The sequence below is a fragment of the Xyrauchen texanus genome, chromosome 27 (genome assembly GCF_025860055.1).
Source record: "Xyrauchen texanus isolate HMW12.3.18 chromosome 27, RBS_HiC_50CHRs, whole genome shotgun sequence".
Taxonomy (NCBI): domain Eukaryota; kingdom Metazoa; phylum Chordata; class Actinopteri; order Cypriniformes; family Catostomidae; genus Xyrauchen; species Xyrauchen texanus.
Window position 1 is genome coordinate 17958545 of NC_068302.1, and position 143630 is coordinate 18102174.

The 143630-nt window shown below is 38.9% G+C and overlaps 1 protein-coding gene across 4 annotated transcripts; it reads left to right on the forward strand.

Annotated features, from left to right (window-relative positions):
* Positions 1-46262: 46262 nt before the first annotated feature.
* On the forward strand, positions 46263-118881 carry mvb12bb (multivesicular body subunit 12Bb). 4 transcript variants are annotated; one of them, XM_052094001.1, is made up of 10 exons: positions 46263-46326; positions 48542-48657; positions 53514-53621; positions 57271-57367; positions 58488-58617; positions 59136-59243; positions 86748-86839; positions 107681-107736; positions 112731-112790; positions 118478-118881. In XM_052094001.1, exons 2-10 carry the CDS (start codon positions 48547-48549, stop codon positions 118532-118534), a joined length of 819 nt encoding a protein of 272 aa, XP_051949961.1. In that variant the 5' UTR covers positions 46263-46326; positions 48542-48546; the 3' UTR covers positions 118535-118881. The 4 variants fall into 4 exon arrangements, with proteins under 4 accessions (XP_051949961.1, XP_051949962.1, XP_051949963.1 ...); XM_052094002.1 differs by lacking the exon at positions 112731-112790; XM_052094003.1 differs by lacking the exons at positions 112731-112790; positions 118478-118881 and adding an exon at positions 107845-108010.
* The last annotated feature ends 24749 nt before the right edge of the window (positions 118882-143630 follow it).

Sequence of the window (143630 nt, forward strand, 5' to 3'; positions counted from 1 at the left end):
GACTCAAGGCAATAAGTGCATTTGACGCAGACATGACAAGCTAACATCAGCCAACTTCAGGACACATCATCCCACTGGACTCTTGGGAAGCAGATGGGATTTGATGCCACGGCTGTTAGTGTGTAATGTTGCGAACAATATAAATTAAGCATGGAAAAAAATAAATCCCCCCTACTCGCACCCCACCACCAACACTTTTCAGTATCCCCTTATCTCTCCCCGCTTCTGGTATTTGGTATCCCAAAGCTTTGAAGTCTTCATGTGTCTTTTCAACAGTCAGCTCTGCATTTGATCATAGTTTGATTACCTGACACATCTGATTCATTTTATTAAAGCGATACAATTCTTGTGAAAGGTCTTCAAAATCTCTCGACGTCCAGGGTTCGTGAGGAATGATACGTACAATGCTGTGTTCTGAGTTAAGCATATAAGGAAAAGAAGGAAACATCCTGCCAAATGCCTCACAAGTGAAATTAATTTGTAAAGTTTCTTCACAGAGGTCTCTGACAGATGATTCCTTTTGAAAGTCATTATATTTCTTTGCTGTCTAGAGATTTTGTCAAAGAGAAAAGAGAATGGCATGATTTTTAAGCTTTTTTATCTTTTTTCTTTTATGTAGTCTATCTTGTAGACATGTGGCTTTTGTGTGTTTCACATGAAACATAGTAAAAAGTAAACAAATTATATTGCTCTAACTTGCTACAGAAAGAGAGAAAGTTAATTCAATTTGATTATGAAAAATGCGGGTTCATTTAAGCTGTTCTTTATTAGTCTTTACTTAAGTCATGCTGTCAAATTTCCTTGTGTTCTGTAAATACATTAACTAAAAATGCACTCAAGTGCTTTAAAACAGCATTTACAAACTGTGAAGCTGCACGATTTGACAAATGTATGCCTATTTATGCATCAAAAGCCTGTAATGCTTTAGATTTTTATGTCATTATTCATAAATGTCTCTACACTATAAAAAGTGAAAATGTGCCACATTTAACTGATCTGACCCTTAAAAATGTATTGAATATATGTAACCTAATATACTGTAATATATTCAGCTTAAAAGAAACCAGTTAATATAGATGTTACCAGATGAAGCACATTTTTATGTTACCTGACAAAATATTTTTAGAGTGTGTATTCTACCTGATCCACAGAGACATAGCTCCATATGCTGACTGTACTATAAAAAAATGCGTTCATGTATTTTTGTGTCCATCCGTACTGTTTTCAAATTATAATTTTTTTTTTATACATGCCCTAGATGGATGTCTTTGACCATTGCATCGCATTCATACCACGGTTTTTAGATGGCATGTCAGGTAGAAAAATAATTGTATCTGTTAAAAATGCTTCTGAAAATATGTGCTTTCTGTTATAAGCGTATGTTTCATCCAGCTTTTTTAGCACAAAAACCTGTTTGGTCTGAATGGCTCCAAAGCCTAGCGCACACTACATGGCTGAAGCTCGTCTTCTTTTATGTTTTGAGTCACCGACTGGTCTGTGTCGAGTAGTCTCAGATCCCACGGCAGATGGTCATGTAGTGTGCACACTTCTGTGATTTGTCCAGACTAGTCGAAGATGCTATGACGTAACTTCAAACCTGCTTGAAATCTGACCGACGAGTCGTGTGGTGTGCACTCTGTCCCAACGAGCAAAAGCCAATGAAATACAGAGAAACAGGAAGAAGAGAGCAATGCATTGAGAAGGTACGAAAATAAAATAAATCACCAACGTCTCCCTACACGCTGTCTCATCATTATTTTCAGCTGTTTTGTTTTTTGTTGTTTTAGTTCCTATGCAAATCAGCGCAATAAACTGGTGCAAGCCCTTCTTTCCTGTTGTTTGTTGCCATGTTATCAAGAATGAACTCTCTCGTTGATATGTGCATAAGTTTATAAATTCATTTCAGGATGATATCGATAAAGTTTCATCCTTTGATGGTTATGTGCAGATTTAAAAGGAAATAACAGTCTAATCATAAAATAAAAGAGAATATTTTTGTGGATCTTCTTCAGTATGCCTGATATCCAACATGCAGTGACACAGATGAGAAACACAAACATCTGACAGTAAATACAGTTATGCCATTAATATTTCTCAGAATTCTGCTCTAAATGTTGTGCTTAGATTAAATGTAATAAATTAAGAATAAAATCGTCCTGTCAGTCGGTAAATATTCAATACATTTCAGATTTTGAAAGTACTGAAATTTGATTTTACTGTACTTTTACTTTCAAAATGCATTTATTTCCTTCTTTGGACAAAATAACAGAACATTATTTAAAAATATGATGCTGTAGTAACATTTTCCAAACAAAGCATTTTACAATATAAAGATAGAAATTCACTGAAATAGCACCAATTCAAGTAACATTAAATGGCCTGCACTTATATAGTGCTTTTTTTAACCTTAGAGGTTACCAAAGGACTTTACACTGTGTCTCATTCACCTATTCATACACCAATGGCGGCAGAAATGCCATGCAAGGCACTAGCCTGCCATTGGGAGCAACTTGGGGTTCAGTGTCTTGCCCAAGGACACTTCGGCATGTGGAGTCGTGTGGGCCGGGAATCGAACCGCCAACCCTGTGATTGGCAGCCTACCCACTCTACCACCTGAGCCACAATTGCCCCTGTTCCCCTGAAATTAAACATTTCCCAAATTCAAGGAAGTTTGTCTAATAGAACTAGCCTCCCCATAGGTTGCATATTCATTGCAATGGTCATTAAACCTGCCAGGGGATGGGATGACCTGTCGGCAGACAGGGCCGAAAATGTATAATTTTCATAACAAACCAATGCAAATTTTATATTGTTTCAGTCCTGACCCTAGATGCTCCTACGTATAACCACTAAAATATTAAATTTCATCTGCAGATTGATTGTGACAGATCTGACACAAATTCAAAGAATTACTAAGCATATTTTCACTTCTGCATTTTCATAGCTGCCAGATCATGAATATATATATAGCATTATCAAGATCTGATGACATTTGGAGCAAATGCATTTAACTCTACCTCTCCTGGCATACTGTTGCTGTTGCAAAACACAGGGGAAAGGGTTTGGACATAGAGTACTGTGTATCTTTAAGCTTTAGGGGAAACATGTGTGCAAAAGCAGGCAAAATGTCAACGCAGAGGTCATGGAGAAAAATCTCTCTCTCGCGCTCACTCTTCCTCTATCTCTGTGGCACGTGACTTGATGGGAGCCAGTGTGATAACATAGGCTTGACCAGTTGGGTGCTGTCTTCTTGCTCATTACCAGATGCAAATGAAAGTGGTATACATGTTTAATATTTAGTGGCAGCAGAAATGTCAGGGCCGGCATGAGATGGAATTAAACAGCACTGTCAGCGCAAGTGAACTCAGGGCTTTCTCAGCTATTTCACTTCATATTGAGTTACTGTCACAATTTATTTTGTAGACGAAGCTTACACTCATGCATAAAATGCCCTGTGATGCCTTAAGGAAGCAATGGAAATGTGGTATGTAAAGTATGTGTGAGTATGCATGTTGGAATCTCCTTTTCAAAGACTGCTTCATTATAAGTAATCCCTCTGCTCAATAAAGCTTAACAAATGTGTCATCTTTTTCACACCAACACTATAGCAATTGCATAAGTTCCAGTGTTGTAATTTAAGTCCAGGGGGTTTTCACAGAAGGACCAATTGTACAACACTGGCTAGCAGTAATTTTCCCAGGGTGTCCAATAAGAAATTGGATATCCAAAGTGCCTTTAAATGGGATTATATTAAATGAAAATGCACACTCTTGGTCCTCTGTGGAAATTCTCTGTGTGATTTTTTTCAATATCTACCCAACATCGGTGCCTCTTAACCCTTGGTCATGAGAGGAAGAATGGAAAAACAATCCATGGAAGAAAGCTTTGTGAGAAGAAAGCCTCCACAGGTGCTTATTTTAATCAGCTAGACTGAAACCTATAGGGACTTAATTAAAGTAGTGCTCTGGAGAGCATTAGTTAGGCAGGCACTGCAGTATCTTCACACCAGAACACATCTTTCCCTGATGTTTTTATCTGAGCCAGTAAGGTCGCCAAGATTATAATATTGCAACATTATCTATTCAAATTGTGTGCCTGCTTTTTTGACACCTAAGCCCTGTTATTTACACAGAAGGACTTTGCTGTATAAATATTCAACTTGACTTATTTACTGGATTGTGGACTATTTTAGCCAAATTTATTCAGCAGTTCAGCTGTGACAAGTGCTTGCATTGACAATAGATGTTTTGGTCATATTGTTGCTTACTTTAAATGTCTGATCACACAAACGGTTGCAGAGCCAATGAAAAAATGGTTTCTTTTAAGTAGTCCTTTTCAAATAAACCACAATAACGAATACAAGGTGAAACTGGTTGTAAATTGGTAGAACCAATATGCACATGCAATATTGATGATGACACCAGATGAGCAAGATAAGCATATTTTACACAGGGTCTTGCAAGAATGCGCATGTAAATGAAAGTTTTCTCACTCCTAATTCAAAGTGCAATATTACAAATGACTACTGAGAAGTGCGAAAGGTTACTGCGTGGAAGGAACAAGCAACTCTCTTCCGAGACAGAGAGGGAGGGAGAGAGAGGCATTTTATTATTCCAAGGTGAAAGCTTTAAAACAGCATTCTAAATGTTACCCTGCTGTTCAAGATCATGAAAACCTTTAATTTCATGCAAATGAACTGCACGGAGCATGAAGCTTAATGTAAACGAATGCTCCTTTTGTACTGGTGTAGGTGCTGGGGGGCGGGAGATCAGAGAGCAAGAGAGAGAGAGAAAGAGAGGCACAGAGAGTGAGGCGTAGGCCAAGAATAAAATTCCCAAGGATTCTTTAATTGCTGTCTGAAATTATGTAAATCCCTGCAGAAGGCTGTGTGCAATTATCCTGCTCCTGTGGCTGCCAGCTCCACTAATGTCTAACAAAATATCTGAGCTTGACATTTAGACGCACTAATGCAAATGAGAATTAATTTTTCCTCCAAGACAAAGGGCAATCCAAAGATCACATCATTTTGATAAAATAAAGGTCCAAATCTGGGTTTTCTATCATGACACAAAATGACCTCTTTTGGAAGGTAAGTCAAAGTAAAAGAAGAATGCTTTTCTGGATATATTACATATTTGGTGTAATGTGTCATCTGCATGTTTTGTATTATATGAATCAAAACGGTTATGTTGTTTTAAAACCTTAAAGGTGAATTGTGTAAATTCTGTACCACTAGCAGCACCCTACGGTACAGTACAAATAATGATTGATTTCAAACAAGTTTCCTGAACACTCACCAGTCTGCATTGCAGTGTTGGAGTAGTTACTTTGAAATTGTAGCTTCTCAAGCTACAAGCTACTAATAACTTCAGTCAAGTTCAACTCCAGTCAAGATGCTCTTTACAAGTTATTAACAAAAAACAGCTAACTACATTAAAGCTGTTTTAATTACTACTTTTAAATAATATCCTGATATTTATTTAATTTGGGTGACATAAAATTGAACTTATGCATCTATACTAAATATGAGCAAATAAAACTCGAAAGGTCCCTATTTTAGTCATATATAATATAGTCTTGGTATTGTTCTAAATATAGTGACAAATAGCAGCAATAAACTAAATATTTAGCTTCAAAAAAGAAGAAAGTGACTTTTGGCAAAATCCTTTTAAGGCTGTGCAGGGGCTCAAATTAATCAGTGAATCTTTTATGTGAACAAGTTAATTTACATGAACTATCTGAACGCACCGAATCACAAAAATGTACATTGTATGCGGTTATACAATCAGCTCAATACAATTAGACAAATAAAGTATTGTTTTAGTGCTGCACTGCTACTTGTTGGGAAAAAGAATTGCTTGTTACTGGAAAAGCTTCACTATTACGAAATAGCTGAGATACTCTCATGCTAGTGAACAGTGAAGTTAAAGGAATATTCTGGGTTCAATACAAGTGAAGTATAACTTTACACAGAAACGGTTAGGAAGTGATTTTATAACTTTAAAATAAGCTTAACATGAATATTGTTTATGTCTTGTGGCTTTACATTTGAAACAGTGAGTGTTTTAACGTTTACAAATTGGCCCTATTCGCTTCCATTGTAAGTGCTTCACTTTAACCTCGATTTTTGCTTTTTTTTTTAAGAAAAGGAGGGATGAGTAAAACAACATTTTTGTGGTAATCAACATTGTGCCACAAATGCTGTCAGTTGAGTTTAACTTGTATTGGACCCGGAATTTTCCTTTAAGTTAGTAGTGTTGCTGCTTTAAGTTAGTTACTCCCCAACATTGGTCGGACAAACACGTAGTCCCACCTCAAACTCATGCCATTGGTTGAGCCACTGTTGCAATGTTGTGCTGGTCATGATGCTCAAATAAACAGAGAAATGATTTGAAAGCACCACAGAGCCACAGTGTTTACACTTTTCTAGGAAATCATCCTACGAATGGCTTGTAGTCATCTGTGCATATTAAAATGGGGTATGAGAAAATATTTTGACAATGAAAAAAAATTACATTCATCACCTTTATATTGCCTTGGACGGTTACACATTCAGGGTGACAATAGAGGACAGCTGAGTGACTTTGTCTTTAAAATGTGATTCAGAATGAAAAGCACCTTTTGCCTGTGCCCTGTGAATCATTGTTGCTATGTGTTTTCAGAGGGCTTTCTCTTATTAATCTCTGCAGGTTACAGAGATGGATGCTCGTGTGGGTGTAGGGGCCTGGCTGTGCTCCCTAGTGAGCAGCTCAGTGCATGTGTCCCCACTATGGGGGCCACACCTCCCATCTTTACCAGGCCAAGCAGGAGCACCATCCGTCTCTACCTGCACTTTCCAGCCCGAACCCTGGGGACCCTGCACACAGAAGGAGGGGAAAAGGAAGCCTCCAACTAGGAAAAGCAGCACCCTCAAAGGAAAAGCATGGATGTCTGTGTTCTAAGTATGTTAAACATTAAGTGTAAAGCAGAGGGAATTGTAAACCCATTTCCTTTGTTTCATTATAAAGCAGATCAGCATTACTTAAAAAACTGGGGCACATAGATAAAAATTTGGACCCGTTAATATTTGGTGTTTTTAACTGCTATGAACTGATGTGCTAAGAATGGGGGCAGCAGGGGCACAAGCCCCTTTCGTTTACAAATCTATAGGTTCCCTTTTGGTAGTTCAGAAAAAGGGGAGAAATTGTAATAATTTAATAAAATAGTTAAATAAAACAAAATTAAAATATCTTAATAAAATATCATAATCTCACAATACAGTAATAATGTGCTATTATGAGATTTCTGTGTAAATCGTGGGCATATAAAAAAAAAAAAGAGTTAAAGAGTGAGCGCTACAGCAGATCAGGGCGGACTCCAATTGCAAGTGAACCTCCCTATGCCCTATACCAGACATGGGCAACATATGGCCCGCGGGCCTGATCAGGCCCTCCACATGATTTAATGTGGCTCATTTATCGTAAAAGTGTTTCTTTTTAGTTTTGTTTTCATGGGATATTTCAGTTAACTTGTATTGGGACGTAACGCGTCTCTACAAGCGTTTAACATGCTCAGGGTTGCCAGATAAGATATGCAACACCCCCAGTTTGAGATTTATACTTAGTAGAAATAGAAATATTCCACCTCATGTTATACTTATCTTGTGCAATCTGGCAACCATGCACTTGAGTGTGCTCTTTCTAGCTCTCACTTTCCCCTTTGAACAAACTTAGTGATCTGTAGTGCAATATTCTGCTCATGGAAAAGTGTTATACGGCACCTCTGTGTACATTCTTGAGGCTGCTTCTGATGTTTGGTTCTACTTTGCAGGTAAACCTTCTCAGAGATTAAATTAAATACAAAAGTAGATCTCGGCATCATTGACATGATCATTTATCATAGTCATGCAGCCGGTGTTATTCAGTTGTGTGCTGAAAGTCAAACCATCGAGGAGACCCGCATCATGACCCTTTTAGCATGTAAATGGGTAAAGTTTAAAAAAAACTCACACGCTTTGTGACAAACATTAAAAGCTATATAAATTTCAATTTTTTCTATTAAAACAGACCCCTGATGTAGAGATTGTTAAAATGAATAATAAATTAACAGGTTAGTAGAGTTGGTAAAATACATTTATAAGCTCAGCCTTTATTCAGTTTTTAATGCCTGATAGAAAAGTATCTACTTTTGTAGAGCAATACTATACTTTAGGAAATTGCAGAATAATCCCATTAGTCACAGATACACTTCAGAAAATTGAGTACACAACTATTTCTGGGCTTAAAAGTTGCAAAAACCAAATCAATGCAGAACATTGTATCTCAAAAGGAATACAATGTGGCCCCCTATGCACTACTTAAAGCCCTATGTGGCCCCTTTACCAAAATAGTTTCCCATCCCTGCCCTATACTCACTCCAAACTGCAGAGCTCTTGAAGTGGGTACTCTGAAAGAAACATGGCATTACTGTATGAATGTACAGTATAGTAAATGTTCGCTAACAGTCTTGTGGAAGGGCCCTCCGAGAAAATATAAATGTTCTCACATTTGTTTTGAACGGGCTTTCGAGTGGCATCCCCTCCCGCAGGAGTACCCTTCAAGGATGCAAAAAGTACAGTTTTTAATTTGCCACAGAACATCGAAGTGCCGTCACCTCAGACGAGTAACAGGTCAGTTTTTTTTTTTGGGGGGGGGGGGGGTGCACTGTCCTTTTCTGCGTATTGCTTCCCCCTTCGGCATATCGCAGCGCCATTTTGTGGCCCATTCTGCATAACGCGCCGGCCCATTTTAGCTTATCACGGCCCATTCTGCCCCGTTTCACAACCGACCCTTTGGGAAACGTCCGGGTTCTCCCAATGGCCAGTCCGCCCCTGCCCTATAAAGTGTTCCTCCATTACCTGTATGGACCTTACACTCCTTTTCTCTGTGCTGTAGTGCAGCACCAAACATGAACGAAAGGAGAGTTTAGTTGTAGGGGTAATGCAGGGCCGTAATGGGGTAATCAATCATCATTTTTGGGAGGAGGTAGAGGCAGGGTTATACTCAATAATGTCAGAGCACCTTTCCTCTCCTCTCACTGTGTTCAGTCGGAGAGTAAGCAGCAAATAGGCCACTGTTCTACTCTCTGACTGCTTAAGTACTCACACTTTGACACCCAGATAGCAGTGCAGAGATGACTTTTATGCACACAACAGCTGAATGGATATGACAGAGTTTAAGAGAATGGTGATCACAGTGGATTATTTGATTATTTTGTCGCTATGATGTTAAAATAATTTTATTTTTTTCCTAGCTTAATATGCAGAGACTATAAGTAAGCCACAAGTAAGTTGATTGCCTGTAAAGTATAAACACTGTCAAAACATGACCATGTTTGTTTGAGCATCCGGACCTGCAATATTGGCTCCTTGGAATTAGTTTTGGGTGGACTCTGTTTGTCAGACCAGTGGCATATGGGGGGCTTATTTGGGAAGCCTCTTTGAAGACTTTTTTTGTATTGTATTGTATTGTATTATTAGGTGATGCTAGTTTTGCACAAATTAAACACTTCAACTTTAATAAGTCATCATCAAATATTGTCTAATGTTTAACAGATCAGCAGTAGTTTATATACAATAAAATACATATAACTAGGGGAGGCTGGGGCTGTCAAATAGAAAAGTTGTCACAAGGGCTATATACTGTATCAGTAATGATAAGATATGGAGTCAAATTGCCAAATAAATAAAAATATTAAAGATTTATAAAATAAATCAGTTCAATTCATCGTAGTAGTTTGTGCCGCCCACTCTCAAGAGTCTCCTTTCATCCTGTCATTTTGCCTCCTCTGAGCACCATTCACTCAAAGGTCAACAAACACCCTGTGACAGTGTCCAGGCCCATCCCTTCCTTCCCCAGCAGCCCAGCCATTGGTCATGATCTGTTATCATGCACTCCACTCCCCACACGTGTCATCTGCCCTGCCTTCAGAGAGACTTCACTTAACAAGGCCGTAAAAGTGCGGCACACAGCATCAGATGATTGTGCTTGCGCAGGGTATTGTGTCTTGGCTAGTTTCTGTCAAAGTGTGACATCCTCACTTTTGACGTTTTGGCTCCATACGCCAAAATGCGTGTGGTGGAATGATATGGATGGGTGTCACAGGAAGTGAGGGACAGAGAGAGAGAGAGAGAGAGAGAGAGAGAGAGAGTGGGAGGAAGAGTGAGACTGTGTTTATGTTTTGCTGAGTTTCTGAGTTTCTCAAATCAAGTGTCTAAAGAATGGATTGAGGGTGTTGAACATGTGAGCTTATCTGAGTTGTCTGTTAGACAGTGTAACTTTAACGCTACTTGACAAAGCAAACAGACAGCTATGAGACAGTGATGGAGGCGCTATGCAAGCCTACAGTATAGTAAAAAAAAAATAATAGTTATGTGTGGATGTCTCATTTTAGTTGTTAATAGTAAATGAAAATAAAATATATAAAACATATTATTTCAATAAATAAATGGCATTCATTAATATAAAGCAAATGTGTGCATAATTACTATTATTCTTACCTTTGCAATAAGTAAAATATAAGATAAATAAGTATATGTATTTCATCAGTCATTAGTTAAAAAGAGTCAATACAAATTACAAAATATTGTATGAATTTAATTTAGTACAATGTATAAAGCAAATGTGTATATAATAATAAATAATAATAATAATAATAATAAACACTTTTTGCCTTTTAACATTTTATTAAATAAAAAATCAGTTAAAATATTGACTTCACATCCTAGTAAATACAAATAAAGTATTAAGAATGCTGTCAATACATTAATTCATTTTAATTATTAATATAATAACTAAACATGTATGTGCAGTGTACAAATGTGTATATTATTATTATTATTATCATCACTATTTTACAATATTTATATTTCTTTTCACTTTTGAACTAAATCGTATTTTCTGGTTGTAAACTCTGGTTTGCTCCTGATGTAAAAGCCCCAGCCCCTGTATTACACATCCTCTCCAGCTCCCCATGGTTAAAAATCAGCCAGAATGTTGGTACCTGTGGTGGCGTTCCCTCAATCCTGTGACCTGACCTCCAGAATCACCCCACACACAAAGATTCCTCCCTGGTCATCACACCCTGTTCTCTTCTAACTTGAGGCGACACATCATAATAACTGTAAGAGGTCTCTCCTGTCCTGTGTCAGGCCTGCACAGATTAGTTCCTCTCCACCAAACCCAGGTTTCTCTCCCCCTGCTGAATAAATTTGGAGATCACACATTCTCCCTCAGCTTAAGTTGGGCAGATTACTGTATCTAAACAGAAGCCTGTTCTATTCAACTCATGATGGATATGTTTTGGAACAGTGATATTATGGTTATGACACTGGAACTGTAAAACAAAGTAATATATGCTGATTTTAAATTAACTGAAATGTAAATATAAATAAATAAATGCATGTACTATGATAAATAATAAATATGAATTGCATAAAAAACAAATGTTGTAAATATTTATATAAATATTATTTTTACATTTAATGAGTTCATGATATAAGCACATTGTTAAAAAATGCATTCTTAATATTTATATTATACATTATAATAGAAGCATTCAGATAAATCCGTTTTCCTGGAAAATTAGGCTACAAAATAAATGTGCAAAGATATGTTGTTATCTGTTGTACATGACATACCATATCTGTTCATGTTACATTATACAGAGTGTCAGTCAACTTTCCTCTAGGGAGAAACACACGATCTCTCAAGTCTGTGTCATCTTCCCCCTGCATGCCTCTGCTATACTTACCCCTCAGATTAATAATGAATATAGTTAATCAGCACACAGAGAGACAGTATAATTAAGTCACAGCTGGCAGAGGTAAGGTGAGGTGTCATTCCATTGGGTCACCACTGTTTTACGGTGCGCACAACCATGTGACCATGCTCTGCAACACACCTGCCCCACTTCTGCAATTAAACCCATTTTCCAATTTCTGATTAACCAAACATTTATATGTAAATATGCAATTATATATATATATATATATATATATATATATATATATATATATATATATATATATATATATCTTATACTCTCTCTCTCTCTCTCTCTCTCTCTCTCTATATATATATATATATATATATATATATATATATATAATTTAATGCATGCAGGGACAGGCTTTGAAGGCTGTATTAATAAACCAGGTCTAATATATTTAATTCTTTATTCATCAACATAGACAGTTAATAAGGAACATTGAATAATGTGAATGGACAGCGTGTATCGTTTCGTGCTGGCTGCTAGATCATATTTCATAAAGAGTGTGTTTTTTATGTACAGTGTATGCAATATTCATGATAAACTGAATATGTAAATGTGTAACCTTTATTTATGAGCCTGCAATATTACTCTGCTTTAAAGTATCGCTTTGGATGAAAAGATAATCAGACACAAATGCTTATTAGGTGGCAATTTTGCCACACTCTTTATAAAATTGATGATCAGCAAAGTTTAATTTCGACATTAATGAAGTAATAATTGTATTCTGCTTTTGCTGTGCTTTATTTTGCCACTCTGGATCTGTGGAAGTTAACATATTCCCATCCAAAACATGTTCACATCTTGTGAGTGATTTTTACTATTCCCATTTGTCACGGATAAAATCTATGTTCATGTCAGTTTCTTTTTTTTTTTTTTTTTTTAACATTTCTGTGATGGAATTTCCCCATTAAAATAATTTATATTTACTGGCAAACACTGACAGATTTCTTTGCTCCTAAACTCTGCATTTCCCCTCCTCCTTTAAACAGTTTGATTTCATGAAAATCTGCATGTTTATGTTGATGACTCAACAGGGGTGCAACACACATAAGCGAGTGTGTCTGGATCTTTTAGTCACCTATTTAATCCTAATGCTTTAGTCTCTTTCATTTCCTCAGCATGCATGGCCTCTGAGAAATGACAAGCCACTGTGGCTGTACAGCCATTTTTTGATATTGTTTAGAGAGGTGATTAGCATGCAGAGGTGAGTTTCAAACACAATTTTACATCCACTTATGGAAATCTATTGTTCCTTGAATATTTTCACGTACAAACCAATATATGCTCTCGTAAAAGGTCTGAGACCTCTATTACATGAAAGGAGGTTTGTCCCACAGCATGTTTTCAGACTTACAGAGCTGTGTCAATGCTACCCCCTTGTGACCATTTGGTGCACGACAGACTGAAGTCTCTATCGGGAAGAAATGGGGAAAACAGAGGAAAAAGAATTTTCACAATATGGATGTGAAGGGAAAAAAAAGAATATTAGAAATAATTGATTTTTTTTATTATTATAATCCTAATCCCAAATGGTGTCTATTATTATAGACACCATAATTTAGTTCTGTGTTGATGTAAAAATATATAGAACAAATTGTGCATTTATAATTTTATGTTAAAACCACAGCTAGTTTTGTTATATACAGATTGTGAAAAATTCACAATTTTATATAATTCGTATATATATATATATATATATATATATATATATATATATATATATATATATATATATATATATATATATATATATATTATTATTATTATTATTTATTGACAAAGATACTCCAAATGAGAGATCATTTGTACAATTTTTTATTTAAAAAAATGTAAGGAAACATAGGAAAAATGATTCAATGCTCTCATGGGAACAAAACAAACAGCAACAGAATGGCAGCATCTCAAGCTTTCTTGCACAGATCTCTTTCATTAGGGTGCCGGGACGTCAGTGAATGTGTTATGTTGACACACAGACAGGTATCTATGTCAGAAGCACGGGAGTGTGTTCTTTTCGGTCAGCACTTCCATCCGCTGTCCTACTCCTCACGAGTGGAAGGCACACATTCTTTCATTATGAGGAGTTGAAAGACATAATTAGACACACAGATATAATTCAGCGCCGCCGTGGAAGAGCTCGCTTGTCAAGCCAGGCAGCTGGAGATGCGCGCCAGCCTTCAGAAGTGCAGCTTGCCGAAGGCCCCCGCTTTTATTCCCTGCAGTTTTGTCTACCTTCAAAGTGCTCATCTCAGATTGAAAACTTAGCAGACATTTGCCGTATTGTGCCAATTGTGCTATGTTGCTGGTGAATACGTGATGTATGCTGTGTTTTCCCCCTACAGCAGGAGAGACAACAGTAGGCCTAATTGTGTCATATAAAAAGTGCAATTGATACTATGTGTATTAAATGACATATAGCGTATTAATACATTTAAGTGCGAGGGGAACAATCAGGAGATCTTCTTTTGTTGTCCGCACTCTCGGCCAGAGGATCTATCATATATCTGACCAAACTTAACATTTAGTGCTCATGAACAAAGCTATAATTTACTGTCCCAAGTGCATGCCATGACACGCTGATAGGGGACGCCCAGTCAAGGCCACGCTGCCGTTCCTCTTTGACACGCCGGATGGGCCGGTGGCTTAGGATGTGTCAATCACAAAGGCGTGCCACTGCCCAGCGTCTCCCATTGACTTTCTTTCAGCCCCATCAGCAGGCCCAGACCATTTCATTAAGAGCGTGACCTGCAAGGGCCTCTTGTAATGGACAGCTTGATTTGTGTCGGCCTGGCAGGCCTCAATACGCTGCTGACTTTTATCTACTCAAGTAGTATGTATATTATATGTGGCTATCATTCTTGTGACCTGCTCCAGATACCTCTTCCCTACCTCGGATCCATTTGTTCTGTGTTTTGGTCATCCTTTACTCAGTAATGTGATGTGACTGAAATGATAGATGTAAGATTTAAGTTTGGATCTAGGGAAAAATATGGATGATATGCCAAAAAGCAAGAAGACTGACTTGTTTGTGCTGTGGAGGAAGATCTTTGATCGTTTAAGACAGCCTGTTAATGCAACGCCATTGTTTCTGCATTGGGTCACTTCTCTTAATTATAAGACTAACTATAGGGTACAACAGGGCAAGTGTATCAAGATTAAAAATAAGCCTACATTAATTTTTATTGAATATTGATGTAGAAACAATTTGTGCAAAAATAAATACAAATTTAAGGTTGTTTTGATTAAAAAAAAATGGTGGTGAGGGTGCCACACACTCAGGGTAAAAGTCAGTTATTAAGGGGTTAATGTGTTATCATGTTAATCTAGTCACAGTAGTTATAGGGCACAATTTGTCAATTTAGGAAAATATTTTTGAGACAGCAAGAAGCTTTTTTTGAGTGACAAATTAAGATCATGCTTATTCAAAATAACCACTTCATAAAAGGGTTAACCAACTTTTGATTTAATCACCTGGAACATAGCTGAAAATGACAAATAAATGTGTTTTAAAAAAATTATCTACATAAATTTGCAACATTTTAAAAGTTAAATATTAGATAAAATTACCTCAAATTTAAACTTCAGACACTGCACGCAATGGTCTCATGGATCAGGAATTTTTTGCAGTGTATAATGTCAAACTGTTGTTAAGGAAAGTACTGTGTTAGTTTTCGTTGCTGTTTAGTGTTTTGGGAGAATATACAATCAAAAGTGCCTTTTCGCCCTGTGGGGCTTTGGCCTTGTTGTAATATACTCTTAATTCAAGTTAAAGGGATAATTCACCCCAAAATTTTAATTATGTCATTATTTACTCACCCTCATGTTCTTACAAACGTCTAGGTTACGTATGTAACCTCCGTTCCCTGATGGAGGGAACGAGACGTTGTGTCAGAGAAGCGACACTAGGGGTCTCTCTTGAGCGCCGATATTCACCTCTGGACTATGAAAAAAGGCCAATGAGAGTTGGCAACCAGTATTTGCATGTCCCGCCCCCGGACATACGGGTATTTAAGCGGCGCAAATACGGGAGTTCATTCAGGATTTTTCTGAGGAGCCGGAAATGGTCCGGCCACAACAGTGGCTCGGCTCAGCGACGTGGCAGGGGAGACACAACGTCTCATTCCCTCCATCAGGGAACGGAGGTTACATATGTAACCTAGACGTTCCCCTTCTGTCGCTCTCTCCACGTTGTGTCAGAGAAGCGACACTAGGGGTCCACTTATAAAAGTGCCATGCGCTGAGCCGTGTACGTGAACTGCTGATACGGGAGCGAGCAGGTATTCTTACGTGCAGGACGACCAACTGTATCAGGCTGCACGTACCCTTCCCCAATGCCCCATTTAAGCCATCAGGATTCCTTATCGTTACCCTGTAGGGGAACAAGGTGCTGGCCGCCAACCTGGGAACGGGCCAAGCCTGGCCGGGCCTCTTTTCTCTCTATGTTTCTCGCATAGAGCAACTAAGGCCGGGGCCCTTACACGCATTGAGGGAAAGGGGTCTTAGCCCTTATCCAGGGCGGAGAAGACCCTGCGGAGGCCACGCCTACCCGAGAGGGGAGGCAAGTTTAAGTGGCAAAACCATCAGAGGCCTGTTTAGGGCCTATGTGGAAAAGTCGGTGCGGTGGTGGATCCAGCCTCATAGAAGGGGGAACATACAGCACGGCAGCCGAGGCAGCCATGACTGCCTAAGGGAAACACGGGAGTCAGCTCGCCAGAGGGGACAGAACCGTGGTGTTACACACAGGGGGAGTCCGAAGGAGGCCTTACCTGTGGAGCACCTATACCAGTACAGGGTAGCTTGCGGTACCCCCAGTGGTTTGGGTCAGCGAGTTTCTCCGCTGAACTGCGACCCACGAGGGCTAGGGAGGAATCGACCAGTGTCCCAGACCTGAGATCTCCTGGGAATGAAGGCGCACTGTTTCCCCTGGTTAGGGGGAAGGGCGCTAGGTGCAAGCGATTCACCCGGTCAGATCGTGGGCATGCCACCGAGTTCTGGTGGAGTGAGCACGGACCCGCAAGGGGGGGGGGGCACGGCCTGGGTGTGATAAGCCGGGGAAATGGCGTCGACAACCCAGTGGGCGAGTCTCTGCTTGGAGACAGCTTTCCCTTTCTGCTGTCCCCCAAAGCAGACGAAGAGCTGCTCAGAGCGTCTGGTTTATCGCCAGAGGGGACAGAACCGTGGTGTTACACACAGGGGGAGTCCGAAGGAGGCCTTACCTGTGGAGCACCTATACCAGTACAGGGTAGCTTGCGGTACCCCCAGTGGTTTGGGTCAGCGAGTTTCTCCGCTGAACTGCGACCCACGAGGGCTAGGGAGGAATCGACCAGTGTCCCAGACCTGAGATCTCCTGGGAATGAAGGCGCACTGTTTCCCCTGGTTAGGGGGAAGGGCGCTAGGTGCAAGCGATTCACCCGGTCAGATCGTGGGCGTGCCACCGAGTTCTACGGGCTCGGTATCTGAGAAAACACGGGATGATACTGACTCAACTCGGAGATTGTAGAATCTCGCAAAAGTGTTAGGTGTTGCCCAGCCCACTGCTCTACAAATGTCTGCTAGAGCAGTGCCCCTAGCCAGTGCCCATGAGGACACAACACTCCTGGTGGAGTGAGCACGGACCCGCAAGGGGGGGGGGGCACGGCCTGGGTGTGATAAGCCAGGGAAATGGCGTCGACAACCCAGTGGGCGAGTCTCTGCTTGGAGACAGCTTTCCCTTTCTGCTGTCCCCCAAAGCAGACGAAGAGCTGCTCAGAGCGTCTGGTTTATCTGTCCAGATAAATACGTAAAGCACGTACTGGACACAGCAGTGAAAGGGCTGGGTCTGCCTCCTCCTGGGGCAGCGCTTGCAGGTTCACTACCTGATCCCTGAAGGGCGTGGTAGGAACCTTGGGCACATAGCCCGGTCGCGGTCTTAGGATCACGAAAGTATCTGCCGGACCGAACTCCAGGCAAGCGTTGCTAACAGAGAACGCATGCAGGTCCCTGATCCTCTTGATGGAAGTGAGCGCGATCAGCAGGGCAGTCTTGAGAGAGAGGGCCCTGAGTCCAGCTGAGTCAAGCGGCTCAAAGGGGGGTCTCTGGAGTCCCGTAAGGACGACCGAGAGATCCCAGGAGGGGAACAGGTTAGGCCGGGAGGGAGTTATCCTCCAGGCACCTTTTAGGAACCTGACAATTAAGTCGTGCTTACCAAGAGACTTGCCGTCTATTGTGTCGTGGTGGGCCACGATAGCGGCGACATACACCTTGAGGGTGGAGGGGGACAGCCTCCTCTCCAGCCTCTCCTGAAGAAACACGAGCACTGACCTAACTGCACACTTCTGCGGGTCTTCGGCTCGGGAAGAACACCAGTCCGTGAACAGACGCCACTTTAGAGCGTAGAGATGCCTGGTAGAGGGGGCTCTGGCTTGATTGATTGTATCTATGACGGTCGGTGGTAGGCCGGCTAGATCTTCCACATCCCGTCCAAGGGCCAGACGTGGAGGTTCCAGAGGTCTGGGTGCGGGTGCCAGAGCGTGCCCCATCCCTGAGAAAGAAGGTCCTTCCTCAGGGGAATTCGCCAGGGAGGGGCTGTCGTGAGGAGCGTGAGGTCCGAAAACCAAGTCCAGGTAGGCCAGTAAGGGGCTACCAGAATGACTTGCTCCTTGTCCTCCCTGACCTTGCATAGCACCTGTGCAAGAAGGCTCACTGGGGGGAATGCGTACTTGCGCAGCCCCACAGGCCAGCTGTGTGCCAACACGTCTGCCCCGAGGGGAGCCTCTGTCCGGGCATACCAGAGCGGGCAGTAGGAGGTTTTTTGGGAGGCAAACAGGTCTACCTGAGCCTTGCCGAACCGGTCCCAAATGAGCTGGACTGACTGGGGGTGGAGCCTCCACTCTCCGTCAGGCAAGCTTTGTCTTGACAGCGCGTCCGCTATCACATTGAGGTTGCCGGGGATGTGAGTGGTGCACAGTGACTCCAGTCGCTGCTGACTCCAAAGGAGGAGACGACGGGCGAGCTGTGACATGTGGAGGGAGCGTATTCCGCCTTGGCTGTTTATGTAGGCTACGACCGTGGTGCTGTCTGTCCTGACTAGGACGTGTTTGTTCCGAATTAACGGAAGAAACTTCTGCAGGGCCAGAAAAACAGCCAGCAGCTCTAGGCAGTTGATGTGCCAGCGCAGCGTGCCTCGGTTCCACCGGCCTGCGGCTGTGCGCCCGTTGCATACGGCGCCCCAACCCAATTTGGAGGCGTCGGTTGTGACCAGAATGCGTCGGGACACCTGCTGCAAGGGTACTCCTGCCCTTAGGAAGCAGAGGTCTGTCCAGGGTTTGAAGGTTTGGCGGCAGGCAGAGGTAACTTTTATGTTGTGCGTGCTGCGGCGCCATGCTCGTCTCGGGACTCGAGCCCGGAGCCAGTGCTGAAGTGGTCTCATATGCATCAACCCCAGTGGCGCGGCCGCCGCGGAGGATGCCATATGCCCCAGGAGCTGTTGGAAACGTTTTAGCGGGACCACGGCGCCTGGCTTGAAGGAAGCGAGGCATTTCAACACTGACTGAGTACGCTCGTTGGAGAGACGTGCTGTCATTGGGACTGAGTCTAACTCCAGACCGAGAAAAGAGATGCTCTGGACCGGGGAGAGCTTGCTCTTTTCCCAGTTGACCTGAAACCCCAAACGGCTGAGGTGGCTGAGCACCTGGTCTCTGTGTGCGCATAGTAACTCTCGGGAGTGGGCCAGTATGAGCCAGTCGTCGAGGTAATTGAGTATGCGTATGCCGGCTTCTCGGAGCAGGGCAAGAGCTGCCTCTGCGACTTTCGTGAAGACGCGAGGGGACAGAGGCAGGCCGAAGGGGAGGACTTTGTACTGATACGCCTGGCCGTCGAACGCGAACCTAAGGAAGTGGCGGTGTCGAGGGCGAATTGAGACGTGGAAGTACGCGTCCTTCAGGTCTACCACTGCGAACCAATCTAGATGCCGGACGCCAGATAGAATTTGTTTCTGGGTGAGCATTTTGAACGGGAGTTTGGACAAGGTCCGATTGAGAACTCGCAGGTCCAAGATTGGTCGTAAGCCGCCGCCTTTCTTGGGTACAACGAAGTAAGGGCTGTAGAAACCCTTCTTCGTTTCGGTTGGAGGGACAAGCTCTATCGCGTCCTTTAATAAGAGGGAGGCAATTTCTTCACGCAGGGAGAGGGCATGTTGGCCGTGTACTGCGGAAACATGTACGCCCACGAAGAGGGTGGAGACCTGGCAAACTGAATTGCGTAACCGAGTCGAATGGTCCGGTCCAGCCAGCGTGACGGGTTGGGCAGTGAAAGCCACGCCTCTAAACTCCGTGCTAGGGGCACCAAGGGGACGGGTTTTTTGGACGTACCTGGCGGGGCTTTGCAGCGGTGCGGAACAGGTAACGCGGCATCGGGAGGCAACGTGGCGTCCTGAGGCTCTGGTGCTGAGAAAAAACTCAAAGCATTTACCTTGCTCCACGCACCCGGTGGGGGGCGGGTTCGTGACTGAGGAGGAGGTCTGGTATTGGCGTCCTCTGGACTCATCTGAACCGGCCGGCCGGGGAACAGTCGTGACGCTGAAGGCAGGGACACCGCGTCCATGGAGCCGGGACTGTTGAGGCCTGAAAGCAGAGTGCCGTGAGAACGGCATTTGCGGGCCATGTGCCCCAGAGACAAAGGAAATAGCTCTTTTATTGAGAATTTGGGTACCGCAGCCCGTGTTAGGGGGTGCGGCAAATGAAAAAACAAAGGATTCTCCTCCCGGCCCTCCACCGGGGGACGGAGCGGTCTTACCACCTCCGGAGCTAACGTCTTGGGCTCTGGGTGCGTTGTCTCAGGAGCGCCTTCCGGGTCCTCGAGGGGTCCGTGAGACAGGGGGCGTGCGCTTCCCGCGGTTTGCTCGACGCTGGGGCTGAGAGCTGGGCCTGGGTTGAGGCGGAGCAGGGGCTTGCCTTCTGGCCGCGGGAGGACGCCCTCGGCGAGCAGACGGGGCATGGGCCGTGGCGGCAGGCTTGTGGCGAGGCATGATGTGAGAGATGGCCTCCGTCTGCTTCTTCACCATGGAGAACTGCTGGGAAACGTCCTCGACGGTGTCGCCGAAGAGGCCGAACTGGGAGACAGGGGCGTTGAGGAAGCGAGTCTTGTCAGCTTCACGCATCTCGACCATGTTCAGCCACAGTTGACGTTCCTGGACCACTAGCTTGGCCATCGTCTGCCCGAGCGCTTGCGCTGTGACCTTCGTCGCTCTCAGGGCGAGGTCGGTCGCTGAGCGAAGTTCCTGCAGCATGTTGGGATCGGGCCAACCCCGTGCATGTCGCGTAGTGCCTTGGCTTGGTGGACCTGCAGGAGAGCCATGGCATGTAGGCCTTCGCTGTCAGTGAGGAGGTTGCTCTACAGGTCTGGGAAGGGAGTACGGGGCGACCTCGCCAGGTGGTAGGGTGTACCGGGGCATAGATGGATCGTAACCGCCCTATCCACCTGGGGAATCGCCTCGTACCCATGGCGCGCTCCGCCGTCGAGGGTGGCGAGGGCGGACGAGCCTGTGGCGATGTGACGAGTGGAGAGGGGTGCTCTCCACGAAGACGTCAGCTCGTCATGCACTTCCGGGAAAAACGGGACCGGGGGGGGGTGAGGCTGTGAACAGCGCCCAGACCCCAGGAACCAGTCGTCGAGCCATGATGGTTGTGGGGAGGATGGAGGGTTCCAATCCAAGCCCACGCTGTCGGCTGCCCGGGAAAGCATGTCCGTCATCTGTGCGCCGGCCTCAGCCTGGGCGTGCAGGCCCGAAAGCGGCAGCCCAGGGGAGTCCTCAGCATCAGATAACCCGCCCTCCGATGCCGCGGCGAGCTCATCGGCTTCCATCGCAAGAGGGTCGGCTGACTGGCTGTGAGGCGAGTCACCGCTACCTCGAGCACGGACGGGAATCAACGAGCGTGTCGGGGCACGGGTGGTCCGAGGGGGCGTACCTGGCGGAGCTGCACCCGCTGCCATCCCCAAATCGCCTCCATCGCCAGCCGCATTGTCCTCAATCCCGTGGGAAGAAGGAGCGACACGGGGGGCGGCTGGAGTGGCTTGCTCACGGTTGTAAGCAAGCCGCGAATGCAACGTTGTCATGGTCATGTTCTCGCAGTGAGAACATGAACCATCCACAAACGCAGCCTCGTTGTGATCGCTACCCAGACACACGAGACAGCGCCTGTGGCCGTCGGAAGCGGAGAGCACTCTACCGCATCCAGGAACAACACAGGGGCGGAAGGGCATCTTTATAAAGACGCGTCCTTAAAAGGACGTTCAATGCCGCTGTGTTTTGCTCTTTTAGAGGAAATTACTCTTTTAAATAAAATCACTCTTTTAGGGAAAAAAACTTGTGAGAGTTTTTAAATCTGCACTGTCGATGCGCCCAGGGGCAGGAATGCACAGCCGTGCAAACAGGAGAAAGCCGCTGTTGTGCGCCGTAGAATCCAACAGCATGCAGCAGAGGGATAACAGGAACTCGGTGTGTACACGCAGCAGTTGCAGACATGACCATCGGCTCCGAAGAAATTTTCTGAATGAACTCCCGTATTTGCGCCGCTTAAATACCCGTATGTCCGGGGGCGGGACATGCAAATACTGGTTGCCAACTCTCATTGGCCTTTTTTCATAGTCCAGAGGTGAATATCGGCGCTCAAGAGAGACCCCTAGTGTCGCTTCTCTGACACAACGTGGAGAGAGCGACAGAAGGGGAACTCATATTATTGTACAGCTCTGTACAGTGTGACATTTTTGCTAATATTTTCCTTTAAATATGATCACATGCCACAACTTTTAACCCATTCGCACTATTCTGCCCTAGCATTTTGGGGGCTCTATGCATATTTTCAAAAAGCCCCCCAACCCCCCACTTACTGGTACACCTAACAAAACACACCCAACATCAATTAAACACCCAGCATCTTAAACTGTACAAACAAACAAGTCAACGTATTCAAAAGTGTAAAGCTGTCAACAAAAGTGTAACTATCAACTGTTGTTTATTAGCACAGGTATAACTGCTTCAGAAGTACACAAATGAAAGAATATAATTTGTTTTAAGTAACCAAACACAACAATCACATGCACATATTAATAATGAACTAATGAAATTCAAAGACTGCAAACGACTATGAAATAATTAAATTAGCAAATTATGGTAAGGTGGATGCTACAGTATTAACACTTATTGAGAATGGAGTCATGTGCTATTTCACCATGGTGTAAATTGTCGCAGATACAATTTGCACAGCAGTGTATTATTATTGTATATAGTGGGAACTGGGCATTCCCAAAAAATAAATAAAAACACCTCATTTGTTGCATGTGTGTGAGAGAGACTATTCTCTTCCCTGTGCTCGCATCATGATTCTCGCTCTTAGCCAGCCAGTGAAATGCCAAGCTACTGAAGAGAGCCACCACCCATAAGCCCCATACCTAAACCACACCGTTCTCTGCGCTGCCCAATATTTAGTGAGCCCCCGATCATTGGAGGACGTCGTGTTTACTTTCAGTTATATAACACTCCCCTTAGACATTTTTTTTTACACATTTTGTGTTCATTTTTATTTAATATAGAAAACTCTCTGATGGTGTACAGCCACTATCTGTCTTCACTTAGGGATAAATATGAGAAGAAGAATGAAATTGGCAAAAGGTGGATTTGAACCCGTTCTCCTGTACGGCCGCCATTGTTCGTACCATTGTCGCAGCAATATTTTTTATTTAAACAGGAGTCAAAATTAAATTTGTAAATGCCTTTTCTTTAATGATTATATATATATATATTTTGCCCCCTGGTGGTTGTGGGTGCCCTATGCAGCTGCTTATGGTGGTTATTAGGTAGGGCCGGCACTGGCGATAAGTACATTGCGTTTCTGCCTACGAGGTACATTGTAACATAGAACATGTACAATTGGTCTGATGTCTGATATCTATTGCCAGATCAAAAGTATGAGCTCAAGAGTTGTGTAGTAGTGTTATAAAAATAGTAATAGTAAATAGTAATAAATAATTACAAAAAAATCACAATAAAACATTTTAATCACACTTTTCTGTGTACCAAGAAATTAAAAGAAAAATTAGTTCACTAGCACCACTACAAACATGTACAGCCTTTTTTATTTCTTCTGAGGAACACAAAAGGAGAGCTTTAGCAGAATGTCAGGGCTGCTTTTCTATGAAAGTGAGTGGGATCAAATTATGAAATTTGCGTACAAACATGGCAAATCATGATGCATCTTGCTAGGTTTATCGTCAATGCCGAATTAATTACATCATTGATTTCAAACCTGGCATTGCTCGTCTTGACACACCAAATGTGCATGTTCGCAAACGGGAAAGCTTTGGCAGAGGAACATATTTTCAACCAAACAACTACTTTATGGCTTCAGTAGGCTAATAATATAGTTCATGAGTCATACGGACCACTTTGTTTTGTCATTTTTGCAGCCAGAACATTTTGCTACTTCTCCTTTTGTGTTCCAAGGAAGAAAAAAAGTAATTCGGCTTTAAAATGACATGAGGGTAAGTAAATGATAACATTTTTCATTGTTGGGTAAACTATTCCTTTAACTCAATTACTTACAGCAACTTTCAGCAGTAAACCAGCATGCATATGGGAAAGTACATACTTTTTTCTAAGACTTTGAATATACAAATGGAATATTCTCACTCAGACTACCTCCCTCCCTCCCTGTCATACTCTCTGCTTTTTAAGAGTACTGTATGAACATGTGAATGACCTGCTACTTTTATTTATGGCTGATAATCAGCCACCTCTACCCCCTAAGGACACCGCCTGCCTGAAAACATGACCAAAATACATATTTAGATTTATTTGTCAGCAACAGTCCAATAAAATATATACTCTGCATGCTGCTCTCTGGGCTGGGGTCCCATGAGGTAGTGGCCGAGTGAAAAATGGGGTGCTTTCAAGTGTTAGGCAGACAGAATGTGAACAATGCTCAAAGTCTGGAGAAGAATGGTGTGCTACCTAAGTGTTTCTAAAAAAGAGAGTAGAGGAGAAGAGATCAGGAGATGTGGATTTTTATTATCCAAAAGCCTCTGAGGGGTTCTCTCTGAAGTTGTAGACATAGCATGACCATTGTTTCCCATTTCATACGGACTCTCGCCATTTTTATCAACAATTTTTCATATTCTTAGCGATGGCAAAAAAAAAGTGATCTTTGTCTCAAATTGTGTTCACACTTGGCAGGTTCGGTTCAATTAAAATGAACTCTGGTGCTATTGCTCAGTTAGTGTGCTTCATTTGAACAGGTGTGAAAGCTGCAATCTAAACCTTGTTGCGCACACAAATAAGCAGGCCAAGACTGCATGAATTGTGGGTGTAAAACAGTTCGATGGAAAGGAGGAGGCAAGAACCGGCTTGACGACAAAACTTAAACAAAAGACAAAACACACACATGACGGACATGTCCGTAAACAATCTCTCTCTCCCGCACCATCCTCCGCAGTCGGCCTTTATCCCTCTCGGAGGCTTGATTAGCCTGATAAGGAACCGGGTGTGTAGAATCACGACCCGGCCCTGCCCTCCGCCCTGTCACATTTCTCCCTCGTTCTCTCAGGCTGGGGAGCCCCCGGCATGATGTACCCCCCTCTTTCCCTGGGGAGGGGCATGCCTTCTGCCGGCAGGTCATCCCCGTCTACCCCCGTCCTAAAACACCACTACGTATACATGTATAAATCCAACGAGAACATTTAGCCCAGCAGCCAGCATTTTTTTGATGTTCGGCAAGTTCGTCGCAAAATATACATCTTAAAAGCTGTCCAATCAGGTTGTGATTTTTCCTGAAGCCATTTGTTTCATATCTTTAGGTTCTGTGTTAAAAATGCCAGTGTGAACGCTAAGCAAACCAGGACTAAATGTATCATTTTATTTTTTTTCCGGACCAAGAGAACCCAACTACAAGTGTAGTTGTCAAACTAAATTAATGGTTCTCAACTGGTTTATCTTCAGGACCTAGATTTTGATTGGATATCAAAGTAGTGACCAACACAGTACCAAAATTGTTTAGCATGCAATATGTCCCTAAAAGTAAACACTTAAATTTATTATGATGATGTAAGGCATAAACAATATGCAAAATTATGAATGTGACATGGGCTAAATTAGAATGCATATGGGTCATTGACAAAAAAAAGGTTCTCCTAGATTATATGTTTTTTAAAGCACATGTCAAGTTTGTAGAAATGTAATATTTGTATCCATGGTGGTTTCATACATTTTTGGAAAATAAATAAATAATGACTTTAAAGGGATAGTTCGCTCAAAAATGAAAATTCTCTCATCATTTACTTACCCTCATACAATCCCAGATCTTTCTTTTCTCGGCAGAACACAAACACATATTGTATTAGTATTTGTTATATTACCAAGTAACAGATTAATTTGCACCAAAATACTGTATAGTGTTACTGTATGCACGTCAACAACAAAACATATGGGAAGCATTTTGTATCCCTTTTTTAAGTTTATGTTTAAGATTAGCCTTTTTATTAGGGATGTCCCAATACAGAAACTGGTATCGGAATAATAATAATAATAATAATAATAATAATAATAATAATAATAAATCAATGGTAATTGCAAATCAGCACTTTATTCAAATCACACAATATACAGCAACTCCAATGCTGTATATTGGATTGTGCTGTGAGGTTCTATACATAAGCACATCATTTGATAAAAAATAATACAACATTGTTGATAATTAATTGTTATAATTTAATTTGATTAAAGTGTTAATTTAATTAATCTATTTAAACATTTTGATGATATAATTGAAGAGAACGAGTAGTAAGCATTTACATTTATACATTTGGCAGACACTTTTATCCAAAGCGACTTACAGTGCACTTATTATAGGGACAATCCCCCCGGAGCAACCTGGAGTTAAGTGCCCAAGGGCCCAACAGTGGCATCTTGGTGGTGCTGGGGCTTGAACCCCCGACCTTCTGGTCAGTAACCCTGAGCTTCAACCACTGAGCCACCACTGCCCCAAGCATCAATACTCGTTCTCAAAAAAAAAGGTGTCGGGACATCCCTAATTTTTATTTTGCCGTTCAGAAACAATGAACGATTATGTGGTTTGTTGCCTTTAATTATTTTAATTTAGCACCACCGCCCCCCCCACCCCCATTCCCCAACCTAGACCTGCAACCAATTTTTGGGTTGCAACCCACAAAAGCCACTGTTCTGTTTGAACTCCATCTGTTTGAGCTGCATATGTGGACAATTTGAGAATAACCATATACTACAAAAATAAATGAAGTTTAGAGTTTTACATTGTGGTGATCAATAAACATAGTAAGTCACATAATGAAACGTCTTGCATGTGTATGATTTCATAGGTTTTATTATGTGATTATGAAGGTAAAGGGGAAGAGATGAACAGGGATTTGTGCCCTCGCATGAAATGAAAACCGGATTGTGTGTGGAATCCTGTTGTGTGCCATAGAGGCATTCCTCTAGGTGTTTGTGGGTAAATGGTGGTGTATCTAATGTGACCACAAGCTCAAGCTAGAGCCAATAAACCAAGGTCACACAGCCTGTGCTGGCAGGGGACTCACAGTATGGCGGCAGATGATTTGGTGGTCCTATGGATCCACACAGAGCTCAGCCCTTTTGTTCTCCATTCTTTTTACTCTTCAGCTTCTAACAAGAGCCAGCACCATGTGGGATATTGTCACCCGCAAATGTAAAACGAATCACTGGGATCCGATGTTAATGGCACTGAGACCGCAAGATCACAGATCCAGCTGGATGGTAAATGAGGACTAGTCTTTGTTTTGTTGTTCTTGTAGCTGTTCCTGTTGTTTGCTGTTGTTACATGCATTGTGAGGCCCTGGGGTTGACAGCAAGTGAGGCAAAAGCCAGACCCTCAGGATTGTTAACAAAGAATGTCAGCCTCCATCTCTGCAAGAATCATTATAGAAACCACAGTTTTTTGAATGTTCACCCTTCCAGCATTAAGGATTGTAATTGGTGGTGTTAATTAGGCGGTCTATAGAAGGTAAATCACATGCAGTTCTGAACTGCTCGATATTCAGGGTTCATTGAAGTATTAGATAATTTAAGATCAACAGGTAAAATTTTATATTCTTTGATCTGACATTCTTGTTTATGGAGGTAAAGATTCCCTACAAGGTTTTACCAAAATAGTGTCATGAAACTCATAATAGATCGTAATAATTGAAGATGGTGAAATCGTAAGATATCGTACAAAAAGGTACAACATTTAATCCCATAGATACCAACTAATCAACAAAAATTATTTCAAATTAATACAATACAGCCATCAAATTTTAGCTATGGTCCTATCCAACACTTTATTTTAAGAAATGGAACATCTGTGAATAAATCTGATTACTCATTCATACTTAATTCAATACAAATTAAGTATGTTTGTCAAGTACATGGAAAACCCTTCCCTCATCTCATGCCTAACCCCAATGTGTTTTTTCTTCTTCTATGGTACACAAAATGTATCTTTCTTTTCAAATCATGTTTGGGTTTAGGGTTTGGGAAAGGGTTTAGACTTAAGGTTAAGGTTTAGGTTAGGGGTAGGGGTTAATCGTAAATCATAATAAAATTGTTATATAAACTGACTTATGGATATTATAAGCTAAATTGCACAATTGTTTACAATTTTGCCATTCTCTTCTTAAGACTTGTCATGAGACTGTGTTGGGTTTGACTTATTAAAATATTTGAGACATCATGCAATCAACTAAGCCAAAATTATAAACAATTTGGTCTTGATACATGCTCTATGGTTATGCAACATCGCAATACCTCCAACTAAATGTTATTTACAGATGTAAAGTAATCATAAATTAGTATTAATTTAGCTGTAAATTAATAGTAAATTAGTAAATGTGCTTGATACGGATTTCTACTTATGACCGTAAATTAAATTAGTGGTTTTTCAAAATGACTAATTTACTATTTGGGGAAAAAAGTGTAATTTCTGTAACACTAGTGTCAGCAAATGTTTTTAATCAGATTTTCCGAGCACTCCACCGTCTTCCATTGGTTAGTTAAACAGATAGTCCTGCCCCAAACTCATGATATTAATTGAGCAAGTGTCACTGGCTGTGTCTCGTTTGGAAGGATACTTCCTCCGGAGGTCACATTTGTCGGCCGCATACGTCATCAAGGCTGTATCATATAATTTTCATTGGGAATGCAAAAAAGGTTAACAATTGTATAAATGTAAGTGCATATACATAAAAGGTATTGACAATAGCTACAAAAATAAGACAAAAAAGACCAAAAAAATTAATTTAATGAGACGTTTATGAAATTTGCTAAAAAAGAAAAATGAAAATGACCTTGCCTATAAATGGCTTACTAATAGAATGGCTTACAAATTGTGTCTGCATGTTCAGCTGTGATTGGAAAAAGCGTTTTGACATCGACAAAAATAGAGTTTAATACTGTATAAAATGCACACTGATCATTACAGAGATTCCTACATTCCGCATTGAGAGAAAACTAAACCTACCTGTAGTCAAGACAGTGGTAGCAGTCTGCATTGTGAACAAAGACATTCAGCAAGCTGTATAGAACATCTTGTTTCAAACCAAAGTGTTTTAAAGTGTATTCACCATCATCATCTCCAAACTGAAGAATGTCCTTTGGTTTGTGGAGTTTCAAACAAGAACATCTACACAGTGTGCCTCTTGCAGCTCGCAGACAGAAAATATTGGTCTCTCACTCCCGCTATCTGTAATTAGTGCTGATCAAGAGGGATTATAAGCGGTGGCTAACGACAACGTGCAACTCGATGGCCCTGATAGATGGTCAATTCTAATGATCGGGTCAGGACGTTTATTGGATTTAAAGCAGCCGTGATGGGCCCTTCTTAGCCTTGCCTGGATAATTATCACGTTCATGCATGATTTAAGGTGACAGTGAGCAACGCCAAGGGCCTTTCCCTTTAATTTAATAATTTTGTTATCAATGCATTAATGCAAGACTTAACAAAGGGATGTCTAGGAGAGAATTAAATCAAGCAGATGAACATTAGTGCAATGGTGTGACAGCTAAAGCCAAATCACAGGGAAGGAGTGTCTTGTGATGTCATCAGGGGTGTACTGAGGTTTCTGTGGAAGTATGCTACCCACTATCATATAAAATGTGTATAGGGCATTTGTACCTTACTGTCTTATTTGGCGAACCTTTTTTTATCTAACGCGAACTACAGTGCACTCAAAACAAATATATTTTATCTGTTTGTGTGTGTGTGTTCCCTGGGAATCAAACCCACAATCTTAGCATTATTAGTGCCATGCTCTACCAGTTGAGGCACCAGGAAAAAATTCAAACAAAAGCACACTTTTCTAGGTTATGCCTCAATAAATGAAAAATATGTCTCATATAAGTCTCAAACTAAAAGAATTAAGAGGAAATGAATTATTCACACTGCCACTAAAAATCAGATGTTTTCCATATCCAGATTTTATCCAGATGAGTTTTTGATAGTCTGGACAGTAAAAAATGCTCAATTCAGATATCAATGGGTCTATTGCGTCACTCTTACGCGACACACAACAATGACGTCAAGAAATCGGTGACTGCAGCACGGAACGTCACAATATTTGCCAGTCTCCTCCATCGCAGGGTTTTTCTTGTGCGACAGAGGACTTCTGCACCGTGACTGGACAGGGCGCTTATTTGGAGAGCGAGTTGATGCACCTCCATTTTTCCCTCATCTGTTTTGAAAGCATCATCACGTGGGTATGCCTACGTCGTTACCAAAGCAACCCATGCAGATAGGTTGTTTATGTCTAAATGCACAAATCTGATTTGATCACTTGAAATTAATAGTGTGGACAGTCTGCCTGAAAAGAATCTGATTTGCCTGCAGTCTGAACATAGCCATACTACTTCAGCAGACCAAAACAGCATTGTTGCAAAGTTTTGTTTTCTTTCAGTGTGTTCAGAGGTCAAAGTAAACCCCCAACAGATTCCAACAGAAACCAACATACCAAAACAACACCATCCAAATTTTAAAAAGTTGGAACTGAACTTGGGAATTTTACACCTTTGTGCCAATTACTTCCCTCTCACAGCTCCTCTCTACTTTCTCAAATGAGAAGCCTCCCTGTTTCATAATGAAGAGCCTAACATACAGAACTGAGCCATGTTGAACCACACCAATTACTACGGTGACTCCTCCAAATGTCTATCCACAATATGTAGCCTCAGTCCATGGAAGTTCTAGCTATATTTATTATCTATATTATATAGTATTCTTTTGTTGTTGTTGTTGTTGTTGTGGTTGCTTTCTCTCTTGGTTTATTAAATTCAGTGGCATGCAGTCTGGTTCTCTAATCCTAATGTATAATTAATCAACCTTTTGCTGTAGGCTGTGGTAAAACTTTTAAAAACTTCCCCTTGGAAGTTTTCCCCTAACGGTCTATTTATTTATCTTTTATCAAGTCAGTTACTTTCTTGGTTAGTGAAACTTTTGACAAACTTGGCTGGATGACTTGTAAGACTGTCTGGCAGTGGGTACATCAACTCAAGTCCTGAGACCTTCAGAAACCACAAGCCCAGTCCAGTTGACTGCTGAGACTGACACTTTTAGCCCTATACTGTTGTACAAACGTCTATCTATGTGTCATACAGTCTCTCAGGTTTGACAGTGAGTGAGTGAGTGAGTGAGTGAGTGAGTGAGTGAGTGAGTGAGTGAGTGAGTGAGGGAATGAGTGAGTGCATGTTCTATTGACACCCGATCTGTGAAGGATGTCTGCAATCATAATAGAGATTTATCCACGTATCTGATTGACAAGACACTTGACTTTGGGAGACATCTATCACAGATCAAGAATTTTGGCCAGGAACTGAAAATGTAATATCGAAATCTCAGTTTAAACAAGGACACCCTCATTCTGAAATGCAGTGTGATGTTTTGGGCTGGCATGCATAAATGTGAAACTAGGATGAACACAGAATTGAATGACATAACACAAGCATATCTTTGTTTTTCACCCTCACCCTCACTCTCTTCCTCCCCCCACCTCTGTAAAATGATAATCCGAGTCTGTCTGTCTAATAGACTGGAGTATGATTCAGTAAGACAGTGACTGACTGCACATTCAATCTGTTTCAGCATGGGAGCAGTGGCCCATTATCTCAACCATGTGAGACGCCTGCAGCGTGAGAGCGCAGCCCGATCAGCTGGCTCCAGTGGCAGGTTTGCAGGGAAAGTTATCAATAAGCGATTGTCTCTAGTCATTTAGGCTGTCACGTTATGACAGGGCTGAAAATTAAGCTGGCAGATATTAATAATAATGGAAATAACACAATGCCGAGGGGAAGATATTGGGAGAGTTCGGGAATGGAGTTACAGATAGTGCAAGTGGGTGGATTTGTGTATGTTTGTGAGTTCATATATGAGTTTATGTTACTTTGCTGGCATTTTATGCAACGTTAATTGATTAAGTCATTTTGATTATTCCTGTTGAGAGTGATATAGATTTTGCTATGTAAAGTATGAATCAAAATCAGAGTGTGTTTCCATCTAAAAAGGTGGTTTAAATGGATAAACATTTCATAATATAATCATTTGTGACTGAAAAAAACAAAACAGGAATTTGAGTAAAATTGTCTGACCCTACATATTAAACTTTGGTGAATATCATGTCTCTCACTGTTTGGGCTATGGACATGAACTGATACATTACATCATGCAACTTGGTGAGAAGTATGCTGTTACTTTTATAAGTGATCCGACCTACAATATTTGACTGGCTGATAATAAAACAGGTGAAAAAAAAACATGGACTTGCACTGAACAAGGATGAGAATAGAAACTTGCAGTGGACTTATTTTACTCTTTTGGCAAACACCTACTAACGACCCAGCAATCATGTAGCAAACACTCAGAACACCTTAGCAATTGCATAGTAACACCATGGCAACCACTTATAGCACCATAGCATATTGGTGGGGATTATTGGATGGGTAAACACCACTTAAATGTTGTTAAATGTGTTATTATTATCATCATAAAGTCATAATGTTAAAGAGTTTGTGGCAGTATTAAATAAAAAATTTATAATAAAAAACATTCATTTGTGAGATCTCTAATATTCTATAATTATTTATTTATTTATTTATTGCTCATTAGTGCACAGTCACTTTACAATCTCCTAATTTAAATCGATCTGTTGGCAAATGTAAGAAATGTGTTTTGTAGTCATAGTGATTCAACATTTGTTTTTCTCAGATTTGTTGATAGATTTATAGCTACCAAATGTTATTGCTGTTTGATTTGTCAGTTTGGCAGTGGTTTGAGTTACAATTAAGTAATTTGGACAGGTTGCCAGTTTGAGTTGCCATTAGAGTCATTCTTGTCCAAGACTTCTGAGGTGGCAATCCTAATCATATCGTAATGAAGCACAAACACATTTTACCTCCACCAGTTATGTTTAATGTGGGGTCATATTTTCTTTTACCTTTAGTAGTTCTTCCCATTTAAAAGTTGAGACTATTTTGTTGTTCTAATTCTGCAAGAGAGAGAGAGAGGGGCAGTTTGTGCAGACTGAAACACCTTGTTGATGAGCGAGATCAATGGAGAATGGCCAGACTGGTTCGAGCTGACATAAAGGATATGGTAACTCATATAACCACTCAATTGTAGTAAGTAGAATAGCATCTCATAATGAACAACACGTCTAACCTTGAGGCAGATGAGCTACAACCAGGGCCATATTAACGAACAGGCTTACCGAGGCTTAATCCAAGGGCCCACAGCTGCAGGGGAGGCCCCGAACTCCCAAGAGGGGGTGCCCGGTCACAGGAAGACTTGTATGTAAACACGTTCAGTGGGAGATGCTGATGAAAAAATATAGACAGTGTGCAACAGCTAAACCTGTCTGTGTAGTGCATTGTCATAGAGTGACAATGTTCCATGGTTACATTTTTTTACACAACATTTGTATGCTCACAATTTCTCCCTCACACATTGCTAAAAAATATATTTTCCTTTGCACATTAAATTTCAATGTTAACCGCTGTAGTTACTGACCTTCTGAGAGAAACAGGTGCACTTCAAAAAATGCTAGGAGTTAAAATTAAAGTTCACAAAGTTGAATGTGTGGTGAACTGCTGACGAGAGTGCTGCTTTGTGATGAAGTATTACAGGTGATAGCAGTAAGTCCAGTACTTGAAGGTAACTAGCGGTGGAGCAGATGGTTGGGGTCCATCTCTGGTTTATGGGGAAGTCAGCATTTTCTAGAACACTCCACTCCTGCAGTGTCTGTGCCACAGTGCCGAGCAAGACCCCCTCTCATAAGTCACAGTACCAGGGGAATTGTCCCCCTTTGATATTAATGGCTGCCCTTGTGGCACAGGGTGACAGAGCATCGGTGTGTGCTGGGGGCGATATAAGGGCAATATTGCCGCTTTTCAGACTCAACATTATAAATAATTTAGGCATACAAGCACTTTTGAGTGTCTCAAATGTCTTTAGGTATATGATTAATTTTGGGAAGTCCACATCCTGTGGCAATGTCCATTCTCTATTTATGATTTTACCAAATGTTTTATAATTATTGTACATGCAGCTTTTATGAGACCATACTACTTAAGAGACTACATAGAATATTTGTAGATTTAAAAATGTATTTGTCACACTGAAGGATCATTTCAAATGAACTAATGGAGGGAACAATGATTGAAAATAGTGAAAAAATAACAAATAAACATAAAATATGAATGCATAGTTGTTTGTGGGTAGTTATGTGTCAACTACCCATTAATGTGTACAGTGTTTATAAACAAAGAATGAAAAACAAATCTCAGCTATATTATAATCTGCCATTTATATATAATGGCAGCTATATTATAATGGCATCTTAATGGTTTATTGATGGTGATGTTCACTTTTCAATTAATATCTGGTGTCATGTTTGATTGACACCTCAACATACTGCATTTCAAATCAATAAAATAACATTTTACAATACACCAGCCACACAAAGCTGTTAAACATTCACCTCTACATGCTCCAACATCTTGATAGATGAGAATTATTGATTTCAATGTTTGCTAAAAATATCTGTCTATTTTCATAAGCACAGAGCCTGAGTAAGAGACTCATGAGACCAGAAAAATCTGTACCACAAATATTTAAAACAGTGTGACATCTAAATGCTGATTTACAATTGGAATGCACTGCAGCTATGTTTCTATAGACCCACAATGGCTGACAAGCCGTCTGACAGCTGACGCCACTCAGATAAGCCCTTACACAGGCTCGAACAGGAAGTGACACGAGTGGGAACACAGTGACAGCCGCTTACTGGAGAGTAATAAACTGGCAAAATAATTCCGCATTGGACACACTTACCCAAGCAGAAAGAGTCTGAAAGGCAAGACAACATCTTGTGTCATCCATCTTCCTTAAACAGTGAAGCTGCGACAAAGTGGGAAGGAGAAATTACGATAAATGAAAAGATATATTTAGTCAATACCTGGAATTCTCCTTCGTCAACCCCCTCTGGTTTTTGTTCAAATAAGGGTCTGGTTGGAATGAAAGCAAATTAGAGGAGTTAAAGTGCCTGTGGTCACACACACACACACACACACACACACACACACACACACACACACATACACACAAAATCTATAAAAAATAGAAAATACATAATTATGAGTCATCATGAGTGAAAAAAAACAAACAAACAGCTGAATTAAATTAACAGTGAATTATAATCAGTTTCATAATTGAGAGCCATATTGATGAAAATGGGCATGAGACAGGTCAACACTGCTTTCTCCATCATAGAGACAGAATACCAGTGGGCCTCCCCAAGCCTGCCATCTCATTTACTTTTTTCTTTCTTTCTTTCTTTTTTTCTTTCCACTCACAAATGGCAAAAGGCAGTGTGCTCCTCACAAAACACTGGCATAATTTATTTTACTGCCTCATTTGAATATGATAAATGCCACAGCCGTTTGTGTTTTCACAATAAACTAGTAATTGTGAATCAGTCGATTCAGGTCCAATGAATCATTCTCCAGACTGCCTCCTCTTGCCAAAACATTATAGTTCATGATGACTTTAAAATAATGAGCGGAGAATTCTGATATTTATCGTTAATCTGAGCAATTAGCAAAGACAATTGTTTACAGTATAATTGACAATTTTTCAAGGAAAATACAGCCCCCATTTTTCTGCTAAACCTCTTAATTAGGACTGCCAACTTTTTTACACTCAAATACATCACTAAGAACATTTTGAGCACTTTAGCATGGGTCGTGGGGTTCCCTTAAGTGATTCGCCATCCGACCTGTGAATTTTTCATAGTTAATATGTGACGTTCCGCGAGCATTTTGTATTAGAAGTCTTAATTTTAGCTAAAATTATGGGACACCCCCACTAATACAGGACAGCTGGCAACCTTAAGTTTGCAATTTAAATAAAAATGACATTGTTTTCTTTGTCCAGGGAAATGTGGATTACATATAGCCCAGCGAAGATTCTGTATTGTTCATAATGTAAAAAGTGGATTCATGAAGTTGTTACCTTAACTGTTCATTTATATTGATGTCTCGGTCATATAACCTAAAGTAGTTAGATTGATTAACTTATATTAAATACCTTTTTTTCATGTAAATAAAACCAGGCACTGTAAATATACACTGGCGGCCAAAGGTTTGGAATTATGTACAGATTTATCTGTTTCAGAAGGAAATGTAATTCACCAAAGTGGCATTCAACTGATAACAAAATATAGTTAGGACATTACTGATGTAAAAAACAGCATCATCACTATATGAAAAAAGTACTTTTTCCATCAAATCTAGACAGGCCCTATTTCCAGCAGCCATCACTTCAACACCTGATCCTTGAGTAATCATGCTAAATTGCTAATTTGGTACTAGAAAATCACTTGCCATAATTTCAAACACAGCTGAAAGCTATTTGGTTAATTAGATGAAGCTTAACATTGTCTTTGTGTTTGTTTTTGAGTTCCCACAGTATGCAATAGACTGGCATGTCTTAAGATCAATATTAGGTACAAAATGGCAAAAATGAAACCGCTTTCTCTAGAAACTCATCAGTCAATCATTGTTTTGAGGAATGAAGGCTATACAGTGCTTTAAATTTAAAAAAAAAAAAAAGATTTCATACAAAGGTGTACACTACAGTCTTCAAAGACAAAGGACATCTGGCTCTAACAAGGACAGAAAGAGATGTGGAAGGCCAGATGTACAACTAAACAAGAGGATAAGTACATCAGAGTCTTCAGTTTGAGAAATAGATGCATCACATGGCCTCTGCTGACAGCTTCATTGAATTCTACCAGCTCAACACCAGTTTCATGTACAACAGTAAAGAGAAGACTCAGGGGTGCAGGCCTTATGGGAAGAACTGCAAAGAAGAAGCCACTATTGAAACAGAAAAACAAAAAGAAAAGGTTACAGTTGGCAAAGAAACAGACATTAGACAACAGATAACTGGAAAAGAGTGTTATGGATCATAGCCCCATTGAGCATTTGTGGGATTCGTTAGACTGTAAGGTGCGTGAGAAGTGCCCGACAAGACAGTCACATCTATGGCAAGTGCTACAGGATGAATGGGGGGAAATGTCACCTGAGTATCTGGATCGGCAAAGCTGTCATTGTTCAAATTATTAATGTCCTGACTTTACATTGTGATCAGCTGAATGCCACTTTAGTGAATGAAAGAGCCAATTTCTTTCCACAAATGTGTACATTATTCCAAACTTTTGGCCACAAACACAATGACCTCAAATTCAACTACAGCTATGAAAAACAATTTAATAGTGATATTTCTCCTCTCCCAGCATATTCAGATACACAGTACAGGCAAAGCACTAAACACAGCTATTTATAATAGTGAGATAAAAAACAAAAAACACATAGGATACTGTGCAAGACAAGGCTGCAGTGCTTGAAAGCAGATCAGAGCTGATTAATGGCCAAAACTCATTCAAATCAAATATAAAAGTTCTTCCCAGAAATAATTTCATTCACTACAAGCAACAGCTAGAGATCTGATATTTGATCATCTCTGGATGACCACTCCTCACTGCCCTGTAAAACTGCTGCAACAGGTTCAGCAGTGTAATGCTAATGGACGATAAGCTCTTGCTACTCCTTATGCCAGCGGCAGAGAGGAGAGCCAAAAAGACTATGAGTTGATGGAGGGAGAGAGGGAGCTGAGAGAGCAAAGGCTAAAAAAGGATGACATAGTCCAAAAAAAACCCACCAATATTGAACAGCGTTATCGGCAGGGGCGACTATTTATCTCATGCCCGCCAAGTTGGCACGCACATCTGGCGCCGGGTATTTAGTGCAATTATTTATGATTTCCTCCAAGATTTAAAAGCTCTTCGCCGGGCCTTGTAATGCAGTAACTGATTGCGGCGCTAATGTAATTAAGGGGAGATTATGATGTCCACGTGGCTCACCAGATGGTGGCATTCACAGCGATGGGAGGGAGACACAACTGGCACACCACTGCACAAGGGCAGCGAGGCGCAGCCAGTCGAAGCGAGCCAGACCTCCTGCCAGATGCTAGAGAGGGAGTGTGTGTGTGTGTGTGTGTGTGTGTGTGTGTGTGTGTGTGTGTGTGTGTGTGTGTGTGTGTGTGTGTGTGTGTGTGTGTGTGACTATGACTATGACTATGTGTTGTCATGTGCGGTGGTTTGAGCATTTCTGAATGTGTCCATGCCATTGTGCATGTGACCCAGGCAAAATTGGGAAATTCAACAGTGGAATTTATCAGCAATAGAGTTTTGCTGATTTCTGTTGGAGTCAGAACAGGTTTTGAATTTTGAATTCCGTTTTTTAATAAATGTTCAATTTGTCCTTTCAATTTAATTTAGTTTAGTATGACTGTTGGTTTTAGTTAGTTTTTTGTTCCTTCTGTGTTTTTTTAGTTTTTAGTTTTATATTAAATTTTTATTTTAGTTGTTGTATTAGAATTGTAGGGCTGCCAAAGCTTACGAGTTTCAAACTTAATTTAAAATCAATTAAATATGGCTAGTAGAGTTAAATTTTGCATGGCCATCTAGTGTAATAATTAAATTAAATTTGTTGTTTTTATTTTTATTTCCATTGACAAAAAAATTGTTTTAGTTTTTGTTAACAATAATAAAATAGGGTTGGGACTTTGACTTTGTTAACTTGAGTTAAGATCAAACAATGAGTATGTCAGAAAATATTATATGAGGTTGAGTCCACTCTAATTTCTACACAAGTGGAGTCCTTTTAAATGTAATTGAATCATGTTGGATTATCCACTCAAACCTTGGCTGTTCTCCTTAAACATTATAACATTAGCTCTGAAATGAATACCATTGCTTGCCTGATTAAAGGAAATTAACTTGGAATGCTGTATCCCATAATAGCAACAAGGGTACATTTTTTAACTTATGCATTTGTAGTGCCAAGAAAACAGATGGCTTAAAAAAGATGTAATCACATTTGGCAAAGCATCACAGCTGATGAGAGGGTAAAAAGAGCAGGACTGCATAAGGGAGCTTTCTCCAGCCAGGCAACTGTAGCCTAACCCAAACTGACCTTTAATTACTTGCAGAAAAAAAACATGGATATTACATCCAGGCACTCTGCTGTGTCCTTAGGGTGCACTAAGGCTGCGCTTCTTAAAACATGTTATTATAAGCTATTCAAGAGACACAGGGCCTTTTCATATGCTGTAGTAAATAGGGGGAACAAGGGAGTAAGGCGGGGATCATATTTGAAATGATTGCAGCAGATTTTTCACTCTTCCCCTTGTAATGGTTTGAGCATGGAGACGGAGGTCACTAGGGCTTCTGTAGATTTCCCAGGTTGAGATAAGGATATTATTACACTGCCTGGTAACAAAGAAATCGCCATCTTCTCATGTCCCCAGACAAGTGTTGTTAAATTAGAAAACATAGCCAATGACCTTTCTTTCACGCATGTAAGGAGGAGAGGCCTTTTCAGCCTTTTTTAAATGTTTTTTCGTGATGGTTGACAGCTTCAAAGATTTCCTAAACATCCCAGAAAAGATATGAAAAATATTCAGTAAAGTTGTTAAACATTAAACAGTAGAGAGACTGTAAATAGAATATATGTAAAAGCAGTACTGTTTTAGTAAGTGTAATATCAGAAATTGAGTTATAAGATGGCTAATGATCAAATGTGTTTGCTTTTTCCTGTGGCGCTACTGACCTCCGAGACACAGGTTCTGATCCCATAGAAACAAGGAAATAATTGCATCCATAATCAATGATGAATTTGATTTGGAGGTTGCATTTTCCCTCCTAAATATATATATATATATATATATATTTTTTATTTTTTTTCCTCTTATGGGTAGGTTTAGGGTTGAAGTTTGTGTTACATGGTAGAATTTCTAAAATTAGTTCCTGTATTCCTGTGTGTATCATTAACAACTAAAAATGCAACTCACTTTTGGTGTCTCTTTATGGACATTTCACCTAGAATTGGAGTTTGCACGTGCCTATAAGTTCAACAACACTTTCAGTTTCAGCTACTGGGGGCAGTGATTAGAATTTTGGTAAGCACAGATTGTTATCTTAAATGTGCACTCAGTTACTTTTATCTTTGTGTCATCTTGGACTTACAATGACACTTAGTTGCTTGGATGCAGCATAATTTAAAATTAATAGTTTTCAGTTTCAGATGCCATTGTAGAAATGTAGTATTCACAGTCTGCCATGATTACTTTAAACAATGAGTGAAAGTGTCAAATAACAGGACAATTACTAAGATTACAAGATTACATGGTCTTTTGAATAGGAACAATGCATTCCCATGATGTTAACAATTGTTAACGCTAACAATTCAAAAGTTTTTTTTTTTCAGTCTATGATGAAAAATAATTGTTTTTAAGAATTGTAATTTTTTTTTTTTTTAAATACCTGGGTTCTGGAGTTCATTTGGAATATACTCATTGCAAAATGTATATATAGATATAAAGACAGAAGACATGGGACATATACAACAGTGCTCTTTACTCATCCTACTCACACAAAAACACAGATTCTATATTCATCTAAATATAATGAAGATAATGAAACAGTTATGCCAAATTCAGCCAGGTATCATTAACATTAGGTGACCCTACATTATTTAATTATTTGAAATTTTTTTTGTTTAAATTTTATTTTAAAATCAAAATCACATGGCTTATTAAATGTTTGACAGCAGTTTCCCAGTGAAATGTCCAGTGGGCATCCAAACGTGAGTGAAATTGTGTTGTAATAAGACTATTAGATGGATGTTTTAATGAGTAACCTCCCTAATCTAAACTTTAACTTAAACCTAACCAATAGTGACGTAAAATCAAATGAGAGGTAGACACTACAGAGACATCCTTACCTTTAATCAATGCCTAAACCTAACGATAGTGTCAAAAAACAAAATGATAAATTATAGATCCATCCCTCACAGCCACATTTGTCATTCACATCAAATTTAAAACGCTGTCTACCTTGACAAGGGTCCATGAACAGATGGATCTGCAGTTCCCGTCCTTTTTCTGAAATCTTGCTAGCAACTTCCCTATCCTATGCTCTAAAGATGTAAACATGGCCATTATATTGTTTGCTTGTTTTTATTTACCCCATGACATTTAAACAGCATCATGCATGAATTCTGCAACCCCTTATCCCAAATCTTTAACAAGGTTTTGTAGGAAGTTTAGGGCAGTAAAAGTGAACTGGCATTTACTGGACCTGAAGAGGCAGTTTATTGGAATGTAAGAAATGCAGCGCGGCAAACAAAGCACGCTCATATCTAATGATCCCCCCTCCCATGTACCATCTGCATCGCTCAGCGGACCATCTCCACCTCAATGGCACACACACGCATTCACACATGCAGGCATCATTCATCTTACCACAAATCCCCAGCATGCGTTGGGGCGCACATTAAAACCAGCCCATAATGGCTGACGGCTTTCACAGTTAGTGTGAGAATGCTGATCGCTGACTGTTTCGCACTGTGCTTCACCACCTTTTCCATAATTAGACCATTACTTTAACAGGTGTGCCACTTCTCTGCTTCCCTCCTTCCTTCTGAAAACATCCACACTAACACACTTTTTATTTCATCAACTTCAGCCTGTCTGTAAAATATAGCTGAGGTGTTCAAGAAAAGCTTGTAGTCTTTCTTTCTCCACCTTGTCAGGAGAGTCAGGTGTCACATTGAGAAGTTCAGCTGACACTATAACACAGCAGGATGAAGGAGAACAGCTCAGGGAGTTAGTGGAGATCTTTGTACTGTAGAACGTACGTGAGATACCACTTGACAGCTGTGTTAGCTGCTGCACTGTAAAAGTACCAAATAAATCCTAAAAACTAAGGTTTTTGCTTCATACCATGTGTTACCATCCTGTATTGTTTTGGCATCGTTAAAGGGATAGGTTACTCAAAAAATGAATATTCTGTCACCATTTACCCTCAAGTTAAAACTCATATTACTTTTTTTCTTCCATGGAACACAAAAGGATGTTAGGCTGAATGTTAGCCTCAGTCACCATTCACTTTCACTTCATGGAGATAAAAAAACAAAAAACAAATACTGTATGCATGTCCTTTTGTGTTCCACATCATATAGTTTTGAAACAACATGAGGGTGCATAATTAATGATATAATTTTTATTTGGGGGGGAAATTATCCCTTTAATGAATATGCAGTTACTACTGGAAAGAGTGGTTGTTTCTTTTGCATATGTTACCAGCTAAAATATTAACAAAGGCTCATAATATCACACTATGCATAGCAAGACTGTTTAGCAGGTGGCATGCAGTCTCAGCGCTGTATACCCACTCTGACATGAAACACATGTAGCGCACACACAATATCTGCCACGTGTCTTTCTCCGGCTTTTGGGTGGATTGGTTTTTGGCTGTAGTGTTCACTATTGGAGGGCGCCTGCTCTGGGGCACGAGCATTGATTCATTGTCAGTTTGTCATGAATGATGATGGGAATAAGAGGTCTGATTACCTTATAATGTTCATTAAATCTTGTTTAGTTCCTATGCGTTTGATCTTATTGAGCATTATTAGCTCCAGCAGAACACAGGGTTGGTAACAGATGCGTTTTGCTGTAGTTTCTGTGCTCCGGATAACACTGAACATTATCTCTTCTCTGAAAACTTATTTCAAGGGGATGACAGAGTAAAATCCATCAGGGTTATGCCACTCTGCAGTTGCCTTTAGAACATGCAGACTGATGTATTCTTATGCCACACAATTGGCTGTAGCGTAATCTGTTCCACCTCGCTGTGCTTCACAAGTGTATATGAGCCTCCCACCGTACACAGATTATTCATCCTCTACAGCAAAGATGGAATAGTAGTGTATTTAGTTATATCTTTTTTGGGGGGGATTTAAATAGTTCCCTCCCAAAATGTTACGTGTAAAAAAATATTATATGACTTATGTGGATGTATTTATGGAATAGTGTTTGCTCATGGACAATGCTATTTTTCATATAATAATTTATTGTTCATATGATGATTAGCATTTAGACGGTGACAAAAATTGTTATTCACAATTTCATTAACATGTTTATCTTTCATCAAAGTGACTTTGTCATTAAACAATAGAATCTGAAGGGCACAACAATGTATTTGCACCTCCAGTACTGATGAATTTGTTTGATTTGAAATTAGCCAACTACATAGTCTGTGAATTTTATCTTGCTAACATATTTACTGATGATTCATTTGTCTGACCAATAACAGGTGAAGTGAATAACTTCTTTTAAACTTAAATAAACTTTATTTCCAAACAAGGCCATATGTCAAGGTCTGGGTAGATGGTAAGCAAACAATCAGTTCTCTTGTTAATGTGTAGAATGCAGGAGGAATGGGAAGGAGTAAAGTCTTAACAAGGGCCGAATTGTCATGGTCAGACGACTGGGTCAGAGCATCTCTGAAACAGCAAGGCTTGTGGGGTGCTCCCAGTCAGCAGTGGTGAGTACCTACCGACAATGGTCCGAGGAGGGACAACCCATAATCTAGCAATCGGGTGTTGTGCGCCCAAGGCTCATCAATGCGCGAGGGCTACAAAGGCTATACCATCTGGTCTGAACTGACAGAAGGTCTGTGACTCAATTCAAAGAAAATTGTAATGATGGTTATGGGAGGAATGTGTCACAACACACAGTGCATCGCACCTTGCTGCGTAGTCGCAGACTGGTCAGAGTGCCTACAGAAATCACCCACAATGGGCTTGCAAGTGTCGGAACTGGACCTTGGAGCAGTGGAAGAAATTTGCCAGGTCCGATGAGTCCAGTTTTCTTTTCATCACATGGAAGGCTGTGTACTTGTGTGCTGTTTACCTGGGGTAGTGATGGCACAAGGATGCACTCTGGGAAAACGACAAACAAAAAGAGGGAGTGTGATGTTCTGGGCAAATGTTCTGCTGGGAAACCCTGGGTCCGGCCATTCATGTGGACGTCAATATGACACATGCCACCTACCTAAACATTGTTGCAGACCAGGTACACCCCTTCATGGCAATGGAATACCCTGATGGCAGTGGCCTCTTTCAGCAAGATAATGTGCCATGCCACTGCACACATTGTTCGGGAATGGTTTGAGGAACATGAAAAAGAGTTCAAGGTGATGCCCTGGCCTCCAAATTCACCAGATTTCAATTTGATTGATCATCTGTGGTATGTGCTGAAACAACAAGTCCGATCCACTGCGTCTCCACCTTGCAACTTACAGAACTTGAAAGATCTGTTGCTAATGTCTTCGTGCCAGATACCCAGGTTTGGGGAGAAACGGAATACATGTAATGCGATTACGTATTTAAATACGAAATACAAGTAACTGTACTCCACTACAGTTACAATTTAAATCAATGATAATTAGAATACAGTTACATTTAAAAAGTATTTTGATTACTGGAGAGATTACTTTGCATTTTATTGTTATTTGTTTAATTTAATATTTAGTCCTTTCAGATGAAAAACATTTATATAAATGATGCGATCAAAAGGGCATTTGAACAGCAGTGAAACACTTTCTTATGATGTGTTACATTCATACGAGCAGACAGAGAAGCAAGTTTGAAGTAAGTTTGGAGTAGAAAAAATTTAAACAAACCTTGTGTAAATTGTCAGCTTTACGCTAAGCTAAAATGCTATTTCTATATGCCAAATGCCATTTTACAGGCACATGTTACCAGACATGTTGGAATTTCATGTTGGATCATAATTTATTTTTCTAGTAAGACCTTTGATATTAGGGCAAAAATCATATTCTTGATAATAATTTTTGTATTGTTTTCCTGTAAAAATATAAAATAAATCTTTAAACAAGACAAATTTGATTGATCTTGTTTTAGAAACAACACTGCATAAGATATTTAGGTTTTTCAGAGAATGTATTTTTAACATGTGTATTTTTCTTATTGTACAGGCAGTTTTTAGAGTCAAAACAAGTGAAAAAAATCTACCAATTTTGAAGAAGTAATCCAAAGTATTTAGATTACGTTACTGACCTTGAGTAATCTAATGGAATATGTTACAAATTACATTTTGCAGCATGTATTCTGTAATCTGTAGTGGAATACGTTTCAAAAGTAACCCAACCCTGTAGATACCACAGAACACCTGTGAGAGTCCATGTCTTGACTGGTGGGAGCTTTTTTGGTGGCACCTGCCTAACAGCAGGTGGTCATAATGTTTTGGCTCATCCGTGTATATTGAAATTTTAAAATGACATTAATTTGACCTGAATCTTTTCATAACAGAGTGGACATGTTATGCTTGACCACATATGACTAACATCACAAAATAAAGGAAAACAGAAGAGTCACGCACTTCAAATAACACCAACACTTTTTGCTGAATGGCTGATGTCACATCCTGCGCCTGACCTCATTTTATAACAGAGATCATTAATTAAATGTCACAATAGCATGACATCACAGGGGATGATAAGTCATGGGACACACCAACAAAATTGTCACAAATGAAAACTTGTAAGTAGAATAATTTAATCCTAAACACTTAATATGTATATCTATACATATAAAAATGCAATAATACAAAAAATAAAAAAGTTTTTCCAGATGCTTGATGTACAGCTCTGGTGACATGAGTCAATGATAGAAGTGCAATAAATTTAAATGATTTCAAATATTTACAATTTGACTGTTAGGCCCATAGCAGTGTATAATATTATGAATGGTTTCAAGCCTATTAAAACTGCAATGGTTGTGAAATTAAACTCTATAAATGCCATAACTTATTGGGCTCTTAAAAAGCACCTAGGAATAACCCTTTTAAATACTTGAAATCCAATTCATGCTCATCTGACATTTTTCAGACATAAAATATATAGTACAACAGGTGTCACTCTTGATCCAACATGAGCTCTAGAGAGGACCTAGTCAATAATTTGTCACATCGATAATACGTTACTAATTGCGGAAGTGTAAAGTACATAGCAAGACTGAGATTGTAACCCCAGTGTTTTCACGCACATGCAGTACTTTGGTTCCCTCTGGTAAGTAATAATGTAGACTTCAAAGAATGCTGAAATGACCGGCCATTCTGCTTAATTTACCGCGATGGCGTTCTTGTTTACATTCGCGTAAAATTCGCCTTGTGACTATGATGGTGTATGTGTTTCCAACTGTTGCTTTAACAACTAGTCTTATTTTTAAACCATACTTAACTCATATTTCCTTGACTGACTCGATTTAGATGATTACTGCTGTTAAAAAGTGTGCTTAATAATTGCAACTGAACTAAATGCACTGTGAAATGTGAATATATGCAGTTAGTATCATAAGGACCTATTTGTAGTCTCTTAAAAATTGCTTAAATTGGTGTAAATATAATGTAGCTTATTCAGGCATAGTCACATTGAGTAGTGTATTTGACATGAACAACAGTGGGCCTACATTTAGATTTTACCACATGAAGTACATTTCTTAGGTAATTTTGTAATTATTGATATATAGACTATGTATTCATCAGTCATCACATTAATGTGTTCATTAGTACTTTCACTAATAGAAGTGAACCTTGATTCCCTTCATTCTGTTCGATGCTGTAAAGACACTTTAAGATGAGTGTGCATCATTAGTGCCACAGAACGTCGCCCCCAGTCTGGACAGGACGGCCTGGCCTCCATTTTTCAATTAAAGTTGCTTTACAATCACAGTTAGGACAAGGCTGCATTGATTATTGTACAAATTAACACAAGAAAGAAATCATTCTCCCTCCAAAAGCTAATTTGCCATCCTTGATTCCCCTTAATAAGTCCCTCCGACTGCCTTTTGTATCCACAGACCCTCGGCTACCGCAGTAAATCCTGTAGATTTAATAACTATAATTGCAATAAATTCAGTAAACATTTAGATTGAATGCAATAATTGTGTCATTTACTCCAGTAGGTTGCTTTAAACGTAATTTAATAAAAGGGCAAAGGACCCTCCACATAGGCTAGTCACTAATCCATGGTGAGCCATGCATACACATTAGGCTGAAGCATCTCCGGACGCAAATAGACAACGATTGATCTAGATTTCCTTGAAAATATTTGATCGTCATGGCTCATTGTTTAGATAGACTTCACTTGGTGGAGCCTAATTATGTTTGTATTGCTACTCCATCTCAGGTCATTTAAATTAGGGTCCACTGACTCTTTACTTAGGCCTGTTATCATTCAAAGCCTTAAAGATGTTCCACAACAATTATGTCTAATTAATTTGTCTTAATGTCTTCCTTAAGCCTTTTGGATAAATATCCTAATGAGTTTTGTGTAGATAATAGAAATGATTTAGCAATGCATAAATGATTAAAAAACAAAAAAACTAATCTGGAATATCTGTGAGACAATACAGAGAAAACAAAAAGGGAAGAGACTGTAGCTATTGCTGGCATTATCTCATTTCCAGTGATTTGCTGGTGGCATTTATGCAGTGAAAAGTTTACTCCCACTCTTTAACGCAAGAATGAAGAGCCCTCATCTTTATATACAAGCACCGCTAAAACCATTTCATCTGTAACAGTTCAGAACATAACGCCAGCCCACTCCATATATCTGGAGCTCATTACAGAGGAAAAAATGTTTGCTGTAATTAATTATCCTGCTAATTGGGCCCTCAGCAGTATTATTGTGTGTCTGTGCTGCTTATTTAGTGTACAAACGAGACCTGCCACATGATTGTTTCTCCTGGTTAAGGAGGCTCATACGCCTGGCTATTAGCACAGTGACAATGCTATCACTCAGCTTCCTGATACTGGCAGTGAAGTCCAGCTTTGTAAAAAAGCTTTCATCGTAGATTTGCTTCACAATTAAGTTATTATTGTTCTCCATTTGATTGCACCTGTAAATATGTGTGTGGGTTTTGTACTTTTGTGTCTTTGTCTGCCAAGTCTATTTTGATACTGCAGTGCTTGTGTACATTTCCAAAGCAACTGTACAGTGATTACCATCTAGTTACGTCAAGCAGAGATACAATGACCTGGAAATACTTAGAGTCTTAATATATATTTATAGCATTTCTTTTTAAATATGACAATAAAATTAGAGGCTCAATTTACACCTTGTTAACAGCTCTGAAGGATGATGCATTTTCTTTATTTATTTTAGTCTTTATTTATGGCCAGCACTTTCTGTTAGTGGGATGTGTGAGGTGTTTTAATGTAAAAATAAATCATTTTTAACATAAAGAGTGTGTATGTGCGATTTATTCGTTTCTCTCTCGCAGTAAGGATGCCAGATCTTCAGGACATCTCTGATGCTTTATCAGCGCTGCAGCCAGAAGCCATCACTGATATTGGTTTTCTAGCATCCAAGAAAGAACCTCCAGCAGACTACAATGTTGTGAGTGTGCAGTTGCCAAATATATGTGTGATTTGGACTTCATAGTCTACTAATGAGAATATAATAAGCTATAGTAACTTTAATCAAGTAAACAACTTGTTATTATTTACTTATCCTTAAAATCTTCCGTAAAACAAAAAAGGAGACATTTTGAAAGTGTAATACTGGTCGTTCTTTTCCAAAACAGTGAGGCTCAGTGGGGACTGAGGCTTTGAAGCTTCTTACAGGATGTGAAAGCACCTATAAAGTATCATAAAATTGGTCTATATGACTTATGTGTTTGTGGCAGGGCGGAGGGCGGGGCCGGGTCGTGATTCTACACACCCTGTCCCTTATCAGGCTAATCAAGCCTCCGAGAGGGATAAAGGCTGACTGCGGAGGATGGTGCGGGGGAGAGAGATCGTTTACTGACATGTCTGTCATGTGTGTGTGTTTGTCTTTTGTTTAAGTTAATCATTAAAATATTATTTATGTCATCAAGCCGGTTCTCGCCTCCTCCTTTCCGTTGAACTCCTTTACACTGGTGCCGAAACCCGGGAAGGAGGAGGGATACGGCGTAGTAGAGTTTTCGCCACTACCGTCCACCCCAACGTAGCAGACGCGGCCATCTGCCCGGCCAGACGGGCGGACGAGGAGCCCGGCCGCCTGGATGTGGAGGAATGGCCGCCGACCATGAGGGAGAAGGGACTCCTAAACGACCGTCTGGAGCAGTCAGGGCCGCTGCCATGGGCGAAGGAGTCCCCTACCAGCCGCTGAAACGCGCCAGGGTCTGAGACCGCGAGCAGGGAGGGGCTCGCTGCCGATCGCCTGGAGCGGGAGAACCGCTGCCAGGGGCGGGAGAGACCCCTTCTGTTCCTTCGAGAACGTGGCAGGGCATTCCGTCCACCAGGGGCTGGATGACTGCCTCCGTTCCGCCCAGAGAGGCACGGCTGTCGTCCGTTAGTTTTTTGGGGGGTACTACACTGTTACAGGAAGTGGGGGGTGTACATCATGCCGGGGGCTCCCCAGCCAAATAATATGATGAGACCAGATGTGGGGGAGAGGGAGTAAACAAATTCTGGTTTGGTCCAAGCAATCGAACCAATTGAGAAAGCACCCTCAGTGGTCTAGTGGCAGAGGTTAATAGCTAACATGGAGGGGAAGATTATCAGTGAATAACAATTTAAATTTCAGTCTTCTCCTCACACAAATCTACTGTATGACTTCAGAAGACTTGAAATATAGTGCATAATGTCATAATGACCACATATACGTTTGGTGCTTTTCTGTCATCTTTGAAGCTTGAAAAAGCTTTAGTTCCCATGCTGACTTATTGGAAATGAGTAACTAATACAACAGAAGAAATACAGTAATACAGGTTTGGAATTAAATGAAGGTGAGTAAATGTTTACATAATTTTCATTTTTGGATGAACTACACCTTTGACAGATTTACAACAGTTTTGCTCAAAACTTAAAAAAAAATTTATTTGCTTCCATGCCACTTATTTACTTATTTATAAGGTTTACTTGATGAGAACTATGGCTCTTCCTCTGGCTGCCTCAGTGCTGTGAATCCTTTGGCCTACAATAAGGATACAGTTTAACAAATCTTTCAGTTGAGGCCTCCAACAAAGCTTGGCACCAGAGTATCATGTTTGTTTAGGACTCAGATGGTACTGACACAAGGGTGGCTGGTTCTCCTGTGCTTCTGCAACTCTCAGAAATCCCAGAGCACTCAGAGGGGAAACTAGGACAACAGGATCGATGGCCTCTAGGAAAATGTTGTGTGTGTGTGTGTGTGTGTGTGTGTTTACAGGAGTGTGTTTGTGCATGTGGGCGTGCCTCAGAAAGATTGAGAAAAGAACCAGGGCGGAAAGAGAGAGGGGAGGTTTTGTGAATAAAACAAAGCAAACACTGTATACAAAAACAAAAAAATCCGGCACAAGGCTTACGGGCAGCTCGAGTTCTTCCTTCCTTCTTATTCTCCCTCCTCAAATTCTTTCTCCCTCACTTCCCGCCCCTCCCCACAAGTCCCCAACTGTTGCTGTCTCCGGCGGGTTGTTTGTGGGTTGGCACGGTGCTTGGGTTCTGCCCAATGGCGCTGAGGATCCGGTGTGCACCACATGGCATCAGCGTGCTCTCAGAGGCCCTGTTCCGCTTGGCCTTTCCCTCAGTCACGTGGAGCAGGATGCAACTGTTTCACTTTGTTTACACAAATAAACATGTTTATTTATTAACCATCTTAACCCAACTAAATATGAACAATAATAGAACGATTTTTGTATGTGTTTTTAACCAGGGTTCACGCGGATAAAATGTCTTAAATTCAGTTTTACAAAATTAAGGGGATTTTGGGATAGAAAGACAAGAATTGTGATATGACCTAATGTGATTGTCAGACGTCAAAAAAAAATATTTCATGAAATAAATGCATACACTGCGTCCTTGCGTCAGTGATACTTGATTTATTTTGAGATTGTGTTGGTTTGTTTTGGTATGGGGATACAATATAAATTATATTTGTTCAGGTCTTGAAAAAGGTCTTAAAAAGTCTTAAATTACCTTTTAAAAACTCTGCAATAACCCTAGTAAATTTGACTTATGATTATTCAACAATATATTATCAACAGATTTGATCAGATAGTCTGTCCAGATGAATGCAACTATTTCACTTTATTTACAAATGTGTTCATTTATTAACAACCTTTATACAACTAAATATAAATGGCAATACAAAGATATGTTTTTATATTTTTACTAGCTATTTTTGATGAATGTTGATGATAGTTGGTACACTTTATATTAGGTGTCTTTAAAAAATATGAAATAACATTAAAATACATACAATATAGTGTACTTATTGTGAACTACATGTTCAGCAAAATTCTCACAAAATGTCACACATTTGCTGCTACTGAGGTTGAGATATGTGTAGGTTTAATGTCAGGGTTAGATTAGGGTTAGGTTTAGGATTACTGGTAGGGGTTGGATAGGGTTTGGGTTAGCTTTAGGGTTAGGGGTAAGGTTAACAGTGTAACTACAGATGCAATTAAATGAATGTACTTTAAATGGAAGTACCATGCAACAACATGTATGTACACAATAATACATTGTCTCAAATGCTTCAGTACATAGTTAAAGACCCTTAATCTAAAGTGGGTCTGGGTAGATTGTAACAGGATGAAACTGCTGCACATTGTTTGCACAAACCACAATAACCTTTACACAACTTGTTCGGTTGTGATTTTAGTAGGTAGTTACAGCAAGAGTTTCAAATATAGACTATTTTAGACTGATTAACAACAGCCTCTAAACATAATACTCATCTATTCAGTTGCAAACCAGAATAGACAGACTTATTTTTAATCATCCCTTGATTAAGTATGAAGCTTTTTGGAGAAGGAGAAGTTTTTCTCCACCCCTCTAGGTCTACCAGTCCCAGTGCTGTGCAAATGTTTCCACATTCAGGGTGCGTTGCCCGCCCCGGCTGTGCGGTGGCATACTGACTCCTTTGGTGCCTGGTTCCTCCCTGTGTGACTTTGGGCTTCAAAGCTCCGGCTCTTTGTTTACGTTGACAGGAGGAGCGGGGCACTGACCTGGAAAAATTGGCCAGGATGGGTTGTCGTGTAAAGGGAGGAGGAAGATGGGGAGGAGGGGAGAATATGGGGGTTGATGTACTGTATAGACTGCTCTTGAGAGTGTTCGCCTTCGCCAACGACTGCTGAGGGTGTAGCTCTACCATGCACATGCTGTCTTCGTTCTTCTCCTTGTTAGTTTCCCTGTCAAGTCTTCGCAAGAGTTCTCTATCCATTGTCTTTACTAGGGAATGTGATGGCCATGACTATATGGAAGTGACAGCAATGATCGATCATAAAACACTATCATTGTATGACTTGTTGAAACTTCAAAACGTTTCACACCGAAAACATTTTATAAAAAGGGACTAATTTTTAATTTTATGATTGGTTGTGGTGTCATTGTCGGTGGTCTGATTCGTCAGATTGCAATTCAACAGCACTCACACAGGGTGTGTACTTCCGTCAAAAACAGGCTTAAAAGGATAGTTCAACCCAAAAATGTTAAAGTCTGTCATCATTTACTATCCCTCATGTTGTTCCAAACCTGTAAGACTTTCTACCGTGGATCATACAAGGGGGTGTTAAGCAGAATATTATCCTCAGATACCATTTACCTTTATTATAGTATAGTGGGGAAAAAAGATGCAATGAAAGTGAATAGTGACTGAGACTGAACATTCTGCCTAACATCTCCTTTTGTGTTCTGTGAAAGAAAGAAGGAAAGAACACCAAAGTCTTGGAACAACCTGAAGGTGAGTAAATGATGACCTTTTAATTGACTTTTAATGTTTTGGGTGAACTGTCCCTTTAATTGTGCGCAGCTGAATAGGACAGAAGGCAGTTTTTTTTTTTAAGTTAAACGTAAATTCAACATCTGTTTGACTCAATTAAAAATACTTAGTTATAACTCTGAGTTCTCGTGTAGACAAAAATACCAAAATGTCCTTTGCTAGTTTTTACTGTATTTCAGAATAGCAGCTGTTTGATTTGCCATCACAATCTCTGCAGAGCACAATGAAGTCTCATTTAGCTTGTTCAAGGCCTTCTTTATGAAGTCTTGTCTGATCTTTATTGTCCTCTGGGAGTGGTGGTATTTTTACCCTTTTTCGGAGGCTGAGGATCCTTCTCTTGTGTAGAGCTCTAATGAGATGGAGTGAGAGCCCAAGCAAGCCTTAATTAAGCCAAGTATGCATATAACGATGCAAAAATAGGAAATGCACATGCCTTCCATACATTAACTTGATCTCACTTCAGTGTAGATTCTCCTTTCAGTGTATTTTTTTTTCTTTTCACGTAGGTTGCACAAACAACAGATGGCTTTGACGCCAACCTGTGGAAGGACAGCATATTCAAATCCAAGGTCGCACGGTATCTCTGCTTCACCCGAGCCTCCTCCAACAAAAACGTAAGTGCAAACGTGCAAGTTTAACACTCACTGCAAGTTTTTCTCAAATTTCTTCACACACTGTCACAGACTTCGTTTGCCCCGGATGCTTCAATCCGTTCCTCATTAGCGTTCTGCTCAGATCTTTGATCACAACCTTCTTCAAAATATGTTCCGTCCTTTAATGTGTAGTATATAAACCGAATGCAGATTCTACTTTACGATGGTTTGAGATTTATTTTTCACTTGATGTATGAAGTTCCAAAGTGCTTGCATTTGAAAATTTGTTGATGATCTCGGATCTCCCAAAGGAGTTCTGTTTATGATTATTCATAAATGCAACTCTCCTAGTTTGCAGTTTACAATTTTATTTTGCTCAATTAACCTGGTCCCTGTAGATGATTTGGTTACCTCCCAGCCATTCATCAAAAGATGGTGAAAACATCCAAAAAATGTCAACCTTTTATTATGGGGATTCTTGCTTATGAAATTTGACACATCAAACACCTACCCCAATATGGTTTATAAAGAAGCACCTATTTTAAAAGTGACTGAGGATTCCTCTGTGAATTGAAGCTATTTAAACATTTACCTCCTGTTCGGCTGAGTTAAACTGAGAATGAGTGCCTTTTTATGTGCAGGTATCTTGAAAGAGAAACTACAGGCAGCCCTGTCATACTGTTCAGGTTATCAGTCTTCATTTTAAGTGAACAATGCAAAGCCTGAGCTGCTCTATCTTTCCTATCCATCCATATGCTTATATGTTGCTTTAGCTTACATGGTGAATGTCTTTTATATAAATTCTTCTGTTCCCATTCTCCACATACAATTAAAATCATTATGTATTTATTGAACCTTACCTTGTGTTAATAACTGAGCCTAGCCTGCTGATAAGTTGTCTGTGGTGTTTGTGAGGGTGGCAAAAATAGACTGGCTAAAAAGCTTGTTGTGGTGGGTCATTGTTATGCAGCGTTACATCTCAAGTGTGCATCTGCTTATCATTTTACACTCACAATTAAAAACAAAATAGCAAGATATCGCACACTACCATAGCTTGCAAAACATGGTCAAAAATGTCTTTGTGATGTTTCAGTCTCACAACCTTCATCATGCTTCCATTCCAACATGGAAGCCTGATGAATGTCGTGTGACTGAAACTTTGTGTCTTTATAAGAGCTCTTGTCTAACTTTTCAGTTATGTGAGGTTCATTGATGTATTGTATACTCACAGTTGATACAAAATAACTGCCAAGCCTCAATCACTCAAAACAGTAATGCTACTTTAATAAATACATGGATTGATCATACATTGTTTGTAGGGTTTTATGCATCACATTAACATGTTTTAGAGTATGGCCAAATGATCTGAAATATTGCTTGTGGTACTCTATAGACTAATAAATATTACAGTACAGGTTGTGTATTTATGCTGGGCAGTAACCACCATATATATTCAATAGGTCAATATTCCTGCCAATATTCAGAACAGTGGTCGATGCAATAAGTGTTGATAGAGGTTTTGTGCAGCATTCAAGTGACAATCTCACTATCATAAGTTAAGTAGAGTATGTGTGCGTACATGTTAAAGACCACTCCTGTCACATGGTATATCATTAATCTATCACACTAAACTTTGGTCTCAAGGATAAAAAATATATTTTTGTCTCTCTCCAGGAAGAATGTGTTGCTTTGAGCAAGAATGACACACGAGCTTACTGATACACTTTGTTGGACAACACAGAAATATATTATCCATATGTAGCTTTAATGGCCATAACCAGATTTAGTTAGTAAATTGCTAATGAGAAAAACACTCCGTTTGATGATTCTTAATACTCTGTTTGGTGTTTCTTATTATGTGTTGAATTGCATTTGTTATCACTGCAGTGATTATCACTGCAGTGCACTCTGTACTGGTTATTATCAGGTTTAAAGATGACGTTGTAATCCACTGTGGCTGGTTTGCCCTACCCAATCCCAGGCTGTTGATCAAGTTCAATCAAAGCTGCAGTTTTAGTATGTACCAGATCAGTCCCCTCTGCCACCTCTCCAGCGTGGAGTCTTAAACATGTGTCTGCACTGTTTTGAAGTCCCTGACACTAATAAAACATGGCAGTGCCATCAACAAAGGCTATTTTGTCTGTCAGTCAAAGTGGCCCCCACTGTAATGGTCTAAGACAAAAACAGATTCTGCAGAATTAGCCAGTGAATTATGTGGTGGGAAGTAAACAGTTTGTGATTTATCATACTCAGGGTTGGAGGTAGATGGCCCTTTGTCAGGTCCTGATGAGAAAAATGTCTCCCACGTCTTTTATATACAACAAAAGTGTTAAAAAAAAAATAGACCTCATGCATAGTAATAGCCTTCATCCATATTTGTACCCTCAAGTCAGAATAAAAACTAATTTATGAATAAAAATGGGGTGTAATGGTAATAACCAATGAGCAACAGTAGCAACACCTTCCAGAATGTCGGACTCATCACGTCACGCTACGCCACACTAGCTGCACTCTTTCAGGGGTTTTAACGGATTATTGCTATTTATTATTGCGAAAAATGGAACCTTAATGAGCACAGGCATGAAAGGCTGAGGGAAAAAGTCATGCTTGAAAATGTCAACTAAACAGCTCCTGATTGTTTTCAAGTACTCCCTGTTCTGAATTGCACAAGCAATTTGGCCTGCCACTGACTGGCCCGAGCACAAGGCTGCCATGTATAAAGATGATGGCTAGTGCACAGGTGCTTGCATGCCTAAAAGAGGGCAGTGATTCAACAAATATGTGTGCGTGAGTGTCTTCAAAATAATACAGCAGGCTTTTCATACCTTCAGACAAAAAGCAGCTTAAACCAGCCTAAACTGGTCAGACTGGTCTGTTTGCTGGTTTTAGAGGGGTATGGAGCACTTTTGCCAATAGAAGGCAAGCTAGAGCAGTTGAAGAGTAGCCTGATCAGACAGGAGACCAGCTTGCCCATTTTTAGACCAGCTTGGCCAGGTTGGGAGACCAGCCAGAGCAGCTGAAAACCAGGTTGGCCAGATGTTGAGACATGCTAGACTTGCTTAAGACACGACTGGGAAACCAGCTAGTCAAGCTGAAAACCAGCTTGTCCAGGCTGGAAGACCACCTTGATCAGCTGAAACCAGGTTGGTCAGACTTGGACTGCTTAAGACCATGCTGGAAGACCAGCTATACCAGCTGATGATTAGCTTGGCCAAACTTGGAGACATGTTAGTAGTGCTTAAGACCCAACTTGGTGACCAGATAGAGCAGCTGAGAACCAATTTGACCAGAATGGAGACCAGCTGAAAACCAGGTTAGCCAGACTTGAAGACATGGTAGACCTGCTTAAGACCAGGTTGGGAGACCAGCTAGACCAGCTTGGCCAGACTGGGATACTTGCTAAAGCTGTTAAAAATAAGCTTAGCCAGGCTGGGAGACCAGCTTATACTAGCAAAACATTTTAGGCTGGTTTAAGCTATTCTTTTTTTTTAAGCTGGGCAGTATGTGCATTTGAAACATAATTGACAATAGCTATGAAAAATGAATTCTATTTAAATGTAATGCACGTTTCCAGGCATAATTTTAGCTCAGCAAAACTTTATTGAACAGGCTCATTGTTACCATTGTTTAAACACTTCTAATCATTATTATATCACTTAATATGTGGCAGAATCAACTATGCAACGTAGCAGTGGATATGAAGTTGATTGACTTGAAGGGCTGTTTGCCAGAGGGATTCACTCCAATCCAAGACACCATGGATACCCGTAAGCTCAGTTTCCTAAAAAATAGTATTTTTGCCCTCTTTCTTTCATTCCACCCCTTGCCTCTCTCTCCCTCTCCCTCTCTTCTTTTATCTGTAGTCGTCCTGAGGGACTGCTTCTCCAGAGGTTGTGAATGTGAATGTTTCATGGGCTCAGGTTTAGCTTAATTTATGATAGTGCGAGAGAGTAAAATAAACATTTTGCCCTGGAGGAAGGAGGAGAGGAGAACGATGAGTCATTGTTTATCTCTGCCAGAACCCAGCTTTTCTTTAAGACATGCTTATTTATTTATGTATTTATTTGTGCAGAGCGGGACTGGATGGTGGTTATCTAATATTAATGAAATGCATTCCCTTGATGGTTTAGTGCTTTTTCAGTGCTATGTATTTCTCCCCTTCTCGTCTCCCCTTTTCTTCTCTCACTGTGCCTTTGAGAATGTAATATTATTTCGGCAGTGGGAGTGAGGGCAGCATGTTTATTATTTTCATTATTATTGCATTTACACGGCCCTTGCCCAGTGCAAAAAGAATAGGATGAGCTCCCAAGTAATATGCATGAGACCAGTCGCAGGATTTAGAGGAACGACTAAAAGAAGATGGAGTCTTATTGGCCTGGGTGTTGATGCAGCGCTTTATTGTAGTAAAGCCATGTTTAATAGATGCCTCAGCCTCTATATAGCTGTTTCACCCTCAATCAAGTCTGTTAAATCCTTCTTAAAAACTCAGAAATGAAGATTACCCACTAGCTCACAGCAAAACCCATTTTTATGTAATTATTAAGGGCTTTCATATACTGATAGGATGCTTCAAGGGCCAGCGCATATACATCGCATTTATAAGGTGTTCAAATATTTATGTTTATATATTTATATTTAGTTTGTCTGTCTAAATAAATGGTTAGGAAAAGGGTATTTAAAATGTTTTATATTGTTTTGTGTCATTTTTATAAGGCTTCCCAAGGACGAATAGGTCAGAAAATGTGTTTTCAGGAGAACACATTTATAATTTAGGTTTAAGATAATGCACATGCCTTTACTCTGGTGGAAATGTAGTTAGACTACTGATTAATGTAAGACATAATCAGGGCTGTTTATGTTATGACTGTTATCTCTCTTTCCTTCCAGAGGAGCAGGCTTTGAGGAAGGAGAGACTGTGTGTGAAGTTGGTCCCCAGACACAGCGCTGAAACAGCTATATGTGATATTGCTTTACAGGGGAAATCTAAGCAGACCCTTGCTAATTACACCTATATAGGGTAAGATGTTATATCCTTGGCAAAGGATGTGCGTCAGTATGTTTTTAAAGATTATTTGTGTGTGTGTGTTTGATGCAGATGTTTGGTTACTATTCCCGAGAAGGGAAAGAAGTTTCAAAGTAAATATCCTGGAGCCATGTTTATTACGCTGTCAGGATTGTCATTTTTAAACCAAAGTGAACCAAAGAGAAACCAAATGTTTTTCTGGTCTATCTGTATTTTTGACCAACTATTGTTTCTTCTAGTGCCCTTAAGTGCCTGCAGCCTGCTAAAGGCATCATGGAAGCTCACTTCGCTGCCTCACTTTCCAGCAGTGTTTAAAGCCACCCCTGATGTTTCTTACAAACATTAGATAGTATTTGGCATATTGTACAATATCATATGTTTAATACAGTAATTTGTTGTGCCACTGGATAGGCTGGCTTCCACAGCATGTGTTCGTCTCTCATTGGTGCTTTTCATTTGCCACATGTACTGTTTCTTTATGATAATTAAACTAAAGTTGGTTTTGTCCACAGAGAGCTGAATAGCATGGGGATTTGGTACCAGCTGGGAAAGGTCATAAAGACACAGGAAACAGCTCACAAAACTCCCTCTGTCTCTACAACCACTTCTTATGTTGCCAGGTAAGACACTTAAGCATCAAGAATACAGTTTAGAATAGAGTGCGGATTATTCATCCAAAGCAACATTAAAAAATCATCTTTCCAAAACATTTCCAGAAAAAAAATATAGAAAAAATGATAGAACTCATGGGCTGTGAACATTTGATGTAACTTGTGATTGAGTGCATTTTGAAAAGTGATTACATATTTTTTGTGCGTGTTTGTGTGTAGCAATTATTTTTTATTGTTGCTACCTTGAGTGATTATACTTTTAGTAGTTCTAACCAACCAAGATAACTGAGGATAGTTCCATAAAAACCCTGAAGTTCAACAGGGCCAAGTATCTTTCCCACAAGATGCAGAAAGTGCTCAAGCAAGAGAGACCGCCGTGAGGAGTGCTCAGTCTGTTGTCTGCTTTGAAACATAAACACACAGTCTGCCCAACAGCAATGCACACAAACAGACAGCCTGCTCTAGTGCCTGAAGGGAAGTGTGACTTTGTACCTCATCCAACTCAAACATGTCAATTATTTATGAGCAGGAAGTAGTGGGTTTTATCCTCTGTAAATATTAAATAAACAATCATTGCTTCTATAAGGTTGGTAGAGTGAAGTGATTGGTGGGGGCATGTGAGTTGTTGATGGTGCCAACTGCAAATGCCAGGCTTTAGCATGCCAGAAAGCCATAAAAGTCCTGGCACATCAGTTAAGAGGTATCGCAGTGCACATAAAGCTTAGATGGAATTTTACATATGTAAGCTTTATCCACTTTAACCATACATGCCTATACAAGAAGCTTGCCAAGTGCTTTAGCTGAGCAGAAAAGGTGGTTATGTTGCTGAATAGACAGGGGTGCAAAAATGGGGTATTCCACATATGCAAAGCATGGGGTGCCACACGAGGGCTTTTTAACTTTTATTTGATTTGATTTTCTTTCACTTCAAATTTTAAATGGGTTAAAAAAAAATTAAATATGCATTTAATTTCTTAAATTTTTTTAATCAAAAGGTAAATACAAAGCTACCGCTCACCCTCAGCCTACCGACGTTGCTCTGACTGTCATATGACAAAAATGGTTTGCGGGAGAAAGCATTCTGGGTCACAGAATTGTAGATGGAAGATGAAAATATTCAGTTTTAAATAACTAAACCGATTCATTGGTATGTACATGACCGTTCATAAAAGAAGTGCGATATATGGGTCTACCCTTACTTTGTACATTGTTTTAAGCACTTTTCATTATTTACTCAGTAGTCAAAAAACAAAAGGCTGGATAACCATGGCACTCTTATTAATTAAAAAAGCTTTTATTATCACATGGCTTAATACAAAAGTTAAAACAGCTGTCCTATGCATTTTGAGAGTTATCTTAGTGTTATATATATATATATACTGTAATGTTAACTTTCAATATGAAACTATATTATACATCCAACTCTCATATTACAAGACTGATTCATAACTATTATGAAAATCCTTAAACAATGTAAAATGGAAGAGAGTGCTTCCAGGGTGGAGCATAAACTTAAGGTACTTTATGGTCAAGGGTTCATAATAGTCCAAAAACTAAAATCTGGATAACCAAGCTTTTATTATCACATTGCTTAATTCAAAAGTTAAAACAGCTCTCCTACACGTTTCAGTGTGAGCCTTCTTCAGGGAGAGTAACAAACAAGCTTCACACAGGTGAGAGTAATATCACTCATTTAGTAAGTCACATGATAAGCTAGTTAACTATAGTGTTAAACATGTACTCAGAGAATATTACAAATAATACACTAAACAATTAAAAAATTACGCATAAGGACTAAAATTCAATCCAGGATATTTTATAGCATTTAGCTTGTTTATCCAAAATTCTCTCTTTGATTAAGTTTTTGTTATCTATTAACTTTCCTGATTGAACTACTTATAAGGTCAATACCTTGCATTTTAAGAGTAGATGGATTACATTTGTGCATTAATTTAAAATGTTAGCCTTGGGATACTCTTCATTTCCCCTCCTAATGGCATATATATGTTCAGTAATAAATTTTTTGTTCTACCAATATTAGGGTTGTGCCGATGGACGATGATACACCAACATCACGATGTAGAGCCACCATCGTGATGCCACGCCCCCTTTTGCGAGTCTTGCTAGTGTGACTCACTACTAGTCTCTTCTATAGTTAACCTAAAAACTTTGCAGGGATTGCTCTGTAAATTAAATTGAGAATATAACTAATGCATATATGCTATTTTAAATACTGTAGTATATGCCAGAGACGTGACGTGTTAGTCTGTGAAAATACCGTGTCAGGCAGGCTACACAAATATTGATCTTGACATTGTTAGCTTCTTGTCTTTTTTTACATGTCTTACACTGTACATTTAGATTAAAATATTTTATGTTGTAGGCTACAAGAAAATAGCCTTTATTAATTAATTATTAGTAGTTGTAGTGTCTCAGAAAATCTTGTTCATTGTCACATAGCTCTTGTATACACTGAAGCGGCTGTTTAAGATAAAGCCAGACCAGCGAACGTCAAATAACTTTTGTCTGGTTAATACTTTTAAAGAAAAATTTCCTTGGCCATAAATCCATAATGTCAAATCAAATGAAAGAAACAAGGTGAATATGAATAACACACATTTATTAAAACATAGAAGAACAACAGGAAAACGGGAACAACACTCAGACCGAATCTCGGCATTAACATTTCACTTATAATTAGCAGCACAATTAACTTCAGCACAGGCTACAAAATAAATTATGTTATTGAAATATTGTAAAGTGGTCATATGAACTACACAAATGAACGTTTAAAAAATAATATGCTAAATCGAATAGCTCCATAGCGGATGGCGAAAAATGCGTAAAGAAGTCTAATATCTTTCACCATAGACCATGTTTAAATTTCGATGTTTCTGGCCAGAAATACCAACATATTCACTTTATCTGGTTTTAATAAGCTGCGGATTGGAGTAACTACACTACCCGCTGTGCTGAAGACACACTCTGATGGAGTACTGGTAGCACATATGCATGAGATATTTCCGTGCTAATCTTGCCATGAACGGAAACCTTTTGTCGTTCGTTTTCCACCAAGTCAGCGGGTCCTCTTCCCCATCAATGGCCATTTCCTGCAGGTACATGGACATTTCTGCCTCGACCTTTTGCTCATCAGTGAGTAAAATAACAAAATTATAGTTTTTAAGTGGAAAATAGTATTTATGTAAAGAGATATATTAAAATAAATAGTGCACAACTCTTCTTAAGTGAAAGCTAAAAAAATAAATGCTTCACGTGTCGTGCAACCTACTGATAAAGCGCCGACGAGTCATTAGTTGGGTTGGTAAAACAACGAAATTATAATTTTTCATATAATTTTTGAAAATTATATGAAATTATATAATCCCCCCCACCGAGGATATCGTCGTCCATCGCGATGTTTTACTGTCAACATCGTCAACTGCCAATTTAGGGGACATCGCCCAACCCTAACCAATATAGAAAAACTTGCAATGTGGACATTCCAACCTGTAGATAACATGAGTAGTTTTGCAGTTAATAACATATTTGAGAGCATAAATCGTATTCGTTTTTGACATCAAAACAACCCTTAGGTTTATCCCCTAACAAATGTTTTTTTGCCAATGAGAGTGGGTGGTAGGTAATTATATACTAATCTGTCATCTATGTTAGTGCTTTTCTTAAAACTTATCATTGGAAGGTCTTGAAATGTACATATCTCTCAAGAAATCATCACTCTGTATAATGCTCCAATTGTTTCAGATAATCCGTCTGACTTCAGCAATCATTTCAGCAATCGTGCTATTTTTTTCTAGCGGTTATCCGGTGTTATTGTGCAACAATATAAACTTTATTTGGTGTTTTCTTTTTAAAAAAATCTGTCCAAAGTTTTTTGGATTGTTTTGAAATTATACCCTCTGCTTAAAAAGCATTTTTCTAAGTCCTTAGATTTATCCGCAATATCTTGTTCTTTGTCACAAATCCTACGTAGTCTTTGAAATTGTCCAAATGGTATGTTTTGAATCAATTTAAGAGGATGGAAACTCTTAGCACGAAGAACCATATTTCTATCAGTAGGTTTCCTAAATATTGATGTATGTAAAAAGCCATCTTTATCTTTACTGATTTCAAGGTCCAGAAAATGTATATTTCCTTATTGTACTCTAGGGATAGTTTAACATTGCTGAAATTATATTAGATCTTCTTGTGAACCTGAAAAAAAAGGATAACGTCATCAATGTAATGTTCCCACCAGATGATGTTATCTAGAAAATGATTTGTTGTAGGATTCAATATATAATCATGTTCCTATTTACCTAAGAATAAACCAGCATAGGATGGACTGTAACAAGTGCCCATAGCACATTCTTTCAGTTGTTTAAAGAGCTTTTCTTGTAAAACATATTATTATTAAGGGTCCATTTAGTAAGATTCAATATGAACCCTGAAGATGGTAACTTTGTATCAGGTCTTGTATTCAGAAAATATTCCAAAGCCAACAATCCATTTTTATGTTCAATGTTAGTATATAAAGACTCCTACATCCATAGTTACTAGATAATGGATGTAGAGATGCGCTATGGGTGCTTGTTACAGTCCTTCACGCTGGTTGTAACATACATTCCTTCTACGCTTTGCTGCCAGCGACGGTATGTGCCTCGTCTAGTTGCAGCCCTGCTGCTCCCAGGTGTATCCTCGTTGCCCAAGGAAGTAATGCACATACCTGAACTTTGGCCATACAATCTCATCTCGCTGGACGAGCCGAGATTTCTCCATGCACGCTAACGGATCCGTAGGAGACCACATTTGCCTGTAGAGGTGAAGAAATAAGATTTCTCTTCCATCTACAACCGAGTCGACTTCACTGATTTCTTCACCAGCTGGCCGAGAATCAGCTGCTGTACCGCCCGCTGACAGAGCGAGGAAACGGCCTTCTGTTATCACCCGAGATTCAAGGAACTGAGTCAAAGTCAAATGACGGACAAACTACATTTCTTGTACAGTTTACAGACCGTCGAGTCCACTCATTTCTGCTGATAATACTCATTGTAACTTACTGTTACCATGAATGAGATTTGCTGAGTTGTCATCCAACCACGTTGGACTATTTGTAAATTTTCACCATCGCGGGTGAGACCGGCACACTGAGTTTATCCATTAAAGAACCGGATTACGAGCCTTTTGCTAAAACCGGCTTCGGTGTCATCGCTCTGTTCTCTCTCTCTCGTACTAACTGCACACACACACACCACGACCCCACACAAACATACCCACACACACATTTGGCAAGCAGATAACTTGGAGATAGAGCCCGCTTTGTTCCTAAATTATCGTACCAGCGGAGACACGCGTTAAATGGGCAGAAACCATTAACCAGTCTCTCCGCCCACATTCGCATGACGTACTCTCCACGAGAGCCACGTCTGTCATTTTGTGCTCTCATTCTCTCCTTACACACACACACACACACACACACACACACACACACACACAAGCACACGCACACACACACACACACACACACACACGTTCCTTCCCCTTATGTATTATAGACTTATTTGTTACCATATCTAATCATGTTACTATTTAGTTTGTAGTTGGAATTTTGGAAGTTTATCGACTGCATTGTATTGATTATCAGTTGATTTTACTGCATCAATAAACTTTGTTATACTTTAAAGAGAAGTGTTTTTGTTCTGCATGCAACTGTGTCAGTGGCTGGCAGGGGATGTCAGTGCTCGGATTCAAGCCTTCATTGTTTACCTATTGAATGTTGATGTTCTCCAGACGTTGACTTTACTAAGAGTACAAACTTATAGTGAGACTGCTATACTGTCTGGTTAATAGTCCCTGATTCCAGGGTGTTGCCCCGGCAATATTAATCCTTATTAATATTCTATTGATTTTGATAATTTATAGTTATCTTTGATGATTGTTGATTTAAAGGATTAAAAATCTAATGTTGATTCTAATCATTGTTTGACTGATGATAATTATTGATTATTGCTAAAAACCAAACCCGCTCCTGAACGAAGCGCCACCAGTAGTAAAAGTAAAAACTTTTCTAGCTTTTTCTACCTGGGGAAGAGATGGCAGCAGGAAGCACCATGGGAAGAAGGCAGGCCAGTAGAGGCAGTGTGATGCTCTGGGCAATGTTCTGCTGGGAAACCTTGAGTCCTGGCATTCATGTGGATGTTACTTTGACAAATACCACCTAGCTAAAGATTGTTGCAGACCAAGAACACTCCTTCATGGCAATGGTATTCCCTGATGTCAGTGGCCTCTTTCAGCAGGATAATGTGCCCTGCCACACTGCAAAAATTGTTCAGGAATGGTTTGAGAAACATGACAAAGAGTTCAGGGTGTTGACTTGGCCTCTAAATTCCCCGTATCTCAATCCGATTTAGCATTTATGGGGGGATGTGCTGGACCAACAAGTCCGATCCATGGAGGTCCCACCTCACAACTTACCACACCTTCAGAGGTCTTGTGGAGTCCATGCCTTGATGGGCGAGAGCTAATTTGGCAGCACAAGGGGGACCTATATGATATTAGGCAGGTGGTTTTAATGTTGTGACTGTTCAGTGTATATCATATTAGATGTTTTACCTGTCCTGGATTTTTTTGGAGGGCTCTTAACAGTGTGAAACAGAATTATATTTTTCCCTTTTTGGCGGTTCAAACCTTTTTTGTCTTAGAGACCAACATAGAAAACATCTATTTCCTCAAATCAACAAAGTGTGAATAAGTACATATTTTGAAAGTTAATACAGGTAGACAACAGTACAACACTGAACAGACTGTACTTTTGGCCCTCACAATATTGTTTTGTTCATGTCACATTTAATATAGCTGATGTCAATTCTAATGTTAATTCTCCTTGATCATTGATTTCTTTGCTCCCAAGATGAAGATGAAGATGAAGAAGTAGCATTGGGCTCCACTTTAAGCATTGTCTTAAGTTTTGCTCTTTGAACATTGGCATGAGAGGACAGACCTCCGAAACGTACCATGGTTTCATAGCTTGAATAAAGCCCTTTGTGCTGTGCCTTTTTTTGGAAGGGGCAGTTTTAATGGAGAAGTGTTTGATGTCTGAGCCATCCTACATCCAGTCCAACACTTTCACACACTTCTGTCTCACTCTGTTAATTCCTCACTCTTTTGAAGCCACTTTTCATGTAGGGTAAGAATAAATTGTACCTCCAAGCGAGAATCCTCTGCCTCACCGCTCTGATACCTGCTGTGATCACAGACTGTGCACTTTTGTGCTATTATTACATTGCATTCTTCTACATCTGCATGAATGTCTAGCTGCAATCTATGAAGTACATGGTTTAAGAGGATAAGAGGGAATCTGCATGAACGTTCACATGCGAAAATGACAAATCTGACATAATTTACTCTCCCATAAAGACTTTCTTCCATGGAAAACAAAAGGTGATGTATGTTAATCTCAGTCACTGTTTATTTTCATTGCATCTTTATTCCATACAATGCAAGTGAATGGTGACTGAGACCAATATTCTGCCTAGAATCTTCTTTTCTGTTACTCAGAACAAAGTCATATGGGTTTAAAACAACATGAGAGTGAGTAAAATATTGCACAATTTTAATTTTTTAATGCACTAACCTCTTAATGTTTAAGATTTAAAGTCAGCATGGTATGACATTGATGTAGCCATTTTGATCATTTAAAAAAAAAAAATCCAGTTGATTTAAAATGTAGTGTAAAAATAATAGTAAAGACAGGAGAATATCAATATTATCAAAATATCAATATTATCAAGAAAATAAGAGATGTAGCGAATCGGTGTTCATGTGTCAGATAGGTCACACCTCATTTCACACAAACTCTGTGGTCCCATCAATGTTTAGTGTTTTTATGACTCTTTTAAGATGCCCTCAAATTTAAATACATTGTACAGTTAGCGGAAAGATGTTTTAAATGTATAGTCAATAAGAATACATTTTTAATGGCACCTTTCATTTTGAATGCTGGTGGTTCTTCAAATAAACCTTTTTGCCCCAGGCTGGAGGAACAGTAATCACTGTGTGTGCAGACTACTGAGTGTGCGCACTACTGAGTTAATAAATCTCAGTTTCCCTGGGTGCCCGTTTGATTTTTGATTTTTTTAAAGCATTCCATTGAAGTTTTCCATACATTAAATACATTGCATCACTTTGCTATTCTAATTGTACGTGTTATTTTTATGAGTGCATCATAATATTTTATTTTTACTAGTAGTCTTTAGGGCTGGATAATCTGTAAATATATATATATATATATATATATATATATATATACACAGTACTGTGGAAAATTTTAGACACTTGTGAAAAATGTTGCATGTCTTCAAAAATTACATAAATAGTTTTCATTTATCACGTATTGTCATACAAAGTCAAGTAAACATAAAAAAAGTTAAATCAATATTCGGTGTGATCACATTTGCCTGTTCTATTCCATAACATGAATTTGCCACTAGATGTTGATAATAGATGGCCTAATACCTCATTGCATCAGCACCAGAGAGGTAAAGCAGGTAGGCTAGATAAAAGTTTTTCACTCGTTCTGTTTTACCCTCTCAATCTGTGATTTGTTTAACATTTAATTTGGAACTGGTAAAGAGTTTGGTTTGAAGTTCAGCAGGAATTGACATTAACTCTTGTCCAGAACAAGTGGATTTTTGAAGGGGCAAGTAAAAGAGAAAAGTAGCCTGAATGACAATAACGAAAAAACAACATACTATATTTGTGATAAGGCCTTATTACAAAGTTGTTATTCTTATATTGATGTTAAAATCCAGAGCACTTAATTTTATAAGTCACTAGCGATCTAATAATAGCTGTGCGCTTTCACCAGCGTTTTTTGTGCGCTCACATGCGTGTGCTCTTGAGAATGCTCATGATACAGATACGTGCCAGAAAAACATTTCAAAATTTAGGAGAATTGTATCAGAGTATCTGACTTGAAATTGTAAACTAATAGACCTGCTGCTGTCTGAGTTTTGTTCATTTCAAACAACCATAACAAGAAAACCGCTCATTGTTCTTGGCTGGATAACTTTATTATAAGATAAAGATAAAGAAAAAATATACTTTAATGTCCCCCGGGGGGGGGGGGGTCATTAAAGTATATTTTTTCTTTCAGTCACTGTGACACACACTTACAACAAACCACATAAAATATACACTGAGTATAGACAATACAAACATGCCTCATTACACTGTACCGTGAAAACACACAGTGGGAATAAAAAGTGTACAAGTAGGTAGCAGTTATTTGTTACTGTTTAGCATCTTAATGGCAGCTGGCATGAATGAGTTTTTATACCTCTTTAACCTGCATTTCGGCATCCTATATCGTTTACCTGAGGGTAACAACTCTAGTTCCTTATTGAGAATGTGGGTTGGGTCATCCAGAATCTTATGTGCCTCCCTGAGTACAGATTTTTCGTACAATGACTGTAGGTAGCACTGTTCTTGGTAACCTACAATTCTAAAAGCTGTACTGATCAGAGGCCCTAACTTGGATTTAAACTGAACTGAAAGATTACCATACCAGGTCTGCATGCTATAACGTATCACACTCTCTAAAATTATTTTAAAAAACAGAAACAGGAGTTCCCCGTCTGTCACTCAGTCGACGTTGTGTCGCTGAGTTGACACTAGGGGTCGCTCCTGCGGAGCACGGCCATCTCTGATTTTGAGAAAAGGCCAATGAGAATTGGCATGTGGAATTTGCATGCCACTCCCCCGGACATACGGGTATAAAAGGAGTGACGCTGCAAATACACATCAGATATCTTTTTCGGAGCCGAGAGAGCAGTCATAGAGCTGAATTCCTCTGCTGTTCCAGTCATCTCTGCAAGCTGTTGGCTTTACGCCGCTTTCCAGCGGTCCTCCCCCTCGCATACTACGTTGTGCTGAGCATACACCCCTGGGCTTCAGCAGCTGATAAAAGAGTTACTGGAGTGAATAACTTTGTTTATATATACATTTATACTCTTGTATATATATATATATATATATATATATATATATATATATATATATATATATATATAGATAAAAAAAAACATTAAAGAGTGGCACAAACGGTGAAGCGTCTTTTTCAAGATGTCTTTCCGTTTGTGTGTGTTTCCTGGTTGCGGTCGTTCTGTCTCCCCGTCTGATGGCCACGATCGTTGCCTCTTGTGCCTGGGTGCTACCCACGCAGAGTCAGCGTTCTTGGATGGTTCATGCTCTCACTGCGAGAGCATGCCTATGGCTACGCTGCGGTCGCGCCTCGCACTCGTAAGAGCGCGGGGCACCCCAGCCGCTCCCCGACTTGGTCCTTCTACCTACGGGAATGAGGCGGTGTCGGCTAGTGCTGGGGGCGATATGGGGACCTCAGTGGGAGCTTCTCCGCCGGGTACAACCCCATGGACCTCCCACTCCCCGCCACGCTCGTATGCTCCAACCGAGCGCAGGGGCGCGGTTGCCGGCTCGCTTCATAGCGGACCCGCGATCACGTTCGGAGCGCCTGACGACGATGAGATTTCGATCGCAGCATCGGAGAGCGGGTTTGTCATGTCTGACGCTGAAGACTCGGCTGAGCTCCCACCCTTGGATGCGGTGGCTCAGTCGCAGGCTGACGCGGAGCTGACAGCCATGCTTGCCCGGGCAGCCACGAGTGTCGGGCTGGAGTGGATTTTTCCTTGACGCCCCCATCTCCCAGGTTGGGCTGTTTGGCGACACCATTGGAGACTTCGCCCGGCAGTTCACAACGGTAAGGAGGCAGACAGAGGCTATACAGCACATCCTGCCCAGGCGGAGCTACAGGCCCCGCACCCCGTCTGCTCGTCGAACAGCGCGTCCCCCTGCGGTACCAACACCAGCCCCGCCACAGCCCGCCCCTCAGGGCCGGCCCCGGCACAGAGCTACCCGCAGGACGGCGATGCCCCCCGCCTCACGGCCGGCCGCCAAGAACCCTAGGAAGGCTTCGAAGCGCCCCTGAGACGGGCAGCCCTGGGACTCAGGGAACTGCACTTCGGGAGCTGGTAAGCAGACCACTCCCTCCCCCGCCGGAGGGGCGGGTGGAGAATCCTTATTTCCTTTTAAAATTTATTTCACCGCACACCCAACGGGTTGCGGTACCCACGTTTTAAAAAAAAGAGCAGTTTCCTCAGCCCCCGGGCTCCACTTCCGGTCTCCCCGGCCGTCGTTATCACGACAGCCGGCCACCGGTTCTCTTTGGCAGGTACAGCGCCCTGGAACCGGGTCTTCCGCTTCCACGTGTCCAGCCGCGGCACAACACCGCACCCGAGCCGACGGTCTCCGTGGGCCACGAGGACGAAATTCTACCTCCCCCGTCCCAGGCTGTTCCGGGAGCGGTCACAAGGAGCCGACCACGGTGAGAGGCGAGAACGCCGCTGCCTTGCGTGCGGAAATCTCCTCCCTTCTACAGAAGGGCGCTATAGAGCCTGTCCCTCCAGCCGAGATGAAGAAGGGGTTTTACAGCCCCTACTTCATTGTACCCAAAAAAGGCGGCGGGTTGCGGCCAATCCTCGACCTGCGAGTTCTGAACCAGGCTCTGCACAGACTCCCGTTCAAGATGCTTACACAGAGAAGCATTCTAGCGAGCGTCCGGCATCTGGATTGCTTCGCGACGGTAGACCTGAAGGACGCGTACTTTCATGTCTCGATCCTTCCTCGGCACAGACCCTTTCTCCGGTTTGCCTTCGAGGGTCAGGCATATCATTACAAAGTCCTCCCCTTCGGCCTGTCCCTGTCCCCTCGCGCCTTCACGAAGGTCGCAGAGGCAGCCCTTGCCCAACTGAGGGAAGCTTGCGTCCGCATCCTCCACTATCTCGACGACTGGCTAATCTTAGCTCACTCGCGAGACATGTTGTGTGCTCACAGGGACTTTTTTTTATTTGATTACTCACCATTTAGTTGTCTTGAATATTTATTTGAGTACAATTCTTACATAACAAAATAGTTAGTGTTGTTATAGTGATAAGCTGGATTCAAGAATTTTAAAATGTCAATAACATTAAAAAGCAGATCTCATTCCATAGATGAGTAAGCACCCCAGCTTTAGATAATGGAATTAATGGATGGAGATGGAGGCTTTTCTTTTTTGACTACCATACGTAACATAATGTAACTACCATATGACAATAGCCTCCTCCCTTATCCAGCATAGTTTACATTTATTTGGCAGAAAATCGAGTTTATTGCAGAAGTGTACTTTCAGCAGGGCCGTTTCTAAGCACTTGGAGGCCACCCACAATAATATTATTTACAAATTGGACATTGGGGAGTCCAGCAATATGGCCTATATTATACAAATGCCTGTATTCCCCATTCTCCAATATCCCTCAATATACAGTACAGTAAATACTAAAACAAAAATAAAAACTAATTGTAATGAAAAACCAAAACTAAACTAAAACTAACAAACAAAACTAAATTGGTTTGAAAAATTGAAAATGAAATAGAAATAAAAACTAAATTCAAAACTATTATAACCTTGTTTAGAAACTGGATAGAGAGTTGTTGTTCTTTAGGGTGAAGTCTTAAATGTCCACACCAGACCTTCTTTATCCTGTCCCTGCTGCTATTTGTCCTGCAAATAAATCTGTCATCTCTTCCTCTGATACCTGACCTCTAGACTGACAGAGAACATAATGTTGCCTTGTGCTAATATTTCAGTTTCTCATATTCTTTGTAGAATCAAGGTTTCAGACCTTTTTCTGTGGATGATAGGACCATATATGACAGCAAAAAATTTTTATATCTGAAATACTTTTTTCCTTTTTTTGGTACCATAATTCATTCTACTGATTCAATGTTTGAGGTTGGTAAATACAGAACCACACTGGCTGAACTCTTAAGAACTTTACTTACTATTTTCAGGTTTTATTTTTTATTCTGCCTGGTGCTGCATAAAAAGTTGCACGGCAAAAAAAACTATATCATACACAGCATTGTTGTAAAATACCTAAACATCCTCAAAACAAGATAAATTGACTGAAGTAGCAAAATTGTGGAAGATAAGACTTGTTTTTAGTCTTTTTAAGATTTCAATAATTTTTCAGAAAATGTTTTTAAGCATAAACTTTTCTAAATTAATTAGATTAATGCTTTTAAACTAGACTGAACAAGTGGGTTAGAAAACATTTAAGAATTTTAAGATATACGGTATTCTGTCAAAACATGTCTTAAAGGAATAGTTCACCCAAAAATTTAAATTCTCTCATTATTCACTTACCCTGATGCCATCCCAGATGTGTATGAACTCAAATTCTCAACGATTTTTAAAAGATGATAGAGATCTGTCAGGTACTTATAATAGAAGTACACAGGTGCCAGCACTTTGATGGTCCAAAAGTCACATTTAGGCAGTATAAAAGTAATTCACATGACTCCAGTCGACCATTGAATATCTTTTGAAGCGAATCGATACATTTATTTAAGAAACAAATCGATAATTAAAACATATTTATCTTTAAATTGGCACTTCCATCCAGGGCTGTGACATTCTCTCACATGATATTTGTTCTTCTGTTATAAATAAGCTCTGCTTCTGAATTCTTACGTGAACTCTCCGACGGGCTTACATCACGCTTCGCGTCAGCTGCTGGCAGGAAGCGCTTTTCATAAATGAATAACATTTTAATTATCTATTTATTTTTTTCCACAAACTTTACAATCTGCTTCAGATGACTTTAATTGATCGACTGGATTTGTATGGATTATTTTATTGCTGCCTAAATGTGACTTTTGGACCGTCAAAGTGTTGGCACACGTGTACTTCTACTAATAATGTGAGAATGTTTATTTTTGGGTTAACTATTCCTTTGATATTTTACACAATTTAGTTTTTCAAGTAAATTGATCATGTTTTAAGAATGTTTAGATATATTTACGTGACTTATTGTTAAAACAAAATACTCTGTGGACATCCATATGTTTGGAAACAATTATTTTACTCAAAATAATTGTTTAATAATTGAGAAAAACTCAAACCAGTCTGTCAGGCACCAACAAACATGCCATGATCAAAATCACAATCTTTTCCCTATTCTGATGTTAATGTGAACATTAACTGATTCTTCTGACCCATATCTGAATGATTTTATGCATTGCAATTCTACCACACGATTGGCTGATAATCGCATGAATAAGCAGGTGTACAGTTGTTCCAAATAAAATGCTCAGTGAATGTATAAGCCAACCCTTTGCATTATTTATAGATAAGGTGATTGTTGGCATATAAAGCAAAGGAATGTGTATTGGGAAAGTCTCTTAAAGCTCCGTGCACTGTAGTGTAATAATAGTGCTGATGGATGGATGCAATGACCTGCGTGTCACCCGCTAGGCATCAGCTCTCCAAACAATGGAATATCTTCCAGTTCTCAGAGACGGCAGGCCCTGTACAAGATCTGTTGTGACACCATCCCCAAATCTGCTTTTCAGACACTCTTCTGTGTACCCTTTCCAAGAAAGCCCTCAAAAGCATGCAAATTTCCATACACATCAAGTAAACTCAAACTGAGCAGTGCCACAAACAATAGAATCATCAGCAAAGATCTGTGGCTCTTTAGAGTTTCTATATTCTGCAGCAGAATTCTCCAAGATTCTTCCTTCTCCACACCTGACATGAAACTTTAAGTGAGGTAATGACAAGCGGGAAAGCCGCCACTGCAGAGAGCAGCTGTCTACATGCCGTGGGTTGTGTGGGCTGCCTGCTCTGAGCGAGCGCTGAGGTGTTGTCATTGAGGATCTCGGATGACTGTCAAAACACCGGCTTCCAGATTCCTCTCAGTTCATGCTCTATTATTTTTATATATCATTTTCAACCTAGTCTTTGCCTCACTGAAGGCTTTGGCGAATTTGTCCACAGTGTGACAGATGTTCTGTATGTCTCCTCCCCAAGAAGGACTCCTCTATGCCAATGCCTTCTTGAGTTTCTCATCAGCCTCCCATGGAGTTGCCAGCATGTGGGATTGGGCTTTTAATATTGAGATTACCCTGACTAATTGGCTATTTTACAGGCCAGCTCAAAATTACCTGGGCTGTAATTGTGGATATATTTTAGCATTTGGATTGCCTGTAAAGAAGTTAAAGAATAGTTCACCCAAAGATCTGTCGTAATTTACTCCCCTCATTGTTCCAATCCCATATGATTTTCGTTCACATTCAGAACACAAAAAATTAGGTTTTAATGAATATCACAGCCTGTCTTTTCATAGTGGCTCGCGTTAGCACTAAAAAAACGACTTAAGTTCTCGTATGAAAACGTGAGCCACTGTAAACAAACTTCTCTCATAGCATTCATGAACGCACAAGGAACGTCAAGATTTTCTTGTTTATTTCTAACCAAAACTTATTTTACTTTAGGAAGATTTGGAATATGATGCACATGACAAATAGACTACCTTAATGATAATTATGGGTCCTTATTCAAGATTTAAAGTGAGGTGCAATCTACTGCCATTGTATTGAGAAGAGCTGTGATATTCATTAAAATATCTCCTTATGTGTTCTGCATATGAAATAAGTCATATGGGAATTACATTTTGGGGATTTTCATATTTGAGACATTACTTACAGAAAGTTAGCATCCTTTTTGGTTTATGTAACATGAGTTTTGGGGTACATGAAGTTGCTTTCTGTTCTGTTTCATCACTGATTGAAGACCCTTTATTTCCTCTTTGTCTGAGCGCAAGTCTGTCTTGTAGTCTACCTACACTACTCCGATGTGCCTGTCTCTTTATTTGAAGACTTTGCTCTGATTTGTCCAGTGCTTCCATCCCAAGCCAAGCCTGGCACTGCAATATTCTTGAGCACTCTTCTTTTGTTTCCACTTGTCTTCCATTTGCCCTTATTAGGAATCAGCCATCAACTGTGCTCCAGGTTTATGCCTCAAGTCTTCTGTCTGTTTTCAACCTGCATAGTTCTTAGCCTCTCCTCTTCGTCATTCATTCAACACAACTCAGGATTCCCTAGATCTAAGTGGAGTGTGTTGTGAAATGTCATAAGATACAGAAACAGTCAGAGCTCCTACTGTTGTCCTTGCAAACTAGACTGCCTTTTATTACTTTTTTTTACATGTTTTGTGGTGTATAAGCCAAATTATCTTGTCATAGTGTTGGGGAAGCTACTTTAAAACTGCTAAAAGCTACTCATTATTTACAGTAGAGTATGTCAACTATAGTCAAGCTCCCTTATGAAAAAGTATTTAGCTACACTGCAAGCTACTAAGAAAAATTTGCTGACTACAATGAACTATTTTACATGCACATATTTACAATGATTATGCTCAATATGCCTATAAAATCAAAGGTAATGTAAACACCTTAAATATTTCGAGTTGCATGTTAACACCTTTACCAGTGTTCTTAACTTGTGCAAGTGTTGTGTGAATGCTTGTTTATGTTTTGACGTCAATAGCAGATAATATCAGATTAAGTTTCATGTAAGCACAGTCTCATGGTGTGCATGTAAACACATTTATTTAAGCCTTTTGGAGGTTTAACACAGTGATGAACAATATTTGAAATGGAATATTTTATTAATATGTAATATATTTTGTAGAATTATTGTAAAAAGCATAATTATTGTATCATAAAAAGGTGTCAAATGCAGTGCTCTGTTCTCAGAAGTCCTTGGAAGGCACGTATGCGCAAACCTAGTTGTCATGGCAACTGAATAAACAAAACCTCGCCTGGTCAATATTTACTCGTCAAGTCAGACAGAAACTAAAAGAAGGAAAGACATTATATTTATTTTTATTAAAATGTAATGAAAGTACATTTAAATTTTGTGCGATCTACCAGCATTGCCTTTGCGATCGACTGGTAGATCGTGATCGACGTATTGGGCACCCCTGGGTTAGGGGATAGAATCTATAGTTTGTACAGTATAAAAATCATTATGTCTATGGAGAGTCCTCATAAGGATAGCGCACCAACATGTGTGTGTGTGTTTCACTATATATAAGAGAAAGATTGAGAAATTCTAAAGCGGTCTGGTAACAACTCCAGAAAATGGATGAGGTACAGGGGGTTGAATGAGGTCCTGGGTCACTAAAGACACAAGGTATGTGTTAGGGGGTAATTAATCAATCTATCAATTTTTATTTATAAAGCATATTTAAAAACAACTGAGGTTGACCAAAGTGCTGTACAGTGAATAAAAGGGATACATTAAGAAACATAAAACAAAATAAACAAACAATAAACAACCATAAATGTAGAAGACCCCAAAATAACATGTTTTGTTAATTGAAAAAGCCAGGGAAAATAAATAAGTCTTAAGAGAAGATTTAAATGCAGAGATGGATGGAGCATGTCTGATATAAAGAGAAAGGCTATTCCAAAGTTTCAGACTAGTGGTAGCGAAGGCGCAATCACCTTGGTTTTTAAGTTTGGCTCTAGGGACAGTGAGTAGGCCATGGTCAAATGATCTTAGTGTTCGAGAAGGAGTGTGCGGGAGCAATAAATCAGTTAAGTATTGAGGAGCCAGATTCTTGAGGGCTTTGTAGACAAATAATACCATTTAAAATCAATCCTATACTTGACAGGGAGCCAGTGCAAAGAAATTAGAATAGGCAAAATATGGTCATATTTGTGCTTCCCTTTGAGAAGCCTAGCAGCTGCATTTTGTACTAGCTGCAAATGAGAAATGGAAGACTGAGAGATGCCATAATACAGCAAGTTACAGAGTTACAGGGCTTAACTTTATAAAGAAGGCGAAGATGAAAAAAACAAGACTTGACAACAGCAGTGATCTGTTTGTTAAACATTAGGCTGCCGTCAAATAGGACACCCAGGTTTCTGGCACACTGCGTATTATATGAGGCAAGAGAGCTGAGATCATTATCAAAAACAATGTTTTCCTTAGGGCCAAACAAAATGATTTCAGACATCTTTTCGTTAAGGTTTAAAAAATTACTTGAAAGTCATAGTTTAAGTTCGAATAGGCAGTCTAACTGCGGCTGAAGTGAGTTTTTATTGTTACGGTGCAAGGGAAGATAGGTTTTTCGGTGTCGTCAGCATATAAATGTAAAGACACTCCACATTTTTCAAAAATAGAGGCCAGAGGGAGTAAAAACAGGGAAAATTCACTGGACCAAGAATTGACCTCTGCGGAACACCACAACCAATAGGTATGTTGGAAGAAGTATGATGCCCCAAACGGACAGTAAACCAACTGTTTGACAAATAAGAGTGAAACCAATTTAATAAAGTACCCTCGAATACCCACACATGTCTCCAGGCGAGATAAGAGTATGTCATAGTCAACCAAATCAAATGCAGTGTTTAGATCTAATAGGTCTATAGCCATGGATTTCCCTGTATCAGTTGTGAGAACGATGCCATTTGAGACTCTTAAAAGAGCAGATTCAGTACTACGTAATGCTTTAAAACCTGATTGGAAAACTTCATGGATAGAATTATTTGATAAGAATTATTGTAATGAAACAGTACAACTTTCTCAATGATTTCTTAAATAAAAGGCAGGTTTGAGATAAACCTAAAATTAGAAAGAGATGTAGGATCAAGATTATTTTATTTATTTTTTTAAGCTACGGCGACACCAGAGCATGTTTAAGTCAAGCAGGAACGGTACCGGTATATAAACACTTATTGATTACTGATGACAGACCCTCCATAATTTATTTGAGGAAACACGGTGGAATGAATTTCTGGGGACATAGAGTGGGCTTAAGCTGATCAACAATTTTCTTACAGGAGCACAAATTAACAGGCTCAAACACAGACCATGTAGAAGAGTATAAAGGAACGTCAGTCAAATCTGTGATCTTATTTGTGAAAAACTTCCCAAAACATTCACAAGGAGATGTAGAAGGCTCAGGAAAGACTTTTACATGGGATTTAACAATGAGTCAGTCAATGGAGGAGAAAAGAACTTGGGATTTATGACTGTTTTTTGTAATCAGATCAGAGAGATATTTGCACTTTGCAGCCTTAGCTGCCCTCTGGATAATAGTGAGATAATTTCTCATGATTTCATATGAAACCTGATGTTTATCCTTTTTCCATTTGCACTCAGCTTGTCTGCAAACCTGTCTGAGAGAACGTGTTATGTCATTATGCCAGGGAACAGGCCCCGGCTTATGATTTTTAAGCTTTAATGGAGCAATGGTGTTCAGAATAAAGGCACATATAGAGTTGAAGTAACTGAGATGTTTGTCAGCATCCAAGTTGTGTAGAGTAGATTCCATTACTGAAGAATCCCATACTTCATAGTATGTTGCAGAGAACTCTTCACTGGAGCATGAAGTATAGGTACGGGACAAGCAAACTATGAATTAATTTCGGAGGATTTGACCCAGAAAATGAAACACTCTCGCGGCATTGCTCAACACAGCGGTCGGAGATAATTTAGATTTGCTCTGCCATGGCAGAAACAAGGAGTAATCCAACGACGATGCATGGAGAAGGAAGCGCGTAGCCGTTGGAATTGAACCTCAGGAAAACGCCAACCTGCACCGCGTCCATGAGCCGACTCATTTCTCCACAAGAGCGATGAAAGATGTGCGATGTTCTTCTATGCCGATCCAGTTTTCAGTCGCACGACAATCCCTCCCAATTTACCACAATTCCTCAGGTGCTTCCTTCTAGGGAGACACAGGACACCGACACAGGTGCGCATGGAGGTGAATCGAAAATGGTGGTGGGGGGAGACGAGTTCCACTAACATCACCCTTAGTAAAATCAACAACCACACTGCGGATGCTAAGCAGTGTTAGGCGGTCATAAACCAAGGTAGAGTTACAATTTGTGATTAAAAAATAAAAAACAAAATGATAGCAAATGCCAGAAGAAGAGACAAAGATGGCAGCAGACGACAAACTACAAGCACAGATGCCATCTTGTTGATGGCCTAAATGGATGTGGTACAGGGGGTTGAATGAGCTCCTGGGCCACTAAAGGACCAAGGTGTGCATTCGAGGGTAAATACGTGTATTACAGAAAACAGAGATTGTGGGTTTTCACTCATCGCTACATCGCTACTCTTTGAAAAAATTAGCTAATTACTGAAAATGTACAACGTTTTGAAAACAGCTGCTGTCACACTACTTAAACATGTAGTTAAGTTAGTAGTTTTGCTACTTCTATTAAGTTAATCCCCAACATTGTCTGCTTATAATCTCAGTTATGTTATAATTCTGGGAGGTACTGTGTTGTAATTAGACATTTAAAATGGTGATATGTGTCAGTGTGGCTCTGATGGGTTTGAATGATGATTATTTGTACTCAAAACTCCAGTGGCCAACACAATCTAAGGCTTGCACTGCTGTTGATTATGTAGCGGTATACTTGCAATGTTTTTATTTTTTAAGAATTAGATGTGCAATTGATATGCTATATTCTACCCAAACCCAGTGTATCCAGAAAGTGTGAATCTCAATTGAGTATACACTGTTTGACAGCTCTGAAGATAGGAAAAAATGATTGCTCCTGAAAATTATATTGATTCAACCATACCTTTATTCCAGTTTCCCATTACTTTTGAGACGGCTCAGAAACAAAAAACTTTGGAGGTTTTTTTTGGTGCTTGACACTGGCACAATGAGATACTCAAAAATGACTGTATTTCAAACATATATAAAACAACAAATAATCTTCAGATGCTAATTTCTCTAAAGACCAACTCTTATCTCTATTGTGATAAGAGTTTATGTCCAAACAGATTCATGTCATAAACAGGCTTTTCACTGAATATGTCTCATTTCCATTTTCTGTATCGCTCAGTATCATTCTCTATTGTTTTCGCCTGGGGTAGTTGAGGCCAGTTTTGACAAAAGAGCATCAAAACCATCTCCTTTCAGTTTATGGCTGTTTGTGAAATGTCTGGATTCGTGCAGAGCCATGTCCCCGGCTTTTTCTCCCCCCTGCATTGGAGTCAACCTTTTGCAAATGAAGGGAAGTCTTCATTGTTTGTGGCAATCGGTTCCACAAGATTGATGCCAACCTTTTAAAAATTCACCATTGGTCTGAATTGAACACGGGCAAATGCTGATGCAGATGAACAGGAAGAAGTCGGCCCCATTGAGAGAAATAAATCTGAGTTGCAGGCTTCAGTTCATAAATACCACAGGATGTCAGAGAGTATGTTTTATTGCCCCTGATAGAAATTACTACATTTATTTATCTCATCACACCTGATAGAAATGCAGAGTAGCCTCTCACAGCAACCACGTCATCTGTTAGCTCACGTTCAGAGTTCTACAGCTGACCCAGAATTCCAAATAATTAAGTTGGGTGAATGTGTAGAGTATCCACACTTTGAGGAGATGTCAGATGTGCCCATAGCGAAGCCACAAAAAATATAGACTAAAAAACTAATCTGATTACCTGTGCATTTATTGACTGAAAACTGTGCTGCACTGTCTTTTTATGTCTCTCTTTCTTTACTTTTCATTCATTTTAATATACATTTTTCTTCTATATTTCTTTTTTTTACTTTAATTTCCATTGTGTACAGTATCTGAAATGTGCTGTATTGATTAAATATAGGTAAAGACAAAAACAAAACAAAAAATATTGTGCAGACTGTGAAATATGCGTATAGTGAGCATTGGTACTACTAGATACCTTCAGCCCCATCTCTCTATTTGATGGAGGACTCCAGTTCAAGGCTGGTCATTGAAATGCATCTATTCTTCCACTGTAAACTCTTCAGACATGTTTCTAAGTTCTGTTCTCTGGTTTGTGTGCAGCTACGTTGTGTTTTCTCTTGTTAATATTGCTGGTGGTCCTGTTGAAGCGAAACAAAACGAGTTTATGCTTGAACGCCCCATCTTGCGTGTGCTGCGTAACTAATGCTGCTCTCCTTCAAAGAGCTCTAAAGCTTGTGTGCAGATTCATGAATGTGCACTGGAGAATAATGGTCAGTGTACATTTTTACAATATAATACATTCAATTTTGGTTTGTTTCACACCAAACCTTAACATATGCTTTTATAACAATCATGGAATGATTTATTAGACTTTTGAATTATGCTTTTGTGTCCTTTTGAATCTTGAAGATGTCACCATGAACTGCCATTGTATGACATCACCAAGAACAATTTTTTTTTTCACAATCTCTCCCATTGTGTTAAGAAAAGGAAAGTCATATGGGGTTATAACAACACAGGGGTCAGTAAACAGTGGCTGAATTGTCATTTTGGGGTTAAGTATCCTTTTAAGGATGAACCTAATGTTGATTTTTAGTAATGGAAGAACATACATATTGATGGATAATTAAAGGAATATTCCGCTCAAGTTAAGCTCAATTGACAGCATTTGTGGCATAATATTGATTTTCCACAAAAATCCTTCCCTCCTTTTCTTTAAAAAAGTCAAATTCTTGGTTCCAGTGAAGCACTTATAATGGAAGTTATAAGTAATGGGCCCATTTTTTTACATTAAAATACTCACTGTTTCAAAAGTATAGCCACAAGACATAAAGGATGTGCATGTAAAATGATTTCAGTGTGATAAAATCACTAACTAACCTTTTCTTTGTAAAGTTATAGCCAATTTTACAACTTCATTACCATGATGATGTAAAGTTTATAAAGTTTATGTAAAGTTTATTTATAAAATTATAAGCTTCATGTTTTTGTTTTTAAACCCTCCCAAAATTGTCCAAATTCACTTCCATTGTAAGTGCCTCACTAAAACCCTGATTTTAGTTTTTTTAAGAAAAGGATGGATGACTCAAAACACATTTTTGTGGTAATCAACATTATGCCACAAATGCTGTCGATTGAGCTTAACTTGTACTGAACCCGGAACATTCCTTTAAGCGTAAGTGTCCCACTTTACCAGTTGTCCCACTTTACCTGTACTAAAAAATGTGCTTCTTGTGGTCACATGTCTTTGATATGGTTAATCATTATCTTCTTCTTGATAAGTTGTATTCTATTGGTTTAAATAGAGATGCTCTTCTCTGGTTTAATGCTTATCTTCACAACAGACGTCAATGTGTTGTTTTTCAAGGTTTCCAGTCAGATTATGTAATTGTTGAAAAAGGTGTTCCACAAGGTTCCTCTCTTGGACCATTACTTTTCTCTATTTTTATTAATGATTTACCTCAGATATGTTCAAACTGTTCGGTGCATCTTTATGCTGATGACACGGTAATTTATACCTCTAACTCTGATCTGTCACAAATTCAGAACTCTTTACAACTTGACTTTAATCTGGTTCAAGAATGGTGTCATAACAATATGCTTACATTAAATAAGAGGAAGTCTTGCTGTATGATGTTTGGGTCGCATCGTTGCCAATCGAACAATTTTGATTTGAATATTATTGTTGATGATGGCTTATCTCTTGAGACTGTCAATGCATTTAAATATCTCGGCCTTTGGATCGACTCAGAACTCTCTTTTAAGCCCCATATAGATTATATTATTAAAAGAATTTATCACTGCCTGCGCTTACTTTATTGTTCAATTAATTGCTTTACATTTCAAGACAGGAAAAGAATTGTTTCTCAGTTAATATTTCCTCTTATTGACTATGCTGATACTGTTTACCAAAATACCTATGATATTTATCTAAAGCCTCTTAATGTTGTTTATAATTCTTTGTGCAGATTTGTGTTAAGGTGTCCATATCGTACTCATCACTGCCATATGTATGAATTGCTTAATTGGTTGCATCCTAAATATAGAAGACAATTTCATTGGCTTTTGTTTATTTTTAAATGTGTTTATTTTGTTTGTCCTTCTTATTTGAATGAACTTTTGATTCCATACAGATCTTCCTACTCTCTTAGACATTTGCAACATCCTTTTTTCTTTGTTCCAAAAACTGTTAGTGTAGTACATGGACGTAGGTCATTTCTGTATAAAGCCCCTTTTGACTGGAATAATCTTCCTGTTTCTCTGAGATCTATTACCTCTCTTAATCGTTTTAGGTTATGCCTATTCTCTTATCTTAAAATAACTTGTCTATGTTTCTGATTTTATTTTGTTTTCTCTCTGTACTTGAGATTCATTTGAGGATCTTTTGCTGATATTATGTGGCTCTATGTTGATGCTGTATGATGCTGAGATTTTGTATTGAAACTATGTTGCGGGTGTGGGAAGCCCACAAGAGTGTGGGAAGTAGGTTGAGCTTTTGTTTTTGTAGTTTTGTTTTGTAATGTTGTTTTGCTTTATGTTGTCTGTGCTGTATATTGCTTATGTTTTTAGGACCCCCTTGAAAATGAGATGTTACATCTCAAGGGGCTATCCTTTCAATAAATTCAAATCTCACATCTAAAATTAAGTCAAAATTATTACATTACATTGCTGAATCAACCTGAAAACATTTGGCTGAACCTAAATTAATTGTTAGGGTTATATCAGTCAGAAATAACTTCTTAAGTTAACAATTGCATGTTACCATTTTATACAGTGTGTATTCACCCTAAATAAACTTGTTTTGCCGTGCCTTACCTAAATCTCTTTGGTGGACAGCTAGAATGATAAAATGCAAATTCAGATTCTGTTGAGCGAATTTCTACACCAAAGTAACCTGGTTTACATCATCCCAGCCCAAGCACTTCAACCATTTCATCCATTTATTTCAAACCTTCCCCTTCCTCTATTTTCAACATCTAGGCATCTGCTGCTTTGCATTGATATCACATTTCAGAAGCTTTTCCATATTTACCTTCCTAACCTGCTCTCGAAGTTGCATTCTACTGCCGCCTAAATGACATCTTACTCCCCTTGGCGGTGTCACTTTGCTCCTAATCTTTTTCCAAACATGACTCTGCTTGACTTTAATGCATCTGATGCATTCTATAACCTGTTGGAGATGCTCATTTGGTCTTCAAAGCATGTCTAAAGCAGAATTATGCAGCGCTCCTGATGCAGAGAGACTCGGGTGGTGCGGTAGTGGATTTATTGATTCCCGTGAGTGAGTCAGAGAGTGTAATTCACCAGTGCCTGATTGATGAGGAGAGCAAGTTCAAACTGTCCGTGAAGTGCAGTGCATGCTGTTTCAGCTCTTCCCCAAAACTTTGATATGGTAAAGCAGTTTGACCTGTGATCAGCAGAGGCTTCTTTTGTGTATGCAGATGTATAACACAATGTATTGGAAGTTTTATTTTATGTGTAAACTAAACACTAAAGGTGAAGATTGAAGAATTTCACTTCTCTTTTCAAACACTTCTTAGAGTCTAGACCACAGGCTGTCAAGCTAAGAAAAAAATAAAACTCCATAGAAGTAGTCCAAATGGCTTGTGGCCATATTACAGTTATTCTTTCCCCCTTTTTGGAGCTTAAGAGACATGGTCACTATGAAATGTCATTGTATGGAATAGAGCTGTGTGTTTGGAGTGTAAATAATGTAAATATTTACAGATTTTTTTTTTTTGGGTGAACTATTAATTTATTCTATTATATTTTTCTGCATTGTTTTTGCAAAATTATTAGATACATTCCTATGGTATAATAGGGATCTGGTATGATGCACCAAGGAAATGGGAAATTAAGTCCAACAGTTTAGCTGTCCATGCTGTTTGACACTAATAACCTAGCCACAGACACCCTACTTGAGCTGATGTGGTGATACAGTGTGTGTATGTGTGACCGTGAGGTTTAGCACTCTATCTGGACTGCTGTCTGGACTGTGTGTGTGTGTGTGTGTGTGTGTGTGTGTGTGTGTGTGTGTGTGTGTGTGTGTGTGTGTGTGTGTGTGTGTGTGTGTGTGTGTGTGTGTGTGTGCGTGCACGCAGTTCTTGTACCCTGCTGGGTTAGGAAATCCTTCTTATTACCACAGATTCCATGACAACCACTCACAGGCACCTAAGAGCCACAGACAGAAAGAGAGACAATGGGAGGTTAATGATCAGATGGAGTCAGAGATTCACAGTGGTTAAAGATTGAGTCCCACAATCACTATCATAATTTACTTGTAGTATATTTATTTAAAATCATTTATGAGATTTTTACACTGCTTGAATAAGAGTTAATCACACCCACACCACAATTTTGCTGATCCAAATGTAAATTATAGATAGCCACAAAGGCTTGGAGCAGAAATGCCACAGTGACCAAAATGCGGGGTCAAAAAATGAATTCCTTTTTTGATATATTTATATTTGTTATATTTAAGCAATATCACATGAGCAAGAGTGCGATATGGCCCTACATCAGCACTGCTGTGATTCGTAGGTAAATACAGCAGCACTGATTTAGGGCCATATCACAAGATTGTGAGTGTGATATTGCTTATATACAACAGTTTAATGAACAAGTAAATTAAAAAATGAGAAAAAATTGAGTATGGACATAAAAAAACGCATTTGAGCATTGCACTACTTTCTTACGCAACGGATCAGAATCTGCCATTGCTGGTTCAAACCAAATGATGCATCTAAGCCTCACAAAAACATAACTTTAGAACTAGTATCATGGCTTGTGCTCTTTCTAACCAGTTATTGGAGAAATAAGCATGGATGTAGTTGTGTGTGTGTGCGCGTGTGTGTGTGTGTGTGCGCGTGTGTGTGTGAGAGTGAGAGCGAGAGTGAGAGAGAGAGAGAGAGAGAGAGAGACAGAGAGAGAGAGAGAGATGGAGCATGTGCGATCACCTTTCTCTATGCCACTCCCAAGCAGAGATGCTGTAGTGTTTTAGCCATCTTTCTGAAGATAATGCAATTTTGATCAAATGCATCCTATTTTCTCTGTGAAGAAATAGCCACCCGCGGGTCGTGGTAGCCAGTGAGCAAGAGTCTTTCACTATAGAAACCTTAATCTCCTCTGCCATTTTGAACAGTATGTCCTCTCCAATGTGGAAAGTCCGGTAAGAGGTAAGCATCTTGTGTTTGTGCCTCTCAGCTGTAATGAGCCTTACTGATGAAGTTGTTAGTTTAAAGCTGTTTAAAGTTATTTCTTAGCTTTAGTATTGTAGTAGTAATCAGAGCGATCATGTAGTGTTAATAAATGAAAACACTGACTGATGCTTACTCGCTGCACGCCACTTGAAATGGCTCATATTACACACAAAAATTGTCTTTTGCTGCCACCTATTGGCTTAAATCTGTAATGTCACAAAAATAAATGTAAAGAGACACATCTAGCTCTTAACATATCTGCACTACTGCTCTTACACTTTAGCAAAAACACAAGTAGAGTGATACACAGTGAAGCGTCGGAGTGCTGATGGTGTGAGACCATCAGTACTCATGGAACGTCTCTCATCCAATCAGATTTCAAGACCGGAACTAACTGTTGTGTGTGTGTTGTTTATAAATAAATTGTGTGTGTGTTGTTATAAATAAATATATATTTATATTTTTACTGTTTATACAGTCAATTTCAGACACATATTGCCCCTTTATAAAAATAAATATTTCTGACACTGACATAAAACAGTTGTACACTGAAATATTAGACACTGAAATTCCAGAAATCATTAAATATTTTTTCAGTTTAACATTTACTTTTTTTATTATTATTATTAAATATCTATGATCTATTAGGTCAGCTGTTGTTATCTTTCCTAGGCAAATCCCTGATTCTACGGCCTTCAGTCCTAAAAAGAGCTTCGTCAGGCCAGATTATGAGCACCAAATCTGTAACCTGTACACCAAATCAGGTCAGTCCCTCTACAATACACAAATTGTATCTCATCTTATTGTATTACTCTTTCATGATGATCCATGATGTATGTAACATGCACTAAAATAAAAAAATAAAAAATAAGACGATCATTTGTAAGAGTGAATAGAGAAGAAGTCACAAGAGAATATTTACTAGCTGTCTTTGATCACTCATTGCATGTATTTTATTTCTTTATATCTACATACAGTATATTTAATAATATACATGATGACACACCTAGCAATTTTATCCACACACCTTCTTCCTTTTTTTATCCACACACATTTTAATGTACAAAAATGGGGAGCCCAGGGTTAGTCATTACCATTTACTCCAGTGAAAATGTCTCAGTGTAGATTTGTTTTTGTAATTTCTGTATAGGCGAATACTTTAAAGTCATACTTTAAATAATATTTCAACCATTATTGCCCAGAAAAAAGAAAAAAATTTAAATAGTTGACCCAATAGCGGGGAACGTTGCCGAACTTGCCATTAAACAGCATATCAAAGGCTTTTCAGCAAAATGTACACAATTATTAAACACAAAACGTTAATCGAAGAGAAAAGCAATGTACACAAATATCAAACCATTGTTTTGGTCAACAAATATTGTAATGAATAAATCAAATGCATGTCAAATAGCCACCCCAGAATGTGACAACTTTCCCCGACCTGACATTTAGACAAATGTTCCTTGTCCTTAATATATAGTTCAACCTTTCTACCTTTATTATATTGTTTGCCCTTGCCTGAATGTATGTTAGTGCAGTTTTATTGTGTTCACTTGATTACATTAGAGCTTTTACAAAACTATGATATACTTGAGTCTAAGTTTGGGGGATATAATTCACAAAATTATTATAATTTAATAGGGTGTTTCAAAACCCTTATAGTTACCAAGATACAGCCCTTGTGACAATGGGCCCTGGTCCCCCTGTGTGTGCTTCATGAAATTCCATTGGCCACCTCCACCCATCTTTCAGATCCAGAATGTAACTTTTGAGTTTGGGCCTGGAAGCATGGTTGTATTTTTTTGGGGTTTTTTTCTGGCTGGAGAGAGACACCATGTGGTGAAGATGAGCTTATCTTTGGCATCTAGAGGAAAAAAGTGTAGCTTTACTGGCGTACATCTTTAATGCTCTTTGTTCGTTAACTGACATTTTAAGTACTGAGAGAATTAACCATATCTCTTAGAAAAAAAGGTAAATTAATACTTCAACTTGAGTGTTAATTTTCAAGTCATGTATTACCCTTATTTCTTTTATTTTCATGAATTCGTTATTTAGTTTTAACAGAGCTGTCATGACATAAGTCAGTAATATGAAGATTTTTTGCTTAATTGTGTAATTACAGGCAATTGCACTTGATCATATAAAAGTTTTAGTGGTTAAAATAAGTGACTGGTACATTAAATTTCTCTTACCTGCCTTTGACTTGGTAAAAGTGAGAGTAGATTGACTTGTACATGCATGAGGCCAAAGAGAAAGGTTCTGTTAGCTAGATGGTTGATGGTATCTTGCTTCTCTGTTGCCATGGTAATGTTGTTTGACTGACAGACAGACACATGCTCTCCCACCAATCATCACTCTGTCACCACAAGTAGTGTGTTCTATTGATCCTCCTTTAGCAATGTCTATGTAACCGTCAGTAACTATGTTCGCAGGTTAGATTGGTGGCAGGGCAGTATGTTGTCTAGATTTAGTGTGTATCATGTAGTGTAGTGTAATTTATTTTTATTATGTTTATTATGTTATTTTTATTGATCAAGATAGTAGAGAGTTTAGAATTTAATAACTGTACATACCCCAACCTTGCACATATATAAGCACTTGCAATAATTGCCCAATTATTGTTTTGACTGTAATTTTAACAATAATTTAATGTAAAAAGTAAATGTACTCTCTTGTTACTTTTAAATCTAAACATTTTAACTATTCTAACTATTGTAAAAACTATTGTATTGTCTTTTTAAATATATAAAAAAAATACTGTATATTTTACTGTTAATGCTTTTCTGTAGCATTTTTACAGTCTTTTACCATTAAAATTACAGGAATTTTTTACAGCGTACTCTTACGTTGTTTTATATTCAGTGTCTCACTGTAATGTTCTAAGTGCATTTGCTTGTTTCTCCTATTACCCAAAAAATTGTGTATATGAGCACACTTGGCAGTAAAGCAATAAAGCTCATTATTATTCTGAGAGCACAGCAAAAACCTTTTTTTTTAAGTAAAATTATCTAAATTATATTTTTACACTATTAGCAAATTGTCTAACACAATTTAATGAGGTTTATGCTTAAAACATCAAAACAACAACAACAATGCCAATGAGGTAAGACAATTTTTATTTAATACTTTAATCAAGATACTGTATATAAAAACTATACTTATATTCTCACACAAGTTTTATTCTTAAGTAATTTTACCTGGCTTTAATAAGGTTTATATGTATATATACTGTATGTATATATTTACATTTAAGTTTACATTTGGATTCAATTGAAACATGTACAAATTAATGCTCTAGCTTAGTAAATATTATTTATAATTATTAGTTATCTTTACAATGTGTCATCATGTATGAATTCTAAAGGAGAAAAAAAAATTACATTTATTAGCTGATTTGAGTACATTTTACAGGTAAATAAAGTAAGTACATTTTACTTAACTTTTTTAAGCTGGTGCACCTGGTGTTGAGGGCTGCGACCGCCGCTCTGGATCTTGTTATTCTATCGCCATTAAACCAAGTTGATGTTGACTAATAGACTACAAAGCATGCATTAAGCTTCCTTGTGGAAGGCTTCTGTGTGTCATGTGGTACATGATTCAGCACGTAAAAAAAAAAGCATTGAAATGCCAGTACACTTTTAAAAGCATGGCTTAATTCAGTGCTACATTGCTTGTGTAAAATGTACAAACAAAAAGTGAATTACATTTTCATGAAACAGAGTATTGCAAAAGTAAACTTTACTTGAGAATTTCTAATTAAAGCCACTAAGAATTGTGTGTAGACTTTACTTGAAAATATTGTCTGTTAAATTAACTACTTAACTTGTTTCCTAAGTTTTTTTGTAAACCTCACTCCAATGATTTTCTGTTTAATTTAATAAAATTAGTTTTTGTAGTCATGGAGCAGAACATTTTTGGGAAGTGATTTGGATATGATGCAGGCGAGAATCAAACCAGTGTCTTCCACATGAGCACCAAGCCTCAATGTGTCGAGAGCATGTGCAATAACAGCTTTGCCAAAGCATTGGAAACATAGAATATCTTATGTACATATCTAAATATATATTACTATGGAATTTAACTATGAGCTTTATGCTGTCCAACTCAAGAGAATCTTGTTTAAAGTTCTCCATTAATTGAGTTATGACCTAAAGACCAAGTGTGGGGTTTCAAACAGACTTGATGTGCCTTAATCGTTAGGGGGTTCGTTGTGTATCCATATGTGCATACGGTATATCTATGTGGGTGTGTTGACAGCTGGCCAGGTTCGAGCTGGGCTAAAACCATGTGCGCTCTGTCAGGCTTGGAGCTCTTGCTCCTTCAGGATTGATGAATTGCCTGCTTTCTTGATTAAACCTTCCGTCACTTCCCAACAAAACACACACATGCAAGAAAAAAAAGGGGCGGGCGCATTAAAGTCTAGCCCAGTGTGGGAGACTCAACGTGTCAGGGAATCTGTCATCATCAGCCACATTATTTGTGGATTTGAGGTGCCAGTGCTTTGACATATATTACTATATTCACATTGATTTGGCAACCTTCATTCACTTGACAGTCTTCACTCATTTTAGCAAGATGGCTCTTTCTAGACTGCTCAACCCTCTACTTTGTTTCACCACCATCTCTTTGGAGTTTAGCAGATTTTTGGTGTCATTTATATTTAATTTAGCATGATGAGTTGCAGGAAGTATTTCCTAATTAGTGAAGGAATTGGTGTGAAAAAAAGAGTCCATTTGCAACATCTGTGAGGTGATGGATTTGAATGAATTCTTTTTTGGGAGTATTAATTTTATTCACTAACATAATGAAAAAAAAAAATCTGAAATATGTTTAGAATAATACATATCCTGTCAAAAAATAAAAACATTGCACATGTGGTCATAATATGTGCTATAATTCTTCAAATGTTGAAAGAGAGCAACTTTGTATTTACATCTATGTAGGTATTATATGTGGTTAGGAGCTTGTTTTTTGACGCTTGTCATTTTAATTTTCATCCTTTTCAATAAGAAACAGGTTAGCTATTCATAATATCATATTTACATATATTTAATATACCTAAATAACTTTATACATTAACATATCTATCATATTAATCAAAAAAGGCTGACATTGCCTTTGGTCCAACTTAAAATGGGGCTCAGTTATTCCTCAATCCATTAAAAGTTCAATTAAGAGGTGGTTCAGATTGAGAGAGAGAGAGAGAGAGAGAGTGAGTTATAGTACCTCTAGTTTGCAAAATATCAGCCACAGTGACAACGATATTTGATTTCCGGAACTGATATTAGTCCCCTTATTAAACCATGTGCATCTGCTTTTAATTTGCTCCAAATAATTGGAAAATGCAACAGAGCTTTCCAATTAAAGCGCCACTTTGCGCACTTTAATAATACCCCATAATATTAAAGCTTATGAAATGACAGGTGAGCTGGTGTATGAATAAAACATAAAGGCTCGTAATAAGAGACTGAAAAAAAAAAATCGGAGACAGTTGTTGGGGGCTTTTAAAATGCTTGACTTAATTTGCATTTATTAATCTCTTCTTTTCAGCCTTATCAAATTTGTGTATTTGAAGTTAAAATAGTGATGACAGGCCGGGGTATGCTTCATTTTTCCACGGATTTATTACTCCTATAATTCAGGATCTTTAATAAGCCAATATGACTGATCCTCCGAGTTCTGTGGAATTTCGTTAATTGTTCCAGATGGTGCTCACTGATTATGCAAAATGACTTCTTTTTTTCCCTCCCTTTTTTTTACCATCCCCAACCACACTGTTTTTTGAATGACTAACACTGAGAAAAAAAAGATTATTTTTTGGCTAGCACTTTCATTAGAAGCCTCTCATCAGGTTTCAAACAAAAGTTCCATCTTATCACTGGGTGCAGAATGCTCCGTGACTAGCGCTCCACAGCTAACGCTTGGCAGTCGAGGAGAATCCCATAGGCTTTTAATCGTGACTCTAATCTTGTGTAGCCCAGCAGCTCTCTCAACACGTGTGGCCATATTTTACAATACCAAAACACTTTAGGCTGAAGGATTAGAGAACGCACACTCAGGCTAGCGACACAAAAACTCATCTGCTAAGTGTGACTGCTCCATGGCTGGATGGCTAGCCTTGAGCGGCTAGTTGATTAAAACCCCCCAAAGCTAGGCCACCATTTTTCTAGTCCTCCTCTCCTCTTGTAGCCGAGGGCCCATGAAAGTTCACCTTGATTCTGTTTAGCATCAGCTAAATTGCCCTAAATGAATTGTGTATGGATATTTGATGGGTGGTGGTGGGGGGCTAGGCGGAGGAATAGACATAGAACAGATTTACAGCTGTGTTTTACTTTCGATGGGTACACGATTTAAGCCATGCAATTTCAGGGCAATAAAACCGTTTTGAAAGGGAGCCAAGGACTTCGGGTTGGTGACAGGGCATGAAAGACTGCATACAGCTTCTTTTCCAAAAAAACCATTAATGATTTATTCCCAAGGCCTATGTAGAGGGAGCCTGGAGAGCATGCAGAGGGGGTTTACAACCTGCATGGCTTGCGTGCATGTCTCAGATAGCAAATATCACTAAACCCATCCCTACTGTTGGATCCAAACTTTTGCCTCTGGATGAATCTGGTTTAAAGAGTAAATGTTATTTCAGCACCACTAGTGGAACCAAAGATTATTTGAAAAAATTACCATTATCAAACATGATTTTCAATTTGTCTTCCATTAGTTGGACAAACAGATAAGTCACCTCATTTGATATAATATATCTAGAAACAGAATCTCTTATATGATTATTACAGAGTATTTTACCTAGATGATGTTTCTTGACCTCTCCCATTCACTAGGACAGGTAATTTGATTTGCAAGATGCTCTTGTCCATTTAAAATTCCTTAATAGTGCCCTACATACCTTGTAGTATGATTGCTAAATATAATCCAATTAGATCAAACAGATGGTCCTGCTCCAGACTCACACTATTGGTTGAGATATAGGAGTGTCAGGCTTGTCGGGATGATCAAACAAACAGAGCAGTGTTTTTATAGCACCACTGAGCCACACTGACCCCATTTCCACCTGGTATTAAGATGCAATTTGGGTGATCCGATCACATGTGATCAGCCCTAAATACAGGTCTAAATGGGGTCTAAAATGTTTTGTGATTGGATCACAGAAACCACATACTAATGGGGTCAAAAACGCAAGTGTCCACATCGCATTTGAGGTGTAATAGCTCATCTGTCCTGTATGCATCCCAGCAGCAGTGAAGCGCCACCCCTTACCTGTCAATCAACTGCTCTGCTAAAACAAGAGTTTAAACTTTGCTGGTTACAAGCGAATTTAAAAGGAAATAACTGTCCAATCTGAAAAATGTAAGAAGCAGATACATACACAATCACGAGAGCTTCATGGATCTTCTTTAGTCTGTCTCATATCAACACAGATGACAGGCACTAACACCTGAAGCTCCTTTAATACAAGTAATCAACTAAAATAATGGATAATTCTGCTTGACATGTTGCGTTTGTGCTTAGATCAAATTTAAACTGCATCTTGGAGAAACAGCGCACCGTGTTTTTTTTGTGCTTTCTTTGTCTTTTTGGTCTTAGTTGTGCTTTATTTATCATGCAGTAACACACTGACGTAGTGATTGATGTATGTCGTCATGAAACAGACCCTCCGCTCCAAATCCGAACACAAGTGGTCACAGGAGATGCATTTAAGTGACCAGGGTAAACAGCGATACCTGGTGAAACGGGGGTCTCTCTTTATAGTTTTCGAATAAATCAGTCTACAAATGGCTTTCTTAAAGCTGTCTCTTGATATTATGATGGTAAGTATTTAAAGATAAAAAAATAAAATAAATACACACATTACCTTTTAAATCTTTACACATAATCTTACTACAAGGATGTATTTTGTTATTACTAGAGCATTCTGTTGTCTTTAGGAGAGGCATTAGGAGAGGGTTTATTCTTCTACAGTCTTGTTACCATACTTGTAAAGGGATGTTTATCAGCAGAGATAACATAAAATATGTATGCAAGCCCAGTCTTTTTTGTCATTACCTATGGAAACAAAATAAACATAAAATAATAGTAATAATTTGGCTGTTTCCTTTGTTTCTACTCATGCTACGAATATAAATGTGCTCCATAAGTTTCTTGGAGATTTGAATCAATCCTAAGACTAATGAGATCCATGTGCCTGTGGGCCTAATCACAGTCTGGGGTATCATTCTTCAGCCGTCCATCTACCAGCCCAGAATAAGATCTGTTCCCTCATTATTCTCCGGCCTATCAAAAATGGCTGCCCTCAATAGATTGGCCTGTCTAGCCTTCCCATTGCCCTCATGTTCAGCAGTCTTTGTTATCACACATCTAATTAGAACTTGATAAAAATATTTCCCTCGAAATCCAACCATTAAATATAGGTTAAGGAGATTTATGATCAAATATGCTCTTAAAGATCTTTTAATAGGTCTGTGGACTAAGTGGGTTAAGTTGGTTATTAACGAGCCCCTAATACATAGTGTGATTTAACTCACAATGAGATTCCGGGGAATGGAGCAATTTCTGATAAGGGGTAAGTGGGCCGCCCAAAGGCCGCCTGCTTTGTTTCAAAGTATAATATTAGACTATTGTACAGCTGTATAAATACTTTCTTTTCTTAAACAATGGCCGAAGCAATAGACCCATGCTCTCAAAATAAATCGTTTTTATAGTCAACATTATGTAGCAGGTATTGTCATAATTCATGACCATTAGGTTTTGGATCGATGTTTTTTCACTCATCGATAATCATGAGATTTACCAAATTAGACTTCTATTTTAAATGTCTGCTAATTTTTATGTATCGATGCCTCAAAAACATATCGATAAAATAGCTTGCCAATCAATAATGTATATAGCGATATCTTGTGACACTTTTAATGACCATCCTTTTATTCTTCAATGTCATTGTCATGTGTCTGTGTATTTAGACTTTTATTTTCCATTATTATTTAATACATAGTATTCATTATATCAATAATGAAACCACATATTCTGGTTTGGGGGAATGGCAAATGTAATAATTAAATATAATAATTGAAATTCCCAGTTTTTTTTTTATGGGGGTGCAGGACATGTATATAAGCTCTGTATTAAATATTGTTAAATCTTTAAGGGACAATTCTTTCATCATTTAATCACCATCGTGTTGGTCTAAACCCATATGACACTATGTTAGACTGTATATTAGGAGCTGACAGCCTCAATCACCATTCTCTTTCATTGCATCTCCATCACATTCTCAATCCTTAACATTCTGCGTTTTGTGTTCCATGGAAGATAGAAAGTTATACAGGGAACGACATGATTAAATGATGACATAATTGTTATTTTTGCATGACCTTTCCTTGCAATGTGTCAGAATTATTTTATATGAATCATTTTATACTGTAGTTCCTCTAGATGCGTAAGCAGTCTAAACTGTGCCAGCCTATTACTTCCTAACCATGATACACTGTACAATTTCATCAATTAGAGCTCAGTGTCATACCCACACTGTTTGTTAGGCCAAACTGTTGCTGTCTAACCTTATGCACATATTCTCATCCCTGAATGACACATCTAAGCTACAATGCCTGCTGAGCCTCTTGTCATGGCAAACGTAATGCTATGATGATTAGCATAATTAATGAGGAATGGCCGTGTGGCATTGGTGGATTGGTTTAAGGAAATGATGAATGGGCCTATGGCTGCACCAGTGGCTGCCAACGAGGCCTCTCATGCTGTCATCCCCCCTGCCTGAGTCCTGGCACACATCATTACTCACCAGGCCGAGGTGCCACTTTACATCGCCCTGCAGCCGCCAACAAGGAAAACTTAATAACACTCCCTAGCTTTAAGGGGATCTATTGAGGCTCCATTCCAGTGATTGTCTATTCTAGAGTGCCAATAGAATTTAAAAGGAGGAATGAGATTCTAGCTCAGCTCAAAATAGCTCTGATACTGACTGTAGCCTACATTTATTGGAGCTTTTGGCCAAAGATTGACCCTGTCATGTGACCCTAACACCACTCTCTTGCCTTGAGGTATGGTTCAACTTGCCTTTCCAAGCACTCCAGCATGGTGAGTTAGCATGCTCACAGAACCGCTAATTAAGATGGGATTTGGTGTAATTGTGCCTTCTGCTGCGGCCCATCCGGCACACACAATTTAGTGGCGATGCTGTTGCCAGCTCTGCCGCTCACGCATGCTCTTGAGAGGCTGAGCCCTTTTACTCTGAGTTTCAAACACTGCAGATCACCATGCTGGTATTACAATACCATTCTACCCCTCACATGCCTGAACTAGTTCTAATCTCTCCCTCATCAACTTATCTGAGTGTTTATTATTTATCTCATTGTAATTATGTTTTTTTAAGTGATATTTTACCCCAAAATTTAAGTTTTAATTTGCTCACCCTCATGTTGTTCAAATGTATGGTTGGCAGAATGTTTGTCTGAAAAAAAAAAAGTTTTTGAAAATGATGACTTGGACCGAATAATAAAGAAAAGCATCCAAGCAGCCAATAAGTGCCCAACTTAAATGGGAACTCATTTAAAAAGCATTCAATACTGTTGATTCCTATATAACACTGTTTTCATTTATTTTGGATTTTGTTTAATCACAACATAATTCCCATATTTCCATTTCTATTATTCTATAGTTTTGATGACTTTACTATTATTCTAAAATGTGAAAAAAAACAAAATTATAATAATAAGTAAGTGTTTCAAAACCTTTGACCGGTAGTGTTTCTGTATATATTCCATTGAAAATAACAGGTCATTTGATTTCAAGATCCACTTATTAATTTTTAAATGCCTTTACAGTGCCCTACATACAGTACATGCATTTGCAATATGATTACTAAATATACACTTTAGGCCTTAAATCACTATGGTCCCAAGCTGTGGAAATCCCTTTTTCACAACCTACGAGCAGTTGTCTTACTTAAGCACTTAAAAAAAAGTATCTGAAAGCAAACTTTTTATTAGAGCTTTTCCTAAAGCAATATGCATCATGTCTCTTAATTAGCATTTTAATGTGTTTTTATTTATTTATTCCTTTATTTTTATACTCAGTCACTTGATTTTATATCCTTATTATTATTTCCTTCCATATGTATTTATGTGAACATTTATTTACAGTACATATAGTATACAGTACTGTGAAAAAGTATTGCGTGTCAATGGTAAATATACATTTTAGATTTCCAAACATTACTTTTGCAAATAGAAGTAGAACAAGGAGTCTTGCAAAAGATGGTATGGCTCCCACAGAGCCCGGATCTCAACATCATCGAGTCAGTCTGGGATTACATGAAGAGACAGAAGCAATTGAGACAGTCTAAATACATAGAACTCTGGCAAGTTTTCTAAGATTCTTGGAACAACTGTCTACCAACAAACTTGGAAAAACTGTGTGCACGTGTACCTGGGAGAATTGGTGTTGTTTTAAATGCATAGGGTGGTCATACCAAATATTGATTTCTTTTTTATGTTTACTGCAATTTGTGTGACGTTAATTCATAAATAAACATTATTCGTGGTTGGCCTATCGTGGTTATTGAGTACTCGTTTGATCTCGGCTATTTGAGATAACCGCTATTATTGTGTACTTCAAATTCCAATCACATTCTACTGTCCAAATGAGGACCACACTCAGAAGAGATTAAGTGCTTCTGAAGCGCTCTGATGCATGCGCCATCTGTTGAGGTACGTGCTAAACTACTGCGAAAATATAAACTAGGGTTTTGATAGTGAACGCAAAGTATTCCAGTTTAACTTTCATTTAAGATTTTTATTTCATTTTCATTGTAATGTCATACGTTGTTGGTCATTGGGGTTCATACAAATTGTATTAATGACACAGGGACACAGAGGAGGAGACGCCCGCTTACTCCATTTCCATGGAGATGATAGAATGAAGAAACAGAATATCAAAGGTCTTCATGAGAAATAAGGACTTATAGGTTTAATTGAAGAGCCTTAAAATAACATGTGAATGTAAAGAATTTAGGAGAAATATATTTTACTATTTCATTCTGATGTTCAGCTTTCTCAGAGGAAAAATAGTGGTCCAAGCGGGGTTATTCTCCCTATTTTGCGGTAGCCAGTGCGCAAGAGTCTTTCACTATAGAAACTGCAATCTGCTCTGCCATTTTAAACAGTGCTCGTCCACTCCAATGTGGAAAGTCAGATAAGAGGTAAGCACCTTGAGTTTGTGTAATTAATCAGTCTGTTGTGTCTCTCAGCTGTGATGAGCCGTAATGCTGAAGTTGTTCATTTAAAACCATTTAAAGCTATTTCCTAGCTTTAATAGTAATACAAGCGATCACAAAGAGCTGTTGTATCTAAACGGCTGAAGTGGCTTCACTTCACGTCACCTAACTGGCTCATATTATACATAAAAATAATCTTTTGCCACGACCTGCTGGCTAACATATGTAAAAAAAAAATACATGTAAAAAAAAAAAAAAAGACAAACCATAGCTCTTAACAGATCTGCACTGCTCTTACACGTTACTTTAGAATGGCACGAACACATGCGGAGTGATAAAAACACAGTGAAGCATCGGAGTGCTGATGGTGTCAGATTATCAGTGCTCATGGAACGTCTCTCGTCCAATCAGATTCGAGGACCAGAACTAACTGTTTTATATAAAATAATATAATACAATATAATAGCTATTCAGGGGTGCGTTTCCCTAAAGCATCATTAGCCAACTATGGTTGCAAGTTCCATTGTTACAAACATATTTCAATGATTTGATGTTTCCCGAAACTGTAGTTCCGACAAACATTTGCAAACCGCATCACAAAGTTGCGTGTTTGGAACTACAGCTCTCCACCTGTGGATAAAAGCAAAGTCCTTGTAAGTTTGCTCATAATTCCAATTCACTGAGGCATCTATATCTTTTATTCCATATATATATATATATATATATATATATATATATATATATATATATATATATATATATATATACACATCTCCTTTATTCTGTCAAAACTTTGACCACTTAAGAAACCTTTTATTCCAGGGGTTTTGCAGAAAGTGCCATTTAAGGGATTAAAGGCTGTTAATATAAAGCACTTTAACACACACGCTTCTGTCGGAGAACGTAGATTATTGTCCATTAGAGAAGTTCTATCAGAAATACTTTTTTTAATGTCATTCAATCAAGTTTTTAAAGGCCTAAAGGAAATTATATACCCTTATTTTATTATATGATTCCCAGTTTAATATGAATAAATTACTTCAGGTGTATGAAGCACACATATACCTTAAGACATATGACAATAACTTTTAAAACCCCTAAAACAAACAGATAATTAATCTTCACAATCGCAAATAAGTATTATTATTTTGACAATCGTCAGCCAAATTTTGTTATTGTGACAGCCCTAATTTATGGCATTATTTTTGAAAACATCCTCAATATACAAAGTTTTTCACAACTGCCTAACACCTTTGCACAGTACTGTATGTCTTCTGTAAAGCACTTTATAAACAGGTTTTAAAGGATCTATATAAAAATGTTATTAATAATAATAATAATAATAAAAATCACATTCTTTCCGTCATAGTTGCTGGGATTACGTGGCTTTTAAGCATTTTTGCTTTGTATGCTGCTGCCAGGCTTAATTAGGAGCATTTGTCTTATCTTTCACTCTCATTGCTCCCTTTTGCTGTCACTTTTCATTCACTTAAAAATTGTGTCGGCCACATGCAATATTTATTTGCAGCATCACAATCTCTTACAACAATGGCATCACCTACTTGCTTGTACTTGGTAGGAGAATAGATTTTCATCTTGCCTAAGTTTTATTTGAATTTTCTGTCCTGCAAGCTCTGGAACCATGTTGCTTCAGAGAGCAATATCGATCCGTCTCACTTTTTCTCAAATTGGTCCTTTCTGCATGAGCAAAATGCACACTGACACAAAGGATAAAAGGTGAATTAATAAAAGAAGAAAATCAGACAAAAGGAGGATTGGCAAGAACCATAGCAGAGCCATTAAATGTGCTGAAAATAGCAGCAAGCCATCATCTGTTTTCATAGCACGGGTCAGGAGCGCTGACACTTCCAAAACTCCTCCTGTCAGGGCAGGGGGCCATTTGTATTCTCTCTCATTAGGCAATTTGACTAATGACCAGGCTGGGCATTGGAGGGTCTCAGGCAGACCTCCTCGCCCAGGCTGAGGCTTCACTAGGCAGCAGCCTCTATTGGAATGGCACAGATGGCAAACCCGGGTGACAAAATAAACGACAATATGTCTCTAAGATGTCTTCAGTCAGCGGGCACATATTTTCTTTTTTAGCTAGAAAATCTGTGGCTGGAGATAGGCTGTGTGCAGAGAAGAATATTGGGATATCCCTTTGAAGTAAAGCCAAAGACCCTTTAAGGAAGTCAGGTCACTTGACACAGGACAAGATTTTAAGTATAAGCTCACATCACAGTGGCAGGACTTCAGTTACTACAGTTGCCATATTAACCATTGCAATGCCTCCTCCATCAAAAAGGCAATTGGCTCTTTTAAATTGGATTACAGCTGCCATATTTAGCATTACGGTTTCTCACATTCTTATGTGTACCAGTCACCCTTATAATGTCTCTGGTAAAGGAGAGAACCCATACCCCCGATTTCCATTCCTTTTACACATCATGGGTATCGCTGAACTAACATTTTATTCGCAGTCTACACCCACTGGGCAACCCTCCCTTCAAAGCAACTTCTCCAGATTTCACATCCACTTGCACTGTTGTCCTTTATGCATGACCTGATACTGCAGTGAGTCAGACTCCGTCTGCTGTGGCTCTCCTGTGGTTTGGCTGGATGTCAGTGTGAGCTGTGGGTGTGAACAGATTTAATTGTGTGGTTTGGGTTGAAAAGGTGAGGATAAGGGAAGGTCTGAATGGCTATATGGAAAAAAGAAAGGCTGTTAATAACTCATGTAGCCTGAATGTTGAAATAATAATGATCAATTTTAGCATATTACATTTAACCCCCAAACACTGTACATTAGCTCTAAAACTGCTAGCTAACTCACACTCCCATAATACAAGGGTCAAAAATAATGTGATACAATTTAATGCATGTTCTTTATAACTCTACTTGTTTAATCAGTTAAAATTAATTTTAACCATTTATAATTTGGAGTGTGTGTGTGCGCACATGCTTGTAAAGTAACCACATGATGTGCCAAAGAATGTAATTGTAATAAATGTTCTGTATATTGATGTTAAAGTACCGGTATGCTAAATGGCAGCTTGCTATTTACTTTCTTACCAAATATAAATCTAATATAAAAAAATATATAAATCTAGAAATAAAGCATAATATTTATCATTGTGTTATATGTGTGTTCATATATGTTGATAATAGGTCAGTGTTTACACATGTAATGTATGTAAACTAGTGGTATTAATATAAACCCTTTTTAAACTACAACCTCAATTCCGAAAAAGTTGGGACAGTATGAAAAATGCTAATAAAAACAAAAAGGAGTGATTTGTAAATTATATTCACCCTTTGTTAAATTGAAAGCACTACAACTACACAATATATGATGTTTTTCCTTGTGAATATCATTGTTTTTTGAAAATGTACTGTACAGTCATTTAAAATCAGATGATTGCAACACACTCCAAATATGTTGGGGCAGTCAAGTGTTTACCACTGTGAAACATCACCATTTATTCTAATAATACTTATTAAGCATTTTGGCACTGAAAACACAAGTTTGTTAAGTTTAGAAAGTGGAATGTTCCTCCAGTCATCCATTATTTAGGTCTTCAACTGCACAATTGTATGGGGTCTTTGTTGTCTTATGGTGTGCTTCTTAATGCACCACATATACTCAATTGGAGACTGGTCAGGACTGCGGGCAGGCCAATCTAGCACCCACACTCTCTGCTTGAGCCATGCACTAGAAATTCATGCAGTATGTGGTTTGAAGTTGCACTGCTGTAAAAGGCAGGGACTTCCCTGGAAAAGACAGTGCTGGGTGGCAGTATATGTTGCTTCAAAATTTGTATCTGTCTACATTCATGGTGTTCTCACAGATGTGCGAGTTACCATGCCATTGGCACTGACACACCCCTGGCCCATACAGACTGGCTTTTGGACCTGATGCTGATAACAGCTTGGATGGTCCTTTTCCTCTTTGGCCCGGATTGTACAACAACTTGACTCCCAAAAAACACAGTTCCACTGTTCTACTTTCCATCTAAGATGAGACTGAGCCCAGAGAAGTCGGCAGCACTTATGGACAGTGCTGATATAGGGCTTCTGCTTTGCATAGTAAAGTCTTAACTTGCATCTGTGGATGCAGTGGCGAATGGTGTTGTCTAACAAAAATTTTATAATGTAATCCCAAGCCCATGTTAATGATATCCATTACAGATTAATTATGTTTTTTTTAAGACAGTGATGTCTGAGGCATCAGAGATCACACGCATTCAGAAGAGGTTTTTCTTTTGCCCTTTACGCACCGAGATTTGACCAGATACCTTGAATCTTTTAACTATATTGTGCACTGTAGAGGGTGAAATGCCCAAAATCCTTCCAATTTGTCTTTGGGGAACATTGTTCTGAAAGTGCTGGATTATTTGATGAAGCATCTGTTGGAAAATTGACAAGTCTCGAATTATCCTTGCTCTTGAAGGACTAGGCTGTTTTTCGAGGCTCCTTATATAATATGAAAAAGTTCTGGCCACCATTCACTTGAATTGTGAGGACCTACATAGCTTAAATATTCTTCTTAAAATCTTCATTTGTGTTCAGCATAAGAAAGAAAGTCATACACATCTGGGATGGCATGAGGGCGAGTCAATGATGGGAGAATTTTCATTTTTGTGTGAACTATCCCTTTAATAAATTACTTAAAAATCAGATGAAAAGACCACTTAAAAATAATTTTGGTATGGAAAGGCCCTAAGGTTATTCCTCCAGAAGATTTTGCTTATTGCTTTGTGTGCCCTTTTGAGTGCTTGCTGCCTGGTGCACTTAAATCCTACAGTGGGAAGAAATTATGTTTTTGTTTCATGAACTGTGCTGTACTGGCCGACTGAGTTGTCCACCTGTCAGTCCTTTAGCATTAGCCTATGTATAAATTTGATGTGTGTGTGTGTACTGGTACGGTGAGCACGGCTGGCGGAAGTCCTGGCTGACAGTGCATCCAACAATGGAAGTATGAAGGATTAGAGCTCATAGGCACATGTAGGGGAACTCTTCTGCCTGGAGCAGTCATCCGTCAGTGCTCGGGGGCTGTGGGGATGACAATGCCTACATTTTTCACAACACCTGACAATGCTATTAATAAGGCAATGATCCTCATAGCCACACTGGTACTCACTCCAGCACACCCTCATCATTCACTCATTCTAACCAATCCCAGTGCTTAACTCACAGCTCTAATCAGCAATTAATGACATACCTCGGATCTGCAATTGAACCTGTGGAGCAGTCATCATATATCGAGGTTTAATCATGTCAAGTATTGTCAGACTGAAATGCCCTCTCATAGTATGTATGACTAAACAGACGCCATGCAACAATGAACTGCAAACCTGTGTCCATCACATTTGTGAATACCTCAAGATGGTTATTAGTGTGCTGGTTCAAACACTTTTATATTACAGATCAGGTCATGAATACTAATTGGTTAATTGAACATTCCAGCTATGGAAAGCTAATCTACACAATATAGTAAGAGCTATGATCTTCAATACCCATAGTATAATGTTCTGTTTTTGTTTACATGTCAGGGACTGATATTTAATGTGCCTCATTCTATGTTTTGCCACAGTTTCCTGGTGATATTAACACAACAACTATGCTTTTTATTCACTCTCACATAAATCACAAGTACAACTGCTGATATTGACTTTAAACACATGTATGATTCACTCTTTTACTCTGGCACTGCTATTTTATGATATCAAAACACTTAGTCTAATGCACCATTTGAAAAACTATAAATTTGTACACTTGTATTACAGACCCACCTTCATTTACACACTAATTCCAATGTGATTAACTTCCGCGTAAGCTCAGCTGATAGAGTTTGGGACTTGGACCTGACCATAGCTCCAGTCCAGTCAAGGACGCAAGCTGACAAGTGGGACTAAAGTGTCATAGAAGCGACATGAAATTACTTGATTGCTTCAGAAAATGTGCTTTTCATGACAAATTTGTTGTAAAAACACTATCGGTTAGGTTTAGGCGATGGTTAAGGGTAAGGATGTCTAATTTGTTAATATCTCATTTGCTTTTAGAACACTGTTGGTTAGGTTTAGGCTAAAGTTTTAGATTAGGGAAGTACTTTTTACCCATTAGGAGGTACCAACTACAATTCACCTGAAAAACCTTGTCTGATTACACAATTACTACACAATTTGACTCTTTTCATGCCTTTTTTGTGTCCTTACTATTTGTATTATGTAGTAAATGTTGTAAAAAGCAATAACCGAAGCATACTATATTGTGGACATAGTCCTGTCTAAAGGGGTTATAAACAGCCTTTTTACCATGATTCTATTCACTATATAGCACAGTCTATCATACCTTATTGCTAAAATATTTGCTTAAAATGGTTTAGAACTATTTTGAACACCTTAATCCCAAATTTACATTTAGAATGTGATCACATTAACACTTTGCATTTACTCAAACAATTTTAATGAATACTGATGTCTGACTACACCTACAAACTGTTTTGAGCTGAGTCCATATTTTCAGATATATTCTTCTATGGTAGCTTATATATCTGGCTGCCTGTGGTCTCAACCCTTTTGAGTTGAATCTGCCAGGCCCCATAATTTACCTTTACGACTTTAGTCCTGGCAGCAGCAGTCTGGACAAACATTACCTTTACACTTTTCTCAACGTGACCCCAAACTCACATCCATTTTTATCTACACACAATCGCCCCCAAATCTTCCCATCAGGCCATGAGTGCGTGCAAAAAGCCGGTGCGTGTTAGTGTGAGACAACCAGTATGAATGGCAGGCGAATACTAAGCGTGATCTGATTGAAAACTTAATGCTTGAACAATAAAAAAAGAGCACTTCGGCCTTCAAGTCCCACCTTCATCCATCTGACGTGGGCCTGATACATCAAAGCCTTCCCAGCGACCACCTCTTCATTTCCACACATTGATTTAAACATATTCCCCGCCAGCCTTGCTCTCTCCCCCATGCCGCTGTTCACTGAGGCTTTAGCACATGTTTATTCACTTGTTTTTATGGACCGAAACAAGTCGTTATCATCCTCCTTTCAATTACCCAAGCCCTGCTGCTGAAATGACCTCTTGGAGCTCTTTGTTGTTCAATAGTCCATTCTAGAAGGTGATACATTCTCTGAGCCCTGCCTAATGGCTATAAAGGTAGTATCCAAAAGATTTTTCAAAAGCATATCAATAAAAAGCTAAGAGGAGCTCTTTGAGTAGGTCGTTGATGACTGTACTGAAGTGGCCTTACCTTCATATAACGATAAGTCAGGCAGAGTGAGTTGTCTTTATTTATAATATGCTCACCTACACTCACTGAGCACTTTGTTTTAGGAACACCTGTACACCTACTTATTCATGCGATTATCTAATCAGCCAATTATGTGGCAGCAGTGCAACGCATGAAATCATGCAGATTCGGGTCAGGAGCTTCAGTTAATTTTTACATCAACCATTAGACTGGGGAACATATTTGATCTTAATTATTTAGACTGTGGCACGATTGTTGGTACCTGACGGGCTGGTTTGAGTATTTCTGTAACTGCTGATCTCCTGGGTTTTACACCCACAACCATCTCTAGAGTTTACTCGGAATGGTGCCAAGAACATCTCGTGAGTGGCAGTTCTGCGGTGGACGGAAACACCTTTTTGATGAGAGAGGTCAACGTAGAATGGCCAGACTGGTTGGAGCTGATAGAAAGGCTACAGTAACTCAGATAAACACTCTGTACAATTGTAGCATCTCAGTATGCACAACACATCGTATCTTGAGGCAGATGGGCTACAACAGCAGAACACCACATTGGGAACTTTATTAGAGCCATAGTGTTCCTAATAAATTGGTTAGTAGAATTTGTCGGTTCAAACCAGTCTGGCCATTCTCTGTTGACCTCTCTCATCAACAAGGCGTTTCCATATGCAGAACTGCCGCTCACTGGATGTTTTTTGTTTTTGGCAAGAATGGTGCCAAAAACAGAAAATATCCAGTGAGCTGCAGTTCTGCATATGGAAACACCTTGTTGATGAGAGAGGTCAACAGAGAATGGCCAGACTCGTTCAAACTGGAAAAGTCTATGGTAACTCCGATAACCACTCTGTACAATTGTGGTGAGAAGAATATCATCTCAGAATGCTATGTGGGTAGGTGCTGTTTTGGCGGCATGAGGGGGACCTACACAATATTAGGCAGATGGTTTTAATGTTATGGCTAATCGGTGTATATGGTCAGATATTCATTAAGAATAATGGACATGAGAACTCAATGAGGGTGTTTCAATGCACTATGGAATAGTTGGGGACAATGAACCATTTAGCTTTTGCCAAAGTAATGAAACTGTATGACAGTTTAAGATATTATTCCCCCCTTTTGCAACAATTTTTACACCATGAGCCTCCAGGTAACATATGATAAAAGGTCTTTCACAGTTTCCTGCTGCCAAGCAAGCAGAACCCATGCTCTGTTGGTAATATATAGCTCTGCTTTTAAATGGCATTCTTACCATCTTTTCCATGGGCAAAGTTGGGTGCTTTCTGATTTTTTTAGAGGGGATGGACATTTTTCTTCAGTGCAGTCAATGGGAGCTATTGTGCAGTCGTGTCACCATGTGTTAATTTGGGCTCTAATGTATTTGATAAACAAAGGGGCGCTCTTTAGCCTGACAGTCGTGACACCCTGATTCTTGCATGGGCGCCGTGTGGTGCAGGGTTACGCCGTTAATAACCCACTGGCAGCCATCAAAGGCGCTTTAACCATGATCATTATGATAAAGGGCATACACTTAATTACAGGCCTGCTTAATTATAGCTCTGTTGAAGCTCGTTTGTTTGGTAGAATGCTAATTATACCACCGCACTCTTGGCAAGTCCTCTTTTCAATCCACCTCTCTTTCTTTCTCGCTCTCGCTTTCTCTCGGCAAGCCTAACACTCTGGCTCATTTTCATGCAAATTGATATCCGGCGAATGTTTTGTCTCTCTCTTTCCCCTTTTTTCTTTCGACGTGTGCGAGTGGGGCTTTGTTTTTGGAGTTGAACGTCTCTCTGACAAGACAGGATCAGGAATAATCAAGAGTAATTAACAGCGAAAGAGGGTGGTGAGCGATTGGGGGGGGTAGTTGTTGCACTCAGCTACAGTGGGGGATAAAAAAGGCTTTAATCTCGCTTTGCCTGAGCGAGTTTCTGAGGAGATTTGGGAACTTTGAGTGTTCTGCTATTTTCGACCATTAGAATAAGTCAAATGCATTTTGATAACATACAGCACAGGACTGAAAATAGGGGGTTTATTTGGAATATTGGTTTACTATTATTGTTTTATTTTTGGTATTTATAATGAGTTATATTGTTCTTTTTTTCCAGCTATGGATGATATACCCTTTATGATATCTAAACAATCTAACACCACAAACAGAGAAGTAAGTGCTTCTTTAATTCAATTACAATCACAGTGAAAAAATAAATGTTGATTAAACGTATGGTGATTATTTCATTCATGTTGACATTATTTTATCTGGTAATTAAAGGAATGATTCTCCAAAAGAAAATGTAAATGCTGTCATCATTGATGTCACCAATCCAACTTCCTTTCTTCATTGGAACACAAAAGGAGATCTTAGGCAGAAAGTTAGGGACTGACAGCCTCAGTCACCATTCATTTTCATTGTAGAGAAAAAAGAAAAGACTCAAGTTTTTCCTCTTGTGTTCATGGAAGAAATACATATTGGTTAGGACTGACATGAGGTGGAGTAAATTACAGACTTTTCATTTTTGGGGGACCTTATCCCTTTAAGCTATACATTGAAAACAAGAATGGAAATGGAGTAAGCATCTTACCTGGTACTGTACATATACACAACATAGCCATAAGTATGTGAACATCACCTAAAGGAATATTCTGGGTTCAATACATTTTAAGCCCAATCATAGCATTTGTGGCATAATGTTGATTACTACTACAAAAAAAAAAAAAAAAAATCGAGGTTACAGTAACCTCATTCACATTGGGCTCTGATCCTGGGATATTGGCGGGATCAATGCCGGGGAGCCTTCTGTGTGAATGCAAGCTGGTGCCGGAATGCCCGAAGATTTGTCAAACAAAGTTAATAAACTACTTTTATTGACATAATATTTTTGTTTATCTTCTTTTTATTTTAATTGGATCAGATACAGTTGTTAGACAAGGATTTTACATTGTAATCTGTCATGTTACAATAGCAACGTTCACACGTGCAACCAGGTAAATTACAGGAAATTCATGGGTTGCCTTGATTGGTAAATATACCAAATGTGCTGTTCACACATTGCATCAGTAAGTAAATTTAGAGGTAATGATCCAACTATGCATTCATTAAAATTTCCAGAGCAAAATGTACCTGTATTTTCTAAAGAGTCATGTCAACACGTGCCCTGTAAACTGGAAATTGTTGGCAATTTTCTGGAAAAGGCTATATGTGTGAATGCGAGTAATGTGCCCCGCACCTGTTACTATGGGGCACGTTAACATTTCACTTTCCTTTTTTCCAGGTAGATGGCGATAAAAGTACACACTGTATTCATAAAACAAGACCAAATATTTGTATCAGACATGTGTAAAATGAATACATACTTTGAAGTGTATTTACACAAACTTAAGAAAACCAAAAAGTGTTAGTTTGTGCGCCACTCTTCCCTACAACCTCCATGAACATCATTCCACAGAATGTGCCGAAGATGAATGTAGGCTTAATGAAATATGGTAGGTAGGCTAAAGACCCCCTTACATAAGAAACACAACCAGATACAGTACACGTTTACTAGTGTTGTAATAACTCAGTATAGCTTTTTATTTGACTAGATCACCAAAGCGCTGGCAACATTACAACAGGCCAATTGTTTGTTCATACATTTATTCTCTTAACCATATAAAGGGCAAGAACTTAACGATACAGAACATTTATTTAATTTTTTCCAACACATTAGGTTCCAAATAATACATTTCTGTATTTCTTCAAAAATAACTTATTTAAAATTTTACAGTTTTTAGAAATCATGATCGAAAAGATGATATTTGCCTCAATACATCATCGCAGCACAACTAGAAGACTATGTGTATATTACTAATATGATTTATTTGTAAAGATTCAAAAGTGCTTGAGGCATACAGAAAGAAATGGCTGCGCTAGTCCGAAAAAAAGAGAGAAAAACATCAACAAGTAAACTGCAAATTAATAATATATTTTTATTGTAATAAATGCTAATGTCTGAAGAAAAAAAAAGTATAATTTTACCTTGTCAGTGTAGTTAGTTTTCTTTATTTTTAGGAAGGTAGGCCCATTTAGAATCAAGCAAAATTACAAACACTGAATTTAATGCATACCTTAAATTTTGCTGGGCAGTATCATTTAAAATTATTAGTTTTAAATAGATTTTTCTGTTATTTAATGTTAATAATATTGCAATGCACCTTTTTTTTTTTTTTTTTTTTTTTTTTTTTGACAGTTATCACTTTCTATCTTTTTTGTACTTGGGAGGCATTTCACTTGGTAGACAGCAGCCAATAACACAAAAACAATTAACAAACAAAACTTACCTTATGAGCCATTTATAAAAGTAGGCCTAGCTGCTGAAATAAATCAATAAAATTGGCAATTTTTCTGTTAAAACAGGTATAATTTGAACTGTTATTTTAGGGCTTACTGCTGTCAGGTTGTGGAGGAAAAAGAGTGACTGACGACAAGGAGTGAAGAATCCAAATACAGGAGTTTAAGAAAAAAAAAATAATACAATTAAGAATTAAAAGGAACCATGTCAACAATGACACAATTTGAAGGGGATCAAAAACAGCAATGTTCATGGATGGGTGAAACATCAATGAAACTTGACAAAGAACTGAGAAAACTGAGGGCTATATATACAGAGAACATTGATGGAGAGGAATGGGGAATAGGTGTGTGTGGTTAGAAGTTCTGGGAGGTGCTTCTGGGTAATGTAGTTCGGAAAGAGACTGGGGAGAGGGTGACAACTGCGTTATATCGTCATGCAACAAAGTTGTAAATCTGGATATAGCTTTACACAGAAAAGGTTAGTAAGTGATTTTATCACAAAATATTGTTGATTTGGTTTATATCTTGTGGCTATACTTTTGAAAAAGTATTAACATTTACAAATTGGCACCATTCACTTCCATTGTAAGTGCCTCACAGTAATCAATATACACTCACCTAAAGGATTATTAGGAACACCATACTAATACTGTGTTTGACCCCCTTTCGCCTTCAGAACTGCCTTAATTCTACGTGGCATTGATTCAACAAGGTGCTGAAAGCATTCTTTAGAAATGTTGGCCCATATTGATAGGATAACATCTTGCAGTTGATGGAGATTTGTGGGATGCACATCCAGGGCACGAAGCTCCCATTCCACCACATCCCAAAGATGCTCTATTGGGTTGAGATCTGGTGACTGTGGGGGCCATTTTAGTACAGTGAACTCATTGTCATGTTCAAGAAACCAATTTGAAATGATTCGAGCTTTGTGACATGGTGCATTATCCTGCTGGAAGTAGCCATCAGAGGATGGGCCACACTCAAAAGCTGTCATTGCTGCACATGGATGATTTTTTTAATGAGAACCCTTTTAAGTAGTTTAAGAAGTTTTTTAAATTGTAATAGTAATTTTTTACGTTATTAATGTCCTGACTATACATTGTGATCAGTTGAATGCCACTTTGGGGAATAAAAGTGCCAATTTCTTTCCATAAGAGCAAAGTCTGTACATTATTCCAAACGTTTGGCAACCAGTGTGTATATATATATATATATATATATATATATATATATATACAAAATGTAAGTAACTGTATTCCACTACAGTTATAGTTTAAATCAATAGTAATTAGAATACAGTTATATTCAAAAATGATTTTGATTACTGAAGAGATTACTTTGCATTTTATTGTTATTTGTTTAATTTAATATTTAGCCCTTTCAGATGGAAAACATTTATACATATAAATGATGCGATCCAAGGTGCATTTGAACAGCGGTGAAACACTTTCTTATGATGTGATACATTCATTCGAGCAGACAGAGAAGTAAGTTTGAAATAAGTTTGTAGAAGAAGAAATAGAAATAAACCTTGTGTAAATTGTCAGTTTTATGCTAAGCTAAAATGCTATTTCTAGCCATTTTACATGCACGATCATATTTTACTTTTCAAGAAAATGCACGTTGGATCATAATTATTTTTTTTTTAGTAAGACCTTTGATATTAGGGCAAAAATCATATCCTTGATAATAATTTTTGTATTGTTTTCCTGTAAAAATATCTAAAAATATTTAAAACAAGATCGATTAGATTCATCTTGTTTTAGAAACAACACTGCATAAGATATTTAGGATTTTCAGAGAATGTGTTTTTAACATGTGTATTTTGTCTTTCTGTACTGGCAGTTTTTGTAGTCAAAACAAATGAAAACCAGTGCTGAAGAAGTAATCCAAAGTATTTAGAATGTGTTACTGACCTTGAGTAATTTAACGGAATATGTTACAAAATACATTTTACAGCATGTATTCTGTAATCTGTGGTGGAATACATTTCAAAAGTAACCCTCCCAACCCTATATATATATATATATATATATATATATATATATATATATATATATATATATATATATATATATATATATATATATATATATATATATACAGTATATTTTTTAAGAAAAGGATGGACAACTAAAAATACTTTTTTGTGTTAATCAGCATTTTGCCACAAATGCGGTCAATTGAGCTTAACTTATATTGAACCTTGAATATTCCTTTAACTGGTCTGATTATTCTAGTAAATTCATTGAAGATAAATCTTAATGTTATGGCAATGATATCTGAGAGAATTGTTCTCACAGGCACGCACGCTCTAACATAGAGTGGAAAACCTTCCCAGAAAAGTAGTTGATGTTAAAGCAGCAAAGAGAAGAATTAATGCCAATGGTTTTGATACAGTACAATATGTTAACCAAGCACATACTGATGTGTGTTCATGTGCTTCCATTCCTTTGGTCGTGTAGTCTATGTTGCTGTACTACATGATGCAACCAAACTTATTCAGGCCCTCCACCCTTCCCAGATGTTCAGCTGTGATCTGGAGTCAGCGTTGCAATACCCTTCATAACTACTGTAATGGGTCTGTGCCTGATGAATGCACGCAGCCAAGCAGAGCTGGCTCATAGAGGGCCATTTGGCCCCTGTCACAAGAGCTCTGTTGTTATTGTCAGAGAGACAGAGAGGGAAAGGGAGAGAATGAGAAAGAGAGAGGGAGTGAGAGAGGATTAGAGATCTTAAGCATGCTTACTTAGCCATGGGCACCACCATAATGTTTCTTCTGTCCGTTTTCATCTGTCATTCTTTTTCTTTCCTTTGGATTTCAGATGCATCCAGTCAATTTAATGGGAATTACCATCAAATCAACACGAGAGATTGAGGAGGAAGTAAGTTAAAATATGCTCTGGTGGCATGCATGCAATGGGTCCAGCGTACTCAGCCCCTGCTCTGATATTTAAAAGGATAAACTTTGTCATAATTTACTTACCCTCGTGTTGTTCCAAACCCGTATGACTGACTGTTTTTCATGAAACAAAAAGGAGATGTTAGGCAGGATGGTATCCTCAGTCGCCATTCATTCCAGAGGGAAAAAAGATGCCATTAAAGCGAATGGTGTCTGAGACAAAAATAATGCTTTACATCTCAGTTTGTGTATTCCATATTAGAAAGTAAGTAATTCAAGCTTGAAACAACATGTGAGTGAGTGATGTCAAAATTATCAGTTTTTGGTAAACTATCCCTTTAATACACAAATGAGTACATATGCATTGTTTATATATACACTCACCTAAAGGATTATTAGGAACACCATACTAATACTGTGTTTGACCCCCTTTCGCCTTCAGAACTGCCTTAATTCTACGTGGCATTGATTCAACAAGGTGCTGAAAGCATTCTTTAGAAATGTTGGCCCATATTGATAGGATAACATCTTGCAGTTGATGGAGATTTGTGGGATGCACATCCAGGGCACGAAGCTCCCGTTCCACCACATCCCAAAGATGCTCTATTGGGTTGAGATCTGGTGACTGTGGGGGCCATTTTAGTACAGTGAACTCATTGTCATGTTCAAGAAACCAATTTGAAATGATTCGAGCTTTGTGACATGGTGCATTATCCTGCTGGAAGTAGCCATCAGAGGATGGGTACATGGTGGCCATAAAGGGATGGACATGGTCAGAAACAATGCTCAGGTAGGCCGTGGCATTTAAACGATGCCCAATTGGCACTAAGGGGCCTAAAGTGTGCCAAGAAAACATCCCCACACCATTACACCACCACCACCAGCCTGCACAGTGGTAACAAGGCATGATGGATCCATGTTCTCATTCTGTTTACGCCAAATTCTGACTCTACCATCTGAATGTCTCAACAGAAATCGAGACTCATCAGACCAGGCAACATTTTTCCAGTCTTCAACTGTCCAATTTTGGTGAGCTCTTGCAAATTGTAGCCTCTTTTTCCTATTTGTAGTGGAGATGAGTGGTATCCGGTGGGGTCTTCTGCTGTTGTAGCCCATCCGCCTCAAGGTTGTGCGTGTTGTGGCTTCACAAATGCTTTGCTGCATACCTCGGTTGTAACGAGTGGTTATTTCAGGCAAAGTTGCTCTTCTATCAGCTTGAATCAGTCGGCCCATTCTCCTCTGACCTCTAGCATCAGCAAGGCATTTTCGCCCACAGGACTGCCGCATACTGGATGTTTTCCCTTTTCACACCATTCTTTGTAAACCCTAGAAATGGTTGTGCTTGAAAATCCCAGTAACTGAGCAGATTGTGAAATACTCAGACCGGCCCGTCTGGCACCAACAACCATGCCACGCTCAAAATTGCTTAAACCACCTTTCTTTCCCATTCTGACATTCAGTTTGGAGTTCAGGAGATTGTCTTGACCAGGACCACACCCCTAAATGCATTGAAGCAACTGCCATGTGATTGGTTGATTAGATAATTGCATTAATGAGAAATTGAACAGGTGTTCCTAATAATCCTTTAGGTGAGTGTGTATGTATATATATATATATATATATATATATATATATATATATATATATACAGTCATGTTTTTTGTGACTGTTTTTTATATGGTCTCTTTTGTGATTTTTAATGCCACAGGCATTTAATTACTATCCACAAATGTAGTTGCACTTTTGAGATGTGCTGTTACACTGTTGTGTGTTAAGTGCACTCTGATTATACCAGTGAGGATAGCTGGCCCTGATTAAACTCTTATACAGGAAATAATTGTGTTCAGAGAGTAGAAAGCTGTAATGAAGTGAAAACTTTTGGTCATTCTCCAACTCAGATGTAACTTATGAATGGAAGGAACCTAATGCAACACCTTTGCTTAAAATGGACTTACATTACCCACGTAGCCAAAGATGTAGAAACCAGAAAGATGATTTTAAAAGCAGATAATTAAGAAACTACATCTTCTATTTAAAAGCCAGCAATAGAAAACATTCCAGTTAATGAAATCCCTGTTTCCTTAGTTGATTGATTGGATTTTTCTATTTAAACAAAAAAAGAAAGAAAACATGAAAATGGACATGACCAGTGAAGGTTTATATTTAGGTTAGTATGGAATAACTGGTGGGGTTTATGTAAAAACAATGGGATTTCATGGTCCAGTTTCACTTTCTCTTTGTTTAGTTATACATATTTACTATCATAGTCACCGCCATTACACATCAACACTTTCTATGGCACATCTCTCCTCGAAGCAGCCTGTGATTAGAAGCAGCAGACCTAGCACGAGGGGAGGGGGGATTCATTAATTACAGCCTAACGCAGGCTTCGCAGATGAAGTAAAGCAGTGATAGTGTAACAGTACTGGGTTTAGTGAGGTGGGCGACAGCACAAGATTAATGGAGAAGCAAGAGCTGACGGCAAGTGAGTCGAAGCGCTGCCCTGATAATTACAATGTGTGTGAGAGCATCCACAGCTATTGTTCTTCAGCCGCATCTTCGACCTGCAACTTGGTTTCCCTGCCACCCTGTCAGAAATGCATGCCAGAATGCACTTCTACACTGACGCAGTCACTACTGGTCATATATCGCTCATGAAGGATCCTGTGACATGAAGAAAAAATGGGGAAAAATGGAAGTAAATGTATTGAGTAGTTTTGGTAACAATGAGTTATATACATTTCTATTTGAATTCTTGATTTATTTAAAATAAAAATATTTATTTATTTTTTCAATTTTGTTCTGTTTTGTTTAGGTTTTGGTCCAGTTTTGTTTTGGTTCTGTTTTTATGTTGTTTTGTGTTTTCTTATGTTTTGCTTTTGCTTTGTTCCATTTTGTTTGTTTTGTTTATTTTTTTGTTTGATTTGTGTTTTGGTTTTGCTTTTGTTTGTTTTGCACTGCTTTGCTTTGTTTTTTTGTTCTATTTTGGTTTTTGCAAGTTGCAAGCATAATGTGATCTTGTCAGTGAATAAAATTTGTGTCACACTTTGGATTATAGTGTTCATGCTACTGGGTATTTACCTCAGTGCTTAGGAATACTAATGATCATGCACTTAATATGTAATAATTGTGTAGATGTTTGTAAGTACATATTGTTTCTGTTATTAGTATTGTAATTTATTACAGTGATGCAATGTGTGTAAAATGGAGACTGTAAAGTACAGTGTTACCAAAATGTACATTTTAAGTGCGCATACCAATATTTCAGTTCAAAGTAAGCATATTTCTTAATTCATTAGCATTTGTAGGCTGAGAGCTGAATACATATTACCAGTACGAATCTGCACGTATTACTTCATTAGTCTCTGGATGATAACTCCTCAGCTCAGGGCCCTGACACACATCGTAATTGACTGATTGCTAATTCTATTAAAAACACATTCATTAAAAAGAGAAATTTTTTGACATTAAACATATGCACATGTAATGGCAGAAAAGCGTCGTAATCACAAACGGGTCCGTTGATAAGACTGCTCCCTAACAAGCATCACTTGAGCCATTTTTTTGTTGAAGATGTTGGTTCCAGCAATTACGCATTCTTTTCATTTCCCAAATGATTTGCAAAACTCGCAGAGATTATAATTGCTTTTAGCCACGCATATCTAATTTGTGTCTTTTTAAGTGTTAATTAGTTAGTGATTTGAGCTGACGTCTTTATGTATTTTGCACAGCAAAACAATTTTTATTGGAGGCTAATGATTGTGTGTGTGTGTGTGTGTGCGTGGCACACAGGCATGTGTGTTTTTATAGGTTACAAACTGGTAATTACAAGGGTATTATGCTATAAATGTGGTTTATGAGGACATTTGTAGTGTCCCCATAATTCAAATCGATTAAAAATAACATACCAAATTAGGCTTTTTTGAAAATGTAAAAATGCAGAAAGTTTTTGTGAGGGTTAGGTTTAGGGGTAAGTTTAGGGCATATAACCTATTGTTCATACAGTGTCTATGGAGAGCCCTCATAAGGATAGCCACACCAACGAGTGTGTGTGTGTGTGTGTGTGTGTGTGTGTGTGTGTGTGTGTGTGTGTGTGTGTGTGTGTGTGTGTGTGTGTGTGTGTGTGTGTGTGTGCGTGTGCGCGCGTGCGTGCATGCGTGTGTGTGTGCGTGCTTCTAATACAAGTTATACCAACATATGTGTTCTCAGTAACCTACAATTTACATGCGAGATTTCACAATATGTGATTGTGTGAAAACGCATACAGTATTTCACATTAAGTGTAAATGTAAGCCAGACAACACCTTGTAGGTGATGGTCTCAATCCAGTAAACACATCCTCAACATACAGTGTGTGCAAGAGTATGTCTGACTGTGTGTATGGTCTTGTAAGTAGACGTGGGGGAGAAAGAGAGTGTGAGGACACCCAGAGAGCAGACGGCTAGATATTCAAATGAAGGGAGGAATTAATGAAGACAACTTGTCACATATTTTTACCTGCTCTGAGCAGGAACAGGAAATGAAGATCTGCTCATCTCGGAGGCTGCCGCCCATGTTGCGCATGTCACTGTCCTGTCACGGGCCTGTATAAAAATGGCAGGCAGTGATACATGCACTCTGTGATAACAGCCCATTCCTTCCCATCCATCATTTATACACGCACACACACATACACACTTGTTTATTTATTACTTAGTCAGGTGCTGTGTGTGACTTTTTATTATAACTAAGCAGCATGTGACATGTTGGTGGAACTTGCAGTTTTGCTTCAGTTAGATGGGGGAGGAAAGGGTGGGAGAGAAAGAGAGAGACTGAAATGAAACATTTTGTTGTTTGATCCTCCAGCATCACCTAGTGCTTTGAATCTGAATAGCATCTTAAGAATAGTTTAACCTTGTTACACACAAGGTTGTGCATATTATTGTTTATTTATGAATTTACTTTTGCCATGAAAAACTACAAAGTTAGTAGTAATCATTCAACTCATTCAATAATGATTCATTATTTGTGTATTTTTGCAAAGCAAAATGATTCAATGGAAAAACATGCACTTACTAATAATGTAATATCAGATTATTTATCTTCCTTTGTTATAACAGCAATATATTATTTATTTTAAAAGTGATAAACAATGTTTTATTATTTACTGTTATTCAGAATCTGAAGATGAATGGAAGAGTCAGTGATTTGATCAAATGTGTGGTTTTGTGAACACATATATATAATGTATTGTCAAATCTGCAACATCAGCAACATGCTACTGAATAGCATGCTGAATATTAATATAACTACTTAGAAGGCATGTAAATGACTTATATTTCTCATAAGTTTTCTGCTACCATTTTTATTATGGAAAGTGGAGCATCAGTCTTTCACTGCATCCTCGAGATTCAGTTGTCTGTGTTTCCTGTTTGATACACATGGTGGCGCCATTCAGCAACATTAAATATACAAAGACAACAGAAACCAGTATCATCTAAAAGAGGGGGCAAGGAAAATTAAAAGTAGAATTTAAAATTAAAATAATGTTATGCTACTTTCAATATGAAGAGGGATTGAATGTGATGCTGAAAGCAATATTATTCAATGAAACATTAATTATTATTATTGTTGTTATTGTCCATGTTTTAGATTGCCAGTCTTAATTCATTTTCTCTGTTTGTTTTACAGTACAACTATTCTTTCAACATTGAACACAGTGCTGCAGCCTTCTCATGGACCCAGTGACTTTGGAAATAGAGAACAAACGTTCACCCATAACGCTGATTTAAACAATCAAACTATGTAGTTAACCCATATTTGGTCAACTAACCAACTATCAGACGTATTTATCCATACACTTTAAAAAAATCCTGTTGTTTTTACAAAAAAAAACTGGCAGTTGTGGTTGCCAGAATAATTAAAATACAGTAAAAATGTAAACAACTTTACAGAACAACCTGTACATTTTACAGTTTAAAATGGTTGTGATTTACATGACCACGCTGGCACTGTAAAAATATATATATATATATATATATATATATATATAATAATACTGTTAAATTTACAGTAAAGAAGTTTCATAAATTTTACATTAGTCTTCTGAAACAAAAATCTGCTTTTTACTTTATAAGGTATTTGTTAGTCAAATACCTTATAAAGTAAAAAGCAGATTTTTTGTTTCAGAAGGCTAATGTAAAATTTATGAAACATGCATTCCAACATGTAACTCAATCACAATTGCTAAATGAACGCAATCTCGAGTTTCTGTGTTGTTGCTTTATAACGTGTAAGTAACTTACACGTTATGTTTCATCTTAAAAATAAGATGAAACATAACTATTCCCATAAAATATAATGAAATGTAATGTCAGGCAGGGAATTCTGGGAACACACGATTAAATTTTTTGACTGTAATTTTACTGTAAAAAGTACATGTACTCTCTTGTTAAACAATGTAAAGTCTTACCATTAATTATACAGGAAAATCTTATTTTTTACACCTAACAAATACAATTTTTACAACATTTTTTGGTAAAAACTACTGTATTGTCTTAAAATATATTATAAAATGTTACTGTATATTTTACAGTTAATATTCATTAATCAATTAACATTTTATTTCTGTAGCATTTTTACAGTATTGTACTGTTAAAATTACAGAATGTTTTTACAGTGCAGTTAAAATCAACATGAAATGAAAATTGACCCCATTTGCTTCCTTAATGCACATTCCTGGTCTTATTGTGAGCGATTCATCCTAGCACATTATTTAAAAGAAAAAACAATTTTTATAAAATATGGAACTTGCTTTGCAACTGAAATTATATCACCAAGTCCTTTAATGTTTAAACCCCTCCCCTGTCCACCCAACCATCTCCCAGCCTCAAATCACATAGTGACAACTTTTCACAATCTAATAAATTCCCAACTAATAAAATTATAATTATATTGTTATAAAAAAAGAAAAAAAAAATACACAGGTGTAATGGGTATAATCACTTTAAGCTTTCAGACTCTTAAGTTTGTGAGAACATCCTCTTTTCAACTAGAAAAAGAAAGCTCTGTTTTGATACAGGGGACATTGTTTGCTTTAGAGATTTCTGGTAGTCATGCATTCTAAACTTAGTACTTAAGTACTTAAACGTTAACCCAAAAATGTAAATGCTCTCATCATTTTCTCACCCATGTGCTCATGCCATCCCAGATGTGTATGACTTTCTTTCTTTGCTGAACTCAAAGGAAGATTTTTAGATGAATATTTCAGCTCTGTAGGTCCATACAATGCAAGTGAATAGTGATCAGGCCTTTGAAGCTCAAAAAAGGAGATAAAGTCAGCATAAAAGTAATCAATAACACTCCAGTGGTTTAATTAAGCTATCCACTTGGTTTTGGGTGAGAACAGACCAAAATACAACTTCTTTTTCACTGTACATCTTGCCATTGCAGTCTCTAGGCACAATCATGATTTCAAGCTCAATTCCTCTTCTTTGTGCTTGTCTAGATGGCATTATAGGAAGTTTGTGCATTATTATATTATACTGTAATTAGTACGTTTTTGTATTTGAGGACAAATGTTGCACTAATACACACTCAGTGAGAATGAATATGGTCTATGTGTACTATGTTTACATACCTGTACATGTGTTTTCAGTGTCTCTGTAAAACCATTCCTTCAGTCCACACTTCCATGAGGTGGTCTGTCTCATTTATGCCTATAGGAAATAGCTGAACTGACACTTAGCCTACTAGTGGAGCTCCACAAAGAATCATTATCTCATCTTATCCTTCAAATGTGCAGTGTGTATGTCTTATAAGAAACACATGATCTTTTAATCAAGTGAATTTACACCTCACTTCATGCTTAAGTCGTAATCAAGGGAGAAACTGACCCCTGTAGCCTTTTGATAAATAAGACGACATCCCTTGGTATTAAACTACAAACCATCATCCTCCAGTAATCCCAGTGCAAAGCATATAGTCTGCCTTTCTGTTTTATAAAAATATTACAGAAATCAGTGCTGTAAATGACATTTTGCTCTCCCATATATAACTCATACAGATGTGTGACTCCAGTTCTGTTCTTGCTTTCTTTGTTTGTGTCAAACCCCATAATAGGGGATTTTAGCAAGTGTGGGTGTCAGAGTCATTGGTGTGTTGATGATTCTAGTGGCACACAGCAGCAGGGGCTCTGAGACACAGGCAGTGAACGTGAAAACACAGGTTCTGTCTCACTGGCCCGTACAGACACCATGAGCCACATGGGACAGGACAGTCTCACAGCTGTCCTCCCCTTCAACTCACTTCGCACTGCTTTGAGCAGGTAGAACATTTAGTTTATAGGTTAGTTCATCCACTAACAGACTCGTGTCAAATAAACACCAATAAAAACCCAAGTATGTACAGAAAGAGCAAACGTAGCCTGTTTTAAGTGCTTCTTATGCAAATGTTGTTTTCCTCGGTACTTCTTACCTTTGTGTTATGCATGGTATCCACTTTCAATGTTATGAACAAAAACAGCAGTGTCCAAAATTAAATCATTACATTGAGGGGCAATACTTTCTCTCCGAGCATTTTCCTGTTTATTAGGACATATTTTCTTATAAGCATATAGTGTTATTCTTTTCATTTTTTATTATTATTATTTAATCAATACATTAAAAATAATTCTCGATCTGACAAAAGGCTGTTAATTTTCCTATAAATCTAACATGAACTCATGTTATGTGAACCTGACAGTGTTGTACCGTGTCTCTGACCCTTTGAATAACTGTAAATGGGTGGTTCTTCAACTACAGGCACTTTTAGCCTTGTGAACTTGAGGGGGAAAAAAGTGTTCAAATCAAAATTTTCACAATCTAACAGTTAAATATAACTAGTCTAGTTTAATGATCCATAAGAGAACACACTTACATTATAAGACAAATTGGTGTTTTTTGACATGTTTTCCGATCCGCACTGAACAAATGTCATTTCCATCACATGTAAATATTTGATTATTATTTACAAATATTATGATATACATAATTTCTTAACAGTGTAAGACCACTTTCACACATAGTTTTACCAGTTTATACCTATATTGCAATTACCATAGATTTGTGGATTAAGTAAATTAATTGTCATGAGGCCCAAACACAAAGCTTACATCCACCACAACCTGAAATATAATATTGGATTGGTTAGATACATTTCAGAAAAATAACTACTTGTGTTATTACATTAAGTGGACCATTAGCCCATAAACTATGCAGAAGTTTTTAATGAGTGATTAGAGTTTTGTAAATATTTTCAAAAAACATACAAGGTGGTGGAAATGACTGGGTGGTGTGGAAATGACAATGAATGGACGTCCATGTAGAAAAACAGAAGACATTTATTTGAAACCTTCTGAAGCAGACAATTCCAACAAATCTTTAGTCTCATTAGTCTGTTTGGTTCCATAACCAGATGAACATTTACAGTCTTACTGTAAACAACTTTAACCAGAAATAGTCACATGAAAAATGTAAGTTACACATAACTTGTGATTGTAAAATTGTAACATTGTAACATTCTAATTGGTTAGATGAACAGTTTTGAATTTTGGAATTCTTAAAAAAAAAACTAAACTTTAGTCATGCCAATGCATTGTAACATGAACTATAAAGCATCTTGAGCATGCACACACTGTGTGTGAGTGAGTTTGGTATTGTAAAATTCTAATCAGTCTCTTAGATGAACACTGTTCTGAAGAGAACATTTAAAAGACACCTTAAACTATATCATAACATGAACTGTAAAGCATCTTGATCACAAGGGCTGTGTGTGCATGAGAGATTGAGAGAGAGAGAGAGAGAGAGAAAGAGAGAGAGGTAAGCATGGAGGTTTGTCCAGAGGGCAATTATGGTGACCAGACGATATGTGTGTGAGAGATAATGTGCATGAAAGTGAGGTAGTGTGTGTGTGTGTGAGAGAGAGACAGTTTATGAGAGAGGGAGTGAGTGTGTGTGTGTGTGTGTGTGTGAGAGAGAGAGAGAGAGAGAGAGAGAGAGAGAGAGTGGCAATGTGATTCAAGGCCAAATCTTGCAGATTTCTTTCCAAACTTCCGTCTTAATCTCCTTGTGCCGTTTTGTCACTGGTACGGGCTCAGGGATGAGGCCTATTATATCCATGGGTTGGTACCAGATGACATCATCTCTCAGTGGCCAATAAAAGCGATTGATCCCAATACCGGTCATTGTTTTCACTTGAGCACCACTGTATAACTCAACATCCTGAATAATACCTGGGTACACATCTCCATCATACACCACTGCACACCACTGACCGATAAAACCCTCATGCAAGTCCAAAATTGGTTGCAGACCTCCATCTTGGGATGTGACAGGAAGTGTACTGGTTGTGGGGGTAGCTTCATCCCATGGCTGAAACCTGACCGTTTCTGGTGTGAAACAGTTGCAATCGTTGGGTGCAGAGCAAAAACAACTAAGAATCCTCCATGACATCTGGCTTGGAGAATGAGAGGTGATCTGCAATAAGATTAAAAAAGTCTGTCAGAGCATTCAATTAGTCATAACTTGTGTTAAGAAACAACAGCAAGACCATAAAATGTATAAAGAAACAACAGCGAGACCATACCTGATGAATTTTCATCGTGCCACGAATTGTCTGTAATTCAGATGGAACGTGAACATCCATTGCCTCAACGGCATCTGGCTCAATATAGAACAGCTCTGTGGCAGACTTTTGCTGCTTAAGCTCCTCAAGCAGTGCTCGTGCATCTGGAATGTCCTTCCCTCTTGCAATAAGATCATCTGCTCTTCTCTTCACCGCCGCTCCAATCCCATCAGCTGGGCCTTTGCCATGGCCAGCCTCTAAGAAATTCCAGGTCACACTTTTCCAACCCATTTGGTAAGGAACATTGGTGAGGAGGAAGAAGTTTTTTTTTGAGCGGTATTGCGTCGTCGGTCCGTCACTGACCACATGAAGTGTGGTGGCAGTGGGATGTTGTTCTCTCAAGTAAGTTAGCACTTGGGTTAGATGTGCCCATATTGCTGAGGGATCGTGGCGAAAAGAAGAGCTGATTGAGCATAATGACTTTACATCCTTCCAGGTGTAGGCCACACCAGTATGGAGTGAGACCTGGTGATGCGAATCTCCAAAATGTACCGCCTGGACTTCACTGTTGTACTTGCACTGGAAGTTCTCTGCAAAATCAATATGCAGAATGACCTCGTCCTCTCTCAAGTTTTCCTTTAGGCCACGGAGAGCTGCATACTGATGCCTGATGTTATACACATGCTTTCCAAGTTTTTGTTTTAGATCTGTTGAAAAGTCTTCTAGCAAAGTATGCAGTGTGCCCTCTATTTTCTCCTTAACAGTGAGATGAACTGTGATTTTCTCTTTAGTTCCATCTTTCTTTTTCTTCTCTCTCTCCTCAGCTTTTGCCTTCCATGTGTGCCAAAATGTCTGTGCCCCAGGGTCAAAGGCCAAGATCTGCAATTCTTTGTCCACACAGTTGGGACATTCTCTGTACATACACTCCTTGGTGTATGGTGAACAGCACAGAGAGACAACCAAATCTTCAATTTTACTGCTGTTGATCACTTTGTGCTGCAGCAGTTTGTCTGCCATTAACTGCATATTGGCATGCGTCTTGCATATGCATGTGTCTCTGTCCTTAATTGTGGGCTTTATAATCCAAAAAGGACGTTTCTTGCAGAACTCACTGTAAGAAATCTGTATGTCAGGATACTCCTTCTTAAATTTCTCATGAAGTATTTCCATGGGTTCATTAAGGAATCTCTTCTGTTTTTTCAATTTTGTCTGTGTCAAAGTCTCCTTTTTACCAGTTGTTGCTCTGCTGTTCTCGTCTCTTTCCAAGAATTGCTTGATTTTCTGTTCTGTGTCTGTGCTGATGCTGTTTTTTTGCTTCTTCCTTGTGTATTTAAGTGCTGCTGACCTCTTTTCATTACTTCTCATTCTCTTGGCTGAGAAGCCAAATTCTGTTCTAGCCATTTTCAGTACGCGATACTTCTTGAGGATCTTTCCTGCCATTATCTTCGAAATAAGTTGTTTTTCTCTCTCGGAGGACAGATTTTCATATCTGTCTCTCAGCTCAGCAAGAAGAGCATTATGGAAAACCAAAGTTCTTCTTAGAGTGTGTGGTGGTGTTGTCATCTGCTTTTTTGACTTGGCATTTGGGGAGTCAGCCTGCTTCACTTTCTTCATTAATCGGTCATACCGTTTGCGGTACCTCTCGACCTTCTGCAGAGCCTTCCCAAGCTTAGTATTGCTTTTATACAATGCTGCATAAACTTTTGAACGGTTTCTTAGAACCTTTTTCCTTCCCCTTTGTTTTTGACTTAAACGTTGGGGTGAGGGTGGTGTGGCAGGTGGATCAACATCATGTTCTGGCTGCACAAAATCTGGAGAGTTTGGTGGTGTAGTGGTAGAAAGGTAGGCCTGTACCTTATGAGCTTTGTTCATCTTCTCCCGATAATTCCTTTGATTTGTTCTCCATTGTCTCCTTCTTTTGCGTTGTTCTCGCTTTGACAAATCTGCAATTGGCTTTACAACCCCTCTTTCTTTTTTCCTCATGTATCTCTCCCTGTCTCTCTTCAGTCGCTCTTCATATTTGACAGGGTCCTCTTTTAGTCTGTCCCTATAGGACTGAGACCTTTCAGCAGTTGACTTCCACGGCATCTTAAAAATAGATGAAAAGGCATTTCAACAAATATATATTTGAATAAATACATTAGCATTGTAAATTTCAATAAATAAAATATACATATGTAGCCACACAATCTATGAATTGCAGCTTGTAAGCATAAATGTCATTTCCACCTCACCTTTGTCATTTCCACCCAAGAAGGTAATGTGTTGGAAATGACGGTGGTGGAAATGACAATCCTGCAGTATTTTGTAAAAAAATCCAAGCTAGTATTACAGATTAGCTATGAATTGATAGCTAGCATTGCATGCATGCAAAATACATCTATTTATGTTAAAAAATCTATTTATTTACAAACTCAGTTGATGTTACGCCATGTTTGGAAATGACATACAATAAAAATATTTTCATTTCAAGCAATATTTACCTTGAGTTTTCTTCTTCAAGTTGGTGAAGAAATTCAAAATCTCCTCCATGTCAGACATGTGCTGTGATGTCATTGTTCATCTCCATAGAAACTACCCAAACAATCTTTCAAAAAATCTTTTTAAAGGGACATTACAGCGTTGTGGTGGAAATGACGGCAATACTGTGGGACAACTACATTTTGTATATAAAATCACATTAATAGTTGTCTGACCTTAAATACCACAATTATGTTTTGATTATTTTACTGATACTTTATTCAGTCATATTTTAAAAAAATAGATAAATAATTTTTTACACTTCTTTTTCATTATTGAAGATCAGAAGTCTGGGTGTGGGACAAGCACAAAACAGCAATATTTGCATCTATAATGATGTTTAAAAAGGTGAAAAAATCATCGTAGACTACCGGTAAAAAGTTCCTAACGTACTTTCATTGTAAAGTTAACTATGAAAGTGTGAATTTTTCAAAATTAAATGTTTTTTATAAAATATGATCAAAGGACATGAAAGTGCCCATAGTCTAAGAATTGCCCAAATATGTTGTTTTTGCTGCCGTAGGCCTACTTTTAAAAACTTCCTCCATGGTTCAAATCGGCTGCGTAGCTAGACACTGGCTGATAGTTCTGTAGCCCCAGATGTTTTGTTTATAGCCCCGAATGTTTTTTTGTTTGTTTGTTTGTTTGTTTGTTTTTGTGATGATTACAAAAAAAGAAGAAGAAATTAAGGCTTAATGTTAATTACATCAGGGTACAAAAGCAAAAAGGCATGCTGCAATCTTGGCTTTAAATGTAAATAAATTCTGGTCAGTGAGCCCAACGAGCATTATTTGACAGTTTACACTTTTACTTTTATCTGCTGTTCATATTCAAGTTCATCAGACACGTTATGAATCTTCGAGTGGGAGCTTTCTGTTTCCTCACATGGGGTGAAGCTTTGAAGCACTGAGGTTTGATTATGCAAACCTTATTCCTAAATATATAATCTATAAACCTAATTTCTAATCTTCATTTGTTTTTAACAATTTGCACACCAAGTATATTTTAATGCGTCCACCAGTCAACTTGTTCGGAGCACCCCTACTCGCTCCCTATAATGGACTCTTAAAATCAGCTAGCACGTTTAAAGGTGCGTACACACTGCCAGCGACATCGCGCGCGACAGCGACTCAATACCATTCATTTTCAATGCGAGCACAGCGGTTTCCGGTGACACGAGCTGTCGCGACCGTTGGCGCTAGATGTGGGCGTGTCCAGCGACGCGACAAAGTTGAGAAAAGTTCAACTTTGGAGCGACTAACGGAAGCGACAGCCAATAGGAGAGAAGACGGGAGAGCTCACGTGATCCTTCTCTCTCTCTCAGCTCCTGCAGTAACGGAAAGATGGATGAAAGGCTAATTCTTGCTGTTAGAAATGTTCCAGTGCTCTATGATATGTCTCTTCCCACGTTCAAGGACATTTTTAAGAAAAATACTGCGTGGAAAGGTGTATCTGAGATCGCGGGGATTTTATGTACTCAGACAGACAGGTGTCATTTGCATTTTCGCCGCAGATAAACAGCCGCTGTGGGAAACAGCACGCCTTGTTTCTCATTCATCTTTGATTTAAAGCATGTTATGTACTGATTCCATTTATATTTAGTCTTTTCCCTCCAAAATGTTTGTTTTTAGTGGCAAGAAAAGAGATTCGCTGTCAGCAGCAATGGAATGGCATCCGTGAATGTCATTTATAAACGTTACTAGGCAACCAGTAGTGGGAACGCCCACTAGCGACTTCACCGCCAGCCACTGGCGACCTGCAGCGATAAAGTCGCTGGCAGTGTGTACGCACCTTAAGAATTACCATCCATAATCAAATTATAAAACCAACCAGATTTATTTAGCATTAGTCGATCAGAATGAAGAAGGTATGTCATTAACAATACCTTCAATACAACAAAACTTTAAGAAGTATTAGATTTGTATGATGTTTGCCTATAATTGTTATTCCAGTAGCTACGTTAATGACAAATGGTTATTCAGAATTTCTCCAGGAATCGATACATATTATACGCTTCCTTTAAAGAACATTAAAGAATGTTTACTGCAATGGAATTTCCTCAAATGCTACTCAAAATAGCAGCACAGTGAACTATAAGCCTAAATAGCACAATACATAGGTCTTAAAATGATAAAAATCTCACATTAAAGTCAAACAAAAATGATCAAACTGTCACTGCCCGTATATGCTGTCTGCCCGTGCTGGTTCACGTTTCCATGTCATGTGCGTGGAGTTAAATAGACTTTTTGGGGTGCCTTGATTTTTTAATGATTTAAAATCAAATGGCATTGAACTTGTCTAATTATTGTATGCTACTTAAGTCTGCACACCAGTGCAAAAGGGAAAAACACTGTCTTACCATTTATCAAGCACTGAAACTATGCTTAGGTAAAAAACAAAATGGAATTTTGTTTAATGGTGTAACAGCCACAAAACCCAACGCTGGTGTTTCGAGATGCATTTATAAATAGGCCCCTACTTACGTTATTTTTAACAATACTATGTGATCCTATGATGGCATTCTATTGCCATGTTTAATAAAAGGAAAAATTAAGATTTATTGAAAAAAATTATATTTTCCGAATAAAGTAAAAATTACGAGGATAAAGTTGTAGCATTATGAGATTAAATTCCTACTTGTTAGAATAAATTCATAGCAATGCAAGAATAATTGTGTGAATAAAATATTAATATTTAATATAATAAAGAAATCCTTGGTCATTGGTGCATCAGGACAGAGTTATTAATTTATGAATTCTGCAGCGGTTATTTAGGAAATGTAATTTATTCAGGAGAAAATCCAGAGAGACATTGCGCAGTCCCTCTCGGCGTTGGTGATGCTTGGCCTGCTTTTTTGCTGGGTTTTCCTCTCTAAACAATACTGTAACTTGGGGGATGTTACCACATTCAATGTCTTGAAATGGACCTATGTAATTCACAGCAGTTCCAATAATTTTTTGCTTCACTTGAGTGTGAGCCTAAATCTCGTGCCTCTCTTGAAAGGCAACCCACATGTTGAAAAATCCTGTACTAATGCACTCACAGCTGATTCATTATCGGAAAGCTTGCAAGAACTTCCCACAAATTCAGCTCGGTTGCATAGCCAAGTTATCTCCCTGGTTAGTGGTGTTGTATGTAAAGACCCAGATGCTCCACTTTGATGTTACTTTCCTTTCGATTTATTATCAATACTTTAATCTCATAACATTTATATTTATGCATTTGGCTGACGCTTTTATCCAAAGCGACTTACAGTGCACTTATTACAGGGACAATCCCCCCGGAGCAACCTGGAGTTAAGTGCCTTGCTCAAGGGCCCAACAGTGGCATCTTGGTGGTGCTGGGGCTTGAACCCCCGACCTTCTGGTTTTGTCTCACCAGGGGTGATGGTCGGACTCACATTTATCATTGAAGGAATGAGTGTTACACTTAGGTCTGTACTGTGGAGTGGGAAAGATTTAGAGGTGTGACCACCCAGACCTGTCATGGTCTGGGTTGTCACAGCATCATCGGATTGAGCTTGTTGTCATTGCAGGCAATCTCAACGCTGTGCGTTACAAAGAAGACATCCTCCTCCCTCATCCTGACATGACCCTCTAGCATGACAATGCCACAAGCCATACTATTCATTCTGCAGACTGCAAGACATACTGCAAGACAGGAATGTCAGTGTTCTGCCATGGCCAGCGAAGATCCCAGATCTCAATCTCTCTGAGCACATCTGGGACCTGTTGGATCGGAGAGTGAGGGCTAGGGCCATTCCCCACAGAAATGTGTGTGTGTGTGTGTGTGTGTGTGGGTGGGTGGGTTTGGGTGGTTTACAAGGACCTTTTTATTGTTGTTTCAAACTGGTAATTACAAGGGTATTGTGCTATAAATGTGGTTTATGGGGACATTCCCAGTGTCCCCATAAGTCAAATCGCTTAAAAAACACAAAATTATAAAAAAAAAAATATTTTATGTAAAAATGCAGAAAGTCTTCTGTGAGAGTTAGTTTTAGTGGTAGGGTTAGGGTCATGGGATAGAATATATAGTTTGTACAGAATAAAAATCATTATGTCTATGGAAAGTTCTCATAAGGATAGCCGCTCCAACGTTTGTGTGTGTGTTCCAAGCAGGCTTCAGACTGTGAGATCCAAGAGAAGATCCCCCAAGTGAAACATGATATGCAGAAATCGCAGCAATGTACATTTTCAACATGGAAGCCATTTTTCCCTCCTCCAGTAAATGTTGAAAAAAGCTTACAATGCTTGGAATGTCACACGTTGCAGGATCGAGTCCTTGCTCCTCACTCCATGCAACTGGAAGCATAAATCTGTCGTGTGGAAGAAGCCCTAGCATTGGAGATGGTGTGAATAACCGCAAGGTCACAATGCTCCAGAGAAGGATTTAACCCAATGGCCAGAACCAAAGCTGCAGACGAGCTGGATCCATGTGCCAGGCGCTGGGCTCCAGCTGGGAGAGGAGGTCCTTCCAGGGGGGAAGAAGCTTCCATGGATTGCCTGTCAGAAGTCTCAGCAACAAAGGAAACCATGGTCTGGCTGGCCATCGCGGTGCCACAAGTAGCCCTCTGTGCTTGCACAGGGAGATCCTGTGTAGCATCTCCCATAACAGAGGGATAGGTGGGAATGCATATAGTAGGCAGTTCGGCCATTCGTGAGACAGTGCACCCTGGCCCAAGGTACTGGACACTTCTGGACACATTTTGCGAACCATAAGCGACAGTGAGTGGTAATCTCTGAATCAAAAAGATCAGCCTCTGCTCTTCCAAATCATACCCAGATCTCCTGCACTACATCTGGATGAAGTCTCCATTCTCCTGGATGTACTCGATCCCTGGAAAGAGGATCTGCTGTCAGGATCTCACGAGTAAGCTGTAGAGACCTGCAGGATTTTGTGCCACCCTGGTGGTTCAGATGGAACATTGTTGAGGTATTGTCAGACCAAACGAGAACATGACAGTCTGCCAGGACTGGCGTGAAATACTTTAGAGCCATGAACACTGCACGTAGTTCCAGCAGGTTGTGGCATGGGTCAGTGTCCAGCACCCGCAAATACCCCTTTGATTCCATGTTGCCCCCCATCCTGTGAGGGAAGCGTCGGTAGGGACCAACTCCCGACGAGAGGGAACAAAACCCAGGGGCACTCTTGTCTTCAGCAACTCTACCTGTCTCTACCGCCTCAACGCACGTATGCAATGGTGAGAAATTACAATAAGTCGATGGCGATGTCTGGTGGGATCTCGCCGAAACTGTTGTTGGATAACTGGAGTGGTCTGAGGTGAAGTAAACCCAGGGGAATCACCACTGTACTGCAAAGATGCACCCGGGTGAAAGTGAGTTAAGGGTTGCAGAATGTTCATCACACGTTCCTGAGACAGAGAGGCAAACATTAGGCGGGAATTCAAGGTCATTCCTATGAACGTAGTGGTCTGTGTTGGAATCAGACAGCTCTTTTTCTCATTCACAGAAAAACCCAATTGCTGCACGTGTTTCAAAAGCAGTCTGGAGTCTTGCACAGCCTGCCGTTTTGTGGGGGCACAAAGAAGACAGTCATCCATAAAGCATAATAAGCATACCTCTCATCCAAAGAGGAGACAGAACTGTGCTTACACACCTTGTGAAGACACGAGGAGCATGGGAAAGACTGAAAGGTAAAACTTTGATCTGGTAGGCTTGAATCAGGGAACTGAAACGCAGAAACTTTCTGTGATGAACAGCAATTGGGACGTGAAAGTATGTATCTTTCAGGTCGACACATACAAACAAATAGTCTGCGGCCACAGACCGAAGAACGTCAGCTGTGCGCATCATTCGAAATGGAAGGACCTTCAGGAACAAATTCAGATGCCTAAAATCGAGAACTGGGTGTCCTTCGGAACAAGAACATATGTTGAATAGATCCAGTCTCCTTGAACGAGGGGATGGACTTTTTCTATGGCTTTCTTCAATAACAGTGAATGAATTTCCAGAAAGAGGGCCATTGAACGAATTGCATCTTTGACAACCGTAGGAACAATTCTTTATAATCTGTGAGGCCGGCGTCGAAACTGTAGGGTTCCGGAACATTAAGACCAAAAAGATGCCCGGAAACAAATGGAAGATCTCTCAAGGTTGTATTACAGTCCTCAGGTAGCTGTGCTTGGGCAAGCCACACTTGGTGTCAGGGTACCAGAAGCGTGGCTGTAAGAAATATTTTTGCAAAAAATATGAACTCGAGGGATCAACATTTGATGGTTCCAGTGTACTGGTGGAAGCAAGAAGTAACTGACAGATTGTGTTTTCTGCACGAGTTACAGTATGTAGGCAATAGACTCAAATGCCTTTTTTATCAATGAATCTGTGTGACCACATTGCACACTGGGACATCGAACATTCTCTTTTAGAGTCACGTCAGGAGACACCACCAAAGCTGCAACGGGATGCTCTATTTCAGGAACACGACTCATGGACTTCAGGGATTCTGCTTCAGCCATAGATGTTAGCATCTGAAAAATCTTTGAGCACCACTTAGGCAGACCAGAACATGTGAGGACATTTGAAAATTCAGCCACAAAATCTTTACATGGTGATATGCAAAAGAAGCTGCAACTGTGGTCTGCCTGAAATTTATTTTGGTTTGGACAGATTGGACAGGTAACTCTTCCTGTCCTAGATGAGCAATTGCCATTCGAAGCACAGCCAAAGTATCATCAGAAGAGGACTGGGCCTGTCCAAATGACTGAACTGACCCCCCACTAGACCCCTCCACTGCTGGATAACCAGTGAAAATTCCTGAGATGATGGTTGTGCAGCAACATCAACAACATCCCCATGATCACTATTAAAATATCACTCATAGAAATCAAATCCATGTCAGAATAATATGAAAAACAAGGGGAATTCTCATCCCCAGCTCCCTGATTCTGAATATTCTCATCCTCCTGTGTCGTCTTCACAGGTGTAGCAGATGTGACAGGCTGAGGAGAGTGAAGCAGGTGTTTCAGCTCCGTCATCTCTGAAGAAAGCACAGAAACTGTCTTAGAAAGTGAATTTTCCTCGACACGCGTACGTCCATCACTTCGCAATGTGGCCCTCTTTTTGGATGGGAGGGGAGCACTGACTGCCGCAGACGCCCTGCTCTTCTGAGTGCGTGAAGGGGCTACATCCAACTGCCTGAGTTTCACCTTTGAATTAGGGTCATTCCGACAGGTAAAAAAGATTGCAGTGCAGACACGGGTCCGTGAGAGCCTCTCTCAGATGTGAACACCCAAACACCACTGAGAGATGTTAGGGTACAGCTTACAAGTCAGTGGGAGATCAGTGGCAATCGAGCTGTGAGCCATAGTTACTCGCTAATAACACCTTCAGATAGCACCGTAAGGTTTAAAGTCATGCGGAATGATGGTAATGAAGCAAAAAGACAGGCAAGAAAAATAATACAAATAAAGTGATTCTTCCGGGTGAACCAACAGGTAATGCCAACAAATATCTCACGAAAAAGAGAAAATATCTAGAAAATGGCTGATGGATTGAACCGGGGCACAGAGTATAACCTAAATTCGAGGAAAAACGCTCAGAACAACTTAATAGATAATGATTACATCAACGGGAGACCGTTAACTTATAGGCACGGAAAACACCAGCCACCGGATTGCACCGAGAGGCACAGAGTGTTACTGAAGAAAAGCAATGAAAACTCACCAAAATGCAGCAAAAATACTCCAAATCTGTTGAAGTGGCGTAGATGCATGCTGAGACAGCTTGTGAGGATGATATATCGTTGCTCTTGTAAGCTGCACTTGACAGTGCAAATATATCACTTAACCAAAAAACCTATCTCAACCAGGCGAGAAAGCAAAAGAGGCAGAGTGCTGAGATACTGTGGCTTATAACCCACAGGACTCAGCATACGTCACTACGTATTTGTATATTCTCTAGACCTATCTGTATGGTGGTGCGATAATCAGACTGTTTACAGTGACAATCAGTAGGAAGGAAACAGAACTAGCTTTCAGCTTAGCTAATATTTATGTAACTAAATATATTTGCTATTTCAAGTCAGGTGGTTTTTATTGTCGTTCAACCATATACAGTTAGTACAGTACACAGTGAAACCAGACAACGTTCCTCCAGAACCATGGTGCTACATAAATCAACATAGGACAAACACAGAACCACATGAAACTTCACAGACTAAATAATATTTAATATTTCTACATAAAGTGCACGTGCAAACGTGTGCAAAAAAGTACGGGACAGTACAATAAATTACTAAAAGGAACAGGACAATGGACACAGTAAGAGACAGTGCAGCACCGACCAGTACATATTTGTAATGAATAGTGCAAAAAGTTGACACTTTCTAAAAATGCCATATGTAAACATAACATACTATGAAATAGTGTTCATGGACATAGCAGTTATTGAGGTAGCAGCCAGGTATAAATTGACAATGAATTAAAGTGCAACTCTGGACATGTGCAAAAGTTGGATGGTGTACACGTGTGTGTGTATGTCTGTGTGTATGTGTGTGTGTGTGTGTGTGTGTGTGTGTGTGTGTCAGTAAAGTATCTGAGTATTGTGGAGTCTGATGGCTTGGGGGAAGAAGCTGTTACACAGTCTGGCTGTAAAATTCCGAATGTTAATTGATACATTTATTTATTTGTTGTAGAGTTTTTTTCTGCAGTTTTGCAATGATGGATGAGCAACACAAACGCACACACACACACACACTCAAATACTGTTACAACATTCGCTATGCGCTATAATAAAACAACACACATAAACAAACATGTCTGTCGGGAGTGTCCGTCAACAGTCGTGGGCAGGGCCTGTACAAAGTGACGTTTGCACAGAATCTGCGAACGGCTTGTTTTGAGACAGTGCTTATAATTAATGGGGATTAAAAAAAAAGGACTGGGTGGATTTTTATCATGATAGGGTCGTTGTGTACACACACTGCCAACACACTTTATGTTCAAACACCATGTAAAAGTGAATTTCGCATAATAGGCCCCCTTTAAAATGGGTTATACAATTATGATACTTTTGTTTTCGGGGCTTGCTTCATGCTTAAGAAGCCATGGAAAAATCACTGTAACGCAAAGTCTCAGGTGGCTTTTAGATTTATTTTTGTGCACTTACTGTCACATAAGTGAGCCCCTGATCAGATCTCCTGAACTGGGTGTACATGGGTCCTATCCTCCAGATGGGGGATGAATATGGGGTCTTTCTCATAACCACAACACCCACCAACAGCATCGTTGCCTATTCAAACAACCACTTCACATGGTTTTGCTTTCGGCCTTTCTAGGACTTTATGATAGGGAATCTAATCATAATATCCTGTGACCACACTGTAAAATGAAAAGGACTGGCTCTCAGATCCTATAGTGTGTTTAAATGGCATGTGTGTTTTTGAAGGGAATGGTTTGGGATGATGTATGGAAGGAATCTATTTTCAGCTGGTCTATTTATCTTTATATGTTTAACTCTTGTGCATCATTTTAGAAAAAGTTACTCACAGGTCCTTAAATGTCAGTTTGTTTACATAATGCCACTGTTGTTTTTACACACACACACACAGATTTCTCAATACACATATAAACAATACACTCTGACATCCATACCAACACACCCACACAATTTTAGTTGCGTCATTTATACAATTGGCCTGTAGTGCTCTATAATAGAGCAAACAGAAAATAGAAAAATAATAAATAAAAAAGGCATGTTTTTGCTCCAAAGGCTAAACATGAGAAAAATGTCGCCATCTGGTGGAAAATATAAAAGTCATTTAATTTTTAAAAGACTGTATAATATCATATATAATTCATGATTTTATGCTTTAATGGCACTGGGACTGAATAATTCATTTTTACTGGATTTAAATGTCACTAAGTGTAACTATTTAGATTAAAGAGTATAGAAGCACAAGAGACCATTGCAACATCTGTGCACAGCAGCAGTGTATGTGTACAATGAATGTGTAAACCATTCATTCAGAATTTCATTTATTAAACAACAAACATTACAAACATGACATGATTTACTGATGACTTATTTTGATACATTTTCTTTTGCGCTTTTGATTTGGCTCTGAGATTCTGCGATTTTGTGTGCATAAAATGTGATGAATTCTGATCCCCTGCACTCACTCACAATCTCCATACAACTGATAAACAGCTTCCTTCCCGGGCCAACTGTGTCGATAACTGAGCTGAACTTTTTTCTAAAGTTCGACTCCAGGGATATGATTAAGTTTAGCAGTGCCACACTGGGCACTTTAAGACCCTTCTCTCCTAAGCTGAGTTCAGTGTACAGTTTGTCCTTGAGTAATGTCTACCTTGGCTCAGAAGGGATATCTGTGGTCAACATTTTGCAATTTTTGCAGGGACCCTCTTTACTGTCTGCAAATTTCCCCACAACCTTACTACCCATATACCCAGCCATGTAAACCAGTACACTTCCATCATTGTCAAAGGCAGATGTTGCTGAAACTGGTAGCATCATCTCACTTAAGCAGTCCAGAACACATTTTGGTAGGAAAACTTCAAGGGGCTTGACATCAGACTCGAGCACAGAATCACTGTTCTGGAAAAACAAAATACAAACAAATATTAGCCATAATATATATATATATATATATATATATATAATATGTCATAGACTTATTATGGTGATAAATACAATCTTAATTACGATTAAGTGCTGGTGTATGTATTTTTTACTGGTTGTTTTCCTTTTTGGCATGAATATATGAAAGTATTTTAAGCAAGGTGAAATTCCTTGTGTGCACGCATAATTGGTGAGAATAAACCTATTCTGATTCTGAGTTGCCTGGACCTCATGGTCTTGTAGGTAGCTGGTCCTGGCTGAGCACTCTCCCTGAACTCTCTGATTCACAGACTGAGTGGACGACCATGGAGCTGTCCAAAGGCTCTTCTTGATGTTTAATAAAACATAAGTAATTGTAATATAAATATATGTATACTTTTTCAGTTCAGAAGAACCACAGATTACTTACCATGATATCCAAAGCTACAAGAATGTGTTTGGCGGGAATCAAACTGACAGTCTAGTGAATAGTCCATTGGCTCCTCCACCTGTTCTGATGTGGTTCCTGTATTAGCAGTGACTACTGGATCTGTATATTCCCGCACGGAACCCATCTCAGCTTCTCCACAATCAGTACTCACTCTAGCATAGCTGTGTTCATCCATGATCTCAGAACTGATGATGACCTGGGGGCTCTCCTGGGAGGCATATTTGCTGAACTGCAGCAGGAAGGTGTCAAGGTCTTGCTCACAGTTGGTCTTCTCTGAGTTGTTAAACATCAATCCAATAGCCACAGCCCGGAATTCACACTCAAACTGGACAGAGTCTGGGCTGTCACGGTTACCACCACAAGCTGAAACACACACACACACACACACACACACACACACACACACACACACACACACACCACCATATTAAATAGTTACAATACAGTTACAATAAAATACCATGCAATGCAAGGTACTGAAATACTATACTTATTTTACATGCCCCCTAATGGTTGAGTAGGCATTCTCAAGGCAGTCTTGATTCAAGCAATTTGTCAAAAGGTAGGACACCTGTTGACGTTCACAGAGATCACACCATATCATATTCAAGCACACAATGTTGTGCTGCCACCCCTCTACACATGGGATCTGCTTGGTTCCAGGGCTAGCAGCGACAAGCTTCAGGCCACTCCATACACTTTTCCAAGAATGGGAATGAGAGAGCAGACTTCAGTTTGTGGGAATCATTGAGATGCTTGGAGTTGAAGCAGATGAAGATGCCATCAAAGTATTCACAGAATTTGGCAGCTGCCATGTAGTTCCTCTGTGCGTCACCTGTGAGCTGATTTACCTGTGCCAAGGTCTTTATCCCCACAGCAACTAAGTGGCTCAGGACCTGAGTAGCAAACCTGACTCTCATGGAAGCAAACGGGGGAGATACACATGTTTCTCAGTAAGACGGAAACACAAGAGGATGTCCTGTTTGCTGTCATATGTATACAGATCCTCCAGAATGGTCCAGAAGATGTGATCACCATCTAGTGAGAACCCGCATTTGAGCCAGTTGTTGTATATATTCTTGATCAGATGTGGTGGATCCCACAGGCAGAACACTCTGATGACATACTTGATATTCAGTATATACATACACATTAGATGGCCTCTTGAACTGGCTATGGTGAAAATGTGCACTGCACACTCTGTAGCTCTGATGGAGCCGCTGAGATCTTATCCCTTCAATGACACATTCCTGAGATTCTGCACCCACCTTGCACACCTGTAAATTCATTAATTAATTTAACTTTAAAGGCAACATTACAATTTCGATATTACAACTGACAAGAACTACTGAGAAGACAAATACCAAGGCTACATTCATTCTAAAGCAAGAGGGGAAGTTTAGGTTAGACTATGTTGTCTAAAAAATTTTAATACTGATTTTGTACGTTTGGATTGGGTACTGTAAGTTATCATTCTTTACCACCTTATACAAAGTGGTGTCCTCCTGCCATAGCAAGTCTTACAGACAATAATAGGTTATCAATGAATTTAATTCGGACACTGTATTTAATTGAATAACCCCATTCTTACTTAGAGGCATATCCATATAAATCGAAATGCTTTCTACACTTTTGTGAATAAACCTGTCAGGGTCTTTAGGGAAACGATGAAAGGCAAGACTATGTTTACTATTGAACTGATAGTTGTTGCATTTAACAGATGGACATAACTTTCTGTTGTTTTCCACTTCAACTTCGCTTTCAAGCTCATGGTGTCGGTATTAGTTTGTGTGCAGTGTTGATGTTGTCGCACAATCCAAAATTGCTGCAGAGCTACTGATGTGCCATCTAGCGAAGTTTTTTAAGACTAGAGCTTCGTCTCTTGTGCTTCTAGAGAACACAGAGTATTGGACAGTAATACATTGGTGAATATGGACACACAGTGGACAATAATTTTGAATATGTACTTACTTAAGACATCGCTTAATTTAATACGATTTAAAGCACAGCTTCACCATTCAACAAGCCAGGCCCCATGTTAACCAAACACCCCAGTATTCTCAGTTATAATAACCCCCCGGAAATTAAAATACCTCTTTTCAACCCCAGCATATCAGAAAATAAATCATATCCCTATTTACTGAATTTCTTCCTAAACACACCTTATATAACACTGCTTACTTTAACTAACACATTCCAGCCCTACACTGAGCATCCTAAGAAATGGAAATCCCCTTCACAAATACAACCACACATTATATCACAGTATTATAGATGTATTATAGGAACTGAGGTTGGAAAATCAATTCCCCAAAAAATGCACACCTTTGGGAAAAAACCCAGCCAAAATGATAAAAAAAAAACAAAAATGAAAAAGACTAAAATGTCCTGAAGGTCGCAAAAGGGTTAATAAGAAAACAAACCCACATTTATATTTAAATTGTGTAAATGTATATATGTATAAATACCTTATCAAGCTCCGCCTTTTTCAGCGCTCAGCACTTCCGTGTTTTGTCTCTTAACATCCAGTTTGTATTGAAGCTACTGAAGAGAGTCTATCAAAATGGATTATGTGCGGGATAGAGACGGGCGATACCGCTTATTTTCTTTTCGATCAGATACCATGTACTTTTAGGCCAGTATCGCAGATATCGATACCAATACAGATACCTCTCATACATTGTATTTTTACGAATTCTTTGGATACAATTAGTAACTTAAATTATTACTTACATTTGTATATATATATTTATAGGCCTAAGCGGAAAATTATTAGGCTGCTTTGTTTACCTTTTAAACCACAAAATTAACCATAGATATTATTAAATGGCTACTAAAACCAAGTTACCATATGGATACTACAGTAATGCTGTAGCAAAACCATGGTTAATTGTATCAAAACCTTGCGTTCTGCCAGAAAAAAAAACATGGTTAATACAATATTACCACAGCAAATCCATGGGTAGTTTTCATAAGGGTATTATTTATTAACAAGCATTAAAGATCACTGTTTATGTTTTAACACCTCTGAATTTAAATAAGCCTGTAAAAATGGTCACACAAGCCCATTAGAATACATCATGTCTAGGTTTGTCATTACTTAGTGTGAATAACTCCAGATGCTGTTTTTCTGTCATTACCTCAGGAAAGCACTGCTCACTCTTTGAACGAGCGCTGTGACTGAAAGGGTGAGTGCAGTTTGGCTGCTGGTGTATTTTAGCATTTCTGTGCATCAAGATGAGTGGAAGAAAAAATAGTTCCGGTGTCATGCAACAATTTGCTAATATAATAATTTGTATCTTTTTTCATTTTTTTGATACCACATCAGTATCAGAAGGATTGATCCGCCCATCCCTAGTGCGGGAGCACAGAAAGTATTTTTCACCAAAAGCTGATGGTATGAGTCTACGCTAGGGGTGTAACAATCCATCGATCCAATGACCAACGATCCAATGTTGTTGATGCAATATGTAAATTTAAAAAAAATAAGTTTACCTTTATTTTGGAATTATGGTGGAAAGAGTACTGATAAATTATACTCAAGTAGAAGCAGTTACTTCCCAAAAAATGTAGTGTGAGTAGAGTAAAAGTACCTGTCCTAAAAACTACTCAAGTATGAGTAAAAGTGTAGCTCATTTTAAAGTACTCATGAGTAGTGAGTATTGAGTACAGAGTGGCAAAACCTATGCCCCATTACAATGAAAACTGTATGCCAACTTTTAAAATACATCACTTATCTATGATAAACACTACATGAATCTGATTCCAAAAAATAATAGGGAGACATGATAACAGAAATGAAAAGATTAAAAAGTTATTTTCAAATACACTGATCACCATTTTAAATCGTAATGTATGAAACAATTACAATAAAATCAGTTTATATGTAGGGTCTAAATTTCCCTTAATACAGAAAGAGCATTATTGTTGTGCATAAAACATGTTCAAACAATGCTAGGAATGCAAAAATATGCTAAATAAGAAGGATCACTTGGCACGTCATGTCCTGCACAAAAGAGGAGGTAGAGCAGGCATGGGAAAGTTGTTTGGTACAGGGGCTACATCATGCTTAAAAAGGAATAATTCACCCATAATTGAAAATACACTCATCATTTACTCACCCTCATGCCATCCTGGATGTGTATGACTTTCTTTCTTCTGCAGAACACAAATTAAGATTTTTAGAAGAGTCCGGACTTCTGGTCCATACAATGAAAGTGAATCAATTCCAAAATATTGAAGCTCCACAAATCACATAAATGAGCATAAATGTAGCCTCCAGTGGTTTAATCCATGTCTTCAGAAGTGATATGATAGATGTGGTCAGAAACAGATCAATATTTAATTCCTTTCTGCTATTAGTTCTCCTCCCTGCTCAATCTCCACTTTAAATTGGAGATTTAAAGTGGAGATTGAGTTACTGAGTGCACCATTAACTATAACACGGTGGGTGAATGAGATTAGAAGATGGTCAGATGTGTCGTGCAGAGATATTTTAAATGACTTTGTTTTGTCTCTTAGAGTTTCATGAGCACTGAGGCACATCAGTACATCCACAGCATAAAGGTAAGATCTTGTGGATTTATGAATAAAGTGCTCTTGTTTTAAAATCTTCCGCCTCTGCTTACAGTTGTTATGACATACTAATTGATAAAATACTCATGATAACTTTTGGCTACTCTATAACCTGTAAAACCACTTCACTAGCTAATTACACTGACATCAACACTATAGATATCTACATAGCAATCGCAAGACCAGGAGGTCATAGACAGAATTTTCAAGATAGATGCAAACTAGATTCATAACGTGAATATGTATAAGAGGGATAGTGAACTGTCTGTGGGTGGTCTGTGGGCTGATACTGTGGTGTGCCCAAAATGTATAAATAAGAACATTTGTTTTGGAGTGTATATGGTTTATTCTGTTTCTTAAGCTTTCTCTTTCTGTATCATTGTGCAATTTTGATCCTGTATTTTTTATTACAGAGCATCCCAGGAGAAGAAAAGAGAGAGTGATTGAGGGAGACAGAAAGAAAGAGAGATGAGAGGTTTGTCAGATCATGTCTTGGTGTGCATGAACGGACAGGCAAACCCTATGACTGTGTGTTATTGTAGGCCGCAGATATAGTCATCTGCTTCCAATGTAGAGAAGAGCAGATGGAGCTATCCATCGCTGGGCACGTGGGCTCAACCTTGTTAGTCTCTTTTCTTTTCACATACACTCACACACAAAGTAAGACATATGGGAATACATGGAAACTTGTCCATGAGAATAAGCTGAAATACGGTGATGGGTCTTTCATGCCTTTGGAAGGACATAGTCTCTGAAGATGGAAATGTTCCTGTAGCTTGAGCCAATGTGGCCAGTGCCCAGAGGCACTTGACTAACAGGGGCCCAGGGGGCCTTGGGCTGCAAGGGCTCGCGGCCCATCATCTTTGAAAACAAAAGTTTATATATGCTTAAATATGTGGTCTCCAGCTTATTCAAGGCTCCTCAACAGGGCCCTGTGACTATGAGCCCACTTATAGGACCCTTTTGCCTTCTTGTTTCTAATTAAAACATTTGAACCACTCTTTAACCCCGATAATGTATAATATATTTGATACATGACTTTCTAAAGCCTCTACATCATCCTGACGATGTGTATGAATTTTCTACTGTCTCCTTGCAAAAGTTTCCATGCTCTTCTGGAAGTAGTAGTCCCTGTAATATAATTTCCAAAATTGCTACCTTCATATTTTGATGCAATTTTATATAAAATCTTTGCTGATTTTGATCAAATAAAATGAACTATAGCATTTATATTGTTACTAGTATTATTTGAAGTCAAGCGACATGTGCTTAAAATTTAATTCAGTGGCCCCCTCTGACAGAAGACTCCCCCTCCGCCCCTGCCCTTAACAAGCTCATACTGGACGTCTGGATCTGGCACAGAGTAACAAGTGATATCAAAGAGTCAGGCAAGTGGAGGAACGCTCTGTCTCCTTCTCTGGCTGGCCTTGTCTGAATACTGCAGCCATATGAGGCACATTAGAGTAATTGAGGAGCAATGGGCCCGGGCGTGAGGTGATCTCTCTTTTTTTTTGTTCATTTCCCTGTGCTGTTCCATACACTCAGCCCCAGCCCCTATCCCACCTTTGTCTAGGTCTCAGACTTTATTATTAAATGTTTTTTTCATCATTTTCAGAGGATTTTTCTTCTAGAAATGTCCAATCATTCATTTATATATATACACTGCTTTCTTTTTTTTTGCTCTAAGATTTTCATTTTACAAGTGATATTTTATTTTTATTTTTTAAACCTCATGTTTTGTTCATGACCTCAACCATTTATACATGTGTTATCCCTCTTGGGACACCACAGAGTGATTTGAACATGTAGATCAATTAGCTCCTTTTAAGTGAGATCAAAGCACTGTGGCCCCATGTCCAGTGCCAATTAAACCTGACCAGAGGGATGCGGTTCCCCATGATATACTAACCACTGGACACATGCTATGTATTTACGAATATGCTTGAAAGAGATCATCAAATTTGTATGATTCTCTGTACTTATCATTTTAGATGGAAGATAAATCGTGTTCTGTTGGAAGCAAACAACATCAACATTTTCATTCAGGACAGGAGCTTACCAAACATTAGAGATGTAAAAGTCACTTCACACTACATGCTCCATATGATAGCTAGCGCAG

What these genes read in the sequence shown, in the direction of transcription:
- mvb12bb (XM_052094001.1), top strand. Translation starts at nt 48,547, where the DNA reads ATGCCAGATCTTCAGGACATCTCTGATGCTTTATCAGCGCTGCAGCCA. An exon ending in GCTAATTACACCTATATAGG is followed by an intron (nt 58,618 to 59,135) that starts GTAAGATGTTAT and finishes TTTTGTCCACAG; the next exon opens with AGAGCTGAATAGCATGGGGA. An exon ending in CACGAGAGATTGAGGAGGAA is followed by an intron (nt 112,791 to 118,477) that starts GTAAGTTAAAAT and finishes TTTGTTTTACAG; the next exon opens with TACAACTATTCTTTCAACAT.